Source organism: Haliaeetus leucocephalus, unplaced genomic scaffold (assembly GCF_000737465.1).
Source record: "Haliaeetus leucocephalus isolate CR32 unplaced genomic scaffold, Haliaeetus_leucocephalus-4.0 Scaffold1, whole genome shotgun sequence".
NCBI classification, from domain to species: Eukaryota; Metazoa; Chordata; class Aves; order Accipitriformes; family Accipitridae; genus Haliaeetus; species Haliaeetus leucocephalus.
Genome location: NW_010972437.1, coordinates 17,758,857 through 17,901,721, shown reverse-complemented (window position 1 = coordinate 17,901,721; position 142,865 = coordinate 17,758,857). Strand labels below are relative to the sequence as shown.

Here is a 142,865-nt window from a genome sequence, read left to right as displayed (position 1 = left end):
ACATCCTGCATGTTTCTTTATTGACATGCATCTTATTTTCCCCCAACAAGCACATCTGGCTCAATCCCCTCTGAAGCCTACAGAAAGAATACACCCTGTACTTGCATTACTATGTGTAATGAGGCTGCGATGCATCTTCTATGTAAGCGTTCTGCACAAAATACATACTACTTTGCACCATTTACCAACTGGACATTAGAGGAGCATTTAGAGACGTAGGTAAGAAAGCCATGTTCTTGACCAGGATACACCACTCTGCTGTTGCATGGCACTTCATTCTGTTATCCTTCTCATGAACTTCTGAAGCCTGATCCAGTTGTAGGGAAACTAAGAGTCCATAGGGATATAAGGAAATTGCTTTGGGGTCTTACGGACTGCAAGAGGGACTGAAATAGTCCCTTGAGCTAGTTGAGGGAATCTCTCTAGTAAATCCATTAAACATGTGTCTAAAAGTATGTCTATTGAGACCATGAATTTTGAAAATACACTCATAGTTCCACATAGGGATTCTGTTGACTTTGCCACTTCCCACACTCTGCAAAGGACTTTGAGATCCCTGGGTAGGAAGTTGATGTGGGAAACCAAGAAGTTCTTATTCCTTCAGCTGGCTGAAGGCCTGGATCTCAGTTGAAAGGTTTTTATGGTACATGTACTGCATGGTACATTTGTTTTTCAGAGGTGGGGCAGGTTATTTCAAGCTCCCACATGAGTAGAAGACAGGAGTAGAAGCAAATTGAGGCAGATGGCTTGTTTGGCTAAGCTGGCATTCCTAACAAACAGCTGTGTTTGCACAAAGCTTCAATAGACACATGGATGGGGAACAATATGGCTGGAAAGGCATCATATCAATACTGCCACCTCTGAGCTCCTCTATGGGTTAAAGAGTCCAGCACGCTCCATTGCTCCTCCTCCTTCCCTCTCTTCCTAAAAGTCTTGTAATGTGTTTCACAGAAAATGTCTTTTCTCTTCCTTTTAGTGTAATATTAATCTTGGGGGGAAGGGAGAAGGGGTTGGGGGAAGGGACATAATGTTTTGAGGTTCATATTCCCCTTGCACTTAATCTCTTTAACAAACCCCTTTAACAAATGAAAGGTCTGACGGAGGCAGAGTCATTAAAATGAATTAAAATGCATCCAGGAGAGATTAGTAATGAAGGCACTCAACAGACAATGCCCCTTTTCTTCTCCATGTGGACTGTTAGGAAATATCCCAGATTACAGAACAAAAGGCTTTGCAGTTGAAAATGCTGATCCTTGAAAGATGCACCATGTTCTCTTCTCCTCTCCTTGACTCCTTGCTCTACACAAGTACGTCTGCAGCCAAGGGATCCAAGTGCAATCTCCTCAGGGGGAGGGTTGGAGGGATTGGGTTTAAGTACCATCGAGCCTGCAAACCCACACACACAATAAGGACATGTCAGCAGACAGTGATTGTGGGCCCAGTGATGCAGGATAGTGTCTACCATGCTGTTTTGGTGAGACAGCCAAACACATCCACTCCTACTGGGTACCAGAGGCGTTTCAATCAGCTCTGAGGGATAAAGCTGGAGAGCATGGCAGAGGAGGAAGGCCAGGATGGGGTCAGCAGTGAATGTTGCACACACGCAGCAGATGAGAATTTGGGGGGGTAAATGATGCAGGCAGGGGAGGAACAAGAGCAGCCACCAGTGCCCTGAACGAGGGGGAAAGAGACAATGGGAAGGAAAAATGCAGCTGTAGGGAGAGGAGGTAACTGGATTTTGAAAGTAGGTTTTCCTAACCCAGACAGTGTCCTTAGGATACAGAATTCATTCAGTAATTCAAAGGAGGCCACAAAAACCTCTCTGCTTCAAGAAATCTGTTGTTTAGTTGATTTAGCTGAAGCTATGCTGATTTCTGGTCTGTCATGGAGACAGTCCCCAGAAGCAAAGCTACCTTATGTGACAATGCTAACAAAGACATGGAATGCCTGGATCATGTTTTCCTCCAGCTCCTGTTGAAGGAAGAGCTATATGACCAGGCGTGGGAGTAGGGTCTCTGCTCTCAGGTGTGATTCAGTCAACCTGTGATCCACATGTGCATCTTACCATGTACAGTGATAGAGACAAGCCAAAATCCAGTGGGCTAAAGTTGCTCTGCGGGGTTCACTCCACTGAAGGTGTTGAGAGGTCAGCAAATCAACAGGAGGTTGAAAACAACTCCTCTTAAGTGAAAGATAAAACAACAGATAAATAGAAACTGAATGTCTGGAGGGAAAGAAAACAGATTTTGTAAAATCTTTTAGCCTTTAATAAATATTGTTCCCACTGGGGGTGGGGCCGGAGTTAGAGTCCTTCCACCACAGCTGTATCTCAGTTCTTTCAGATCTGTTCTGCTTTTCTTTCCAGTGGGAAGGAGGTGCAGAAGTGGCCCAAACTGCCACCCACATTTGCAGTTTCTGCACACCAAAGCAAAACAACTTTCTACTTTCTAAGATGGCAAAAAAAAATTTTTGAAACACAACAAGAAAAATGTGTTTTGTTTTGAACTGTTGATTACAATTGAAAGAGCATCAGTTTCCCAACCAGCCCACAGATCTGCCTGGAAAATGGCAGCTTCTGTATCAGGTCAAGGTTGCTGTTGAACAAAGATTCCCTTCTGCAGCTGGAAACTCAGCAAAACTTCCAGGGAAATAAAAAGCTGTAATAAGCTACTCCGCTGACATGAATGAAACTCTGAGCTACATCGGCTGAGACTATGTCCCAAAGTTTGCTGATGACAGAAAAACAATGAGGTAGTGAATTGGTGAGGGACCCATTTCACTTGTGGTCTGCAGAGTTATTATATCAAAACATGTCCAGCAGAGTTTAATAGTGTCAGCATTTAATGTTCAGTATAATGTCATTCCTACAGACCAAGACAGACACTTCCCATAGGTAATTAATCTTTTACAGGTAATTTAGCCATCGTAAGCAAAAGTGGATGAAAAGTATTAATGGGGGGAAAGGCTGGGGGCAAACTATGCATGGAGAAACATTTCTCTGCATTAGTCCCACAAAATTACAAGTGAGTTACAGCTGATAGATTTAGGACAGTTCCTGTTGAGTAATTGTATTCCATGAGGGTTTTCAATACAATGTGATATTCATTTTCACTTTATACAGTAGAGACAATAATGGCTACAGGTGCACAGGCTGCTCTTGCTGGGAGGAATAAAACTGTGATTGTTTAACATCTGACTTTTCTCACACAGTTACAGCCTTTAGATTTGCACTGTATTTTGCACATATCTCAGACGTGGGTTGTTCTTTTTTTTTTACTCCAAGAGTCTAGCTCTAAAAAATGCAGACTCTAAAGACCCATTGTCAAATGAAATACACTTCCCTCATTTGATTTGTTTTTTCCTCTCTTGCAATATCAGCTTTCACTACAGAAATGCAGACAGCCCCATGTTTGGGTAGAGAAATGAAACTGCCAGCTCATGCAGGATGCATGGCTGCCAGGCTGGGCTCTCAAAATCCAAGTCCCAAAACAGGAACTTTTGGGTGCACTTCTGAAAACCTGGACATCCCTGTAAACTTCTCTCCATTCTGCAGGACTTTATACTGTTGCTTTTTGCTTTGGCATCTGATCACAGCTCCGCCATGTCCTTCTGGGACTTTCCTGGTCTCTCAAACAAGAATAACAACAACAAACCCAACGAGCCAAGCGAAGAGAGAGCCTGAACTTTCTCCTGGAGAAGACAGTATGGCTCTTCTTGGATTTTGCCTGCCAGCTGCCTTCTGTCTCAGAAATAAACTCTCCTTCCTTCTGCTCCCCAGAGACACGCCAACTTTGCTTATGACGTGACTGAAGCTAACCACATCCACCTGTCAGGGTGACTCCGCTTCCTTACAAAAGACCCGGTTATCTGAGTTGAAGGTGGGACAGGAGAGAAGCCCAGCAGAGTCTAGCAAAACTTACTCTATGGTTTTCTCTCCACCAGAAAAGCTGTAGGTTCAGTCTGATCAGGAAGTGATTTGGGGCTTTCTTATGTGAAAAACGTGCATCATTTTATTTTATTTATATCCTCTATTTTAGTTTAAGGAGAAAACTGATTGCCCCTAAAATTGTTGTGGTTTCCTGCCATGGAACACTGAATTATTTCTTCCTTCATACTTTAGAAAATTAAAACACAGATTTAAACACTAACATTTTCTATTTTTCTGGGAAAAAACAGTGTGGGAAAAATCAGGTTAAGAAGAGCTTCATTTTTTTTAAACAAAAAGTTGCACTTCTTTGGCAAAATGGATTCTTTTTTAATTTTTTTTTTTTTCCCCCCCAAAAAATACCTCCCTTGAGTTCTTTGATTTAGGGAAATACCGACTTTCAACAGATTTATCTTTTTTAAGTGTCTCTGGGTTAACTGCCTCTGGACTTTGCTCTCTTGCATCTCTCCAGGAAGAAAATAAATCCTGGCAGTTTTGCTTCTGGGCTTGTAGGGACTGGCAATAAAACTTTCCAAACCATCTTGGTGGCCTGGGAACCTAAGCCCTCCATCCACTCCCTGGGCTGAGTACCCAGAATGCCCTTTTGACCATTTTTCTTGTATTCTTGTAATTCCTGCTACATGTTGTTCACAGCAGCTCTGTAAGAGCTGGCACTAGTGCTGATTTCATATAATTTTGCTCTCCATCGCTTTCCCTTATGGTGCAAGTTCCCATCGCAATTTTCTCCGTGGATGAAACAAAATGTCTCTGTGGTGTGCAAGAAGAGACATCCTCATGCTCCCGCCTGCACCGCAGTGAGCGCACTGGTCTCACTAGCTGCCAAGTTTTCTCAAAGCTTTTAGGAATGTAACATCGTTGGTAGCTGTGCCACTCTCGCAGACGGGAGGCAAATCAGGACTCTGAAAGTCCAGGAATGGCACAGACAGACTGGCACACACAGAGCCATGCATGCACAGACACTGAGCCAGGTAGCATAGGCCTTGCTTCTTTAGGAAACAAGGCTTAAAAAACAACCAGACAAACCCATGCACCCAGTATAAATCATACAACAGCTTCCACTCGAGCTAGTATTTCTGAACCTGTTTTTAGAGCATTATGCTTAGGCCCAGCATTAGCTGAGGGTCTTGTTGCTTGTCTGAAACCATTAAGCTGTTCCCCTTGTGAACTCTAATCAACATCTGAACCCGCATATCCCGAACATAATGTGTCACCTACCCCACTCTTGGGAAATGAAGTCCTCCAATGAGCACTACAGGGATGAAATATGGGTTGCAGATGTTGAACCAGGAAAGGGCACAGAAACAAGTTTGCAGAGCTGAAATACAACTTCCAAAACCTGTTTCTCTTTGACATTTCAGTCAGCTGTTCCACAAGTCTTTGGGGAAAAAAAAGACTGCTGTTTCTTCCCTTCTCCTTCCTCCCCCCAGTTTTTAATATTGTATTTTTGGACTATTCTTTATTCACTTTTAATTATTTGTACTCTGTGCTTTAACATCTGCATACATTTTGGAAGTCATCTCCAAAGCTTAGCTTTGTCCTCACTTGTTGAAATGTGGCAACCTTAAATAGATCTGCTGAGGTGTAGGCAGAGAAACTGCTGGGCTCTTCTAGACCCTATGCATTTGTTTGTTTTAACTGAAATTCATCTTTTATAGGGAATAATTCTAGTGGATACTGAAGGACACAGCTGGGCAGGTGTGGCATGCATCCAGGGCAAGAGAAGGCTCCTAAGCCAGTCAGGTCTCCCCACTCACGCAATCCAAAAGTAGGAGTCAAATTGAAGCCATATTGAGCAGCACAGGCTCTGGAGCCCAAGCAAGTCATTAGCAGTCTTTCAACTGACTTTGAAGCAGGTCTTTGAGACCCAGTCTATTTTATATGGTGGAATGTGGAAAAACAACCACCGTAGCTTGTAAAACGGAGGGGAACAAAGCAATACTCCTGTGCGCCTGCCAGCCCCGGCTTCCCCAGCCCTGGCTTCCCGAGGCCTTTTGGTGCCTGCAACTGGCCGGACTGCACACCTTCCCCACTTGACTCCTGTAATTTTCTGACCAATTTAAGCACGACCTGTAACTTCCCCTTTTACATCATTCATGAACTTGAATGCCTCCTAATTTTAGCTGCACCTTATAAATCCAATGGAAGTGATTGTGTGATCGAAAAGCTTTGGACTGGCTCCCAGAGGAGGTAGTCCAGTTGTGAGCAATACGGCTGACATCAAAAATGCGTCCCTTTGGAATAAACCCACAAGCACACACCCCATGCACTCTATACACAAGGAAACACTCACATGCACACCCACATGAGCTAAAGATACACAGAAAGCTGAAGTTGCAGGTAGGAGCCATGACTGCACACATGCAGCTTCCACATCATACACACACATTTTTCAGCCTCTGTCCATTTCACAGCCAGTTCTCTCTGGACAACTTCACACTTTTCTAAATAAAGGGCATTTAAAATAGCTCTCCAGGTTGCAGTGCCCTGAAGGCTCCCCTGAATAAAAAAGTCCAGGTCCAAGGACCGATACACACCAGAGGAATGGAGGGAGAAGGTGCTGCCTCTCCAGCCTCGTGGCCCACAACAAACACAGAAGCGTCAGCAGTCGGTACAGGTAGCTGGAGGCTGACGTTTATTTTGGCACCTGCTAAGGTGGCTGTTGTTGGGATCAGGGCTTGGCCAGCAAACTGTGCTGGTAGGACGGCATCCAGACCAATGCAATAAGCCGTGTCTTGAGGGAAGCCAAAAGAAAAGACAAAAAAGACCACACACAACTCAGGGTTGGTGCCTGGATTTTACAGGAGGGTGTGGGGGGTTTTTCTTCGTCTTTTTTTTTTAAACTTCTTTCCCTATTTTTTTCCTTTTTGTGAAAACACTTAAGGACTTGGGAAAGGATTTGAGTCATTATGAAAATGTAATTCTATCTCATGATACAGCTGTAGCGAGCCAGGGCAGCTAGGTCTGGGGGAGTCAGCAAATCAGGCTCTCTGATTAGGAAGCAGGGAGGCCTTTGGTCAAATTTAATAAAAATAGACTTGTTATATTTGGAACATTTTATCTGAGAACATGTTGTCTCTTTAATGGTGTCTTATATCTGCTTGTCAGGCAGTAGGACACCCTGAGAGAGGGGCAGGCTCTCAAGAAGACTCGGATCTGTGGCTGGGAGGGAGGTGTGGCTGCTATGGGCAGAAGGAGCTGTTAAGATGATTTCTGGCTATCGCAAAGCCTTGCCCAGGCTGAGGGGGAAGGTTAACTTTTACATGGTATGAATTGCCTGTAGGAATCTCTCTCCCTCCAGTGACATACAGGAAAAAAAATCCTTTTACTTGTCTCATCTGTCAGCTAAAAGCAAAGCAAAACACACCCCATGATATTTACAGGTTAGCCTCCTATTTACTGGCTAGTCTCCCTCCTCCTTGGTGAATCACTGCTATTGATTTAATGAGCTTTAATGCAGCATGCAAACAGCAAAAGTCAGCCCAGCCAAAACCATTGAAACCACTGGGAAATCCTCAGGTCTTTGCAGTGGTGTTGTAAGCCTGTAACAATGATGGACAGAGACTCTTTGGCAGGCCAGTTCGGGGGCAAATAAGAAGAGATTTGCACAGTACTTAGCAGCTCTAAGTGACTATCTATAGAGAGAAGAAACAGCCAAGGAGACAGTGAGGCAGTGGACTTTAAATTATTAGAGAAAGTGATCATTCGCCTTCATGCTTTACTCAAGCAGCTCCATCTGAACTCATTTGGACAGTTATGGGCCCCCAGTATAAGAGAAATTTAGGGCAGGTGAAGAGGAGCCAGCAGAGAGCCACTGAGGTGGCCAGAGGGCATGAACACAATGTTCAAGGAAGGGCTGAGGCAGGAGGTTGGGCTTGAGACCTCCGCCACCTTCAGAGCGTAAGAGGAAGACTGCTGAACAATGTCCTTTAAAAGGAGGAATCTGTCTTCCCAGACCCCAAAACTCTCGTTGGACGGATTGTGCTAGATTCTGATGGAGAACTGCCAAAAAAAAGACGGGTTTGGTAATCTGGTTTTGTTTTCCTCGTCTCTTGTGACAGACCCCCACGGAGTCTATATCTCCTAGGTCTCTGTCTTGTGTTTAGTCAGGAGCCATCTCTCTAGACTTGCCGTCCACTCTGATCTCAAAAACTACAGTGGGCCTCCTTTCAGAAGGGTCCTTGCAGAAACTTTCCTGTGAAGATTTCTTTGACTAGGATAAAACTCTGATCAGCAACTGCTCCACGTTCCTCAGAAAACAAAACTAAGCTAAATGAGGAAAAACAAAGTGTTTTTCATCTGAAGATAGATACTATCCACTGTAAGGAGCTGCTTTATCATCACTTTATTTTACAGGGCAGGTGTCCCAAAATGGAAAGAATGAGAAACATGATAAAGCCCAGGATGAGGGAGACAAAGGAATCGATCAACTTTTGAATTCTTCTTTATACTGTTACGTTCGATAGAAGAAGTGGCAGACTAAATCCCTCAGCATTTTACTCCTCAGGGGCGTCATCACCTCCAGGCAGAAATGACAGGACTTCTCTTCAAGTTTGGGAGCTTCTTTAATCTGTACTTGCAATCTGCTGGGTTCTTAATACCATATATGAACAGACTGAGATACTAACAACTTTCCCATCCTTCTCTTGTCTAATTTTATCTGAGTAGTCTGAAATGTCCATCACTGAGGGTATAAAAATGGTTGCTGATAAAGCCAACTGTACGTATTTCCATCTGTTGTTGTTTCTTGCACTCAGACATTCTGCCTGTTTGGAGTTAATTGTACCTCAGCTTTGCTTCTCATAAAGGACCCAAAGGACCTTGACCTTTGGCACTTATACAGCTTTTTTAGTGTAGTCTTATGCACATGGATTATGCAGTATGTATGGAGAGGAAGTAGTTGGCTGAACCTAGCTTTGGAAGTCATGAACTCCAGAGCATGTACTGGGATCTGAGGAGACCCTAAGAATTTAGCATTTCCATCTCGTCTTGCAACATGAGTATCACCATTCTGATACAAAACACCTACAGACTTAATCTACCCTTGGGTGAAATGAATTCTCTCATAACTGTAGCTTAGCCCAAATAATTGTACGCACTGTAGACACTTGACACGGTGGGGTAGACTTAATAAACCAGAGCTGCATCAACCATTCCTGTGGTTTAGCTTTAGAACCTCTCTATCAAAAACTTAGGAAATGAAGAGTTAAAAAGGAAATCCACATGTGTTTATAGCCGTACGGACTGTAATGAATGTGTGAAATGAATTACCAAGGAAAGCCATTGGTAAATTACGGTTTAAGCATCAAGGCCAGTCAAAAAAAAACAGATTGAATGAGAAAATGAAAGACATGAGGTTCAGAAGGTGACAGTTACAGGCAGCTGACGGGCTTGTCAGAACCAGCATCCTTCTTCCCTACAGTGACTCATGGTTTTTATCTCAATTACCATGTGTATCCTCTCAGAAAGAGAGCAGACCACCTGTGTGATGCTGAGCTTCCCCTCCACATGCATAGATGTGCCCATACACTTATAAGCAGAAGTCTGTGTGGTCTAAGATTTCAAGGGGGAAATAAAAGTTGGATTCTAGATCCTGAGATTTAATCCCAACAGTTCCCAAAGGCTTATTGCACCAAACCTGAGAAAGTCACTTGCTTCTAGCTGCAATTAAGGAATACGAGACCTTGGGGGAATCATGTTTTCTATTGAATAGATCTTTCTTGTTTCCTTGCTTCTTTCTAAGGAGGGTAATAAATGTAAAATGGGCCTATTTAGATGGTCCATCTTTACGTTTCCATTCATTCGCTTGTTTGTTTGCTTGCTTTGCCAAGTGGTCCAAGCTGCAAGTAGACCCATTAAGAATGGCTTGCTCCTGAGGGCCTGAGAATAATCTCAAAAAAATTTAAAAAAAGATCTTCAAGAGGTGCCCAGATTCATGTACAAAATTTCTCCCTGAAGATTTCGCTGCTGCTTCTTGTGAGCCAGGCCCAGATCTCACAACTACTGCAGCCCTGTATCTTTGCCCTACTTGCCTGACTCTCCTGCAGACAATCATTGCTGCTCGCCCAAAGTCCTGGGCTCCTTGTTGCTAATGGCTAAAACCTTGTGCAAGTCCCAGCTGAAGCAAAGAGACATCTCTTACATTTTCTGCTAAAGCATGCTTGTTCCCTTTCAGTGCTTTCTCCAGGCTAGTTTTGAAATAGCTGAGCAACAAGGAATTTGCATCCTTGCAGATTATAGGGTTCCAGACTGATGGGATCTTCTTGCCCTGGCTTAGCAGTGTAGTCTTGTTATTCCAATCTGTCCTTACTCCAGTTTTACCTCATTTTCTTGAAACTGATGGCCTCCAGAAACATGCAGGTGGCTTGCCTGACTGTGGTGGTGCATTTCCTCTGTCCCTCTCTGGGCCGATCTATGAACTCACGAAGTCTCACTAGGCCTTAGCGTAAGTGTAATGAGTTGGGTTGTTAAGTGTCCCTTTACCGTACCAGAAACCCTAGCATGGCTAAGACAGGGAGCTGCACTGACCCTACCAAGGACTCCTGTTGCCCAGCAGAGGCTGGGGATGGGAGTAGGGATAATTAGTCATTTCCTGACAGCCTTGGGACATATCTCAGTCCTCTCCTGACAGCCTTGGAGCATCCTGTATCTGAATCTTAAGTCATTCTCTGACAGCCTTGGAGCCTTCCTTATCTGAATTGTAACTCATGTGAAACAGTACCAGTGCTACTGGAATCCCAGTAATTTGCTGATGCCTAAAGCCAATCATTTCACAAACCTATAAACAGCAGTACTAAGTGAGATCCTTTGAGCTCTCCTGGATCCCAGTGGGCTGTGACCAGCATCTCCGTCTGAGTGGGACACCTCTCAGATCTCACAAACTCTTCAGTTTGCAAAGATTGGTGGTCTGTCGCCGAAAGCTGACGAGACTTGAGCTGATACCCTTTGCTCCTTGAGGCTCAACCCTTCACCCATTGAGAAAGATGTTGAAGCATTTGACATTAATATTTTCACTGAACTCGAGGGGAATTTTTAACAGGTATCCCTCTTTTACTTGCTTATATGTATATCTCTTAGTGCCTTTGTGCATGTGTATATGTACTAACCTGAATATTCTATAGCAAGTATATTACAAATATTGCTTTTCAAATCTATATATAAGTCACCGTTGTGAACTTTATTCAACTGTGAATGAATCTCAGGCTGCTATTATACTCATAAAGGCTTTAGATATAAACCGTTGACCAAGTCTGGGACTAGGAGTTGATCCAGCTGCACCTAGACTCCAACAGGAGTTTAGAAAGCAAGGGGGTCTTCTCCAAACCTCATGACTCAACAGGAGGGTCTCCCCTACCTTTTTACACTCCCGACCTCTGTACCAATCATGATAAATCAACTCTAACCCAATTTTCCTTTATATATTTCTCTCTTAATCTTTTGCATCATCAGTCTCTGTATACATAATTTTAGTTTGATTCTAACAGGTTTCCTTTTTACGTTTCATCCATGTATTAAGTAATAGAGTGAACCTTGTCATCAAATTCGGTGAAGTCAAGCTTTTATAAATTCCTATTAAATTATTTTTGCTAATACCCATGAAGGTGATTCTTTAAGCAGTCCAATCCACTCCATTTCGCGACATTGACCAACATACATTGGTGGTTCTTGGGCATGCTGAGGCTGATAATATGTGAGTCATACTGGAGGCCGAGGTGTTGCCAGGCTTGTATCATCTCCAGTGCAAAGGACAATTGTTTCTCAGGGCACTTTTTTGCATCATGTAAAATATAAATTTCTTAAAAACTTCCAGCCATGGAAGAAAGAAAGTTTTTCCAACTGAAAACGCAAAAACTTTCCATTAAATGCGAGATTGTGTGATACAAAGCACTGATGGCCCTCTGGCCACAGCTGCTTCTGTTTAGTCATAGTGTGAGCAAAGAGACACTCAAATAACACATTTGCACTGGAACAGCCCTTGCCATAACTTGCGTTACTGCAGCTGGACTCACATCAAAACCCAATGCACCGTGTGGAAAGCAATTACCCACTTCAAAATGGTGGAATGAAAAGCACTCTTCAATATCCCCTTTCTTAATAGCGCTGAACCAGATCCGGCAACTCAACAAAATATTTGACACACTTTCACTGTCTCCCCCACCCCTTTCTTTACCCCTTTTCCTCTGTTGTTCAAGCTGCATTGCAAAGATACAACCAGGGATACTAATCTGAAAGCAATTTTACCAGAGCTTTTATCGGCCCATCCAGGTTCTCAGCTGGCCTGGCAAGACTTGTGTTGCTGCTTGTAAAACTGTGAGGATCCTGGTTAGGGGCCACATTGCACTAATTTACAGGATATAAACAGATATTGTGAGACCAACCATGAGCTATGGGGAGGATTCAGCTGAGCTTCTTGCACAGACTTTGGGGCCCAGCTGGTGGCCAGACGTAACCCAGCCACATAGTTTTGAATCTGGGAAGGGATGAGCGGGGGAGCTGTGGGAGCAAGGACTGCAGAACCCACGGCAGAAAAATTCATGATGTTGAGCCTCTTAAAAAAGATGAGTAAATTAAATGTTAGAGGTCCCATTTCGCAAAACAGGTGCTTGTTTTTCTCCAGCAAAACACATGCATGAGAAAACAAATCGCTGGGACCAAAACGACATCCTTGTGATGAAAAGGAGGGAGTTTGCCGAAACAGCTTTGCATTTACAAGTGTGTCAAATGGAGTGCCTTATTTGGGAGATGCAGCCTGTCAAGTGCAAGTGAAATTAGATCATTGATTTTCTGCTGCAGGAAGCGAAGCAAGATTTCCCATCAGCCTGGAGAGTGGTTTGTTTTGGGTTGGGGTTTTTTATTATTATCATTCATATTTTTCTAGCTGTTAAAATTTATGTCAAAGTACAGTGCCATTTGTAATCCAAATAATTTGTAGTGTCTTTTATTTTTAATCCCTTTGTTGTGTTTCCCACCAGTCTGCGGGAAAGAACCCCACCTTTGGAATAAAACATACACATTCAGTAGCTTGGGGTCTTAGGCTCTTCTTTTCCCACCTTTAATACTTCTCTGTCACCTACTAGCAGGCTGCAGAGCCAGTGCCCCATCAAAAACCTATACCTTGTGCTAGATGATACATGACTTCAACTGAAAAGGTAGTCCCTGCCTCAAAGAGGTTGCTACATACCCACACACACAAAAAAAAAATGTCTATATGATTGGGCACCAACAAAGCAAAGAGCACACAATTAGTACTCCACATGGAGAGATATTTGGGTCACCCAATTTCAGACACCCCTCCTTGCTGTCCTTCACTGCTGTCACCTCAGTATACACCATGAAAACACTCATATCTCCCATCCCATGGCAACTGCTGGTTTGCTGTAGGTGTACTGTCTTGATGCAGTCTTCTCCAAAGGGTAACACACCAACCCGATTGGTGCATCAGAGTATGGGCACCCATCACAAGTGATAACCTGGGATGGTAATTTGCAGGGTGTACAAATTACTCCTCACCAGCCGAGCTGTGGTGACTGCCTGGTTTTCTGAGCCACTGTGGAGGCTGTGGCTGGTTGGCATCAGGGGTATCTCCCCACTGAGAAGCAACTATGTGACAGGTTAGGCAGGGCCAGAGCCAGCAAAGATCTAACCTGTCCACGGAAGATGCTAAAGGCCTTTTAAATGAGCAGGACACCTCTGCACCTGGGAGGTGGATACTCAGCAGTTTTGGAGGACAGGACACAGAGCAAAGAAAAGGACTTGTGTCTCAAAAGCTGCATCTGAGAAGCCCTGTTGTTGCGATTGCACAAGGAGTCAGGGGAGGTTGAAAGGGGAGCGTGCCGGGAAAGCAGAAGCAGCTAGCGAGAAGAGCAGCGAACAAGCGTGCTAATTGCAAGAGCAGCAAGGAAAATATGACAGGGAAAGGAGTTGAGGGGAAGCTGGAGGGGCCCCGTCAGCCTGCTGCTGGTTCGGGTGCAAATGGTTTCAGCAGAGGCAGCTCACAGCTGTAGGGAGCAGGTGCAAGGGCAGACGGATGCTGCCCCGAACCTGGGGAGAAGGCTGTAGGCAGGAAGGAAACCGGTTTTCCCAAGCTCCAAACAACAGCACACGAAAGAGGGAGAAGGAGAGAGAACAGCATTCAGACAGAGGAGAAACAGCTCTGTCACTCTCCACTTCAGGAGCATGATGGGCAGATGAAAGATGAATTTACTTCAGCCAGTCCTGTCAGATGTTTCTGAGCTGTGGGACTTATCAGCTGTCAGACCAGAAAAGAATAAGCTAAACAAAAAGCTTTCACAACCCTCATTCCCAAATCTGTGCGTCATAGTATGCCAGGAAAAATGATTTCTAGCCTTTTCTTTTTCTTTTTTTTTTTTCCTTTTCTCTGCTACTACTAAATGCTTTTCCCTTTCTCTCACTGGACAGCTGGAGGGAATCCAGACGGCTGCTGTTCTTGTGGCTGCACACTGAATGCAATGGTGGGAGGCTTGCAAATGGCTTTCCAAGTAGCCAAAAACAATGGTGGTGAGGGGCAGTCCATGTGTGGGGAGCAGAGGGCTTTCTCTGGACTGAAATGGAGGGGCAATGGCAGTGCGGGCATTCAGGGCTTCCTGCCTCTTCATTCTTCCATTATCCACCTCAAAACATTCTGCTCCTCTTCCTCCACTCCGCCTCCTTTCAAGAGCCAGCCTGTTCAGATGGGTGCCACCGCACAAAGCCCCGGATGTCTCCGCACAGCAGTCTCACTGGTGGATTCAGTTGGTGGCTCGTTCTAATTAATTCCTTTTAAGCTAGAGTCTGAAGGTAATTGCCAGTCCAGATACTCTTGACTAACTCGGATGAATACCCAGGACTGGGCTGGAAGAGAAGGCAGTAAGAGGAGCTCTGCTGTGCCAGACCAACACTCCACTGATGCCCCAGAATCAACAAGTAGATCCACAGGACTCCCGAGGGCTCTTCCAATTTAATTATCCGATGATCCAGTGTGATGTCTTCTCTGCAACAGAGGCCTGGGGCAGGTTGCTGGGAAATAAGACTCGCATGGAGTGGTCCTTCCCTTGCATCGCTCATGTCTCAGCAGATAAAACTCACACAAGCACCTCTGAACCACAGGCTGCTCAGCTTTTCAATCATTCCTGACTCTTCTGATGGCATTTTAAGGTGCGTCTAGGTTATTTTCTGGGTTATCCTTCTTTCAGTGTCCAAGAGGGTCTGAGGAGCAGGGTTGGAAGAACAGAAAACAAGTTAACAGCTTGACCTAACAGTGAGACTGGTTTGAAGAGAGAAACTAAACCTCACATTCTTTATCCACCAGAGACAAATGGGTCATGCTTCTTTCCAGGTTATCATGGCTTCATGGGTTACTAAGTATCAGCTAAGCTATTATATAAGCCTACATCGGCAGTCTTAGCTGTAACAAACACAAGGGAGTTTGGCAGAGCATAGTATGTAAAAAAAGAGTCTAAGCTAAATTGTGTTACTCTGTGCTTGCTTCAGGCCAACAGGAAACACCCAGGTGGTTCCTTTAGCTCTGCTGATACCTGGTAGCTTGCTGTGCTCTTTTATCATTTGATTGTGACCATCACACTCGCCCTATGGACTTGGTTGACATTTTTCCCTCCCTTGTTTTCCTCTGCACTTTGGCTGTGTCTTTTCATCCTGTCCCTGGTTTGTTTCTGTCAATTCTTTAAACAGCTGCTGGGTTCTGCTCCAGAGGTGGCTGCATTCCAGCAGTGGGGAATGTGACTCCTGACATATGGGAGAGCTGGTGCCATGCATCAGGAGCTGTGAAGCTGAGAGATGCAACACATCCAGGGTCAGCTTGTCAGCACGGTGCAGCCCCAGGAGACGTCCCAGTTTGGACATCCATTTTGTTTTCATGTGCCTCAGCTTGGTTTCTAGCAACAGTTCCTTGTGTTCATTTGCCAGTCCATAACCGAGTCACCCCCTCCAAAAGTCTCAGCAGTTGCCATACACTGGCCAGGCTTCATATGTGAAATCCCATGCTGGAAATGACTCTCAGTCATCAACTGCAAGCAGCATCAGGGAACGGAGCGGCTGAGTGTGATTCTGGTGTCGAGTATCCAAGCAGCTGGGCTCTCTGCTTTCCCCATGCTGTGTTAGGGAGGGGTCATGCTGCATTTGCCACGCTGGGTTGGGTCCCCATTTTCAAAATACTTTCTGGGCTTCTCAGGAATCTCCCTCTGGCTCCCTCTCTCATTGGCAGGCTCTTCCCCACATCCCTCTCCTTTCTCCCCTGTGGTCAGCTGGTGCCAATGCCCTCCACAAAGAAGGGCACCTTGACCCATTTACTGCTGCCCCTTGTGTCCAGCAGGCTCCAGTGAGCCTGAAGCCTCCTCCACTTTTTCCCAGGACAGAAACTGGACTTTGGTTGTGCAAGAAGCCATCTGTCAGTTTGCTGTATTCATTTTTTTCTTTGCTGTTTCATAGGCCATCTTCTGAGTTCCCATGGACCAGCAGTAGTCCATGAGCCATCAGCTGGGAGAGTCAGCAGTACAGAATATATATGACTCAGTTTCCCACAACCCAATTCCTTTCATGCCAGTACTAACCAGTATCGGTATCATGAGCTCCAAAGCTCCACACCCTGCTCACAAGCTGTGGACAGTGATGCTACTGGCATAGAGGAACACCCCAGTATGGTAATGAGGCCAAGAACATGGCATGTACAGCAGAGCTGAAGCCACTATATCTAGCAGGAGCTTTTCTTCTCCCCACTGACAGCAGTGAGGAGAGCTCCACCCTTTCCAGCTGAGAAGCACCTGCCAGAGCCCCTTTCCTTTAGCCAATATACTGCCTCTGCTTCCACTTCCCTCCGGAAGAGCTCTTTTCAACTGCTGCCTGCAAGGACCCTCTGCTCAGTCCTTTTTCCGAGCTGTTCACCCCAGCCTCACCTGTAAAGCTCATCAGTTAAGCCTCAGAGAGCCTCATCTGCTTCTCCCCAGGAGCTGCATGGCCATTTCCATGGATAAATATCCACACTCCACTGAAAGATCAGCCTATAATCAGGACACTTAGGGCACACTTTGTAGCAGACTCTCATAAAAGCTGTTGCTGGCCTCAGCTCAGCTTGAGGGGAGAGGAGCAAGAGGATCTTCAGCTCAGCCCACAGAACAGGTCCCACTGCCATTCCCTAGGCCCAGGAGCAGACTTTGTCCCAATGATCCCAATGCCAGGACATGTAGCAGAGAAACAAGCCTCTACAGCAGGATCAAACCAGTCTAAGCTCTGTGCACCTGGAACATGCTCTAAATTGCTGGAAGCCCAGCAAGGACCATCTTGCTGGCCAAGAAGGATTGCCATCCCCAAGCAGTGGGGTGGCAACCTACAGAAGTGCTGTGGGGTGGGGATCCAGTTATCCACAATGGAAGAATATAACTTTTCTTTCTTTTCATGAGAGCAGGATTTCTTATCATCATGTTCCCTATGCTTGACTTCTGTCCTTTAGCTGGAATAGACGAGAACAAGACAGCCTGTGTACTTTAGCCTGTAACAATGGGGACATTTCTTTGGGGATGGGAGAGAAATTCACATCAGGTTAAAAAGGAGAGGCTGTTAGCATAGCCCAAAGTACAGCTGTAAGCCAGAGGTACTAACATGTTCCCAGCCTCCAGGAACAAGGAGGAGGGCAAAAAAGGCAGGCACAGAACCAGGAGTCACACATGGGCACTCTGCACTTAGCTATCCACAGCCTACAAGTACCGCTAAAACCCAGTCCACCACTCTTTTACAGCAGGAAGAGGAAATCCATGCCTAGCCAGAACCATTCCTTGGGAAATTTTCACATGAGTTTCTTGTCCAGTAAACCAGTGCAACCTCTTCCTTCTCATTATTCACTCATGTAATAACTCTACAAACTCTGCTCCTTGCTTACTTCACTTCCCTCTGTTCATTCCCCTGCAAGATGGGTGGCAAAGCCCTAAGCTCCAAAGATAATATTGTGCCAAGGCAGTTAGACACGGCTATGTCTGAACACAGAACATTTCTCTCTGATTCTCAGTGCTATTGTCTGAATATGTCACTGCTTGCATGGAGGTAGGACTTCTAACCCCTTTCTGAAATAGCATAAGACTTTTGCTCACCCAGGGAAGCTGAGACACATTATTAGAATCTATCCAAACTGCCTCCCACAGCACCTAAAATAGACTTGAAAGCCTACTGTGATGTCAAAGTTCAAGAAAGCAATTGAGAAGTTCTTCCATCAAGGGTTTTGGGGACCTTGAATCACATCTGGGATTGCTGGAAGGGGTAAGGGTTGCATTCAAGGCCCTCATACCCTGCCCTGCTGTCTCAAACATACTAGAGCTGGAAGGTTATTACCATCTCCAGAACGCTGCTATATTCAAGTGCACAAGGAGAGGCATAACTTCAAGCCACTCAAGTTGGCCATCAAGCCAAACAGAAGCACCTTTGGTACAAACAGAGATGGAAAAGAAGTATAAAATCATTCAGAATTAGTTGGAAGCTCTTCTGGACAAAAAGGCTGAGTGGAAGATTTTGCACATGCCAAAAAACCAAAGAAAGTGAGGAGTGGCACCTGTGGCTTATCTTAAAATTGTCTTGATACTACTGGAGCATATGCAAATAAAATACAACTCAGTATCACAAACTAACAGCAGAGATGTTGGTGACACAAACACAATAGCATTATACCTACAGCAAGAACAAAAGGCTGAATCTACTAAAGGAAAAGTGTAAAATTAATCTATCAGCACAAGCCACAAGCTGCTGATTTGTGTTCCCTACAGCAATGATTAAAATGTCACTGCTGGGGTCACTGCTTAATATGTGCAAACCCTTGCTAGAGGTAAAGGTGGTGCTGTAGAGTGATGCACCTGTAGTGGTGTCAGTGCTATACAGTTTTTTCTCACCCATGAAGGAACATGCCATTTTACACAAAAGGATCAGAAGATTAATGCGTACAGTTATTGCAGAGTCTGTGAGAAAACAACAAACTATAGCACAATGCTATTCTTGTCATGGAGCCAAAAGGCAGCAACTTCTTTGCTTGCCAATGCATTCAATCCTACATCGACGGGACTCCTTTCTTGAGCCAGAAAGTTCAAGCATGATATTAGACAACTAGAGATATTGGGGTTTTTTTCTTGTACTAAGCCAACACAAGAATATATTGCAGCTTATGCATTGTTTTTCCTGGCTTGACTTTACGTTGGCTTATCAAATTGTGAACATCACCACCTGCCAGGATGGAGGAGATGTTTTCACAGACAGATCATCTAATTTATGTTATTATTTCCTAGGTTCCTGGATTTTAGGACCACTGCAATAAACTATTCCAGTTTCATGAGTAGTACAGACTAGAATCAGGAAGGGTGTAAAATTTCAATACCGTCACAAGTAGGGCAAGAGCACATCCCTACAACTGCAAGAGGGTGTTACAGAGGTCTAAACAGAGAAGATGAATAGGAGATGATTGTAGCTTGGCCCGCATAATGTAAGGCTGAAAGGAGACAGGCTCATAACAAAGAAAACAAAGCACTTCATGTAAAGCATCACTGAACAGTTAAAGTCTGACACCAGACATTGAGGAAGCAGAAAGCTTGCATAGACTTAAAACCTGAATGGACAGATTAATGGAAAAACAATCCATCAAGGGCTCCTAATCACAGATACAGCACCTCTGAGCCACCAGATGCTGGGAGAGTTACCTGTGAAGTATCATCCTTCCCCAGGCACCCACAGTTGACCTCTGTCAGAGAGAGGGTTTGGGGCAGCTGGATTTTTGGTTTGATGTGGCTCAGTCTCTCTTATATGGAAACCACTGACAGGCCACACTGAATTTTCACGACTATCTTGAGCCTGAAAACCAGTCTTTTCATCTGTGCCTGTAGGCAGTGGATCTGCCAGCATGGTCCAAGGTTGTACTTCACTGAATCTGGGGCTGCATGCGCCCAGCAGGCTTGATCCCTGCTTCCCCAGGAAGCAGCTGAACAGATGCAAAGTTGGTTGATCTGGGAGCTCTTCATTCTCCCCATCATTCCCAAAACCACACTTCAGAGCAGTGTAGACACAGCCCTGGGGACTTGTGCTCCTCTGTTTGAAGTACGAACCCTTCACATCAGTTGTCTTCTAGCCTTGGAAAAATACTTAACATACTTAAGTGTGAAACCAAGCGAGTCTCCCCCTTTGTCCCTGCCAGGAAGCACTCCAGAGGGGCGGAATTTGTTTTTCCGATTAGACTTCACGCAGCATGACCTTTGCCATCTCCAAGCCAGGTTGGGCTGATTAATGGGCTGTCGTCCCAGCACAATGAGCTCCAGAGGGGTGTGGGGTTGCTAGGACATTCTCCTAACAGCTTCTGCAGGAGAATCACTTTTGGATCGCTCTGCACCATTAAGCAAAGAACCTGGGGGTCTTTAATTTATCAGGTGGGAAGTGAGGATAATTACTTTTCAAGCAGCCGATATACCCGAGGTGTACTCACAGCGGAAGCACAGCAGGGAAGTTGGGGGATTCAGACACTGTTTACATTCCGGTGAAACTGGATCTCGAGTTATACACCAAGCTTGGGAAGGGAGTGTCAGACTGGGATGGAGAGGAGGACAGGCTTTTATATAGAGTGACTGACAGATTAATCTAATAGTCTGGACTCTGAGTCTCCACAGGTGTTCAGACCAGTGGTCAGACCAACCAAATTTGCAGACAATAAATCCAAAACCTGCATGGGCCCATCGTGACTAATTTTGCCAGGGGTAACATCAGGTGTGTGACAGGTTACGGGTCGCCCCCTGCAAGGACTGAAAGGACTGAGTGATTATTGAGAGCATTTTGAAAAATTAACTTCTTGTCCCTTTCCTACCTCTTTTTTTTTCCTACCTCTCCTACCTTTTGATATTAAACTTTATTGTCAGGATCTTTGGTCATTACATAAACATAAAGAGAATCAAAGCCCAAAGGGGGACGACACTTTACCTCCTCCTGAGCAGAGGGCTGGAATTGTTTCCTGTCACAACAGGACTGTAGTTACTGTTTATTTAACTGTCAGGGGAGCAGTTTAAAGCATCAATATTAGATGATGGTCTCACCAAAGAAAAGCTTGTTTCATATCTTAGCCTGGGATCCAGGACCTCTTTGTGCTCTTTTCCAAAGGTGGAGCAGCAGTTTGACCAGTGACTGGTCTCTGGAACTGGGATGGGTCAGCTGTACCCCACCTGGTAAATCATTTGGGATGAGCAGGGATGGTGAGGGATGATGGGTTCCTCCCAGCTAACCAAGGCTGAGAGGCAGGACTAGCGAGGCTTGCTGTCATCATCAGGAAGATAACAGTTGAGAAGAAAGCAACTGAAAAACAGAGAATCTAAATGTGCTTTTAAATCCATAGGGAAAAAGCTTGGAAGCTGACATCTTTAGCAAGTAGGCAGATCTCTGTAAGAGGCACAAGAGGGATGGGGCAAACACAAATCCTTTATATGAGAGGAAGAGTGACAGAAATCTTCCCATGAGTGATGCTGGTGAGCCTAGCATACAGCTTTTCCTCCCATCCAGTGCAACCAGAAGACACAGAAGACTAGATATTTTGAGACCTGGAACCTCTCTGAGTGCCATCCCTCCCTTGGATATGGAGGGCTATCACTGAGCAACAGCCCTTTCCCCTGCTCTGCACTATCCCACGGGAGCCACGTAAATGTCATACCTCTTCCAGCCTTTAGGTGAAACCAACTCATCAATGATATCTTAATAATATTTAACAGATGCACACACCTCCCCTGGGCTCAATAAATACATTCTGGGCTCATCTCCTATCTCTCTTAAAAACACTAGTTAAAAGAACAGAAGGGGGGGGAGAAATAACCCCAGATGCAGCCAGTGCCCTGCGGGATGAGGCTTGGGTCTCAGAGCCTTCCTCACGCTGAAACCCCCCACGAGTGAAATATGTCTCACTTGGGGGGAGAGGTAAAGAGATGGTGATCTATCAGCTGCTTAAAGGCGTCAGCACCAAGCAAAGAAGAGGAGAAGCAGGCCCTAGGGGGACAGGCAGGGATCATTCCACAGCACAGGCAGCGGCGCTAGCGGCAAAGGCGTTTACGGAGGCCATCAATCCTCCTGTTTCTAGGTCTGGGCGGCCCATCAGCTGGGATCAGGCAAGAGTTTCCTCCCCTGCATCATCCAGCACTGGTGCCAAAGACCTGAATTATGATGCTGAGTAGTGTAGGGGAAAAGGGCTCTGTCTTTTGAAATATCTGTTGTTGGCTCTCCATCAAAAACAGTGTAACAGGCTGCATGGAGCACCAGACTGGGATCTCCAAGTCTTGAAGCAGCAGGATGGCCGCATGTGGCTGCAAGACAGTTGTATCTAAACACATTGCATTTGTGTTTCCAGCACCCTGGGAGGAAAGATGGGATGGTATCATTACACCTTTCTCTAGAGTGGCAGCAGAGGTCCACAGAGATCACAGGAGGCCCCTGAATGGCAAGGGAGCCTCCTAATTTCTAGTGTTTCCCCCCTCCTTTCCCCAGGGTGGTGGAAGGAGTTCCTGATTCATGAAGAAGGCTGGGCTGCAGGTGCCTCTTTCACCCGTTGTCCTGTTTCCCCATCTTCCACGGCTGCCCTGTGCCCCAAGTGTTGTATTATATGTGAGATCTTTAGGCAGAGGATCATGGTTTTGCTCTGTGCTTGTACAATGCCTAGCAGCTAAAGCCATTCTCCATGCAGAGCTCAGACACACTAGCTCAACAGTACTAGAAATAATAAAATACCACAAGCACAGTGTAGCTTCAGTAAAGAAATCTAACCACACTTGAGCAAGGGGAATTCAGCTTTCTGGTGGAAATAAAAGGGTAAAGCAAAGCTCTTAAGGCTAATGACATTTTCCTGGCTGTCATCAGGGCTGCAAAAAAAATGGCCTTTTCCTGTTGATTTTGCTGTTTCCTCAAGTCAGTAATTATTTCCTTCACTTGCTTTAAGCTCTCACACCTTATCCTAGTAATCTCAGAGGCTACAAGGATCCCACTTTGTGTATTTATGAGAGACATTTTGACAAGGCCCATTTAGACACAGGAAACTTTTCTGTACTTTTATATGGGCAAAGTCATGTGGGCAAATTGTCGGTTCCTTTGGGAATTTATATGGGCAAAAAGTCAGTTCCTGGTACAATGACACTAGACAGGCATCTTTAACTTCCTCAGTTTTTCTTATTACTTAACAGTAAACTGTTATGTTTTCAGATGGTTAGAAAGAGATGGGCACCTCCTCCCCACACACACCCCCGTGGAGTTTGTTAACCTGTGAATTTAATTGAATCATGAACTTACCTGCATCTGGTAAAATGGGATCCTGACTTAGGACACGGATCTTCCAGGGACCTTAACACACATCACAAATCATCATTATGCTACATGAAGCTTTGGAGATTCAGCTCACCAAAGCACCAGTTATCTCTGTATTATCTTAGCCATTTACAGATCCTCACCAGCTGTGAAGAGTGTAATTTGGGTAAGGCTGGAGATAACCTCTTGGCCCTTTGCCTTCTGAATGGAGCTGCCTGGTGAAGGTACAGGAACCGTGACCTCTGCAAGGGCATTGAGAATGGGCATTAACAGGGCAAAATGGCACTTGACAAGTCAGAGAGAAAGTCTTTGTGTTAAAAAAGGTGCAAAATATTTGTAGCCTAGTCAAGAGCTTTGAGGGAGCAGATGGCTTGACTGCAGCACTACCAAGACAGTTGAAATGGTTTCCTGGCTGTGAACATCTTAGAGGAACCTGTTTGCAACACCCACCATGGTACATATGCTTAAATAACACCACTTGACCTGGTAAATACACAAACAGAATCCCCTTTAGAGGACCATCTTGTAGCACCTGTCAAAGATCCTCCTGATCTTCTAACACAAGGTCTAAGTGAAGAGATGGGGAATGTAACACCACACCTACATGCTGTCTAACCCTACAGAGAAAACACAGGCAAAGTGAAATCCTTCCCAATCTGTCATCCACAACCAACCTGCCAGAAAGCAGCACATATCTGTAAATACACTGTAGGAAGGAAAATGCATTGTTACTACACATAAAAACATACTTCCATTAGGAGAGGGGACCAAAATGTGTTCGAGACTAGCCAGCAGCAAGAGGGTCTCCAAAGTATGTGATTCCTAAAAGCTCTCAAACCTTTCCACTGTAAGCTTTCAGCATGGCTTGAATCAATATTGCCAGTGCAAAATCTGTTCTTCATCAATGGCACAGTGATAAAGCAAGCCTATGCTTTGGCTCGCCTTTCTGTTGGGATGGATGTCAGTCCTCATGCTAGGATCATGATCTAATTCTCTGGAAGACAGCAACAAGGGTATCAGGGGCAGTTCATTAGTGTAGGAGTTTTTCTGCATTTGTCACTGGATGGAGGTGGATTTTTGCAATAGATCATATCTTTTACAACCTTCCTGTTCCCTGGGCAAGTACTGTTCTGGTCAGAGCAGCAGAATTTGACAGTCCCACTCTGAACCTCTTTCTCTCCAGCTCCACCAGTTTAATCAACAAATGCTGAGATGAAGAGTTCAGCTTCTTTCCCTAGTTATGTCCCAGGTGTAGCACAGTAGGGCTTTTGCTGTTTATTTTCAGACTGGGTTGCTGTTTACAGATGTGGAGCCTAAGTAGAGTGTCTACATGCAAGCCATGGGACTAAGCTCCCAAATAATCAATGGAAATATAACAAGTACTGTCAGTACATGACCAAAGAGTTGGCCAGATGACCAAACTTAGGTGTCTACTCTATCTGTTTATAAAACATACAAATATGTAGCTTAGAGAAAAGAAAGAGGGGGTGTGATGTCTAGGATATCTCACAGATCTGTGAAACAAAAATATTGCCTAGATAGAGAGATGGCAGCAGAATAATTCCTTCCCACAGAAGAGGTGATTCATCTGAGATAGAAGATGAGGTACGGTCACTGTAAATAAGGGAAAGATGAGACATCCTGGGATAAAAGAACTTTGTCCATATATTTGACCTTAGTATAATGCATCTCAAAAATCATCTGTATTGTTGATCTGAAAATGCAGGACAGGCAGAGTTCACTGGGGAGACAGTTCATTCATAGCAGAGGATGTTAAGTCACTGCTCTGAATTAACCGGTAATGGAAAGAGGACACCAGTAAGGACTGTTTGTATGCATCCTTATGAAATATGCCATGGAAGAGATGGAAGAGATTGCTCAGTCCAGATCAGAGACACCTCCATCACCAAAACTACCAGACCAAGCCTGCGAGCTCAGCCTAGGAAGGTGATCTACCCTTCCTTTCTCGAGGCTCCCCACTGTGATGGGGGAAGCCATTTCCTCTTTGAGTCTCTTTGCCTGGTCTATGAATTAAGATGCTGATCTCCAGGGATATCCATCTGGAATGCATCTGACATATTTCTCCGGTGTTGCATTTGGCTCATGGGAATTGCTGTCCTCCCGAATAAGATCAGGGGTCCATCTACCCCATCTGCCTGTCTCCGAGAACAGACAACACCAGATGCTGGAGGTGAAGCTGCAGGAAACCCCTGTGGTCAGGAGTTATAGGATATCCTACCTAGGGAGACATTTTCCTTCAAAAATCCTATTGCTGAATGTTAACGAATGGGCTGGAACGTGAGGTTTCTGCCTTCTCTAAGAATATGTGCCTGTGAGCAAACACAAGAAGTTGCTATTTATGGGTTACCCTCCCTCAGCTGAGCTGCTGTAAATAACCATATATGCCGATGGCCTGCTCCTGCTGAGAGAGAAAATGTGTTAGCTTAAAACTCAATGAACTCCTAGTTCAGCTCTGGCTCTTCCTAAAGAAATAAACTGCAATAAAATAAGAGTTTGGCTCATGTTTGATCAGCTCCATCCATCTGAACACACCCCACTCTTCCTGAATCAAGTATGCATTGAAGCAAGATCATACTGGAATTGCACAGCAAGTGAAACTGTGAGAGCTGGCTGTGTTAGGTACAGCTCTTTCACAACAGGGCATAAATCTTCTCTTAGAGCAGGAGGACAAAGGGAAGGTAAAAAGGAGAGGAAAAACAAGGTGCTGCTCTTATTTTCTATAAAGGACCTAGACGGAAAATGCAAGCTTGAAGTCTTGACGTGATGTGCTTAGATTCATATTTTTGTTTTACAGAGTGCAAAAAATAATAAAAGCCTTACATTCCACAGCAGCAAGTCAGGACAAAGATGAGACTGAAACCATGTCTGCAGGAGGAGAAACTGCAAAGATGCAAGACAGTTACTGAGAGAAAAGGAGCCAGCACTGTGGGGGTGTGAGCTGTACCTCCAGGGCTGACTACTGGGAGACTGAAAGTAACCTTCCAGTAAAGGCCTGGTCTACAAAGCAATGGGGGTGCCTGAATCCATGGGTACCCACTGATTAATTCCTTGCTCTGCAAAGGAGTTGAGTGAAGATAATGTTTAGGAAACAGAGGGAAAATGCACCTTCTGCAACTCCGGGACTTCAGCACTGAATGATGTGGAAATCAGCACAGTATTTGTTTGCATCTGCTGTAGAGCATTAAATGGTTGAAATATTGTCAGCAGCAGTGAGAGCAATGGCCAGAGTTTGAGAGGGAGAGGTGGTATATACCTGATGGATGAGAAACGGTTAGATCTGATACAGTGCTGTTGGACTTGATCACAATTATCTGCCTTGTGCTAGTTCTGATCAGGCAAAACCAAAGAACACAACTTTACGGATTTTCGGATCCCAGCAAGTGTCCTGTCCTTGGCACTGCTGGATGGAGACAGGCTAACTTAGTCAATAGGTAAGCAGGTCATTTGGCAGCCAGGATGACTGATGAATCCCAGGTTCCTATGGCTTTGTGCCTTGTGAGTCATCACCCATCTCGATTAGCTGGTGTTAGAAAAGGCTGAGCCCATCCATGCCCTGGCTTTCCCCGAACATAGGCACTATAGGAGTTTCCCTCCTTAAGCCAGCTGCTCATCTCATAATATGATCCAGTACACATGAGATGATGTTATGGGGGAAGAAAGACAAACCCACACAGTGTAGTCTTGTTGCTTTAGGAACTCGGGTGAACAAGATAACAGCCCTCCCTGAAATGACCGCCTCTGAGAAGTCACCCACTCCTGGTCTGCATCTGAGACAGAGTCAACTCTGCCAAGCCTTGCCAGAAAAACTCCCTGTCCTGCTCTTAGGGACACACAGACCTGACATATTTCCAGCCTTTCCCAGCAGCTTGTAAGGTTTCAGTGTTATCCTCCTCACCTTAGGAAGAAAACATAAGACTGGACTGGATAAGGCCCTGAGCAACCTGACCTAACTTTGAAGTTAGCCCTGCTTTGAGCAGCAGTTTGGATTAGAGACCTCCTGAAGTGCCTTTCAACCTAAACGGTCCCAACCTAAACTATGTCCCTCCAAGGGGACAACCACCACTGGAGATGTGCCACAATGTTCCTGTTGTCTGGAGGCAATCAGGCAGTGATATGCTGAGCCTCCACAGCAATGTGCTGGTTTGCCTGCTGAAAGACAGCTGCCTCCAGCGAAGGTGGAAAAGGCAGTCTCCATTTGTTGGGTTTATTTAATCCTTCCCAAACTTGTGCCAATCAACACAAAAGAGCTTCTCTCAGCAGAAAAAGAAAGAAAGAAAGAAAGAAAGAAAATTAAATAAGCCCTCATTCAAGGAGCTAACCATCCTGTTAGCCTAATACTTGAAGCTCCTGAGGGCTACCTTGTATCTCATCTCTCCTCTTGCCTTCCAAACTCTGAATTTCTCTTCCCCTCCCCCACCCCATTACAACAGCCCAGCCTTCAAGCCAGTCCTGGCATCTCTCTGCCTCTTGTGCAATGTTTGCCTACTACATGATCCCCTCTCCAGCAAGAAGTTTCTCCTGCTGTAAAGAAAGCTGACAGCAAACAGGGACCAAGGCTCTTTTTCTGCAGAAATGCACACACCTCACAGATTCTTACATGCTTCTTGCTGTTGGCCATAATAAACTCGCCTGGCAGTCGTAAGCAGAATTAATGCATGTTTGAGTCCCCAGCTGGGGGGGCTGATGGCACAGCAGATAAACCAAAAACGACTATTGTATTTCCAAAACAGCACCAGGGGAGATGTCTTTCCATGTGACACCACATCGCAAGAAATCACATGGATTTTTGCTAATGTGAAGCTTCAGGGCATTATTGTGTGAAGCAGAGAGGCAATGGCTTTATACAGCTCTGCATCTGAGTTATTTCCAGTTGTCTGTGCCCTCACACGTATCAAAGGCTAAATCTGGAAAAATCTGGGCAGGATACAGGGCATTTGGGAAGGAGTTATTTCCAGGATAAGATCTTTGAGACCCAATCATTGCAGGATACCACAGCACAGAGCTTATCAGGTAAGTCCAGTGGGGTCTGAGATTGCTTTACGTCCTGTGCACTCATGGCCAAGCTGACCATGAGGCAGGATGTGTCTTCCTCTCCCTTTCCCTTCTCCTTCCAGGTTGGAGAATGAACTGAGCTCCCACAATTACCTTCCTCCCAAGAGATACCACACACATTTTCAACAGCAACCCTCTCTTCCTTGCTGGATACCAGATATCTCATGGTGGTGAAACATGGTGGCTATTTAAACACAGTCTCAACTTTATACAGCAGATTAACCCAAGGGGTACTTCCTCCAGCCAAGCAAGCAGGATGTCTTTGAGAAGAGCAGCACACAGTTACCCAGGCAGAAATTAGGTAAAGGCAACAGAAGCTTTTCCTGCAACACTTTTCCACAATGCTTTTAGTGACTGAAAGGAGCTCTGCGTCCCTTTGCTATATATTGGTATGTGCCTCTAAGGCAAAGATCCACCTCTCTTTCACATCCCCTGCATGAACAGCTGAGTCTGTGCTAGGAGGCCATATCAACCCAAACTGCAGAGCTCCCAGTGCTGCAGTGAGATGCTGAGCACTCATGTGGATGAACTAGATGCAGAAAAACAATAAACCAAGCTCAGAGTTACTGGAGATACCTCCTCTTCAGTATACAGCTGAAGATTTGACTGCTTTCCTTGCAGTCTACACTGCAAAAATTTGTTCAGCTTGGGATGCTCAGGCAATTTGCATTGTCATACAGATACTGTGCTACAAGACTCTCTGGAGACAGCTTCTTCTCTTTTCCAAACCACTAAGCTAGTGATGTGTGGATCTACAGCATAGTCCAGCCAGATGGATTTAGCGCTTTTACTTCTAGTAGGTTTTAGAGAAGTAATGGCAAAATGCCATCAAAGATCGAGGGTCTAAATGAGTTGTGCACTGAGCAGACCCACTGTGAGACCATCCTTGCACTGAAGACATTATAACAATACAGAAAGGATAATGCAATGAAAAGAGGGTGGTATTTCCCCAAGGAAAATGCCCTGCTGTAGGAACAGTGCTGAGGGCAGGTTCTGGAGGTTCCTGTCTCTCTCCATTAGCTGGAACCTCAGAGGTCCCTTCCAACTTCAGCCATCCTACGATTCTATAAAGAGTCCACACTACTGGCTTAGGTTAGGCCGTCTGTAGACAGCAAATCCTATGGCTAAGTGACTTTCCTAAGCTCAAATGAGGTCCCTGGCTGAATCAGGAACTGGACCCCTCTTTTGCATCTCTTTCCAAGTTTATCCATCACTTGAATTTGCCAATTTTGTCAAAGCTTCTTCAAAACTAACAAAACTTCAGCATTCAAAGCCCTATCTCTTTAAACACCACAGGATGAAAGTCAGTCCCACACAAATGGCTAGTACCAGGAATTAAATGGCTTGCTGAACTTCTGCTAGTTCTGTCTTCATGGCTAACCCACCCTCCAAAAGCTGAGCTCACACAAGTCTGTGTTTCTGCTCACAGTGCCAACACTTTGCCCTTCTCCTTTTGTTCAAAACTGCTGGGAAAGGAGGACTGTTTCTTCATCGGTTATTTAAAACCTTCGTGATTGTATTTTTCATTTCACAAGAGGATGGAGGGAGTGGAGATTAGACATTGCTTATAGCAAAGTAGCAATATTTCACTACCTCTGCAATGACAGAGTTTCCAAAACCTTCGTAATCTGCTCAGGAAAGAACACACTGACCATGAACTTATTTCTTCCAACCTCATTTGCTAGCTTTGACCCTAGACCTTCCTCCTGGTTTAGGATATTGGCTGAAATCTTGCTGTTGGGATTAATATCTCCCTCTCTCTCTAACTGACCTCTGGAAGGGAAAACAAGGTTTGCCTTACAAGGAATTAAGAAGAGGTTTGCAAAGTACCCAGAAGATAATTAGTGAGCCTTTTCTCTGTGCACAGCAGTGTCACTGAAATCAAGACATATCACATGAGAACTTGGACCCAAAAGGAGCAGGAAGCATGAAGTTTTTCTGTTGGAATCTGTTTTCTTATCTCTGTGTTTTACTGGTTTGGCGGGGAGAGGAGAATGGGAGCCACAAGTGATGTGTCTGTAGCCATGGAGCGACTCAGCTCTGGATCTGAGACGACACATGCCCCTTCTCTTAGCCTCTGGCCTTACTCAGTCAAGACTGCATGATGTCCTTAGGCTGCTGACAGTTCCTCAGCAGCTGAGTTCCAGTTTATTCCTATAGACTTTTATGGCTACATATATCATCCTAAGACAATTTAATCTCTCAGTATCATCAAGTTTATTCTCTTTGATCTGACAAATCCAGCCTCTTTTTTTTCTTTTCTTTTCAACAATCTTTGTGGTTAATCTTTTGCCCGCTGCAATGTTGTTGCTCTGCAACTGTAGCAGGTCAGGGAACTTAGCTGCTGACTCTGCAAATATTGTTCTTAATCATGATTTGATGGCTTTTCATCCATAATGACAGCCAAACAACCATGAGCAGGGATCCTGTTCCATCATGTGAGTTACCTGGGTTTGGATAGTTGGACCAAAAAAAAAAATATACACACAAAAAAACCATACAGCAAACACCTGAGTGGCTGTAAGAGAAAAGTCACTTTTTTCACAGAGGCATCCAACCAGGGAGCTTATGGCCAGCTGGTCAGCTGAATTTCCTTCTTTTCAATGACCCAATTCACTCTTACCACTTGTGAATCAGAGGCATCCTTCAGGATTTGGCAAGAGGAGGGGTGCAAGATTCTTGGTCCAATCCCATCTGATGGACCAACAGTCCATTCTTCCCTCCGTAGGCCCCAATCCAGTAAAGCCCTTAAGCACGTGCAAAAACCCCCTTGACTTCAGTGGAATTTCTCACTGGCTTAACGCTAAGCATATGGTTGCGTTCATACCACCGCCTCAGCGTGCTTCTCCAATGGCTGTGTAACGTGCCCATGACCTGCTAAACAGCTGACACATTCCACCCTGCAGCAGTTCTCCACTCTGCAAAGTGATTTCTACATCCAGAGAGTGGGAGATCCTTCAGCACAAGAAATGCCTAATTGCTAAATATCCTTATATTTATTTCTTATCTTTGTGCCCAGCCCTCAGCAATATATTAAACTATCCAAAGGTCAGGGAGAAGGGAAAAAATCCCTGCTTAGTTTGCTTCTTATCAATCACTGAAACAGGTTGCTAAGAGGAGAGGGAGGGTGAGAACCTGACTAAAACAGACCTGAGTAGGGTCACTATATGCAATAATCATAGAATCATCGTTTGGGTTGGAAGGGGCCTTTAAAGGCCATCTAGTCACACCCCCCTGCAATGAGCAGTGACATCTTCAACTAGATCAGGTTGCCCAAAGGCCCCTCCAACCTGTCCTTGAATGTTTCCAGGGATGGGGCATCAACCACCTCTCTGGGCAACCAGTTCCAGTGTTTCACCACCCTCATTGTAAAAACATTCTTCCTTATATCTAGTCTAAATCTACCCTCTTTTAGTTTAAAAACATTACTCCTTCTCCTATCACAACAGGCCCTGCTAAAAGTTTGTCCCCACCTTTCTTATAAGCCCCCTTTAAGTACTGAAAGGCTGCAATAATGTCTCCCCAGAGCCTTCTTTTCTTCAGGCTGAACAACCCCAACCCTCAGCCTTTCTTCATAGGAGAGGGAGGGAGAAAGAGACTTAACAACTTGAGGAAAAGATACTGAGTTTAAAGAGAGCTGGGAGCAGACAGGAATCTGCTCGTAGGAGAGTTGGCTGACAGGTGAGAAAATTCTCTCAGCAGATGACAAACCCATGACCAACACTTCATGCCTTCTTGCTCCTTTTAAGAACAACCAAGCTTTCTCCAGCTGCTTTTCTTCATCCCTTTTCCTTAGGGTCATCCTGGCCCAAAAAAGCTTGGGCAGACATTTTCCCACCTGCAGGGCTGGTCGTCCTCTCCCTCTCCCTGTCCTTCTCCTCTCCCATGGCTGTGGTGGACATCATAGAAACACCACAGTTTGGAGGCCAGCTACAGAGATGCCTGAGGAAGCATTGCATGGAAATTGCAGCTGGGACACTACGGATGGGGCAGGACTCAGGACTTGCTACAAAGACTGAAAAGTTCTTCTAGGAACATTTTATTTTAAAAATTGGTCAGCCTACAATTTAAGCCCACGTCTGTTCTGTCACATTTCCAGCTCTACCTCACCAATGCAAACACACTGAGGAGGATCTTTAGCAACCCAAACTAGCAAGATTTGTTAAAATGTTTCCCATGGGAGAGAGCTGAACCTGGCCAATTTCTGTCAATCTTTCACCTGTCCCTGTGCCAGAGGACTTAGTAAAAGACACTGACTTTGTGTTGCTTTTGTTTGTTGACCTCACTGCATTTTACTGCTACAGTTCTGCTGCCCCAGCCATGTGTGTGCTTTGGCAGAGGGTGAATAACTTCAGAAATGTTGACATCTGCCCCAGGTTTCTTTAGGGGGGGTTGGAGCTCATGGGGGATCTTTGCTTTTGGAAAGCTATGGGGAGAAAGTTGTTGACTGAGACACAAGTAACTCAACAAACAAAAAGCTTGAGCTAGAAATGTGAGGTATACCGAATTTTTCCCCTTGCTAGAAGGGCTACAGTAACTTTGAAGAGATAAGAAAGCAGGCAAACTTGTACAGCCCATCCCCACCTTCCTTCTATTTGCTTTGCAATATTCAAGTTTAAAGTACTTACTTAAAGTGCTTTGTGTTGCAAGAGCAGTCACCAGGCTTCAATTCTTCAAAGCCTTTCTGACTTCCCACTGACCAGTTCATCTGGAAATTATTTTGCCTTGTGAAGAAGCATCTGTCATTGGCCAGAATTGGCAAAAAGTGGTGACATGCATGTGCGGGGAAGACCCCATTTTGGTATGGTGCTTCTATAGACCCAGGGAGCAGAGGTCCTGAAGGAAAAGAATAAGAGTGGAGTATGAAACATTCCCTTAATCTTTTCCTCCCTACAGTCTCAGAAATTTTTGGGATGCCTTTATTTACATGAAGCATTCTTGACTGACATCAAAGCTAAGTCAGGTTTATAAAAAGCCCCAATCTTGGCCAGGACCAGATTCCAAATATGTTGTTCTGATGCTTCTTCCACTTTTTTTCAAATCCCCAAACTAGAGAGGACAAAGCCTAGTTTGGGTCTCCAGATGTAACTCTCCCACACCCAATCTTCTAGACAAATAGACAGATACAACAGATGTTTTTATGTCATGACATCCTTAAGTATTTAGCATCCCCACAGAATGTGTGATCGTATCCATCCATTCATCCATCCACCAAAAATGCCACGCTACTTTTTTCTCAGGTCTCAGATCTCTGTTGTTAGAAGGGACACTGAACAGGACTGAGCTACTGCTTAAGTAGATATCCATGGGAAATTTGTATTTCAGATCCTATCTCAGAGTGTTAAATTAAGACTTTCCAGCTGAAGACTTTGGTATATAAAATTTGACAATACAAAGGAGGTGTTTGCCCTGTGTAGGTTACTGGCTATAGCTCACATGATGGACTGAAAGTTGCTGAGAGAAGGTAGGTGTGACTGTTTCTGCCATAAATGTGTGTCTGACTTGGCAAGAAAATAACTTTTTTCTGCAGTATAAAAGGATATAAAAAAATATTTTGCCATAATCTCTGCACCAGGATGGAAATATGTAGAAATAAATCCAAATGGAAATTGCCAGCTGGTCACAGCTGACAAGGAAAATTTTGGAGTAGAAAAATGGTTCTGTTGGTTTTTCAATTCCTTATTTCTTCAAATAAAACCAAGTTGAGAGCATGCAACGGACTAGTGGAAGATTCAAAAGTATAATGTTGGCCTTCATAAGAATCCCTTTCTCTGGAATGAATATTTTCATCTGTCCCACTTACAAAATGGATTAACCAGAAGTAGCATAGTGTGCCTCCTGGTAAAAGATCTAAGACAAACATCCTTAGACTTAATGACTCAGCCTTAAATTAGTCTCCCAGGGGGGAAAAAACCACTGGTCCCATTTTCTAAAACACTCCAAACTAAGCTAATCGTATAGCAGTGATAATTAATGATTCATCCTTTCAGTGGACAGAGAGAACAGATGAGACGATTAATAGCTTTATTACATCTCTACTTTGATATCTGTAATTTCATAAACATGGTACTCATGTTGAGTGTTCATCAAAGTAAATAATAATGCATTTTGAAATCATGTAGAAAAATGGATAAATGTTCCATGACCACAGGTCTTCAGGGGATGGCAGAAAGCAGTTTTCTTTCAAGGGCTAGCTACATATAATAGAAGTTCAAATGATGCACAAGAGATTTCCTTGGTGACTGCGGCTTTTTCTCTTAGCAAATGGTCATGACCAAGACTTCACTATTCTCAGAAGTGTTCAGTATGGGGGATTTATCTGTGAATTTCTCAAGCAAGCAAATTCTGTTCCACAAATTATTAGTATCTCCAACTGTTTTAGACTACTAATATTTTTGACTGTTTGGCTAGCCTGACATTAGTGTATGGGAAGCCTTATATATTTTGCAAGTCTGTATTGTAAAACAAAAGAAAATAGATGGAAAGTGACTTCATTTTCCTCCCATTACCACCTAACTTAACCATTCACTTTAGAAGGGAGAAACTGATCCTCTAGAGGCACCAGTCCTTCACCTTTGACTATAGCAAGAGCCTAGAGAACTAGAAAAGATTACATTTGTTTAAAGCTTAGGATAAAGTGTTGTGAAACAAATTCCACCTCTGATTCTCACTCCTAGCCATAAGTGGTTTTGCACTGAAAGAAAGTTTTATTTCTTAGCCATCATCAAACATGATTGCCCCTAACCTATTTGAGATCTTTGAGGAGCACCTTCCCAAGAAAGGCTGAGCTTCCACAACTCTCAGGGAGATCCTCAGCACCTCGCCACATTGGCTCCTTCACTAGCTGGTGTCCTTGCTGCCAGCAGCATTGTATTTCAGTGGCATGTCCAGTTCCACATGGTAAAACCAAGTAGCTGGTGTGCACAATAGCATATTAAGCCTTGTCTCCAAATCAGCATACAGATGCAAAACATGACACTGATTTATTATTTACTAATTATTGTGTAGATTCACATAATGGAGGAGAGACTTCCTCTTTATCTTTGGTGACTGATTAGACAAGAGTCATGAGGAATGTAATCCAGATACTACCATGAAAGCAAGAAGAGTGAAATTCTGGAGTAGATGGCCTGGAAAGTTCGTGAACACTCCATCACTAGAGGATTTTAAGACCAGTCCAGGCAAAGACTGCTTTCAGTTGAGTTGCCATTGTCTTGGGGAAGGTCAGTGCAGTAAACTGCCTCTCAGGATCCCTCCCATTTGTTTTCTGTGGCTCTAAAAATTCCCTTTTCTCTGAAACTTTCAAGGGGTATTTGCACACAACAGCTGCCATGCACCAAGGTGTTCCAGAGGCAAGCACCGCATCAAGTAAACGCTTTCTTGACAGATTGCCTTGCCTATCTAGAAAGCTGAATGGTTTTCCGGTGACTGAAACACAGACATTATCATGAAAGGTGCAGCAAAATCCACCACAGGTAGGGCTTTTTCCTACTGCAGCTCTCCATGGAGTGAATATCCACAGAACAGGCGTGAATTGCTAGGACAAGAGTTTCAATGGGGTTGAATCCTTGTGGGTAAGTGTCTTCATACTTCCTTCTCTTGAGGAGACAAAAGCCCAGAGCAGGAGAGCCTCCACTAACATCAGTCCCAGCCCCAGCCTGGGGATGACACGGCAGCTCTCCCACCAGGCACACAGCAGCAGGGTGCACGTCACCTCTGGGCCCAGCAGCTAGAAACATTGAGGGACCCCCAGGCTTGCTTTAACAAATACCCTGGCCGAAGTCTGATTAAGAAACAGCATGCTGGACTTCCCCAGATACAGCAGCAATACGATGTCAGCACAACCAGAGGAGACCCCCACGCCCAAATCTGAGCTGCCAGCTCAAGTTCTCCCAGCACACCCCTTCTGTCCCAGGCCAGAAGTGAGGGAAGAGCAGCTCTCCTTTCGTCCGCCACCGCTGCTGACAGTATTTCTCTCTGGTGCAGATTACAACAAGCAGCGTCTTGCCCTCCCTGCCTGGCTCTCGTCCACGGAGCCCCTCAAAGTTCAGCCGTAAACCCCAGCCTCCCCCAGCCACACAGAGGAGGGGGATATTTTGAAATGGCTCTTCACCACTGACTCTTTGCTTCCAATGCAGAATTCAGGTCGCAGCAGACGCACTTGTTTGCTTGTATTTAAAAGGAGGGGGTGGGAGGGAGGAAAGAAGGAGGAGATGGGACAGGAGATGCACAAACTTTTTGCTTTCAGGCAGAGCAAGAGCACCCTCTGCAGCTTACTGCTCAGAGCACAGGCAGGCTGGGAAAAGGAGAGTGGATTGCCTCCAGCCCTGTTGTCTCAGGGGGAAGAAGGGATGGAAAGAAGCAAAGCACCAACTGACCCTCAGGTCGCAGAGGTTTCCTGTCCCCTCATGGCCTCCAGGCCCTTTGCAGTGGTCTCAGACCCATTAAGCAGACCAGCTTAGCTTGCCCAAGGATCATGTAGGCTTGCAAGTGTCTGCAGCCAGAGGACCTGGGGTTCAGGGGAGGGTGAAGGTCACTTCGGTTCGTTGCAGTTCTGATCTGGAAGGGTATTCGTACCAGCTTCAGGGGCTGAGATCAGACCAAGGCTGGTCTGGCTCTTCAGTTGTTGCAGTGTTTCCAGACATAAGCATTGGAGCACCACAAGGTGGGCTCTCCTATACCAAGAGGATCAGAAAATCCCAGGGTTGTCTTGGATGCTATGAGACTTCACAAGAGTGCAAAATTATGTTTCATTTGTTTATTGGACTCTGGGTGCTTTTGTCATTATCTCAGGGTTTTCTTCCTTATTGCAGAAAGTGAAAGCAAAGACCCCTCTCATATGAAGATCCCATGAATCTCAAAGCTGCAGCTTCATGGCAACAACCAAAAACTTAGACTGAGGAATGAGGAACACAGCTATTAGTCCTCCCGCCGCCTCTTCCTACCTTCATGTACGAATACAGTTTTGTATCCTGCTTGTATTAAAGGTACAGAATTGATATGTTTTTCCATTTTCCAACAACAAAAAGAGGTAAAATGGCATTTTCCAAAACTCGAGCTCCAGCCTCTCGCTATGAAAGGACCAAAGCCATTTTGCCATTGTTTTCAAGGACACCTGTTCAGTCATCCAACTTCTCCATGATCAGCTACATGTCACTAGAGCATCAAAAAGAAGCCATGTTCCTTGTCAGCAAACACTGGCATCTTGTTGCACCTGGTGACTTGTACAAAAGTTCCATAGAAGTCAATGAGCTATTTCTTGTGAAATTTTGTATCATTTCAGATCTATTTCTGAGGGGCAGGCAGGCTAATGAAATATTAACCAGGAAACCCATTCTGTGGCTTTCCAGAGCTAGGATTAGATCCAGTTTTTCTCTTTTGTAATAGATATTTGTAAATGGACTGATCATCCCTGGACTTTTCTTCAGCAGAAATATAAGCTGAATTTTGCTGAGAGCTGGGGCCCATTTGGCTTCTTTGGAGATCTGAACCATATTATAATAACTAGAAATGACACAGCCGCACCCAGGGACTCCAAAGCTTCTAAATTCTGGAATCAGACCCGACTCATGAGTTGGCTGGTCTCATGTCCAAAACTATGAACAGCTCTTGCTTCCTCCCAGCTGAAAGGATAGGTTGACTTGAAAATGGACCAGATTCATTAGATCCCATTGTTTTTCCTCCTGCATATCAGCAAGCCCAAACTGCTGGCATCTGTCTTTTCTCCCAGCTGCAGAACCTCTGGATCTCAGCATGTGCTGAAAGGTCCATGTGACTCCTTTTTCATCTGGCCTCTACACACACATTTTGCCTTTGTGACAGGTCTTGGAAAGCCGGACCATGCTCCCTGCAACACAGTTGCACAGAGACTCCTGTGATAGTGGTGTGATACAGGGTGCATCTGCAGAATACGGCAACTTCTCTACACCCTCTTGAGGCCAGGAACTTCACCCGCATCCTGTAGGTGCTCTTGCTCCTCTCCCACAGCAGTCCCCAGAAATGCAGAAGTCAAGCCAGGAGGAACAGAGAAGATAGGTCTGAGGCAGTCTTCTCCTTGCTCAGACAAAAGCACCAGGTTTTCTGAAGGGACACAAAGCCTCGTGCTACTGGGAAAGTCAGGAGGCCACTACCATTTGGGTGCTACAGGAAAAGCATCCTGAGCTTTTTCAGTGCTGCAGAGACTGGCGCTGTCTTGTTTGAGCCAGGTTCATAGATGCCCTGCTCATCTCTTGCACACGCAGCTAGCTGCTCATCCATAGTTAGTTTTCTATGCAACTTACCCCTTAAGCAGGTGCTCTGATCACAGCCCAGCCCAGACAAAGCCTCTCATCCCAACAGGTAGCAGCCCAGAAAATTCAAACAGAAGAAAGTGCCCCTCAAACTACAGGGATGCAACTTTTCTTTTTATCTAAATTCTGTGTTCTTTTTGGATAATGCTTCATTTTGCATTTCAAAAGCCAAGCCCTAGCCTTTCTTCTTGCAGGTAATTAGCTGGAGAAATGCCAATATGTCCCAGTGTCTTTTTCAAGGCCCATAAGGAGTTAACGGTATTCCTGATACAGCTCTCTGTACCCCCTCACTGAAGTCAAAGACATCCTCAGCAGCTGACCCTCAACACTTCATAGGGCAAGTTCTTCTTGATGTGTGCTTTAAATTCCTATATTGGGGCTTATGCATTGGTGATGCTCTACCCACAGTTAGGTGGAGGAGGACTTTCAAGGAAAGCCATAGAATCCCAGCACCACCATCCCCTGGTCAAGGTGAGACAGCAGTCTGAATGCTCACCCACAAAATGTCATCTTGCAACCACCAAGCATCCTCCATCTGAGTTTCAGCACATGCCTTCAAATAGGCCTGAGATTATGGTGCTGCCTGTGTGGCCTCAAAGGCAGCTGTTGGGGCCACAGAGAGCAGCTTAAAATCATGGGTGACTATAGCTAAACAGTAGCCATGTGAGCCTCAGCTGCAACAAGAGGGGATTGTAAATTAAAGAGAAATAGACCCCTTCCGAAGGAAAAACATGAAATTCCACCCATGTTTAGGCTGTGCCTAATCGACGAGAATAGTTAGGCATAATTATCCTCAATTTCCAAAAGAAGGGAGGAAAACATGGAGGTTAAGTTTTTTGTCCAAGGGCACTTTATGTTACATAGTGTTTCAAAGACCAGCATTTTGAGTTTGGACTCTAAAGCACTGGTTTCGAAACTGGGATTTGAAAGGGTGTCCAGGAAGATCCTTTGGCAAACCAAAGAATGTCACAGCCCAGAAAACCAGCCCAGTCTTTCTCACTCCCAACCAACAGCACAATGCTTTGGGCCAACCAGATCTTGTCGGAGATGCCTAATGTTGGGTACAGCTGAACATCTAGCATAGTTGAGCCACTACTACAAGTGCAGTGACAAAGAGTAAGTAAAGTCTCTGTTCCCCATTTTATGCAATTCTGATAGCTTCACAGCAATTAGTTGAGCAATTAGACATGCATTTTGTACGCACAATTGCACATCTATACTGTCTGAGAATCTGGTTCCAGGCTAATGCTTGCCAACAGTATCGGGCCATGAGTATCTGAGCAGGATGCAATGTGGCCCATATTCAAATGATATGTCTCACTTCTATATGGATGGTTTCTTTTAAATGTCCCCATCCAAACAGCAGCATTGTCAGCTCCCTGTAGCCCCCACTGTCTAAGAGCTAATATGTCTCCTGGTCACCCAAGGCAAGAGACCTCTCTCTCACTCCGAAGCCAACTTACATGCCTCAAAATTTTGCCCTCATTTCCTTAATCAAACTGGTGATGGGTTTGGATATGATTCCTTCAGCCTGGAGACTCTCCTGTCGTGGCCACATGCTCCTCATTTTGCATGACATTTTTGCTTGCACAAACAATCCTTTGTACGTGCAAAAGCTCGCATTTGTGCTTGCCAGTCAAGCTAGCCATTGTCTGCTTAGCCTGTCTTTGTGCCTGCAAAAATTCTAGGGCAAATGCAAAGGCTGCACAGAAGAGCCTTTGGGACTCCCAGTTTTCTTAGCAGCCGAAGCCAAATGCATTTCTAACTCTCAACGACCTTGTCGCAGTGAATGTAAGCACACATCCATCCATCCCGGCACAAAAGCTGAAGTCCTGGTCCTGTCCAAGCTGATGGGACCCTTGCCTCTGATTTCTGAGAGATGCCTGAATTTCCCTTCTGTGGTTTTTTTTCCAAGTCTTCCCTTAGCAGAAACGATGCTCCTCAGTTGCATGTGCTCTGCCACTTGCTGCGGCGGAGGCAGCCACATGACCCAAAGTAATTAAGGCACCGAGTGCTCCGTCCGGCTTGCTCTTGCATTCTGTTTGGTCACAAAAGAGCAGTCATGGACCATTTCGACCGAAAACAGACCTGAACACAGAGACTTCATTGTCCCGAGGCCAGAAGACATGGCTGCTGGGAAGAATTTGAAAGGCATAGGTTTCGGTATATATGTTGCTTTTCCATGAAACTATATACACTTTTGCAAATTATAAGCTGTTTCCTGTCTATGTTCCAGCACTTTGGGCTCAAATTAAAATCTCCTTAAAATCGGACCAGCAGGAGGGGGAAGAAGGAGGAGGTGTTTGCTGGAGTTCTTGAGCAAATGGGAGGAATTTAAGGTCTTGTCCTCTCTAATTCCTCCCCTATAAAGGAACGTACTTCACCAGGTTGCCACATATTGAAATAAACTTGGCAGCAGTGAGGGCTGCAATGTTTTCCTTCAGGTTTTTAATGCTTTTGGCTTGGACTGCATTCTCATTGCTTCTTCCTATTGCATTCTCCTTCCTTTCCATCCAGGTGCCACTTAGCACACTAGCCATTTTGCCCAGGGACACAGCAATAAAAGAAACCGTTCCACCAGGCTGTGATGTTTTCCTTCCCCTTTGCCACTGGCGACCAGCAGGCCTCCAGGCAGGAGGCACTGGCCAAGGGATAGGTAATGTTTTATATGCCCCTTGCATGGGGCTTGCTTGCATACCAATTACAGCCTGGCGTGCCTCTGTTCCCCTGAGGGCTGAGAACATCTGGAAGCATTCACAGTCCAAGCACAATCTGGGCCAAGTCCCAAACTAGAGGGAAAACAAACCAGGGAGCCCGGGAAGTCAGCAGAGCGAGGTTCACTGGGGCACACTGGGGACCTACCTCTGAAGTCTCTGCTCCTCCCTCTGCTGTGTGATGGGAGTGCTATGGGGTGAAGACATCCACCTGTCTGCTGATCCCACGCTGCGCCTCTTTGCCATCTCCAGGGATCCTCTCATCAGTGTGAAGGGTCTATCTCATGGGCTGCTTTCCTTCTGTCCTTGAGAAGGACTCGGTGTCCTGGTCTCCACCTCAATATTCGCACATTTCAAGACTTGATCTTTTCCAGCATCCTGAAACTGGTCTCCTGTTTCCCTGGATCAGATTTTCCAGTGCATCCTGGGTGCCTTGAGAGAGCTCACAGCCCCACCGAGACCTGGACAGGCACTTCAGCTCCCAGGAGCGTGCTGTTCCCTCTAACACCAGTGCTCAGTTATGACCCAACTTCAGGCACCTCTTTCAGTCAGTGGAAAGATTCAGCACCTGCCAGAGGACAATACAGGCCATGCACTTTACACACTAATCTGAGGTTGGTGTGGTGCCCTGAGGAACCAGTCTCTCTTTGCTGACACTCCTCTGCAGGGATGGACACCAGCTTCTTAAAGCAACACTGCTACAGTGACTGCAGTGTTGTGCAGAGGTAGAGTGCTCGGTGCCAGTTGGCTGTGCCAGTGCAGAGCGCAGCATAATGTAACTCACCCTCCTTCTGAGGTGGGTTTTCTAGGCCATGTTCAGTTCCATGTTGGCCTGGCCGGACCAATACTCTGCTGTAAGCATCTGTTTTAAAAGCTGAAGTTCAAAAAGGTAAGGAAGCCAAAGAGAATAGTTTGGTGTACAAGAAAATATGGACTGACCTTCATGTTTTTTCCCTGATAGTTATGTTCATAATGAAAGATAATGCCATACCAGAGGCATCTATGGTCCAAATACATGCATGATTTATAGCCCAACGTGAATTCTCAATGCAGATTTCCATCCAATATTACAGAAACCAGGAACAATCATTCTAGGTGTATCCTTGGTGGAGAAAGGTGAGGGGAAAAAAAACATGTGGAGAAAGCTTTTGGATTATTTTATTTGGCTTCTTCTCTGTTCCACATACACATAAAGACAAAGAGATAAAGCCAGGAGGTAGGCAGTTAATATGTTGGCTTGCTACTCCAGCTGGAGTTTCAGAGTCCTACAAGGCAGGCAGCACAACCATGAACTTTTGCCACCTCAGCTTTCTTGATTAAATTCAACTGTAACAGGCCATTACTTCATTTGTAGGTGGCTCAGAGTAAAGTATGTATCAGAGGAACAGCAGCAGAATCTATGTCCTTCTAACTTGGAGCAGGGAGAGGAGACTGATTTTGCAGTGCCTGATGCCTACAGCTCATGCTCCCACAGGACCCTGGCCATGGTAATTCCAAATCTTGAGTAAGATCCTTGGCTCTTCAACATGGTAAGAACAGCAGTCTGTGTTTCTTGAAGTGACGGGGGGATGGGGATGTCTCTGCCAGCTCTGTTTGACCTGTGCTAATTTACGCCACCCTGCACACTCTTGTTTGCACCTGAGTATTGTTCCTTTCTCTTTTGACATACCTGCAACTTTGAAGGCAGAGTGGAAGGTTGCTATAATGAATCCAGCCCAGGACAGAACCCAGGAAAGAAACAGACAATCTGATGGGGACACCATGGTGCATCAAAAGTGAAGGGGGTAAAAGTTCCTCCACCAGGACAGAGGTAGCCTGGTAGACAAGGACATGCATTCATTTCAGACGATAGAAATCAGGATTCAATTGTGGCTTCATGTTTTATGTGGGGAATTTCATGGCAGCAGGTAGACTTGTAGTCTGGGAGACCAAGTCAAGTCCATTTATGTGGTCATCACAAGCACATACAGAACCAGCAACAACAGTATTTCCCTTCCTGTGCTCTCAACTTGCTTCAGCTCTGCTGCTAAAGCCAAGCAGTGCTGAGAACAAATAAATTCCTTCATTTTTGCCAGCTTCAGCTGGAAAGCCCAGAAGTCTGAATAAGCCAATTTTTCTAAAGCTGAATTTTATAAAGGAGGAAAAATTATAGAGAGAGCACAATAATACAGAAAGCATGCAGTCACTCCTCCATGCCTGTGGTGTGCCTTCTGCTGGAGGATGCAGAGGTGCAGAGTTGATGTGCAGAGCTCAGAGGAGGATCCTTCCTACTCTTCTACAAACAATTGCCCTGGGAGGAATACATCTGTAGCCACATGCCTGCTCTGGCCCCACCTCCATGCTGAAGACAAAGGAAGTTGTAGCTGTAGTGGGCAATTTCCAGAGCTACCCAGTCCTCAGCTGCTCTTGGGATCACCATGCTGCTCTGTTCTCCCTGTCCATGGTCAGCTCCTTGGTGTGCAGGTTCCCTTGCTTTGCAGCTCATTGCAACCTGATGCATTAGTCAGTCCCAAAAGAGTTAATAGCTCTGCCATGTTGTTGTGGGTTTTTTCCCCACACAGAGCAAAACACAAAAGCCTGTGTTGAGGGTCCTGTTGCCCATAGGTATATTTTGTCTTTAGTTAGGGTGCTCGGAAAAAGTACTGAGGAGGCAGATTTTTGCCTAATGAGGGGAAGAAAGAGAGGGAGAAAAAAAAACCCTGGGGAATCCCCTTCGTTATACTTCCATCATATTTTCCACTTGAGCAAACGAAATAAGGTGACTTTTGGTACAGCATTTGGGGTTTTCCTAATCAATATGGTTGTGCTGTCTGAAACCAATGCAGACAGGGTTTCCCTTTGGTCTTTCAGCAACGCTCTTTGTGCTGACCTCAACTCCTACAAGCAACCGTGGCTTTTAAGTATGCAGTTGAATTTGGCCATGCCCTTCTCCCCATTTGCTGAGAGCTCCAGGGTAAAGCCTGGCCTGTGAACGACCTGTGCATGCTAGAGGAGGAACGTCTAGATGTTCCAGTAGAGGCTGAAGATGAGAGAGATTTAAGCCAATTAGACCTGTTCTAGGTCCCTGATCATGCTAGGACTCTGGAGACCTACCATCGGCCAGGGCAGAACTGATCAATGTTATACCTGGCTGCCCAAGCTCTATAGACAGGGAAATCAGCATCTCTGGAGATCAGTTTATCCAGCCTTTCTTGCTTCTTTCCTGAAAGGTGATGAATCTTTCCAGTCTAAACAATCTATTCTCTATTAATTGATCGCAAGCTTTCCTATGCTAAGCATCACACGTCTCTATGTACTCTTAATTTGGGGTCAAAAAAACAAACAAACAAGCAAGCAAAACACCAGTGGATGCAAATATTGACTTTAGCTTATTCCTGATTCCCCAGAGTGGCAAGACTCCTTTAATATAGTACACTTTCCTCATGGAAGAGGAGCACAACTTGATCGTATCAAGTTCCAACCCGCAGGGAGAGTTTATGAGCCAGCCGTAAGAGCCTGAAATGCGACTCCAAGATGTGTCTTTGAGAATATTGCCACTGAAAGCCCCTCAGCTGAAAACCCTTCATATAAAAAACCTTCACTGGAGCAGCCAAAGGAGAATGCTGGTGTCTGAGTACAGACTGAAGAATCAGCAAATTCACTTGAAATTCAGATGCCAGCACTAAGACACATATGGAAACAGGCCCTACCCCTTCTAATCTAGATGATCATGGGGATCGGGTTCCTTGCAGGACCCAGGCCTCAGACAGACAGGGGATTTAGGCAATGGATGACCTTGAAAATGCCGCAGCATAAATCACCATGCAAACCCAGGAGGGTGGGTCTGTTTTCCCCATATAAATATTCAAAGAACACTCATTTTTTCTAAGTGATAGATGACAAGCAGGTGGCCTGAAAAATGGAAATATTTTTGCCATTTGTTCAGGGAGCTTTCTACACAGGTTTTGCATTTACTTCTTTATCTATCTATTTATTTATTGGTGTTTTGCCATGTTATTCTCCAAGGCCAGGAGTTGGTTTTGGAAACTTTCCTGGAGAACGGCGCTCCTGCTCTGGGATTGCTTTCTAAGCCTGGTTTTGATTTTAAGCAAGCAAGATCTGATTTCCCTGCTTTGCTCAAAGCTACCTTGCAGACCACGCTTTGAGCCAGACCCTCAGCGCTCGCTGCATGGTCGGGACTGTGCTGATTTCATTAGCACGTGAGTACAGGCAGGTCTGATCAGCCCAAAGGGCCCAATATCGTTTCTTTGACATTAGGCTGTAACAGGTGCCCAGTGAAGAATATAAGAGCCGGGCAAGTGCACAGTGGTGCTTCCCTGGAGCACTGTCCTACCCTCCAATGATCAAAGACAGTAGCTTTGTACTCAAAAGCCCTTTATTTATCCAGTTAGTTTGTGAACCCATGCCAACTGTCAGCCTTCATAGTCTCCTGTGGCAAGAAGCTCCTTTGGTTAACTTACTTTGGGGAGTTTTTTGGGTTTATATTTGTTTGCTTGCTTGTATGCTTCCTTCATACTTTTCCTGCCTTTACAGATACCTATAAAATCCTCCCTTAGCCACCTTGTTTCCCAGCTAAAGAGTTCTAGTCTGCTGATTTCTTTTACGAAAGCCCTTCCCTGCCAAAGGAGCATGAGACACAGGTATGAAATCTATCAGTAAATCCCACTACCTGATGGGGCTGGGAAGCAGGGCAAGGCTGTTCATACTTCCACTGTGGCAGAGCTTGTATCTATACAGACACAACACATCTCTATCTAGCACAAACGTACTACAAAGGGGATCTCTACCCCAGTGGTTTTACAACATAGATAGGAACTGGAGGGAACAAGACAAGACAAATCGTAAGGCAGAAGGCAAGATATTTTCTCAGATAACCCGGTGACTTCAAAGTCCATTTGCAGGGTAATGAAACAAATACCTAAGATATATTATCCAAGCATTAATGGAGTCATCCACCAACGCCATTTCCTGGACCAAAGCGGAGTTTTAAGATTGGGTAGGTGAACAACACAGTAAAAGCACTCTCCATGGGATGAAGTGGTGCTGGGACAGGGCCTATAGAAAGACTGACAGGAAGAAAGCAGATCATGAGCCTCAGTCTGCCCTACTTTATTTCCTCCGCGTCCTTGTTAGTACGAATAATAACGACATAACACGATGGAGGTTGCTGTCAAGGGTGGTGGCAGGACTTCTAAATCCCAAAGGAGAGCATATGCAATTATCTGAATGAGTTAAGACTGAAGCCAGAGATAACCAGTATGAATAAACGAACAGAGATGAGATCAGGCTGACATCATTCACCCCAGGCAAATTTTGGACCTCTCTCCAGGTGGAAGTTTCACTAACCAGCGCAGTGGAAATAGGAAATTAAAAACAAGACTCTGAACCGTGAATTTCACCATTGAGTGCTAATACAACTCTCTCCCCAAAGCCAAGGAGGCGGCCAAGGGGGGGAGAAAAGATCAGGTTCCCATTTATCTCAGATCTGTCTCCTGGTCCCCAGCAGTTCTTTGACATGGTTGAGTGGCTTCCGATGAGTCACTTCCCTTCAGCCTACCCTTCCAATTTTCCTCCACCTTGTGTAGTTAGACGTTGGGCTTATGGAGGCAAGACGCAACTCCCTCTCCAGTGGTCAGACCTAACAGTCCTGACATTTGCCAAGGCTCCAGCAATTGTGCTAGCAATTTTTTGGAAGTGTTAAGCATCACTTGACAGCAACAGGAGTCAGAGGGACTCAGCAAGCTTTCAAAACAAAGCCAGACAAGCAAATTGAGCTACTGCTGTCCTTTTTTTTTTTTTTCTTCCCAGTGGAAGCATGTATATGGAGAGGGAGAGTGGAGCTGCTGACTGGTCTCCCAGCGACTGACATGCAATGACTCGGTGAAGCCATTGGCCATGGATGTGCAAGGGTTGTTTCCTTCTTTTATTTCACCCGTCATATTTATGGATTTGCAGAATGCTGTCTACAGTTTACAAACGACTGCTTCATACAGCTCTCTCCATCTTTAAGATTTTTATGATGTGGAGCCAATCCAGCGTCTAGACCAATAATGATAGCCCACATCTCAGCCAACCCTTTTCTTAATTGTCCACAGGGCTGGCAAGGAAATATAAACATTCATAGAAACGGCGACATTACTAAAAAGGCTTTGACCAGCTGGCATCTTTCCCTGCCAGTCCTGGGACAGCTTCTTACTGTATATTTCCTAGAGCTCAATCCAGTCTGGTCTTAAAATAGCTCAAATGATGGTGGTTCCCTGAAAAAGAGACAGTTTCTGCAGAAAATGTAATAGCCAGAGACTTGCCTTCTCGTTCTGCCCATTGGGGTAAGGCTTTGTTACTCCTTTACTCACCTTCAGACCTCTCAGCCTCTTTTTGACACAGTGTGGTAGGGCCAAGTTTTTGGGTGTCTTTTGGGAAAGCCTAGCCTCCTCCCTCCCCCATCCTTCTCCCACTTTGATGGGGCCGCATCTCACAGGCTGGAATATCAGAGCCATGAGGTGTCCAATTGTCAGCTACAAAGTGCCCCTGCTCCCATTTAGGGTCTACAGGTACTGCCATGGTACAAAAGTATCCTTGTCTCAACAAAGGGTAGTTTGTATTGGATGAAGCTTGGCTGTGCCACCAAGGCATCTGTCTATGCCACCCCTTTCTTAAACTGTATTCTTTTCTTCTGGACCATCAGCACCTCCTGAATAAGGTTATGTCCTTTGTTTGCAGCACAGCTTTCTGCCACTTCTCTCCCCAGCCAGCTGTCCTGCAATTTAGTGATCTTCTCATTCTTCCAGTTTCTCCAGCTCACTTCCAGATTTTTTGATTGTCTGTCCTCCCACTTTGGCTATGCACCTTTGTCAAAAGCATGCCCAAGCCCAAGGGCTGTGATTCAGGTGTGGCTGTACTAGCAGCACTGACAAATCCTTCCTTAAATTTCTCCAAGGCCAAGATGTTCACAAGGATCACCGCGAAACCTTGACATCGCATGGCCTTATGCCTTTGTGTTGTCTCTCTATATCCACCTACTGTATCTCTCAAGTCTGTAAACTTGCTGGTATGGGATATTACTCTTAATTTGGGGGTTTAAATAGCACAAGGCAAAAGGAGGGAGGAGTGGGGAAAGGAATGAATCAGGTTCCTCAGTGTCCTCTCCAGATCAATGATTATTAATAAGAACCACCCTCAAACTGCCTGTCTCTCTTGCACTTAGAGAGAACCCCACCTCACCAGCCCAGACCTTGCATACCCCATCCCAGCAGGGGCTAAGCTTCATTTCAAATCCAACTCAAGCTATACTTTGTGGCATTAAATGGGAGTTAAGTACTGAGCAGGCTTTATGCAAACTCTGGGCAAAGAGGGAAGTTTCACCACAGAAGCATTATCAGAGATCGCTGACTCAACCACTGCAGCACCTCATTTTCAATTGCATGAAAGCTGCAGGATTCAGATTCCAGTGTTGGGGGACCAGGGTCTTCAGGGTTTTGGTTGGGGCCTATGTCCCCTTGCAAATTACCCACTGAAGACACAAGCGAAGCTGTGGGCTGTCATGTAATATGAGGCATTTTACTGCAGCTGGGTTGGGGTTTTAAAATAACATGATACCATGCAATGAGCAGTTGGGGAATGGAGCTAAAGAGAGTGCCACTCCAAGCCTTGTCCGTTGGGAGCCAGCAGCAAAGACAGGAAATAAACCCACAGCTCCCAAGACCCAGACTAGCAGCTGAGCCACAGGATCATTCCTCTCCCACTCCTGCAATCACAGCAACTGCCCCACCCAAGAGCCTGCAAGCTCCCCAGCATAGCAGGACCCTGCAGGCAGAGCAGGCTTCCAAAACATCCCTGCCAGAAAGACTGAAGGGATGCTGGGGCTTGTCCCCATGGTGTAGAAAGGGCTCTTGCTGCTACCCAAGACCTAATCACTCTGCACCTCTGTGCCATGCTTGCTGGCAGGGCCCAAGGAAGCCTGGAAAGCTGCAGTTGCTTCCACCTTCCAGGTAGTCAGCTTCCTTTCTCAGATAAGAAACCTAGGGAGTCCAGGTTCCTCCTTCCTGTACAAAGATTCTTCCCACAGTACTAAAAAATGCAGCCATCCCATTTCATTCACATGTTTAGAGAAGAAACATATCGGCCTGCATGCCATCATGTTGTCAATGTCATGGAGTAAGAGAGGTGCAATTGGAAGTTGAAATGCGTGGTACCCTGCACAGGAAAGCATCAAGCCAGGCAAGTCCATTGAAAAGAGTTTTCACCAGCAGTCACCATGTGTTCTCTCTGATTCCTGACAATCCATTGGAACCACTCAGGTGCTGGGTTACTGCAATGCCAAGGACTCACTCTGCAGCTGAACTCAAGGGGAGATGGGCAGCAAAGGTACACCAGTGAGCAATGTCCACTGTGCACCAGGTCATTCAGGGACCTCACAGACAGCAAAGAAAAAGCATATGCCACCATGTCCAAATGAATGTTGCACAGGAAGCCTCTTTGCAGGTATTTCTGATCTCCTGACCTTGAGTTTGCAAGCAGAGCCCTCTATTCACTTCATTTTATCTGGTGTAATACCAGTAGAGTTTCTTCATGCCTCTGTCACTCAAAGGATTGTGTCAGCTCTTCTAACCACATCATTGCACTAGGAATGTGTATTCAGCTGGACATTCACTGTAAACCCTATGTCTTTTGCATAGTCACCATCTTTGGGAGAACAGCTTTTCCTTTTTTCCAGTTCGCCTTCCCTTTTTTTTTCATAGATAATATATGCATAGATATATGCATGTGGTCCTGTTAAAACCCACTTCCACGTGCAACCAACTATCACTGTTCAGCTGGTTATTAGCAGCCAAGGGGTTGAGCCAGATGGACACATCACTGCAAACTTGTGGTAATGACAACATTGCCCTGGCACACAAATGATAGGGTTTCTCATCTCCTCTGCTTCATCGTTTCCTAGAAGTCTAGGTCTTCCAGTTTGCAACCTGGTACTCTAGGTTACTAGGGGCATTGGTACTATAGAAACAAAATAGATAGGTAGCTAGGTGGTTGGAGACTTGCCAAGGCAACAAAAATAGCTGAGCAATGCCACAGCTTAAGCCAAGAATGGGTAACTTCTAAATTCTTGAGAAACTCTTGTACTCCCAGCCAGGTGTTCAGGGACCAGGCAGATGCAGCTTAATGTGCTGCAACTTTCCTAATAAACCCTACCAGACCTAACCTGGGTCTGCATTGCTGCCATAACAAACACACCCCCAGGATGGCAGGTCCACCTGTGAACTGGATACTGGGGTCTGCATCCAATTTTTGGGTTGCCTGTTAGTCAACCATAAACAATCTAAACAGAGAAAGTGAACATGAGATACAGCACCCTCTCTCATGTTGACAACGCTGTTTATCTTGGATAAAAATGTCAAGGCTTCCCAGCTCCATAAATCCTTTCCATTTGTAAGGACACAAGGAAAATAACACACATTAAGTAGACCATAAACTGCTCCAGGCATTGATTCCACGCAAAAATTCTCACATTTGGAGCATGACATCAATTTGGCCCAGTGGTCACATGAATTCCCAGGCCTGCATCTCTCCTCTCCTTTTTGCTTCTTGGGTTATTGCTTACACACAAACTCACATTGTCCCCATTACCCAAAGACTGCAGAGGAAGCCACAGCAAGGGCAGGTATATTTCTACCCTGAGGCTAGAGGCAGCTCCAGAAGTGTGATGTAGAATTGGCAAGTCCATCTTCAAGGGAGGGAAAGAAGAAAGGAGACAACTGCTTTGGGACAAACCTGACATAGCTGTTCTTTGCTTGCCATCTGGTGCCTAGCCTACCTTACCTAGCCAGGACCTTCCTGCAGGAATGTTTCATTATCTGTCTGCGCACACGTGCTGCAATCCTGGATCATGGGTCACCTGGTTCTGGTGACACAAGATTGAGGTTTAGCAGGTCTATTCCTCACAGCCACAAACCATTTTGGGGAATGTAAATAAATCCCATTTCCACTTGTAAACTACAGATAATATTTCTTTTCAGACCTTCTTTGCCTATTAAATTTAATATCCCTTTATGGCCAGGGCTATGTCCATAGAGCACTCCACACCATGCATGCCCAATTTCACATGAGACGCATCATCCCCACCACTTCTGACCTGCCCAGTCAGAGCAACAAGCTACTTTTTTTACTCACAGTTTGCCATAAGTGTGAAAGAAAATTTGAACTCACAGCCCTGGACCTGCAGCAAAATACTTGAGTTGCTTTGGTATCTCATACCACCTGGAAATAGCAAATTACAAACTAGGCAAAAAGAACAATGTCAGTTCTAGTCTGTGTATGTACTTGGAAAAATGTAACCCATAGGTCTTCAACAAGTGCAGCTCCATCTCAAGTAGCAGTGATGTAGGCTGTGGGTAGCTCTGAATCCACCAGAGCACTTAAAGAAATGCTATGGTAAGCAGCAAAGTGGGACAGTCATCCCTAGAGCCAACAGCAGGAAATTAAATTTGACACCTTTCTGGATATAAAATGAAAATTTTGAACACTGTACCCTCACTTTTGGAATAAATTCATTGGGACTGCAGCAGATTTTCCATCCTTTGAAGACCAAGACTGGGACCATATTCAGATGACCTACTCTCGACACCTCATTTAATCATTGCGCATGTTACGCACTCAAAAAAAACCAAGAAATTCTGGTAATTTTTGCTCCAGAGCTATGAGGTCCTTGGATCCCTATGCAGTCAGCGAAGAGACATAGTCATAACAATGAAGTTAGCTTCCTAGAATTGTTGGCCTGCAGTTGCTTGTGGCTCCCTTTCTGCACGATAGGCTTTGGCTTTGCCTCAAACTGGTGGATTCAACTTAAGAATCATCAGAGAAAATTCTCCAGGGTTTGGCTTATCTGCCACATGTCAAGCTTCATCTTCATAATTGTCTTTTCCAACCTTACTGCTCAGGGACCACCATGCAGAAAGCCTTTGGGAAGAACTGAGGAATGCCATAGAGATTTTCAACTAGATAAACAACCATCTTGGTCTGTTTGGGAACTTTCTGATGGGGTTACAGCTTTGGCTTTTTAGTTAGCTAAGAAGTCATGACAGGTAAAGGGATAAAATCAGAACAGTCACTTCCCCCTTCTGTGGGATGAAATTATCCAACAGCTCCCTGATCTGTCCGCACTGGGGACCATCCCTCTACTCCATCTCTCTACCATGCATGAGTACCATAACAGGAGTAACACAATCACCATTTGTCCTCAGCAAAGAAAGGGTTAAGCAGGGGGCCAAGAGCGCCTTGTAAACAGACTGGAAGTGTAACCTTTGCTTATAAATCATGTGTTCAGCCCCAGAACATGCCTTTAATCCTGTAATTACATTCAGAACTTGCTGTTTCAGTTAAGGAAATACGAGCTCCTCTCCAAATGGCACCGGGGCTGACCTTAAATGATACGTTAGCTCCCTGAAATGGCCGCAGAGTCCCACAGCTTCCAGCATCCCGTTCCCGGGCGGCGGGGCAGGGAGGAGCACACACCAGGCTGTGTCACCCTGGGTTTTGTGAAACTTGCTTGCAGGGCCCCTGCCTCCAGCCAGCAGTTCCCTGAGAGAGAAAAACTGCCCGCAGGCATCGGGTTGGCTTTGCAGCTGTGGCTGACTGGAGTCCAGATTCCCAGCAGCCTGGGAGCATGCAGGACCTCGGCCGTCGGTAGTAGGGCAAGGGGACGGGCATTATTGGTGGAGAGTGGCATCCCCTCTTTTGCAGCTCTCCTCCTTTTGTGGGCACAGCCTGTCCCCATGATCCCTGGGGAATGAGCAATGGTCAAGAGCAAGGTGAGGGCAACCAGGCAGCTCCCTTTCTGGTCCCAGCTCTGATTCTGCACCAGCCTCTCCCTGGGAGCAGGCTGATGTCCCTCTCTGGTCACTGCATGGCTGCAGCAGGCAACACAGCTCATGAGACCATCCTCAGGATGGCCCCCAGTCTAGGTCCTGCCTGTACCTCTCAACCCTTATTCACAAATGAAAGGCTGGGAACTGAGAAACAGGTTTCCACCACAACAGCGATGTGCAGGCAGCTGGTCAGCCCTGCACAAGGCCAGAGCAAGGCTCCTAGGTGGTGGTGCCTGCAATTGCTGGACCCAGCTGGAGCAGGTCAGAGACTGCACAGGTAATCCCCCATTGGGCACAGCTCCCAGCACTGACACCCACCCAGACAATGTCAGCCACAGACCAGTATTCCCAGGAGGAAGACTGGATATGGCCCCTCTCCCCTGGAGGGAAAAGAGCTCAGCTGCACAAACACATACTGCACCATTTGGTTGCAGGGCTCAAGTCCGTTCCCCAGCCCATTTTCGTATCCATACAGGGTCAGAAGAGGAGCTGGAGGACCTGCAGGATGTCTGCAGCAAAGCGAGAACCTGAAGCTAGACCCAAGGCCCCTGAAAGGCATTTTCCCCAGCTCAGGGTGCAGAGACATCTGTGCAGGGAGCTGCCCAGCATGGCGGGGTGGTCACCTGCCCTTGAGTAGCTGTAAAACAGTAACTGTGCAACCAAGGTTTTCATTTATTCCCAGGGCATCTATATTATCTTCTTTTGGTTAACCCCAGGATTATTTTCACCCCCATTCACCTCCTCTCCATATCCATTTCCTGTAGAAAATGTGCACCAGCAGCTTCTTACACATGCTTGGGAAGATTTTTTCATGTCTGATCAGGAACCTTCCACAGATTTGTTTTCTCCAGTAATTTCAGAGTTTCTGTGGGTGGATCAGCAAGAAAAAAAAGGGGGGGGAGAGGGGGAGGATGACACCATAATGGCATATGACCCCTGGCTCCCAGCTGGTCTGCCCTGGGGTAATTACTTGAGCTAAAACTTGTTGAAAGTTCAGCAGAGCTTTCAGTTTCCATTGGGAAGCGAAGCAGAGTTGCTTCCTCCTAGACCCATTTAGTCATCCTTAGGATGTAACAATGTGTTGTTTCCAAGGCATCTCAAATGGACAAGAAGCACAGAGCTAGTATCTCCAAAGAGTGGCTGGCAAGATCCTGCAATAAGCAGATGTTCTGCCAGCACCTCCTGAATTTCTGGAGCTCTTAAAGTAGTAAACAGGGTTATCACATTGCAATGAACTCCCAAGATCTCCCTGGACTGGATCCATTTTCCATCCCCTTCATGGGAGTGATCCAGGAGCTGGATGATTCATTAGCGGCGGCTGGCCAGAGCATGCAGCAACAGCACACCTCCTGGATTTTTATGGGAGCAGTTGTATTGTCCTCACTGCAGAAACACTGGTGCGTTTCAATTCACAGCTGCCTCACTGATGTCCTTGCTGAATCCTCATTTGGAAGACCTTGCCTTCCCCTTATATTTGCTTTGCCAAGCATCTAAAGGGCAGGGAATGCCAAAGGCAAAGCTAGACCAGCAGATCATGGTCTGTTGTTGGTGACATCAAACAAGAGTCTCGGATGTCACTTTGCAAAACACACACCCATGGTTCCCCTTTAAATCACACATTTATCCTTCACACTGGGCAAGAAATTCAAATATTCAAACCCCTCTCCCAAATACCTACCATGTCTGCAGGGATGATGTAGTGGCCTGACCATCCATCTGAGGTCAGATGAGCCCTGATGCAGAGCCTACCACTGTCTTATCCAGGGTCTGTAGGTAGCATATGTTTCATTGTTCATACCTGTTGGGACACAATAGCCTGTTGGCCTAGAAGGAAAACCAAGCTCCTGGGCTATTCTGCTTTGGAAATGTAATTAAATCAGTAAGGGCAGAGCGTAATACAAGCAGCACAATGCTGGTCGGTGCAGTCCTGTAGAACTGGCTGTTGAAGTGATACTTGGTTTTCAAACTTGCTGTTGAAAACACTTCTTGCAGTTGAGCCAGTTCATATCAAATTCTTGAGTCCTAACCTCTAACTCAGCAACTAGGAATTTACTCCTTTCCTCTTAGGAAGTCTGAGCATAGTAGTTCTGCAAGGATCCTGAATTTCTGAACACACGATAATCTTCCACCTTTGCTCACAGTGAGGTAGTTTCTTGCTTGAAAAAGCCTCCTTCAGCTTTTACAACCCATCTCCCCAAATACACTTTTATTTCCTCCCTCCTCCCCTTACAAAGCATCAGCATCTATACTAGATCCGTGCCTTTCCAGCAACACGTGGCTGATGGCCTTTGAGCCTTGGGTCCCTCTCTGGGCAAGATTACCTAAAACTGATCTGTCCCTCAGTGCTAAGGAGCAGGGATTGCAGCTACACAGCTTTTTTCAGAGGTACATCCCAATATTTTTCAGTCCAGAAGTATTCAGTCTTGCCTGAAGCACCAGAGAATTCTTCCATTTTATGCACAGGATACACACCACTGAGTTTTACCATGTCTCTGTAATTCCTTCTAAGCCCATATTCCTGCTGACAGCAAAGCAGATCCCATAGTGCAGGGAAAGGAAGAAAGAACAACCTCTTCTTTATTCTAGGGTCCCCATCCTATTACTGCTTCTCACACAGAATGCATTTGAACAGGTTAAACTGTCCTCCATTAGTGCCCTGTGCTGGGAGAATACCACAATCCCATGTCAATTTAGATTGTCAAACTTCAGCTGCAGCGGTATGGCAGGACTGTTGTAGAACTGATTTATGTGACCAAATGGATGTGGTGTGGTTGAATCTGGCTTCAGAAATCACAGCTTTTCCGCAAGACCTCCTCCTCTTCCCTCTAGGTCTGCTGTGAGATTTTAGCACAGATAGCTCCAGGACAAGAAGAAGTGGACCTCACGTAATAGGATTTTTCTGCCATGCATTTTGAGGAAGGCTGAACCAAGGAAAAGGAGAGTTCAGACTCTAGTCGCTGACTCGTGGACGGGAGCGGAAAATTGGCTGCAGAGCAAGAACGGTTGGCTAATTCTCAATGGGATCCTTTCTAAGCGGGAAGGAAGTTGCTTGTGGAATACCACAAGGATTAGCACTGGGCCTGCACAGCTTTTAATTATTTATATTGTATAAATTAGAGCTGCGGATCACTTGCAGGGGAAAAAAAAAAAACCCTTACCTGGCAAGCCAACTCTTCTTCCTCCAAACCCAGCTTTCACTCTTTCATGCTTACTCTTCCCCTTCTCCCTCAGCCCTCTACCATTACCCACTTTTTTTTTCTTTTTACATTCCTTTGCTCTAAGACTGTATGACATGATGCTGTGCTCTTCTACAGTCTATATAAATTGCGCTCCACCAGCTTTTGAGCTCAGAGGGAGGCACAGTCAGGGCTGTGCTGGCATTTTTACTTTTAACCTGTTTATTTCCAGTCATTAGTGATGCATAATTCATTGGATCCTTGCTGCAGTCAGGCACTGAGCCTTCCTATAACACAAGAGGGTTTCTGCCCCAACGAGCCATGAACCAGCTCTAGGCAGGAACCTCACATTGCAGCCGATCTGTCTGTCCCAAATCCTTCCCTAGTTATGTTCTCATGGTACCTTAGCATGACACAGTCCAGACCGTATTCCTTCTAGGACATGGGTGTGGACAGACAAAGAGTACAGAGGGGCTGAGACTTGGACTTAGCAGCTGGGAGGCTGTCTTCTCCTGGAGGTGGTCCATTCTGTGCAGAATGACACTTCCATCACTTTCAAGGGGCAATTTTATTTCCAGTCCCACTGAAACAGGGATCTGGGCCTTGTTCTTTAATTAAAAGAAGTGATAGTAAATAGTGAGCCCCTTTGCTTTGTAGAGGTATGACCTGTGCTTTTCTCTAATGTTGTCTTACTTCAATGGGTCAGCTGGCTGCAGAGGTTCAGGGATGAAAATGAGCCACCTGCAGAGTCTGATTTCTAGTGTTTGCTCTTTTCTTTTCTAACTGAGGCAATGTGACTATTCAGTGAGCAAGCCAACTCAATCTGCAGCTTCATGGGGTGAACACGCAATTGGGAGGAAAAGTCAAGAGCCATGAATTTTGCAGTGAAAAGGAATCATCTGAGCATTCATCTGACTCATCTTGCATTTTCCCAGCAAAGCTTTTTTTTTTTAAAGGGCTGAACTAAGACACATGAGAAAGAGATACACAGCCTTGATTTAGGGGCATATGAACTGCTTTCTTCACATAAGACTAAAGAAATAAACTTTCTGCCGGGGAGGAACTCTATCAGCTCCTACACAGTCACACCAAGTCTGAATTAGATTCACAGAACAGAAGAAAACAAACAAACAAACTCCAAGAAAGTCAAACAGCCAAAGAAAGTGAGAAGAGTGGAATTGGAAACCCAGTCAGTGGTTTCCCTTATGTCCTGAATTTTTCATAGGACTGAACCCTGAGCCCACAACATAAGCACAGACATTTCTCATTACAATAGAGCATTGGGATCTTTGGCAATTGAGCTTAAAGCTGTCTATACAGCCCCCACCAGGAGCCAAAGGGGATCAGTTTCATAGCTAAGGTGGCTAACTAGGATCAGACAAGGACTGAGGTTTGGGATTGCTTGCCCCTCTGCTCCACAACTACTCAACCAGCAGCAAAGCAGGTAGAAAATGATGGGGTGGAAACGGGTGTTCCCCTCAGACTGACCTTTCCTGGGAAAAGCAAATTCATTGAGGCAAAAGCTTTTCTGGCCCCAGTACATTCTTATTCAATGAAATATTGGCGCTTCCACTCACAGGAATGGAGATTTCCATCCCAAATCAGTGTGCTGATATCCTTTCTCTGATGGCAGCCAAAACTTAGTGCCTCGGAGGAAAGCAATAAACTGCCACAATGCACCTGGCCAATTTCGTGTGGCTGAAAGGAGCAGAGAAGGGGCTAATTCCTTTCTGGCTCCCAGGATGATCCCGCTGCTAATGCCTGAGATCTCATTACTTTCCTCTTTCCTTGTATGGCTCCAAATGTTTCTGACCCCATGTTTCTCCTGCCACACTGCTGAACTTACAGCAGGAGTGTTGGGTTGAAAGAAATGAATGATCTCTTGTTCACCTTTGCTCCAAGCATGAGAACCTCTCAGAGGGGACAGATTCTGACCCAGCTGTGCCTTCCTCCTTCTAGAGACTCAAGTCTTGTTCAAAACTAAGGCTGGCACCCTCTAGACCCATGACAAGGTTTCCTATCAGCCTCCTTGTGATCTTGCAGTTGTCTAGTCCTGGATAGGATCCCAGCAAAGGCAGAGGAAGCACATGTGATCAGACGAGGCCCAAGAACAGAGTCAGAGCATCTGAAGAGCAATGAGAGCCAGCCAGCTAGCCCTTGGCATGTGCAATGTTCTGCAAGGGCTTGGAGAATGGCTTTCAGCTATGCTTGGAAGAGGTACAGAAGTCCCTCTGAGAATAACGTGTTGCCCATTTCCATCTAAAATATACACTGAGCTAAGGACACAGACAGAGGCCATCTGGTTTGCATGCCACAGAGATGCTTTCCAGCACACCACCAGCTATCTTGATCACCGCCACCAGCGAGGGAGGCTGTCAATATGGTTATGATTTGACTGTGAGCGTAGGCCAGGGGAAACTGAGGCAAGGCATGTTTTAAAAATAAGTGTCTCTGACAAGACAGGAGAAACAGCCGGACCAAGAACACAACCCAGCTCTCCAGAGCCTCCCCAGTCCAGTTCTGGAGCCAAAAGATTTTATGTCTTCCTGTTTATACATGTATAGTCAAAACCTGTCTCAAGAACCTGCCAAGCTTGTCAGTGCAAACTCCAGTCCTCCTTATGCACTGAATATTTGTTAGCTGCATCTCCCAAGCACACTCCATCCCAGTGGTCACATAACACAGACATCAGCTGATCCACAATCACAGATAGACTTGAAATTATGAATACAGACATGCTGGAGTGTATTTGCAAGCCCTCTCAGGTGACATGATGAACACGCACATCTGCATTTCACCATGTTGCAAACCACGGCATTCATGAAAGTTTCTCATGTCTGCTCTCTGTCCTGCATGCAATGCAATTACAGTCCCAGCTGTCGTGACTAGCTACACCAGCCAAACCACTTGTGTAATCATTGAGGTGGGAACAAGAGCATCCTATGTGTCCCTGTGGACATGGAGTAAACAAAAATCTCCATGGCTTTGCTCTGCTTGGACACAGAGCACATCACCTCCACACCCACAGGAGGGTTGTACGTGCATCTCATCAGACAATGACGCTCACCTTGTGCCATGCAGCCACAGACCATAACCAGGACTTACCTGTTTTCTTTGTCTACCATCTCTTGTTACCTTGACTTCCTAAGAAACATGACTGGTGTCATGCATGTTTGCTCTGCCACAGGTGATTTTTAACCCAGCTGTTTACTTTCAGCCAGCTTCCATAATGGGGGCTCAGAGTCTTATCTAGATAATGACATTTGGGAGTGTTCATCTTGAACTGAATCCTACTCTTATAAGGGAAATGTGTTCAACCCTAATTAGCCATCAGAGCATCTACATGAGACACTACATGTCCTTTGAAGAACCTCAGCCATGGGACGAGTTTCAGCAGGAACCTACGCCTTCTGAGAAACTAAAGTGAGCCAACTGTGAGACTGCAGGCACTCAGGTACCCATCGTCCTGCCCTGTCCTGTCCCCTTCTGACACAGAGCAAAGTGATCTCTTAGAAGGAAGCAGGATGAGACAGAGCATGGGAAGCAGCAGTAGCACCAGAGCATACTCAAACAGCAAAAAAGCCCTGCATGGGAAGATAATCAACCTGCCCTTAAGTGGATTAGCCCAAGGACTACATAGAGGCAAGGCAGAAAGGCTCCTTCCAGTCAGGTCAAGCTGCAGTGGAAGAGTTTTGGGTAGGAAAGGAAAAAGCTTTTGTGTGGAGGTTTAATTACGTGCACAATGCATCCTTTCTGATGAAAGTTGAAGGGGACAAAGTGTTTCCACTGAAACAGTAACAGAAGGGGAAAGTTTCCACAATCCTGTTCTCAGGATAAACAGAGGGGTGGGTGGCAAGGGCTCATAGTCTATTGTTTGCTGACGACTTTGCTTTGTATTTCTGAAACCAAGCAATCAAGAACCCAGATGGCTGCCAGGCTGCCTACGAACCCCACTTTCCAGTCAAAAGTGCCTTTTATTTTTAACATGGTTCCCTAAATGAACAGGCTTGTGCAATCTCACTGTCTGCATGTCACACTCTCTCCATCTGTCTCCCCACCCTTAGCAGCTCTGGAAACAGTAGGCCCTTTCCATTGAGTTTGCTCAAAGGGAAGAGGTCTCATAGGAAACTACTGCCGGATTTGTGAAAAGAAGCATCCAGAGAGACGATACAGCCTGTATTAGGGATGCCGCTGCACGGTAGGATGAGAGATGAACTCAGCTACACCAATCCACATACAGGTGCACCATCACTTATTACATTTAGGCTCTAAGGCCAGGCTGCACAAGGGTCACAGCCTTGATCAAAGAGTAGCGAGAGCTAATATGCAAAAAGCCCAAACCAAACTGTGCTCCCCACAGCACCTGAGGTGCTGCACTCCTCTGAGCCCAGACAGCGTCAGGTTTGGAGATGCCTCTGGGCCACCCATGGGAACACAAGAAGGCTTTGCTGGAGGAAAACAGCTAGCAGAACTTTGCCAGCAGCCACAGGCAGGACTTGGACTCAGTGCCAAAGCAGTCACAGCCTGCAAAACTTCACCTTGAGCATCCCAACTACCCTGCTAGGGTTGTCCCTTCCCACGGAGGACAGGAAGAGCCAGCTATGCCTCCTTACAGAGACCCTGGCAGAAGCTGGTGGCTGCATTTGGGTGGCCTCACTCTTTGAGGGGAGGTCATCTCCAGCAGAGCAGAATCAAAGGCATTACAAAGCTTAGGCTGAAAACGGGTGCTGGGCTCTGGGTTTTGTTTCTAGTGCAACTCCCTGGGCAAGGGGAATAAAGACTATCCACTGAGATTTCTGACCTGACCCCTAGGAAACAATTCATAGTAATGTCCCTCACAGACTGGTTTAATGCGCTTGTACCTCAGGGCTGCGTCTGGTGGTCTCAGTCTCTCTGACGGATGGCTGCTTCCCCTCTCTTCCCACAAGGAAGATACGATGGTGCAATGTTTCCATCATCACAGAAGGGGAAAACCACAAGCTGCCGCATGGATCTGTGACATGGCTGGACTTGGAGCCACTCGGCCAGAGGTCCTGTACTGTCAGAAAGGATTCCTTGCCAGCCCCTCCGTGGCTCATTTTTCCAGCAGAGCCCTCTGAATCCTATTGCTCCTGCAGCTGCAACCCTCAGGTCCCAGCAACAGCACTAGATTTGTTACAGACTCCGTCATTTTGCAAGACTGTTTCAGGCGCTCTTGTTTGCCTTGGGAATATTACTGATGTGTCCAAACAGAATCACCAGCCCAGAGCAAGTTTCTCAAGCTGCCATCCTGACTCCCAGCAGCAAGAAGCTAGATGAACAAGCCTTTGCTTCAGGGAAGGGACTGAGCCGATCAGCTCTGTCTCAAACCACCATGGGAGTGCAAAGCTGAGCAACCCAGCCCTTTTTTTGGCACCACCCCACGAGTGGGTGCTGTGGGTGTAAAGCAGCTCTCCATAGTTCAGAGAAGCCAGCTTCCTGGCAAGGGGTACCCACAGTGGGATGGCATCCCAAAGTCTTCCCACTTCTGCCTCTTTGCCAGCCAAACTCCATCGCCCTAGTTGCTGCTTTCTTGTGTGCCTGTCTCGTTCCCAGCTGTGCTGAGGCTCCTCCATCTGCTGTCAGGCAGTGGAGCTCGCCACAAATTACTGACTCCATGTGTCTGCAGGAAACATGCCCCATCATTGGGGGGGGGGGGGGGGGGAAAAAAGCAAGGGGTTGTTAGTTCTGTGCCAAACACATACATGCAGTGCTCCCTCAAACTGCCATTGTTTCCCCTGCAAGGCTGCCATGGCTCCAAGGAAAGCTCCCTGAGCCCACAGGGCAACTACTGGCTCAGACAACACAGCTTCAGGGCCCTAAGCCCAGCTGTGGCTCTGTGCCCCAGCCCGTGCACTCACGCACACTTTCCACTTCACACGGATTCTGCTTAGCTAACCAAAGACTAGGCTGCAGGAGTCTGCAAACCTCCAAAGGGGAGGCCACGAAGGAAGAGGGAGGCACTGCTATTTGGTCTGGGGCAAGCAGCCCCTCTGGGCTGAGCACACCTCCCAGCAAGGAGCAGCACTGCATGCCAAGGTGCCTCCACAGGGAGCATCTCACCATCTTGCTGATGGCGTGATTCAAGAACAAACCTCTGTCTGCAGCTACTTTACCTCCCCGTACTAGCTGCAGAGCAATTTTCAATCACTGCCAGCATTTCCTTTTTATTCTCTTTCCCCAGGACAACTCTGCAACCTGGCTGAATCCCATCAGCCCTTTCCTAGGACTGCAGGCATCTGTTGGCCTCTCTAGGATGGAGAAGGCCATTTCTTGCTCCTGCTTCACCAAAAATCTGTGAGAAGATTCAGAGCTTGGAGCTTTGCTTCTTTCCTGTTTCCTTAAACAAATGTCACTGTAATTGAGGCTGAGGGCAGAGGCTTCAGCTGGGAGCCTTGGAAAGACAAAAATCATTAGCCATCAAGGACTGATCTGCCAGAAATGCTGTCTAGTCTATTCTTCCAGAGGTTATCTGAGAAGATCTGGGGTGTTTATCCTACTTGCCAGACTGTTGTAGTTTAACCCAGCAGGCAGCTAAACACCACACAGCCATTTGCTCACTCCCCCCACAGTGGGATGGGGGAGACAATCAGAAAAAAAGGTGAAACTCCTGGGTTGACATAAAGACAGTATAATAGGACAGAAAAGGAAGGGAAAACAATAATGATGATAAAAGAATATACGAAACAAGTGATGCACAATGCAATTGCTCACCACCTGCTGATGACCAGACAGCCACCAAGCAGCAGGCCACCACCCCCCACTCAACCCCTCCCCCCAGTTTTATTATTCAGCATGACATTGTATGGTATGGAATATCCTTTTGGCCAGTTTGAGTCAGCTGTCCCAGCTGTGTCCCCTCCCAGCTTTTTGTGCACCCCCAGCCTCCTTGCTGGCAGGGCAGTATGAGAAGCTGAAAAGTCCTTGACTTGGTGTAAGCACTTCTCGGCAGCAACTAAAACATCAGCGTGCTATCAACATTATTCTCATCCTAAATCCAAAACACAGCACTATGTGAGCTACTAGGAAGAAAATTAACTCTATCCCAGCTGAAACCAGGACACAGGCTAAAACTGAGCAGCATCAGTGACTCCAGACTCCCTTCCTTTCTACTGTGAGGGACCAGATGAATTGTCTTGCCCATAAGTTTGGTGTGAGGAGAGATGCTAGGAAAGCTCTCAATTGATCTATGGTTTTAGTGTGCTCATGGCCTTTTTCAGAACAGATAAAATGCAAAAGCTGGTATTTCCCCCAAAACCACTGAAACCTTTTATATACACATACTGCTGTCAAGGCCAACCCAGGGTAGTCAAAGCTGGTGTTAAGCAGACCTTTACTGGTTGGATTCACACCCCAGCTCTTCCTGCCTGGATTGTTGTATCTTCCATTGCTGTTCATGCTCCACCATGGCCACTGCTCAGAGCTGAATCAGCAAAGCCTGGGTTTCTCCAGGAAAGCACCTGATAACTTAAGCTCTACACTGGGACTTGAGAAGTGAGTCACAGTGTCCACCTGAGCCACACATGTTAGTATGACCAAGGTCACATTTGGACTTAAACTCCTCAGTAAATAATCCCTTACAGCCTCTTCTCTGCTTCTTTTGTTTTATGCCCTACACAAGATGGGCTTCCTGGTGCCTCCCAGTGTCTACCCAAAAGGGTTCTTAAATACAGATCTGCTAAGCAAACAGGGTTGAGTCTGGTGCAAGGGGAAGATGTATTTTGCTGGAGCTGCCTTTGAGCGAACTACTTCAAATACAGAAAAGGCTGTGAACACCCCCCAAACCTCAGTGTCATTCACCAGCATGCCTCCCCCACCCACCCATGAGTGGAAAGTGTCTGGGTTTACAGCTGCTGGAAGGTGACTGGGTAAACATGCAAAATACTCTGGAAAAACAAACAAACAAAAATCAAATAACATTTTGAAACATGATGATGTCATTTAACCAACACAGTCACAGTCTCAGTGTAAGCTCCGCCAAAGGGCAACCAGGACTCCAGGAAGGAAAGCAGAGCTTGATCTTGTCTGCAGTTTCACAGAGCCTCTGACATCAACAGGAAGAATGAAATCCCCAGACGGGTGAGAGGTGAAAGTCATGCATTGCTTTGTCCAATGTTTGCTGATGTCTGTAAGAGTGGGACAGGCAGGAAAGGACCCCAAAGATATTAAATGAGGACTGCCTGATAAAAAAAAAAAAAAAAAAAAAGTATTTTCAGTCCTGACAGCAGGCGTTTTGCTCTGCCTGGCTGCAAACTGGTTTCTTACAGCAGAGTGGTTTTTCATTATTGGGCTGAGCACCAGCAAAGGGAAGCACAAGTCATGTTGGTCTCTACTGGGAAGGCCATGGAAGGCTTGGCTGGCTGGAGGGCTAACACACATTATAAAGGCAAACAGCAGGAACCCATGGGCCTCACACCAAGAGAAGCAGAGGAGCTGCGGTCTGGTCCAGCTCTGCTCACCTAAGATTGTCATCAAGCCGTGTTTCCCAATTCTCTCTCCATCTGTCCTCTCCCTGCCCAGATGAGTGAGCAATGGTCTAGCCAGGACAGTCTGTGCAATGGGCAACTGGACATGGGGTTACTGTAATACAGGTCCCAGAGATGAGATAATCTACCTGTGCTATCCTGGACCTAACTTGGTAGATAGGGGATAGAGAAGCAAGAAACTTGGGTTTCTGCTCTGTTCTCACACATTGGGCAGGTAGCTCACCTCAGTGTCCCCAGCTAGGAAGTGCGGATGATCTGCTGATATCCTGTGCAGTTACATGCCCCTCCTGAAGTGAAAATACAGTGAGGGGTTTGCATATTTTCTCAATGATTCCTCATGGCTTATAACCATCAAAATGTCCGCTGTGTGTCTGGGCTTTCAGACATCCTCTGCAGCATGGCCACATGGTGCTTCCCAGGGGATTTAGAGGCATTGTTCCAAAGCAAATGGTGCTTGGCTTCATAACAGTATCTTTGCAAGACAAATCATACCGCTCCCTGCCTTCCCCATCCAAGAGCAGCATTTATAATCAGAGCTTTTATTTTGTGAAGCAGAGCTGCACCCTGACCTGCGAGAGGGGAGGGAGAAGATGCCTCCTCTCTCCTGGAAGGAGGTCTGTCCTTGGTCTCAGTCTGGAATGGCACAGATGAGTTCAGCAGAGGCAGCATCCAGTGCTGGGAGGAACAGTCCCTTTGACACAGCCCATTTGAGGTTTGGAGTGAGGAATGGTGGTGGGAAGGAATTAAACACCATAAAAACGTAGAAGGAGTGCTAAAGACATACACTGCCATTTAAATAGGTCGGTGTGATTAAAACCTGATGTGTTCTAAGATCTTATGGGCATCTCATTAAAAACCTATTACTTAAAAAACACAGCTTAGATGGGAATGTTGTTAAAGGGCAACTTAAAATAAAACTGACCATCTGGTCCTCATTAGGCAATTGTCTATAACCACCGTGTTATTATAAAATCCACTGTGCACTCCACATCTGCTTATCTCCTGCCTGCCCCTAAAAGGCCAACATCGGCTGCAACTCAAAGTCTGGAAGGGTCATGGTCTGGGGGAGGCATAGGGGGGTCTATACTGGTGTAGGATTTCTAAGCGATAGTGATCAGCTCTTCCCACATTACCCATCTGTCCATGCACCCCCTTATTCTTTTATTTATCCCCATGCCTTCTACCCATCCCTGCTTGGTATTTCTGTTGCAGCACTCACTTTCTTTGTCTGTCCCCCAACATAAACCACTCATTTTTCTACCTCATCCCCACTTTCAGCCTTGCCCAGTGCCCACAGCACACCCAAAACACACACAGTTAGCAAACCCAGCTGGACCAGGGAGTCCAGGCTCTTTCACCCCAACTCACAACAGTGTGATCCCAAGACCAATGCCCTAGGCTGCATTCCCAGACTGCCTGCACCGCAAAGCATGGAGGTTGTCAGCATCACGGGAGGAACATGAAAGACAGGAACCCATCCTCAATAAACACTGGCCTGATAAGTCCAACATTTCCTGGAGGTGTTGGACTCACATGTGGCATCTAGCTAGCAAGCGCAGTTAGTCCACCAGGGATTCCTTGTCCCAAGGCAGCCCCAGTGGAATAACATAACCACGTTGTCAATACAAAACCTACATGCAGAGGCATCAAGATTTTTATCAAAAATAGTACAGGAAATCCCATTCCAACACAGGAAATCCTCCAAATGTGCCCAGAAAAGTCTTTCTGTGTAGCAAATAAAAGGGATCATCGCTAACAAAAAAAAAAAAAAAAAAAAAAAACAACCAAAAAAAACCCAAACAAAACAGGACTAGGCTTTGTTTTTGTTAATTGCAAAGTTTAGGATGAAGGGGCTTTGTAGAAACAGCAGAAGGGCTTTCCATCTAAGGAAGTTGTACACTGACAAGAGTTGCCTCCAGAGAAGCTTGTCTTCTGGACTATGCCTGGGAGCAGGACCATGTGCTGATTATGAGGTCCAACAACAACCCCCGATAAGGCAAACAACTGACCAATCCAAGGTTCATGCAAAAAGCCCAGTCAGGATTAAAAGGAGAAAGGGCCAGAGAGAGAGCTGGAGACAAGCTGCAACCCGCAACAGAGGGACACATACAGGAGAGAAGTTACCTGGAGCATAAGTTCAAGGTCTGTCCAGGAGGCAGGATCAGAGTCAGGGCTACAAACGGGTACGCCTACAGCACAGCTCAGGAAAGACTGAAGACCCTGGGCTGATCTGAAATGGGGGTCCTGAGGCACAGACACGGGGTGTGGGTGGAGGCCCCAGGTGAGTCTAGTTAGGGCAATTAATGCCTATCAGTATACTGAAGGACCTGGCAGAAGAGCTTCTGTGCTAAGGGAGGTTGGAGACAGGGGTATTGTGAGAGGAGGAGTGATTTCAGTAAAGCATTGAGTCTGCACTGGAACAACTCACAAAATCATTTCCTTCATCTCAGCATAATCTCCAAATGCTCCAGCTAGACCTGCAAGAGGATCCCTGCCTGTGCCTTTTTTACATATATGTAACAGGTCAAAATACCCCCAGGACACTCAGCCACAGAGCTCGTACACATCCAGAACATCAACAGCCCCTCTAGATATGGTAGAAGAAATTGGCTTCCCTCTACAGGTGCCTTATTTTCTGCAAGGAGAATAATTGAAACTAAGGGGTAACATCTCTGTGTTTGACATCAGCACTTCAGCTGCCGCCTGGAATAGAGCTCATTACCTTTTGCAGCCACAAGAGCAAAGGGGATGCACAAGGCATGCTATCCATAGCTGTGGCTTCACCTACGTGCCTTACATCAGTAAAGGCCACCTGCTTTAATTTTTGTAGTGGCTTCACTGACCCCCCTCAAACCTCTGTAACAGACATGCTCTTTAGAGGCAAGTGGCCTTCCTTTGAGCTGGCTCCCACAGAAGGGAATTAACCTGAATTCTTCTTTTCTGAAAGATCTTGCAGTAAAGTTAACCTGCCCTTCCAAGCTCAGGCTAACATTTGGATAGACAAAACCCTGAGCAGATGTGACCATCTCCTACCTCACCGTGGCAAGACAGATGTACTGTAACTACACTACCCCTTCCATAAAGAGCAGACACCTTTTCCCTCGCCCTGAGCAAGAAGAACCCTTTTGGACTTCAGAAAGTGATGTGTAATGTATGCACCTCCCTATGTACCAGGCTGTGAAGAGGATGACTGGGCATACCTGATAAGTGTTTACAAGAGGTGTTCTCCAAGAGCATCTTCCACTGCAGGAAATTGAACTTTAATAGCACTGGTGGTGAGGTTTACTCTTCATTTTCTCCTCTCCCTTCTCCATCAGCCTGCATCCTCCACAGAGTCAGCTTACTTGATCCAGAATGAATTCCTGCCCACGGTGTCTTCCTAGCCTTCAAGCACAACAGTGAGAAAAACTGTGTCCTTCCATCCGGTTTCTCTGAACCCACAGATGGCTCCAAGCATTTCAGGAGCATAGGCATGGCTGTGTGTTGCCACTCCAAGGACTGCGCTGCGTCTGCTGTGTGGAGACATGCAGAGACAGGTTGCAGAACTGGGGGCAAACCACAGAGAGATGACTCTGTTGCTCTTTCTGCCTTGGGAGGTGGAAGGTAGGGGCAGTGACTGCCCTTCTGGGAAGAGATGAGCTGCAGAAAAGCCTCAAGAACAGAAACCTCACTCTTTCTCCAGACACAGCCAGCCTGGCTTTTCTGCTTTGCACAACAAGTCCCTGCTTTAGGGGCTTGACTTGTCACTAGAGTCTGCCTTGTCTGACCCTCCCCACAGCATCCAGATAGCATACTCCTCCATGCAGAAGATGTGGGACCAAACTTTTCTGGTGTAATACATTCATTCATCCATCCAGCATCCACAGGACCAAACCAATGGGGACTCGTCCATCCATGGACCTTGGGCTCAGGAAGTGGAGACAGGACCACTCTGAATGTCCAGACCATCTTTTCATGTCCAAGGATGGGGCTTCTTCCAAGAAGCAAGGTTCAGAGGAGGAGCCATTTGGCAGATGCTCAGCACTTTCAGTGTAAAGCACAGGCAATTCTGACCAGGAGGAACACATAAGTAGCCCACAGTCATGGTGTATGAGCTCATGACCCCAGGACACACTGCCTGTCAATCCCACCTGAAGTTGTGGAGAGACAGGTTTCCAAGAGAGAGCCAACACCATTGGAGAAATGCCGTTTGGCTTGCTCAAAGAGAAGGAAGAAGGAGGTGAAGGAAACAGGCGCTGGCCCAGTAGGAAATGGCAACTGTAGGAACAACATTCTGACCCCGTTCTGGTTTAGAGGACTGGACCCACGAAACAGGTTCTGCTGGAGTTTTCTTCTTACCTCCTCTGGGAAAAAGTCAGTGATTTGCAGTTTGCTCCAAGTATTCACCCTAACACAAGTGCTCTGTGTTTATCACAAACATACGCCTCCTGCCCCCGGGCTCTGGACAGCAGGGTCAGATGCCATTTCAGGAACATGGGGGGGTGTGTGCTTGTTTGTTTGTTTGCTTGCTTGTCATTGGGATGTTGTGAGGGCTGCTTGGTTTGTTTGTTTGTTTCTTAAATCTCCCAGGGGAAGTTTCTGGCAGAAAGCACCTCCTGAGCAAGCTTGGACCAGGGTGTGCTTTGGCTGGGTACTGAGGCGATCTGCGTATGAAGAAACAAGAGGTGAAGAGGAGAAGTGTCAGGCCAGAGGGCTAAGGATTTAGCTTTGCTGTGTAATGTGGTCATCAGGCAGGGACAAAAACAATCAGAAAATCAGAAACAAACTTTGCCCACAACACAACTCAAACCTCAGCAAAAGCCATGGGAAATATTTTCATTTTTACTTTTTGCCACCATTGGGCCTCCTGTGCATTTTATGTAACAGGGGCTACTCTGGTTCCTATTGAGATCAGTGGAAAGCTGCCTACTTTAGGCTGGAGCCATGTGAACCCCCTGCTTGGAGAGAGATTGAGAGATGTTAATGCAGCCTAATGTCTGAGAGATGTTAGAGATGGTTTTTCTCAGAGTTGCATCCAAGGCAGTTAAAATTCCCTAGAGGGGCACCTGTCAGCCAGCCATACCTTTGCCCCTTGTTGAAATACTTCTGCGGGGACTTTTCCCACAAAGAAATCCACAGAGCTCCAAAATATGCCCAATGGGGAAATCTCCAGACACAAGAGAGAGCCAGAGGGCTGGCTTACCAGTATCACAACAGTCAAAGAAACATGTCCTGTGGCTGCTGAGCTATCACAAAGCCATAGGAGCTGTGGTAAGCTGCAGCAGTAGACAGGAGTTTTCATGTAGGCTGGCTCTGCAAGCCACCTTAGCTGACTATATTATTGGATTTAAAGTAGCTGGACATGTGGAAAATAGAGCTACCTTTCCTGTTCACTGTTTCCCTTGGGATAAACGAATATTGCACAGGTCACTACAAAGAAATCTTTCTAACGAGATGCCAGGTCCCATCTGCTCTGGCAGAAATCACAGTCCTGCATTCAAAAAGTGCTGATGGAAGTAACAGATGATGTACTAATGATCCTTGGGGCTTTTAGACAGGTTTACTTAGGAAACCAGGCATGTGAGATCACAGTGTCTTTTAGTCTGCCAATACATTTGTCTGGGTCCTTCCTAATAGCTTTTTAACTCACAGGTCAGTTTTAAGAAAATATAACAGAAGAGTATAAGTCTCCAAAACTGGAACATTCTATGAGTTTCATGAAAATTATTGGCCAAGTGGAAGAAAAAAAAGTATAGGTCTAATAAAAACACCCACTGCTGCATGAGCTCAACCCTTTACAAGGCTTCAGAGAATCCACAGAGGTGCTTACCTTCAAGTCACATGAGAAACAAAGCTGCCTTGGTTTTGCTGTTCATACAATGATTTAGGACATCTTTAGGTTTCGTGTTCTGAATAAATGGGTGCCCTTGTCCCCTTTATCATGCAATGCATCTGTCTGTTCAGGTCAGGACAGAGATAGATCAAGCCTGCCCAAAAGATATTGCAATGCAGGACATATAAGGTCATAAGCAGGTAAGGTTTGTGGAGCTCGTGTTTGGAAAGCAGCAAGGGAAATATCCATATAATTCTTAAACCCCAAGAGAATGATGCAGATTTGGGCACACTGACCTCATTTTTGTGTTTGAACTTTGTTTGCTTTTCATCCCACAAGCTCTAATGTAAAGGAATCTATTTGCCTAAAAAACATGTACTTACACATTCAGTGCAATTTCCTTTGGAACAAAAAGCAATGTTTAAAAAAAAAACAACAATCTAAATAAGGTTGAAAAGTGCTCTCAGAAAGGGTGCTGCAGACCATCATTCGCAGAACCGTCATGCCACCCTCTCACGAGCACACGCGTGCATGCATGCACACCGGCACGCACTCACTGGTATAAATGGTGCTCTGGGTGGTGAGGAAGGAAACACGCAAAGGTGAGTGAAAGCTGCAGACCCCAGCGACCAAGGGATCAGCATGGTGTTAATTAGTGTACCTGGTGCTAACATGGGAACACTAAAGCACAACTCTCATGGTAGCATCTGGCACTACATGCCTGGGGAGGTGCCAGAGCACTGATGCCAAACAAAACTCTTTCCTTGTCTTTAAAACAGTGACAATCCTCTCTCCCCCCTTCTTAGCACCCCTCTTTCCACCAATCACATCATTGGTTTGGAGGACAGGTTTCTCCAGTTTTCCCTCCAGAGGCTGATGCAAGAGGAGACCCAACAGAGTTAGCATGTGGCCGTATACAGCAGAGGACTTGATCTCCTCCTCCCACCTGCTGCTTCTCATCACACATCCGATACTCCTCACGTATTAATGTCTGGAATGCCACCTCTGCTACTTTACCCTGAGCTTCCTTGCCCTGCCCAGCTATGTCAAGTGCAGAAAGCCTTTTCCTTCCCTGATTTCCTTTTGGACCTGGCAAAAATGTGTGGAGAGAGGAAGGGATGAAGAATTTTTTTCTTCTTTTTCCTTTCCTTTGTTTTGTATCATCTGAAGATTTCAATGATGAAAGAAACTCTGGCAGTGTGTGCTATGGGTGATGAACTGTAGTGTAGGGTTAGCTACAAACAGACAGCAAGTTGTGGTTACTGTCCCCAGCCAGCTGGGAATTGCACATCTCCTATCATATTTATTGCTCACCCATCCTCTGTCACCTCCCCCTTCCCATTGTCCAGCTGCTGTCTCTCATCTTTTAGATCTCTGGGACATGGAGATTCAATTAGGATGGTTATAGCCATGTAGGACTTCAGCTGCCTTCTAACATACATATTTGTAATGATATTTACATGCTCATTTCCATTCAAAGGCACTGTCAAACTTGACTCTGTATGCTGATATACATAAGCAGAAAGTTAGAGATCTACCCAAGACTCAGCAGCCCAAGAAACACGGAGTTAAGGAACTGTAAAGTACAGATTCACACCATCGGCAATGACGTACCCTGAGATATTTTGGGCACATCTTGAGTGTATGATGATGAATGGATCAGCCTGCACATGTTTTAGAAAACCCTTTGAACTTACATTAAAATATTCTAACAATGTTATACATCAATATCAGACATTGTTCTTTTTCAGTAAGCAAATTCCTGGAGCAACTCAAGGAAAATACTCATTCAGCTCATTACAAGAACTATAAATAAGATAAAAAAGCATATTGCGTATTGTTTCCCTTTACACCCAAACAATTAACAACAGGGGGTACATTTTATGATTGTCTCCATTAGAAAAACTGATGATACAAGAGCAGTATATTCTTGACATCATCTTGTAAACATTTTTTTGCTGAAAATTTATTTTTAAAAGTCTAGTTTCCCTTAATAACAGTGGCATCCCATTTTATTGCTAGAAATTCCGTATGTAAGTTCCCTATATTCCTGTGAACATTGTTTCTAGAAAACCACACCATCATTCTTTGCTTCTTTGCACATTATGTCCTCACTGCACAGGTAATTCAGAACTTGTCTCAATTTTAGTTTCTCTCTATTCCATTTCTAAAGAAAAAAAAATACTGGACTTGGGTTTGGAGATGCCTTGAAGCTGGACAGGTTTAGCTGGCCTGAGGTATTCATCAGAGCTCTCCCACTTTGAAGCAAAGGATCTGACAAAATCACAAGGATGCTGATAGTCCTCCCCTCCGTCTTTTAGAATCACAGAATCATAGAATAGAATCATAGGTTGGAAAAGACCTTTAAGATCGAGTCCAACTGTTAACCTAGCACTGCCAAGTCTACCACTAAACCATGTCCTTAAGTGCCACATCCACACATCTTTTAAATACCTCCAGGGATGGTGACTCAACCACTTCCCTGAGCAGCCTGTTCCAATGTTTGACAACCCTTTCGGTGAAGAAATTTTTCCTAATATCCAATCTAAACCTCCCCTGGTGCAACTTCAGACCATCTCCTCTCATCCTATTGCTTGTTACCTGACAGAAGAGACTGGCACCCACCTCACTACAACCTCCTTTCAGGTAGTTGTAGAGAGCGATAAGGTCTCCCCTCAGCCTCCTTTTTTCCGGGCTCAACAACCCCAGTTCCCTCAGCCGCTCCTCATAAGACTTGTGCTCTAGACCCATCACCAGCTTCATTGCTCTTCTTTGGACACGCTCCAGCACCTCGGTGTCTTTCCTGTAGTGAGGGGCCCAAAACTGAACACAGCACTCGAGGTGCGGCCTCGCCAGTGACGAGTACAGGGGAACAATCACCTCCCTGCTCCTGCAGGCCACACTATTTCTGATACAGGCCAGGATGCCGTTGGCCTTCTTGGCCGCCTGGGCACACTGCTGGCTCATATTCAGCCAGCTGTCAACCAACACCCTCAGGTCTTTTTCCTCCAGACAGCTTTCCAGCCACTCTTCCCCAGGCCTGTAGCGCTGCATGGGCTTGCTGTGACCGAAGTGCAGGACCCAGCACTTGGCCTTGTGGAACCTCATGCAGCCGGCCTCAGCCCATTGCTCCAGCCTGTCCAGATCCCTCTGTAGAGCCTTCCTACCCTCAAGCAGATCAACACTCCCACCCAACTTGATGTCATCTGCAAATTTACTGCAGGTGCACTCGATCCCCTCGTCCAGATCGTTAATAAAGATACTAAAAGAACTGACCCCAGTACTGAGCCCTGGGGAACACCACTTGTGACCAACCACCAACTGGATTTAACTCCATTCACCACCACTCTTTGGGCCTGGCCATCCAGCCAGTTTTTTACCCAGCAAAGAGTACACCCATCCAAGCCATGAGCAGCCAGTTTCTCTGGGAGAATGCTGGGGGAAACAGAGTCAAAGGCTTTACTAAAGTCTAGGTAGACAGCACCCACAGCCTTTCCCTCATCCACTGAGTGGGTCACCTTGTCATAGAAGGAGATCAGGTTAGTCAAGCAGAACCTGCCTTTCATAAACCCATGCTGACTGGGCCTGATCACCTGGTTGTCCTGTACATGTCGCATGATGGCACTCAAGATGATCAAGATTTTCCCACAGTTGTTCCTGAAGGACAGAATAAATTCTTCTGAAATGAACACTAGAGATGGGAAAAGAAACATAGCAGAGAAGCTGGTGGGAATTCACCCCTTATCATAGTTATGAAGAAGTAGGGGCGACACGAGCTGTGTATTTCACTGTGATTGACGTACCACCAAAAGCTGGAAGACTTTTCCCCAAGGCATCCAGGCTTCTGGCATACCCAAATCTCCACATGGCCAAGAGATGTAGTCTGAACCTCTGAGGGCTGAGGAGCAAGACAGTTTCAGGGGAAGTCCGCAGTCAGGAGATGGTAATAGCTGTCCAAGGAGGTAATCCACTCCATAATTGGGAAAAGGCTGAACAGGGTGTGATGCTGGGTCCAGGGCAATCCAGAGATCTCTGGGTTAACATACCCAGAGATATTTCTCTCTAGCTGTCTTCACTCCAAGATTTCACATCACCCATATAGCCAAGGACAGGTCAGGCAAAACCTCCATGACTTCAAATACTGCCTCTTGCAATACATGCAAGAAACAAAGCAGGCGACCTTTTAACAGCCACTGGAGCACCTCAGCCTGGATGTGTCTGAGCACTCAGAAGTTGTGTAGGCATCTGTGGGAAGAAGAAGGCAGCAGACAGCCTGATTTAGAAAAGAAATGAAGAGATGAAGAGATGCTTAGATGAACTGGAATATGAAGGAAGGGTACCTGGAGGAAGAGCCAAGCACTCTTCTTCTACAGTACTCAAGTGTAGAAGTCCCTCAGCCTAGACCCAGCTTGTGGAACCTATCTGTGATGCATCAGGATGTCTTTGGGCCCATACTAGAAGTAGACCTTATTCTTCCAAGCTCACTTCAGAGATTGCATGAGCATAAGGAGGACAGTCAGCATTTGGCCATACATTAAATACCCCAGAAATGCAGCAGTACAGGAGCAGCAGAAGTTACCTGTCTCTGTGACTGCTTTTTGCTGTGCCCACAGAACAGCCCACGTGTTGCTGGCTCTCTTCTTCTCCCATGCCATTCCTTTTCAGGAACCACCCAAGTTTCTTCTGCAAGTTGCTTCCTATTTGACCTCTTCTTGTCCCTTCCCCTCCCACTGGGAACCTCTTTCTATCTCTTATTTCCCATGCAGCACTTCGCCTTTGAGGGAGGCTGTCAGGCATGGGCTCGGTGGAACAGAGATCTCTTCCAGGTGCAAAAGGACCTTACTTTGGGGCAGCCTCCAATCCATGTTTGACCCTTTGGGCACAACTTTCCCTTTCTGCTTCTGGACCCACTGTACCCCTGCAGCTTCCTCTCTCTACCCTGGATGAGGTGGAGAAGAAAGAGGAGGTGTTTTCTTCTCACAGTTATGCTCTGGAAGATGTACTGTGCCCATGCACTGCATTCCCCTCCCCCTCTGCTATCCCTTCCCCAGGGTTGCTCCTGGTGGCCACAATAAGAGGTTAGCCAGCCTATTTCAATTAGTGGCAAACCGTGTGGCGTGACTCCAGGGCCTCCATATGTTCATAAGTATATGCAACCGCACTTTCCTTGACGCATTCCTCATTCCAGGGAAAGGCCACATCTCCGCAGCTTGCTGGCACAAGTCACACAGGCAACTGCAGAAGAGATGCGATAATAAATACACACTCACATATATATACACACACACATACGTAGGAAAACTTGGCACCCTCCCACCCTCTCCCGTGTTGACTGCCACATGGTCCCCATCAATTTTTGTCAGAGCCAGCAAGCCAGCTAACTGCTCACGGATGCTGACAAGGCAATTTCAACAGCTGAAGGGACTTCTCTGCTTTCCTCCTCCAACCCGTAGGATTTTGGTTGGGCTTTTTTTCTTTAAAGGCATCTGCTCCTGGGAGACATTTCCTAGCCATAGCATTGCCAGCTTCCCGTGTGCTCCTCGGCTAGGGTGCCCCTCTCTGCAGCTGGGGGTCAGTAGGTTCCACTTCATCCTGCGTGGGGATGGAATGGGGTCTGAAAGCAAAGAGGTCCTCATGATAAGCCATCTCTACTATCTCAAGCATCCCTAGAGGAGATTGAAGGTCTCCCAACCCAGTTGCTGCCATTTTCCCATATTGGCCACAAGAGTGCAGATTCCATCTACTCCTCCTCTACCCTGAACACAATTGCTACCATCACATTCCTCCATCCCACTGCTTTCATCAGCCATCCTTCCGCTTCCCTAAAGCTGTTTTCCTCCCCTCACTCTCGTTTATCCACAGCTTTCTTTGCACTCATCACTCTGTCCCTCCTTTGACACTGATCTTTCTATCATCGCTTGACTGCCAGTTCTCCTTTACACCATGCCATGCCCTGAAAAGGTTGCTTTTACCCATGACCTCATCGCCTTCACCCATCCATGTACATCTAGGGATCCTCCCTTAATTTATAGTGTGGCTTCCAGCAATGCCTCAGTGAGTGATGGTGACAAGATTTTCTTCAGTGATTTGAACACTCCAAGCTTCTTCCCCTTGCAGGCACTTTACACTACTTGACTCCAAAGAGCATCTAGTGCTTTAACCTGTCTGGAGCCTGCTGTACTCTGGATAAATGGACTGTGCTCAGCACCTGTCCTTTGAAGGACTCACACTTGGGCTTAGCCATGCAATCAGATGAAGAGTCCAAGAAATTCCAATTTCTTTCGTATGAATAGCTTGAATCTTCACCCCTTGAGGACCCTAGAGAGATTGTTAGCTTTGCCACTGTATTAGTGCAATGCTCAAAGACTTTGATGGGGGTTGAGGACACATCTCAGTGTTCAGGAGGCCTTCCTGTGAGGGAGTCCTCCTCCCATGTGATGTTTTCTGCAGGTGACCAGGAGTTTGTGTCTACAGTCAAAATCAGGCCTGAATTGATGGAGCTCTCCAAAAAGATGTTTGACACATCTCAACAAGTTTGCTAATGTTTAATGACACAACACACACTGCAATGACCCCAGGCTAAGCTGAAGGGCAGGAACTGTGCTCAAGAGAAAGGGGTACAGAAGTATTTGGGGGAGGAAACAGAAAGCAGTGGTGGCAGACTGAGGACTTTCAATCTCAGTGAAATCCTGCTCCCACTGAAACCCTGGCAAAACCTCTCATGGTTGCTCACCACAACCCTGTGCTGGGTGAAGCTCAAGAACATCAGTCTGGTGCCATATAGGTTGGTGTCTTCAGTCCCACGAGAAGAGGCATTTTCGTGTCCTGGGCCTGGAGGTTCCCACCCATCACCTGTGCAAATCCCCCATATCTGACCCTTTTTTCCCTGCTCAGTCCTACCGCAGGTCAGGAGACGGGTCTATGTTTGAAATGTGGTTCAACACAGAGAGAAATCCCCCAGTCAGGCACCACCCCCCAACCAGCTGTTTGCAATACAGCTGTGGGGCTGCATTTTGCAGGCAGGAACGTGCTGCTCGCTCAGATGCCTAGAAACATCTGTGCAGACAGTGAGACAGACAGGCACATGGTGGAATGGGAAGCAGGGGGAGAGCAGGAGTGGGGGGACTGAAGGGAACGGTTTCAGATGAGCAAGCAAAGTTCAGCAAGTCTTCACAACCAGCGTGCACAAGCAGGTCTGGTAGAACTACCCAGCTAGCACAGGAGCACTCTTCTTCCTCCACCCTAACCATCATGTCCATAATGGACAGGACAACTGAAATCTCTCCTGCATTGCCAAATGCCAAGTCATGTCAGCCCTTGCCATGCAGACAAAGAAACCACATCGCTTGAGCAGCCCCATTTCTCGGAGCTGGAGGCAGCTGAGTCGAGAAGATGGTTCAGGAAATAGAGAGTTCAGTGAGTGGCTCAGGCCTAGATGGGGTCATGGGTAGAGTCAAGGCAATTAGGAGGAAGTGCTCTGACCACAAGCCCACACTGCCTGTCACTTCCACCAAGAGACACATCTTCTGACATGAACAGGGATCTTGTTAGCAGAACAGACCCTGAAAGCCATCCAAAGCTGACAAACCTTTTCCAAACCACTAGCCTGGGCTCAAGATGCAGCATCATGGGATTTCCCTATACCTACATTATGGTGCTGCTCAATTATATGCATTACGGTATTTTTATCTCTCTCTCAGAAGCCCCGGGTGTTGATCACAAGTGATGACAGGAGAGTGGGCAAGGATAACCATCAACGTGGATCTTGAGGCTACAAGCTTTGGGAAGCAGGCTAGGCAGCCTGGCCTCACAGAGCAAAATACCACCATTTCCAAGGATGTACAAAGTGAAAGATGAAATGAGGCACTGGGATGAGCTGAGGAATGAAGAAGCCTTGCAACACTGTGTTTTGCTTCACTGCTCTGTCTGGGACTAAGGTGGCATGCAGAAACTTGGCCATGTCAGGGACAGGAGCTACAACTAGAAAAGGAGCTGGAGGGTGAAAGCCATGAAGATTCTCAACGCACAGGACTTAGGCAGCTTCCCCGAGCTCTCTGTTGGACTGCCCACTGCAACTGTAGCTTTCTCATCAAACCAAAGTCTGGTGTATCAGCTGTGATTTGAGATGGATGAGCAGGGCAGAGGAATCTGACAGCTGCCTCAAAGAGTCCTGACAAGTAACATTGGGAAGTACTGTTTCATCCTGCAGCTAATGATGAGATCCATGCTAGAAGAAACTTCTTCCTCCTACCACAGTTCAGGACTACCAGTCCTCTGCCTGAGCATGGATCCTGCACTGGAAATGAAAGAGAAAGAAATTCCAGATTAACCCAGAGAGACTTCCAAGGAATTATGCCATGACATGGAACCGGTCCCCCGTATCCCACTCTCGAGATGCTCTTCTACATTCCTGCCTACACATCTGGGAAGGTCAGAAAAATAACAGGAGAAACTAGAGAAAGTTGCAGAGAAAGCACAGCTGTTTTCAGATTCAACCCAAATGTGTAGGGAACTCTGTCCAATGTTTCCAGATGACCAGTGATTTCAAGACATCACTACCGTCTCAATGCCTGGGGTGAACGCTTTCTTCCCCATTACTGCTCTGCAGGTAACGGCAGAGACATATAGTCCGAGAAAGCATGGATGTGGGAATTTTACTTCCGTTGGTCCAAATCTTTCTCCAGTCAGTCCTGAAACACCCACATCCTTCTGGATCACAATTGACAGCAACAAATGTCATCTGCAGGGAAGGAGGCAAAAGAGAAGGAATAATTTGATTTGTCAACTTTGCCGAACTGATCTAAGGCTAATTGCCCCTCTATCTGCCAAGGTCAGAGCTAAACCTCATCACCAGTTTGAAATCTCACTTGCTGGCCATCCCTGGGCAGCTGGAGCCAGCTACAGAACAGGGGCAAGCAGACAGTTGGAAAGACCTCCAAACAGGGCTCTAGGAAAGATCTAGAGTTTTACTGTTGGTTGAACGAAATGAACTGATTTTGCCAGTTGTCAGGCAACAATCACAGCCCTGATGAATGATAGAATGAACCAAGTTCCTTCTGCAGCCAAATTCCATTGACACCTCCACAGAGCTGGCTTTCACCATCCATCACAACATCTGCTGAGGTCCACAGAAGGGGAGAGGGTGTAGCTCTCCGTCCCACCCTGGGTTATTTTTACAGCTGGGAAAGGAGGTGGTGAACCTGGACGACAAGGTTGGAGGCTTTTCCAAGGCAGCTCACAAAAGCTGTGAAACCAGAGCCAGAGCTTACAAGGTCCCGGATCCCCAGATCAGCAGCTCCAAATGTGTCACTGCCACTGAACCTAAAAGGGCCATGTGCCCCAGAAAGGAATTTCCCTGGTTCTGCCCAAGCAGAATTTTTCTGCACACAAATAAAGTCTCCCAGACAAGTACCTGTCTCCCCCGCTGCTGTAGAAATCTGAAATAAATGCTCAGAACTCATAATCATCTCCAACCGTCCTGGAGGACACAGCATCAACGGGCACAGGCAGGACATTGGGACAGAAAGACCGTCTATAACATGCAAACCTTTTGTCTGCCCAGATACAAGACTTTTTGAAAATACCCAACCAAGCAAAGACCATGGAGCTGTGCTGATTTACATCACATGAAGATGGGTCCCTTGAAAATCAATTCCAGGTGAGCTGTGTGGAGTTGCCCAGAAGTTGCTTGCTAGTTTCTCTCTCTCCCCCCCAGTCGTTGTTGCCAAAACACGTTGAAGCTGAGGATTCACAGGCAATGCAGAATGGTTCCCTCAGGAGGAGCCATTCCACACATGCCTCCCCAATAAGCTATCCCAGCAGAGTTGGATTGTTTAGAAACCAAATTGGTCATCGCTGACAATTGTAGAAATGGACAAAAATAGCAGAGAAAAATTCACAATTTCCTGCACATTTTTTCTGATTGTTCCACAAAAAAATGTTGGGTTATCCAAAAGTGAAGCATGGTTTAAGCAAGCAAAACAACAGTAATCACCTGCTTTGCTAAGTGTTTGCAAATACCATAAACTGTTTTTCTTAGCCAAATGTCATTCCTTTCCACAACCATCACCCCCTTCTCCCAGTTACTCACTATGACTAATGGGAGGGGAAAGAGATTGTTGCCTATTTTTTCCAATGGATTTTAACTCAAAAACTTTCATTTTAGTTGGAAAGTGCTCTCCTCGCCTCCTCTTTGCCCCCCAGGATGGGTGACACCATCGCATCTGTGGCATGAAATCCTTTGGCTTTGATCATTTAAACATTCAGCAGTAGAAGACAGCATCTAGCTAAGTCCTCTCTGGCAAACTGGGTGTGGTGGGATAAGACCTCTAAGTTTATAACACTTCTCCAAGGCAGCCAAGGTTCCTCGGCACATCCTTCATCAAATTCTCAATTCTACTAATTGAGCTATCAAAGCCATGTTGGAGGGGAGAATTGTTTATATTTATTTCTTTCTGGGTTGTAGACATTGCCAGTAGAGTCTTCAAAATAAGAAAAGAAAAACCCTCTGACTCGCTGCCCAGAAACTCAATCCCAAAAGCCTCCTCCCAACCTCTGTTTACAAAATTATAAGCTTTCTTTGTCCTAACCATTTTCCTGTTACAATAATATTCTTCATCCTCTATCTGACTTTTTTTTGGTGCATGGAAAATATGATTTCATTGCAAAAGGATTTCTTATGAATCAATACAGCGAAGGGAACACAGAGATGTTTGCAGTAAATCACCCTCGAAGCAGAGACATGTAGAAAATGAGTTACAAGAAAAAGTAGATAATTCCAAGCCATTTCCAGATGGAAGACGGTTATATTTTCCATACACTGTATCTGTTTTTTGTGTCACAAAACACGCCGGTATTTATTTAAAGTATTTTTTCTTGTACCGTAGAGTTATGATTACATGAAATGAGTTTCCAAAAATTACAAAAATTGGCCTGCTTTAGGTAACAAATGGAAGAACTGAGATACTGAGTTCAAACCAGCTAAGGCTCAGCCCCTTTTGAAGTTAAGAGCTGAGTCCAGCAGCAGAAGGCTGACTTCCATCCAGTGAGGTTCCCTCCGCTGCTGGGATGGTCATGACCAGTGCAGAGATTTGATTTTCCAGCACTTTGCAGTTTCTTTCACCCACTTCCCCATAGCTGGCAGGGACAACGCTTGGAGGTAGGCTTGCTTCTCCCCTTCCATAAAGTGAACTCTGTCATCACCATCTCCTCAGAGAAGGTTTGGCAGGACTGAATGCCTGGCGACTTGAGGAAGCTGCTGGATCACTGAGTTCTTCGAAGCACTGGCTGGGGAGCAGCCTGTCTGAGCCACGCATCAAACTGGGTGTTAGGTACCAAGCCATTCTCCTAAAGGAGAGACATCTGAAAGCCATTTAGAGAGCATCTGGATGGAATCAGTTCTGGCTGCTACCCAGGGGACTGAGGCACATCCTCCGAGCAGTTCACTCCTGCAGTGACCTAAAACTTAGACAGGTAAATGAGGGAACTACATCCCCCTTCCAACAATTCCCTGAGACCTGAAAATCTGGTGAAAAATCATCCCATGGGCTCTACATGGAGCCGTGGTTCATCAACACTGCGGGTGTGTAGCATCCTGCAAGGCAACTGAAAAACTGATGACTGTAAGAGATACAACCTCAGACATGCAAGTAAACACGCAACCTGTGAGGAAATAAAAGGAAAACCAGACTTCTCTTAAGCTGAGCCTAGCTGTGGGCAGACAGTACAGGAAAGCCCCTGTGCAGACATTTGGGGGTAAAATATTCTAGAAAGGGGAGAGAGTCCTTGAATTTTAAAAACTGGTGAGAAAGATCATAAGCAAAGCAGCGTGGGTCTGGGCCACCTATCGCATCTCCAAACAGCTTGGAAGGTGTCTGGGTCCTGGCTCAAGAAGCCATTTGCAGTATTGCTGGTGTTTTCTGCCTCAGTATACTTTAATCTCTGGCTCTCACAGAGCAATGCAGCTGTGTTGGGCCTGTCTCATGTTATTTGGGTAAAGCACCAACAAGAAGAGCTGGGGCCACACGAGCCAGCCAGGCAGGAGGACTGCACGAAAGGTGGTTTCAGGGGCAAAAGGTGGACAGGTACCAAAGCTCCTGTCCTTCATTATCCAGTGAATGCAACATTCACAACAAACCTGTCGCCTGCTGTTCACAGCTTTGCTGAACTGAAGAAGGACTCCAAATAATACATGCTGTTTAATTGCAACCTGCCTTTTCCAGGTACACCAGGCCAGCCTCTTTCCTTGCTCTATAGATGGACAGAACTGAGCAAAGGAGGAGCTGGATCTACATTAAAGCCCCTGGCTGTTCCCCTGCTATGAATGCCTAATCCTAATTGCACTGATAGGCAATGGGACCCAGACCTAGTGGTTATAAGAGTTTCAGTTTTGATGAAAGGTCCTCAGGTCATGACCAAGTCCTGAGTTTCTGAAGGTCCCTGAGCAATGGGGGAGTGCAACCAGTGCTGAGACCCCTCTCCATGAGGCTGAGGGTGACTCTCTTCACCTTTCCGAAGGCTGGGGCTGCCTCTGAGGCTGCCAGAGCTCTGTGCGCACCAGCTGCCTGCTTGAATTTTTTTTTTTTTTTTTTCCAGGAAAAGCTGGCACTCCAGCTATTCCAGCACTCCCCTGCCCTTAAAGACCTGAGTTTTTTTCTAGTGTGTCAAATACACCGATCTATAAGAGGAGCAGCACCAAGCCTGGAAAGCTGGCCCGGGGCCGGGAGAAATATCAATACCAGAGGAAGTGTCTGTCACATACACACACACACAAGGCTCCATCAGCCAAGCTGTTTGAAGTCATCTTTGGCCTGCTGCTCCCTTCTCCTGCTTCCAGCGGTCCCATCGGTAGGGACCGGCCGACCTCTAGTGGTGTGAGCCCACAGTGCTAGCATCTTACGTGTGCATGGCTTTCTCCCCTGGATAATAAAAGGTCCCACATGACTGGAGAAACCAAAAAGGGAGGGAAAGGGTGGGAGAGCATCTGGCGGGGCGGGGGGGCGCAGAGGGAAGCAGTCACAAGAGCTCATACTACCAGCATTACCTTGGGACTTGTGTTACCAAACCCTTCAGCATCTCCACCAGCAATGTTCCCCAAGGGCTGGTGGCTCCGAGAGGGTGTTTGGTCAAAATGAGGTTGAGGGAGAGAGCAGAGATGGGACAGCAGGGTGCTGAATTCGGAGGGGGCTTGTGAGGCCAGGTGGACTGTGGTTAGGGTCCCCGGGTTCACGCCCCATGCTCTGCATGGTCATTTTACTTTCCCTCATGCAGCAGTTTCTGGAGTATCTAAAGAGGGGGTGTCTCCCTATTTCCCAGCAGTATGAAGAGGACAAAAGCCAGGAATGGGCACCAGAGCCCTGACAAAGCTCACAGCCAAGAGTTTTCTGCTTGCTGGAATCTATTTAGGCTCTCCCTCTGAGTGGGGCTGACGCTGGAGCTGGAGGCCCTTGGGAATGAAGGACAGCCATCACTTGCAACCCAGCAAGCTGAGGCAGATAGCAGTCTGCCCGAGCAAGGCTGAGGTTTCTCTCACGTGGAAGTGTGAGCTATAAAGATGTGCGAAACCCTATCTCCAGTGCTATCCATATCAAAGAGTTCAAGGGGGCGGGGGGGGGCTGCTTTAAATAGGACCTTGGCACGGGTTCCTGCTTCTCCTCACGTCTTACTGAGCAGTACTCTGCCAAAATGTCAGCTTGGCTGCTCCACATGTCCCAGGCATCCCAGGCATGTCCTACAAACCTTTCCGGTGCTCCCAGGGAGATCGCTGCCTCCACAAACAGCCCCTCCTCTCAGCTGAGGAAGGTCCTGGTGGCCCCTGAGCACCACCTCCCCAGCTGAGGAGCAAGAGGAGTCTTTCCTGAAGTGCCAGAAACAAGGGATGGGGACATGCATGTAAAGGTCTCGGAAGACAGTGTTGGACAAATTGTGCTCAGGGACACCCTTTTTCACTCCCACCCTAAATGAGCGCAGGAGATCCATGGGGAACCAAGGAGCACAAGGCAAAGCTGGTGAGAATGAACTTGACTTTCTAGTATAAGCGGAAGAAGAGATTTCAGCTGAGGTGATCATGGCCATAGGTGTCCAAGGCCCCTGAATGCTCATGAGGAGCCAAAGGCTAGAAAAGCTGTGGTATTCTGGAAACAACTCCATGCACATAAATCATGGAGTCATCTCCCAGAGGTCATCCAAATAGCACAATAAAAACCTAGAGGGACCAGACAGAGTCCCCTCATGCTGTCCTGGGGTACTGGCTCAATCCAAGCTGTCTGAAAGGGAGAAGACTATATCCTGAGTCACCATAAATGTATTGTCCCACCCCACTCAGGGTTTCCTCCTTGGTTTTGCCCTTCTCAGCCTAGCACACTTGCAAAATCCCAGCCCAGAGAGGGAGCCCACATGAGCAGAAGCCTTTTGAGATTACCCTGAGGCTGGTAGGTGAGTGTTTTCCCCCTGTTCTCCCAGTTGGAGGAACAGGCAAGGGTGGCTCAGCAAAGATACCCAGCCACACTGGAAAAACTGAGATCTCAGTAAAGCCAAAGGTGTTTGCTAAGCATCTCCTATTAAGACAGATTGCTCTCACACAAGCCGCCCCACAGACAGCGAAGACAATGAGGTGCTTTAGCAATAACCCGGTCTTCTCCTCGCCTCCCCAGCCCTCTTGAGTGACTGCAGTGCATCCCAGCGGAGCTCAGCTACACCAGAGCCGAGGTCACTGCTGCACTCTGCTTTGATTCAACGCAACCTCCCCTCCCACATGCTGTTTTCATTAGAGCCCAGCTCTTCTGGCAAGGGCGCTGTGCGCAGTCACGAGAAGCTGTTCACTGGTGGCTTGTTTTATCCAGTTGTTGGAGGCTTAAAACAATGAGCTTGCAAATATTTCATTCCTCCCCTGCGCTTTTCCTTTCTTTCTTTCATTCTTTTTCCTTTTTTTTTTTTTGAGGAGAAAGGGGGGAGGTACATAGCGTCTAGCACTGGAGCTTGGGGTTAGGAGGGATGAAAGAAAAGAGATCAGAAGGGTATTTCTGTCCTGTTGTGAATACACACGCATGTGAGCATACTTGTACGTGTCTCACACCTGCCCTCTCAGGACTCTCCCAGCTGTCTGGCACCATTACAAACTGCACATGTATGTTGTCTTGACTTAGGCAGGAAAGCTCAGAGCAGGACCCCTATCACCACCACCAGAATGATGCCACATGCTAAGACCACACAGCTGTCGCAGTTCCACCAGGACAGAGACACATTCCTCTGTGCCTTCAGTCTGGCAGGCAGAGACATGGAGAGGAGGGAGCCTGGCATCCAAAAGGATAAGCCCCATTTTGGGGCCAAACACTCTCTTCCCTGCCATCGACTGAGAATTTCTGCTGGGACCAGTTGCCATCAAGACATATTGATGCCCTGAGCCCCAGGTGACATGTGGGGAACGTTTGGTTTTGACTGGACATGAACGGCATGCTTGTTTCTGCCAGGCACTGCCTGAGCCCCATGTAGGGATGAGCAATGCAAGCAATGGGACAGTGCAAATTTGGGGTGGCAGGCAAGAGGTAGGAGAGTGTGACTCACCCTGAGACCATCAAGACATGAGGAGGCAGAGGACAGTTCCACTCAGATTATCTCACCAGAAGGACACGTGGGTACAGCCAGCTGGAGGCCATCGGTGTTTCAGTTTCAGGCAGACACAAGGCAGAGCATTGAATGAGGTGGGAAATGAAGAACCACTGAGCATGTTAGAAGAACCTCCTTGCCCTGGGCTGGGGCAAAGAGATTGTGAATAAGGTGCTTCACATCCCTTCTCTAACTCACATTGCTTCCTTTCACCTGGCTGTAGCGTGCTGGGACAGTCTGGACCCTTACTTGTCACTACTTCATGCCTGCCTAAAACTGCTGGCATAAGAGGCATCCAAGGAAGGACAGTGACATGGTGAGCACCAACTGACCAGGAAGAAGAGACCTGGTTAATGCTGCTTTTACTTGCCTGAGCTTTTGAATTAGGCTGCCTGCCTGATTTGCTTGGACTACACGGTCCCATAGGAGCCAAGGCTGCATGGTACTGCCATGGGGGTGGAAAGAGTCACTGGCACTGAAGGCCAGCACAGGGGCATCTTTGGGCTGTGCTCATGTGAAAGACAGGCAGGGTCTCGCAGAGGCTGTGCAGAGCATACAAGTCTAGGACTGGGAGTGCTCTGCACCCAGCTCAGGGTGCCCCTACTGCACCCCAGTCCTGCAGCCACCCAGCTCCTTTATCTCAGGGATGTACAAACAAAACTGCATCTGAGCTTGTCCGTCCACCGCAGAGCAGCGGGAGCACAACTCAGAGGTGTGCTGCAGGAGAGGACCCACAGGAGAAGCTGGCTGCAGGCAAGGAAACATCCCCTCCTGCCCAGCCTGCTTTGGGCATGCGTCACTCCAAGGCCTCCATCACTTGGAGACACATCCCTGTAGATGGAGCCAGAACCTCACAAGGCAGAAGGACGGCCCAGTCCTACCCATTGCCCTTCTCTGAGGGACGGACCAGACCTCCTACAGATCACTCTGCTCTGAAGAGGGACTAGCCCAGCCCCTCTCCTCCCTGCCCTCAAACACCTCCAAGGTTTTGACTCCACTCCCTTCCCAGGTAAACTGTTCCAGAGTGTCACGTTGTCCCTCTTTGTTCAATATTTAACCCAAATCTCCTTCTGTTGCCTTTTCCTGACCACCATGGCCATGGAGAGTCGGTAACTCCTGCACCATAGGCTGCATGTTGATGCCCCTCTCCAAGCAGTAACGTCCCCCCGGGATGATAATGAAGACCTTAGGGCCATTTCTGAGATGGCTTTTCTCACCACCAGCCCTATGATGGACTTCCTCAGGGCCTGGTGGGTTGGATGGCAGCACTCACACATTGTGTCCCCTACAACTGCCTTGGTCCCCTCCCACAGAAAGGCTGAGGATCTGGCCCAGGCAACAGAGAAAGCTCCAAGTGGGCTGCTGGGGTGACGGAAGCTGGCTGACCCCTCTCTTTTATCTCTAAAGCTCCTGGTTTGGTGCTGCTCAGCCCCAGTCTATGTGTTGATAGGAGCCTCAGGCACTTGGGCAAGGGGCCCTTGCCCCTCCTAATGGGTTGGGGTGTCACCATCGCATGCAGTGGCCAAGCAGCTCAGGGATGTAGTAAGTCAGCAGCAGCATCCTGGACACTACAGCAGGGTTTGCAGCCTGCTGGGAGGCACTGCCATTCCCACATGTGCAGCCCCCCCAAGTGAGCTCGTGTGTGTGCCCACGTTCATCTGTATGTGTTGTGTTGCACAGGGGTGCATGCGTGGGTGGCAGGCAGCACTCTGCCCAGCACACCTGCCTCCCTGGAGAGGAGCATTGATCAAACCTTCTAGCATGTTTGAGTGACTTCAACACCCAGAGACTGTTTTTCACTTCAGGTCCCAGTCTATCCTGCCCACAACACTGCAGAGCCTGAATTGGTCTGGGAAAGGGGACACTGGTGTTTAGCAGGCACCATTGTGGCATTGGTGAGGCCCAGCTCCACCTGGACGAGTCCCTCCCTTGTGTGGTGACAGGGTGAAGGCAGGTTCCAACCAGAAGTGAGGACATGGCTGGGGGGGTTGACATTGGTGGTTGCAGCAGGACAGGGGACAGGGACACTGCTGAATAGGGTGCAGACATGAGCACAAGTCACCCCAGCCCCAGGGTGGCTTTTTCCCACATCAGGTCTGCTCCACCCTTCCCACCCTGGGTAAGCTGGATGGCTCCTGGCCTTTGCCCAGACATGATGCTTGGGAAAAGCCAGGTTGTGCCACGCTTTCTGTCCTTTGGGCACATTTCTGAGGGGGGGGGCAGCACTGCTGAGAAGCCTGGGAAAGAGTAAAAGCAAAGGAAGAAGAAGCTGCCCCATCCCCACCACCACGACCCCAGTTTTGCTCCAGATCTGTGGGTTGTTTCTAGCTTAGTCAACAGAAAATGATGGGGGGGGCAACAGAACCACCTCCAGGGTTTCTTCCCAGGAGCACTCCTCCTTGCTGGGGCTCCCCCCTGGACTCAGGCTTTCCAGCTAGCTTTTATCTGCCAACAGCACTCCACAACCCAATAAGCCCATGGGTCCCAGGGCCTGGGCTTTAAATTCTGTTAAATAAAGCTTGCTCCGAGTCTGACCACATTTGCAAGGGAGTCGGCTAGGAATAATTGCCCTCGGTGAAGGCTTGGTGCCCCAATCCAGGGTTTCCTGACTGTCCGACAGCATGCCCACCCTATTCTTATGGAGCAGGAGGCAGAGAGGAGTGAGAAACTTTGCTGCCTTTCATAGCCCCACAAGACTCTGGGTGGCCCAGAGTCTCCAGAGCAGGGGCTCAAACTAGAAAAAAATGCTGGTTTGGGAACCTGAAGGTGGGGACTCGATAGGTACAGGGAGATGCAATGGGGGCAAGGTTTCCTGGCATGGTGCTGGTGGGACCTGCCTTTCCTGATGGTCACACCAGGGCCACCAGCCTGGCCCAGAGACAGCAGCAAGCTGCAAAGAGGGAGACCCTGAAAAGCTTGCGCTGTGAGAGCCAGTGAGGGGAAGTGGGTGGCAGATAAGAACATGTCGAGGAAAAACACAAACCAGAAGCTCCCGAGGAATTTTGGAAAGGAAATGGGGAATTAACTGCAGAAAAGGGGTGGGGGGACAGGGGGACGGGGGACGGACGGCAGTTTATGGCTTGCAACAAATAGTCTGTCTGTGCCACCTCACCAGGCACTGGCCACCTCTCCGTCCTGCCCGGGGGACACCCAGCAGCGGCCAGCCCAGCCGGGCAGGAGCACCAGGAACGGGCAGGCGGCTGGTGCTGGCTCCTGGGGGGTCCATTCCAGCAGGAATCAAGGAAGAAACAAAACCAAGAGAAGCTGGCAAGAAAATACCATCGCCGCTGTGTCAGATAGAGAAAGGAGGCTGCAGGTCCTGTCTTGCCGGCAGGTAGATGGGGGACTGCTGAGGCCAAGGCTGACGGACGCCAGGTCCCTCCCAAGGTCCCGTGGTGCAGCCTGGCTCGGGGGCACGTCCCTTGGGTGCCCACCCACAGCCCCACATCTATTTCTGGGGGGCCAGAAACCATCCCATCTCCTCCCCATTCTTTTTTCACCCCCCTTGCCTTTGCCTCCCAGCACAAGCCCCACAGCATGGGGTCCCCACGCAAGCAGCCCCCTCAATCCGCCCCTCGCCCTGCAGCTATTTTAGAGAAAGGCAGGAGGTATTTTTAGTGCTGCCGGCTCCCAGGAGAAGCTCGGAGCCTCTGAGCTGCAGCAGTGCTGGCGCCAGAGAAACTGCCGCTGCTCTGGCTGATATTTCTTGTATAATTAAACTCAATCCATCCCGGGGGCCTGGTCTTGGCCACCAACTCAGCGAGGAGGGGAAGGAGCGGAGCCAGAGAGCCGGGGGCTGAGGGCTCTGACGGATGCTGGGAATTGCTCTGCGAACACTGGAAAAGCCAGGCCTGAGACTTTGGGGAAAGTTTTGCCAGGCACAGGGGAGCAGGATGGCTCCAAAAGTGGCAGGGAGTGGGATTTAATGGGAGCAGAGCCCAAACCACCACCTCAGCAAAGGCAAAAGACCCCATAGCAGCATCATACCATCCCACTCCCCTGCGGGAGATGGGCTCAAAGGGGATGTCCGAGGCTGAACAGACAGCACCTAAAGGCAACCTGGGAGAAAGCAGCGGGATTTGAAGAGCACCCAGTGCCTGCGGGGCAAGCCGGAGAGATCCCTCCTGGTAAACAAAAGCCCAGGCTGGAGCTGGAGCCATGTCGGAAGTTTGGGGGCTGCCTGGTTAGCGAGCATCTGGTGAACACAAGCTGCGGCTGGAGGCTGACAAGCAGCAGCACAACCCCTCCTTCTTCCCACACCCACCGCCCAGCGTCTGTCCGGGGGCCCCAATCTGCCATCGAGGAACAGGGGGGAACGACAGCCCGGAGAAAACACAGCACCCGCCGGGTTTTAGGTTTGGGTTTTTTTTCCCCTGTGCAAAAAGAACAGAGCATTTATTCCTGCGCTCCCTTAAATTTCAAGATACATTTCCAGCGATCCAGACACCAAGCTGGCATTCCAAGCAACAGTATATTTTATATAACTGATTTTTTTTGTTTTTACCACTTTATAAAGCCATACAATGAACTGCAAAGAATCCGACATCTGTACAATGGGAAGACAACAGCGGAGTCACATTCACACACGGACATGGTGCGACCAAAGTCATCCTTACACACGCGACAACATTATGGGCACAAAGATACAAAATATAACGTATTTTTTTTCCATCTATATAAATACACAGAAATGGGCGAGTCTAAAAGTTTGAAACTGTTCATTAACACTGATTAGCAAATAAATCTGTAACGTTCCCAAAGTAACAAAGACAACAACAACAACAAAATAAAAAACAACCACGCATAACACGGCGGCACAGGATCCGCCAACAGAAACGTCAGGTTGCTTCCTTTCTTTTCTTTTTTTTTTTTCCCTTTTTAAGGAAAAGAAAAAAAATTAGTAACCCCAAACCAACCTCATAATTTGCAAAACAAACGAACGAAATGAAACAAGCCCCTGCGGGCTCCTTTGCTGTCTGATCCTCCTGCCTGCTCCAACGGGAAGGGTTGCCTTTTGTTGATGCTGCTGTCTGGGGTTTTTGGGGCAACTGGTTTCTTTACCTGCCCGACCTGCTGGGTGGGGATTTACTCTGCACTTCGGTTCAGGCGGTTGAGCTCTCTGGAAAATCAATGCCCAGAGGCTGGGTTGGGTTTTTCTCCCTACCTGGTTTGTTTTCCATGTGTGGTTTGACCAGGGGGCAGCCAGCAAATGTTGCATCCAGAGCAACCCCAAACTTTGCTCAATTTATCTGCTTAAACCCATGAGCCCCCCCATCTCCACTGGCAATGAGGGGCTGGCAAAGACCATGAGATGGGTGCATCCCATCAGCAGACGATGACACGGATCATCCCCCAGAACAGTTCCTGGAGCAGGGCAGAGCCAGAGCCAGCCCCACTGAACGGGAACCCCACATTTCACACATTGCAGGCGCTACCGTTTGGGACAGGCAGCAAACGACCCCCCTGGGTAGCATTTTCCAACAGACAGCAACTTTGACAGCAAAGGGAGGACGGGTGGGAAAGGGCTTCTCCGAAAAACAAACTGACACAAATAGGGCACGTACAATAAATTTACACACGCAAAAAAAAAAAAAAATATATATATATATATGTGGGCAAAAGTGCGTTTTTAAGGATATCTTTGGCAAGAATATATGCAGTTCTTTGTGCAGGAAGGAGGGATGTGTTTGTGTGTGTGTGCGTGAGCGAGAGAGAGATACCATCCGGCTGCTGACAACGGCAGTGTGATTACAACGAAACATATGCTGGGCTTAACTCGCACAAGCTTGAATCTCAAATACCATGACTGCATTTAAAAACCAAAGAAAAAAAAATACAGAGTCTTTTTCTGTCCCTTTTGTAAGGAAAAAATATCAACACTAGGTCCCTGCCAGCCCTGGGACCTGGGCGATCCTCAACACTGGCTGACTGTCTCTCCTGGGGACAGATAGGGTAGTTAAACCTAAAAAATGTAACTTAAAAAAGGAGATAAAAGGAAAAAAAAAAAAGTGCCTTTAAAGGGAGCGGACAAACACCTGGCTACATCATTCGAAGGTGATCAGCTATGTGTTAAAAAATAACATAATCATCAGACGATTTTGTTAGAGATTTGGATATGGTCTACATCTTCAGCTAGTGGGTTAGTGGGGAAGCCATGAGCAGCTCAGGGCCCGAAGCAGGTGTGATGCTATCGGCAGGTATCTGCTGGGGTTGGCTTCTACTCTACATCTCTGGGGTGCTTAGATCTGCTTTGTTTGTATGGGGAGAAAAAAAGGAATGGGAGTTTCAAGCACCGGTTTCTGAGGCAGCAGATTAAAATAAAATTACATTATTATCATCTCTTTTCTTAGCAGTGAGAAAACCAAGTCTGAAAAATAGAGGCTTTCAAAAATATATCTTTATCTATCTATAAACACAGTGTTTTCTCTAACCAGTGAACGGCAGGGTGAGGAGATTACGTGTGAGATCATCTCTCATCTCGCTTGAATTTCGCAGAAGGAGGGAATCGCTTTTTGGAAACATCAAAAATGAAAAGGTCTCCGCATCCATGGCCAGGGAGCCGGGGAGGGGGGAATCCCCCCCGGAGCCCCCAGTCTTGCCACCATCTCGCAACCAACTCCTTGCTACGCATCCTTTCACACTCGCTTCAGTACATCAGTACAGCCTCCGGCCGTGCCAGCCCCCTCCGGGCACCCACGTCGCTCGCTCCCCCACGCACACGCACACACGCACACCGGTCACACACACACCGCCCCGACACGGGGGGGCCCCCGCGCCTCTTCCCCCATCCGTATTTTTCCTTGCTCTGGATTTTCTTTTAACGTGCAGGTGTTTCCCTGGGGCAGGGGAAGGGGGGGGAGGGGGCAGATATAATGGGGGAGATATGGTGCACAGAAAGCAATATGGCAAAAATAAATATTTTCCGAGTGTAAATTTAACCTTTTTTTCCTCCTTAAAATTTCGTTAGCTTACAGTATTTCGTCAGTGTAGCTCATATATATATTATAGCTATCAAGGCAAGGGCAGTCCAAGGGAGACAAGCGCTCCAGGGGGGCTGCAGTGCTATGTTTCTAATTTTCACCCCCGATAGACTAACTGGGCCACTTTGCACTGAAAACTTCTCCCAAAAAGCTCGTGGGGGGGGGGGGGACGTTTGCAGCAGAGGGCTCAGCAATGACCCCATGGCTCCAGCCAGACCGTTCTTCCTGCCCCAAACCTGCACATGTGACTGAAGCATCCTCTGCACCCTCCCCAGCACCGCCGGGCTGGGACCTCTGCCTGCTGCCCCCCGACCACGATCCACCCTCCGCAGCAGCACAGGGGCCCTTCACCCCTCTCACCCCCCGGCTGGCCCTGCTCACCTCCCAAAGCAAAGGGAAAAGCCGACGACACTGAAGACACTGGAAAACTACAGTGCATTCGGGGGGCATGAGCCTCCAGCCAGCTGGTTTTGAGGGCAGGCACATGCTGAGCAGGGTGGCTCTCAGCGGACCTGTTACCTCCCCACTGAGCCAAAGTTGCCCAGCGACTGCAGGTCCTTTCCTTTTTTATTTTCTTTTTTCTTTAATTTTCTTCCTTCTTTTTCTTTTTTTTTAACGTGGCCTCCAAAATAAAAGGAGAAAAAAGCGCCTGAGTTACTTGTAGTCATTCGCCTTTCGTGCAACTTGAACGTCCATGCAATTCAAAAACCGCTTGCGCGTCTCCGAAGAGCGGGATAGGGGTAGCCACGGGTCCACTGCTTCACACAGGGAACCCACCTGTGCTAGCATCCGCTATTATTATAATTATTATTATTATTACAATGTTTTTCTTTCTGTTTTGTTTTTTTTGTGTTAGGAGAACATGTGACAGGCTGCAGGAGAAAACTGCCAAAGAGGACTAGTGACGGGAGGGAAAAGGGGAAGACGGGAGAGGAGGCGACTTTCTGCATCCTCCGGGGAGGCTCCTGGGGAGCATCTGCCTTCCCCAGGCATGGGGCGGCAGGAGCCCCCACACACTTCCTTGCAGGCTGGGGAGCACAAGCACCACCAGGGAGGTGGGGAAATGCCGTCACCCCCCTCTCCGGGTGGACTCACAGCGGCTCACCTGTGACCGGTGCTGGGCTCTAGGTCAGCAACAGAGGTCAGCCCGTGACCCAGCTCCCCAGGGACGGGAAGGTTCAGGACCAAACTCCCCTGTGCCCCCAGAAAGTTGCCAGGTGGCCAGCAGGTTTCAGGAGAAGCGTGGGGGCCGGTGAGGACCCTCCGCTGCAGCCAGGCAAAGGAAGGTTTCTGAGGGCATCTTCTCCGGTGTCCCACAGACCCAGCCTATGTCGATACTTCCTACGGGTGGTTTCAAACGCACAGCAGATGTTTGCCAATGGAGCTGCTGGGATGGAGCTTCTTCCATGGGTTTTGCCCGTTGTCTCTTTTTTTTCCAGATGGAAAACACCAGTCATGGTCCCGCATTCGGTCCTGAGTGGACATCACCGCTCCGGACTGTGATGTTGAAAGCTGGGAATACGCCTCTCACTGCCGCCTTCACTTTGGTCACCTTCCCTGCAATGGGACATGCATCCTGTCTGGCGTGACTTTGTAGCTCTTTTATGTAGGTGCGTGCTTTTGGTTCCTTTATGTGTGTGTTTGGCTTGTGTTGAGTTTTTAAGGGTTTTGTTGGGTTTTTTTTGTTGTTTGCTGTTTTCCTCCAAAATTCCAACCCTTTCCCCCCCCGATTCACTTCCCTCTCCCACAATGCACTTCCTCACACTCCTTCTCGGATCAGCTCCAAGTCCTTCTCCAAAATTCAAGAATCACCCGCAAGCTCCAGCTCATCTTTTCTGGCCAGAGCCAAGCATGACCCTGGAGACAAAGTTGACGATGGCTGCAGCTGGCTGGTCCGGGTCCAGCTCGGCAAAGAGGTGGCAGATGTTGTCTGTGGTGCTCCCTTGCTTCCTGGCCACGAAGCCGAAGAGCCTGGGTGGGGAGAAGGTAAGAGGCTCAGTGAGGTTTGCCAGTGTTGCTCACCCAAGGAACACCACCACTCTCTTCCAGCATGGTCTTGTCCACCTTCCCCTCTTTAGCAGCCACCTCACACAACACAGAGGGAGACATCCCAAACCAACCTGCATGAAGACCCATCTACTCTTCCCATTGCTGCAGTTCCTTTGAAGGCCAGCATTGCCTTTCCATCATCTCTTGGCCAAACCACCTTGGTTCTGACCATCCCTGACACCCTCCCCTAGACCGTCCCCCAGAAGGGACCTTCCAGATGATCACAGCATTGCCTTCGTTTGGGTCATGACCCTTGAAACCCCAGAGGTGATGGACTGGCCATTGAGGTAGACCCTGTATGAGAGGAAGGCCATGTGGGGACACAGGGAGCTGGGTGAGACCATGTGGTTATTTCTGTCTGTCTCTCCCCGATGAATAAAATGTCCCTTTTTTTTTTAATTATAATGTGCAAACTCAAGTTATAAATACGGGGGAACAGAATGTGAGACAGGCCCAGGCCGTGGCATTTCTAATTGGGGAGGGGAAATATCCCAGCAGCTGGGCATCCTAATAAAAACCCCTTCGCTAACACGATGGCTAAAATTAGTGGGAATTGGCCCCTGGAGATGGGCTCAGGCAGTGTCTCTGTGCTCCTGTGGGTCAGGACAGGGACGACAGGAGGAAAGGAAAGAGCCGGCTGCTGGTGGCTCACGTGCCATCAGCATAACCCCCAGCTCTGCTCCATGAGCTGGCTCCCTCTGACTCCGCTGGGAGAGTTTCCAGTAAGGCCAGTTCAGCAAGGGCTGTGCCTGCTCTGACCAAGAATTTGGGGCTGAAAGATGCTTCCTGAGTCTCCAAGACCACGGTCTCATGCTTGAGTGAAACGTTCGTGCAGCGAGGAGCTGAGCCCATCTCACACATGGTCAAGAGGCTGCCCTGCATGGGGCATCTCCCAGCCAATGCTCAAACACAAGCAGAAGCCACCCTGACAGCGGCTGGGAGGAATCGGCTGGGAAGCACAGAAAGTACTTACTTGGCTGGGCCGCTGCCATCAGTTTTAGTCCACCTGCAAGGAGAAGAGAAGGTGTGAGGGATGGTGCCTCCTGCACCCCACAGAGAGACAGGGTCGTGATGGGGGCCACCACACCAATGCTGGAGGGCCAGCCTGGTTTTGCACAGGCTTGGCTCTATGGAAAAAACCTGATGCACCTTTCTCCTAGCAAGAAGATGTTTGGAGACACCGAGAAGTCACCAGGAGAAACTGGTGTTGCCCCACAGTATCCAAGGGAACCTTCCCTCCCTGCCCTCCTCAGGAGCAAGGAGGACAGAGCAAGCAGACCCTGCTCCAAGCAGCCCAGGAGCCTGGGGGAGGGAAAGGGGCAGGGGAGATGTGCCCCCCCCAGGTTAGGGCACTCACTTTCGTTCCTGGGGGTCCAGGTCACAGAAGGTGACAGTGTTGAGGGGGTAGTGTCGTCGGAAGAACAATCTGAAACACAAAGCAGGGAGCGTCAGGGCCAGGGAGCCCCCACCTCTCCCCCACCACAGCCCAGCCCCACCAGCACAGGGAACACTCCCATAGGTCTCCCCTAGGATGCTCCAGGAACCAAGGACAAAGCCCAGCCCTGCCCATGGCCAGGTTCATGCCACACCAGGGACATCCTTCATCAACACCCTCCCTGGATCACAGCCCCATTGGCTGGGGGACCCAGGATTGTGGCCATGAGGGCTCTTACTTCCTCTGGTTGTCGGTTAAGGTGATGCCTTGTGCAGAGACTTTGAAGTGGACAATGGTAGCAGTGGGTGTGGGGTCAGCCACCAGCGTCTCGGCGACAGCCTTTGCGATGGCCTGGGGGCCCGTCAGTGACTCCATCTCCACCGAATTGATGAAGAGGACGTTGCATGCTAGAAAGGGAGACAGCAGGCATGGGATCAACCACTGCTCTGAGCAACATTCACCCTGCAACAGCCCCTCTCTACTCACCCGCACCCTGTTTGAGGAGGTCTGTGGCCGAGTTGGTGGCTGACACAGTGTCTTTCTTTTCCTCCATGGGATCTAGAAGACATGGGATAGTTACTGCTGCTCCCTGCTTAGAAACCTAACCCATCCCCACAGGCTGTGGGGATGGATGCAATCCCTTCTGGTCCTGGCTCTTACCTCGGTCAGGAATGACCAGCTTGCAGGGCAGGGCCAAGGGCATGATGGAGTGCTGGTACACCAGAGCTGAGAGACAGCCTGGGGAGAGAGGGGAGATGGTCAGCACAGGGCTGGGGACATGGGTTTCCCCAGTGTTAGGTCATTGTTGCTCTGGGAGGATGGGAACAGGCTTTTTGGTGGGTTTCTTCACTGTGGTCCTAACGTCACATGTGGCAATTCCTCTCACTGAAACCACCATGCTCACGGAGGGCTCAGGGAGGGGACAGAGGTGCCAGGGCCACCCTAGGAACAACAAATGGGAAGAGGTCCTCATGCAGCACATCCAAGCGCATTAGCCATGGGATAAATGGAACAAGGGGAGCCCCTGCCCTCCACCCTGTCCAGCAGCATCATTTGTCTTACACATGTGCAGAAAGGTACATACCTGTGCATATAGGCATATTCATGTGCACTCATGAGTGTGCATGACCCCAGAGGCTCCAAATGCCCACAGGACTTGGTTACGCAGGGACAAGAGGCAGTAACGGAGGCAGGGGCTGTCCCAGATACCTGACAGCTCTGCTTTGATAGTCCAGCAAAGGCAAGGCTCTCCCAACCCAACCCCACATGTGGGAAGCACACTGGGAGCACTCACCAAAATTGGGCTCGTTGGGGCATCCTTTTAGTTTCACACCCCGCGGGCTGGTCTCAATGAGGAAGTGCCTCACCAGCTCGTTGGTGATGTCTCCTGGGAAGAGATGGGATGTTCTCACACCAGAGTCACCCTCTTCCTCTTTCTACTCTGCAGTTCCACAGGGAAACCAGTGCTCCAGCTCCAGGGAGGGGTCCCTGCCACTCCACACACCTCCTCAAATCCAGCCCTTCACACAGGGTCTACCTGAAGCCAGGTTCCCCCATGGTGTCAGTGGGCTGGGGAGGCTGTGCCCATTTCACCATGCCAAAGCCCAAGATGCAGATACCCCTGAGCCCTCCACAGCTCAGGGCAGAGGGTGTCTGGTGCTTCCCTGTGCCCTGGGACGAGAGGGCTGGGAGGGAGGGACCCTGCCACATCAGCACATACCCAACGGCATGACTAGTTCAGCAGACCCGGCTGCCCGCTCGGCCCGGCCAAACGATGGAAAGCATCTCAGCGTGGGATGGAGAAGGGCACACAATACCTTTCTTGTTCTGCTGCATGACCGTGGGAGGCGGAGAAGCTACTTTCATGGCAAGGCCGTAGGCTCCCCGGAAGGAGTGGCTGTCTCGGATGATGAAAGCCCCCGGCTCCCTGTCCTTCAGCAGTGCAATGGCTGCAGGAGAGAACGGCAGACCTCAGAGCCGGCATGGCAAGAGCCAACGTGCCGTCCAAAACCAGCAGGTGTGGGTCGGGGACGGGGCTCCACGGCCTCGCACCCAGGCACCACAATGTTACCATCCCCCCGGCACATTTGGATGGGGGTCTCAAGTGGGTCTGCGGCCAGGCAGGGCCTCATCTCCACCCTGCCTCCGCTGCCCTGGTGTGGGCATCTCAGAGCATTCCCACCCAGCCCAGCTCTAGAGCAACCAAGCACTGCAGAGCAGGCAGGGACCAGGGACCAAATGCTGGGACCTTGCCCCTGAAGACACCTTGCTCCCTCCTTGTTGTCCCCTCTTAGTTTAGCTGTGTCTCCAAGACTCCTCTGAGCTCTCTCAACTCAAGACCTGAGTGCTTTGCACCCCAAACTGCAGAGATCCACTGAATGCTGTGGGGACTGGTGCTCTTCTACCAAGGGGAAGGCTTGGAGACACCACATCATACAAGCCTGCAGCTGAGCTGAGCTGGGCTTCAACCCTGCTCTGCAATGGTCTGCGTATCCACAATCCACCTTCACTCCTAACCCAGCCCCTAAGGGAAATCCTTGCTAATCCCTGTGATCCCAGATACACCCCAACTCCCAACCATGGCTCACTCAGCCACATCCTTTGCCCTGTGCCATCTACCCACCCTGCTCTCTGGAGATCTCCGGTTTGTACCAGTACTTGGAAGTGTCCTGCACAAACTTGACGTTGGCACGAGTCTCAGGGCTGATATCTGCAAGGAAGGGAAGAAAAGACAAGAAAAAAGTTAAAAGATGCTGTATCTAAAACTCCACATGAGTTTTTAGCAAATCCAGCTAAAGTATTAATACCTCCACCTTCTTTCAGTCCCAGCGCATTGCTTTAACCTTAAGCCAATCCTCCATACCCTGGCAGGTTGATCATCGCCTGGAGCTTACGGGGCTGCCGGGCATCAAAGCTAAATTCAAGCACAAGGGCCCTCAAAGGGCTGTGCATGAGATGAACCTCTTTGCCACAAAGCCAGAGACAAAATGGGAATTCATCGTTTAAAAGGGAGCTGGCCAGGTGAAATGAAAGCTGTCGGAGGAAAGAGATATGTCCACAGGGTGGTGGGGAGATCCTCTGACTTCAGAGGACCTTCACTGCTCTCTAATGGTCAAGATTTGGCTTGTCCATCATAAAAATAAATTCCTTCCCTTATCCTTGCTCTGTGCAGAGGAACTGGACAGGTCAACCTGCTCTGGGAAAAGTAGCCCCAGCCCAACCCTGCCTTTCTCAGTGCCCATCAGTGGCACAGCCGTGATGGGAGCCGGTCCTCTGGCCATGAAGCTGACACTTTGCTCAGGCAACGTTTCCAACCACCTGCTTTCCAAAAACAACCGAGCAAACAACCCAGAGGGCGGGATAGCATCTCTGCTGGAGACATGTTATCAGCCCTCTGCAATCTGGTCGCCTTCGAAGAGGCGGGGGGCTCGCTCCCTTGCCCAGCCCGCTCACTAATTGTTACAGGTTTTAATTGCTCATGCTTCCCCACTGGGAAAGGTCCCCAGCCACAGCGAGTCACAGGGCCAGGGCAGGCGCCAGTGTGCCCACAAAGGGCTACCCACTCAGCAGCGAAACCGGCCCGGCAGCCGGAGCCACTGCTGCCCCGCGGCTTTATTCCCCTGGTCCTATCGGCCTAATCTTGACGTCACGGAGGTGTCCCGTAACGGGAGCCGGCAAAGGCGCGAAGGCGTTCCAGGCGCAGCGGCACCCGGGGCACAGCGCACCATTTGAAACGAGGAGGCAGCGCTGCAGCAGCGTCCCGGTGGGGTAAAGCCTGCCGGGAACAGGGCCGGGAGGTCAGCGCATCCCCACGGCAGAGAAAAGCCGCCTCCGGGCACTTTGATCTCCCCATACACAATTCTGGGCGCTGTTTACGCCAGCGATGCCAGGTCGGTGCTTTTCCTGTTTGGATTTACCAGAAAGTGCAGGAAATGGCCCGAGCCCCAGCGGTGCCGCTGGTTTGCGGATGGACAGGAGGGGTAAATCAGGACACAGCTGCAACCCTTTGACCGGCAGCCATTGAGGAGGAGGAGGGGAAAGCCCTGGGCAGGGCAGGGGGACACGGGGACCTCCAAGGGCATCACTTACCTGGCATGGAGAACTTGGAGAAGTCTGGCAGGGTGTGGGAGAAGGTGACGACGCTTCCACCGCTGGGACTGGACATGCCGCTGGAGAGGGGCGAGGATGCCTTGCCGTTGATGGTGGCATAGTTGGGGAGGCTGTTGGAGCGGTCCCCGGCCGACATCCGACGCTTCTCGGGCAGCGCAGGCTGAGGCGTGGGGCTGCCCTGGCGGTAGGCGGCCGAGTCCGGAGAGGAGGAGTGCGGCGTGCTTGTGCCGGGGTAGTACGCCGGTGAGACGGGGAAGGACGGCGTGGAAGGAGGCTGGTAGCCGGAGGAGCTGCTCTGCCGAGACAGCGTCGGGCGCCTCTCCTCTGGGCTGGGGTAGCCGTACAGGGGGCTGCTGGGGGGGACGGCCGCTGTGGCTTGATGCCTGGCCAGGCTGGGGCTCCCCGGTGTGGCCACCAAGTTGCCGTGGGCCGTCACAGCATGCCTGCCTAGCCCTGGGCTGCCGGGAGCGCCACTTATGCTGGGGTTGACGGCTCTTCGCCCAAAACCAGGGCTGGGCGGCGTGTTGGTAGCCACTGTCCGGTGCAGGGTGCGGGGGCTCCCCGGCAGGACGTGGACCCCCACCACATTGACCTGTGGCTGCGGCCGAGCTTGGGGGTCCGGCTGGAGGGTGGCTCGGCCATCGGGGTAGTCAGGGCTGGCGTACACCGAGCCCGGGACCCCACCTTGGACCATTGTAAAGGAAGATGGAGACGAATTTTGGTAGCTGCTGTGAGCAGAGGGCATCTGCGAGCCAACAGGCGACCGGTAAACAGGCTCGGCCAAGGTGTGGGGAGGCGTAACCGTGCCATGGGGGCTGCCCTCCGATGGGTAGCTGCGGAGGGAGGCCCTGAGGAGAGATGAGGAAAAGGAGAATTCAGCTCCACTGCTCATTCCTGCTGCTGGCTGGCACCCTCCTGCGAGTAGTGCACAGGGAAACTGAGGCACAGTGGCAACAAGCTGCTCGGTTGTTCAGAAGCAACAGTGGGACAGGTCCTGCTAGCTGCATGAAAGCAACTAGAGGCAGCTTTAGTTCCACCATGCATCCCAGTTTCCTCTCAAAATATGACTTTCTGGGAGACACAGCCTTTTTCAGCTCCTCTCCCAGCAAAACGCCCAATTCGTTCCTTCCTGCAAGTCTTGCCAGGCTGGGCTGGTGCAGGACACCTCATGGGCAGGGTGGAGAGGGGACAGGGAGTATGGCTCCATCACACAACAGGGGACCCATGCTCAGCCTAACCCAGGGCTAGGGGTTAGCACAGGGGCCCCAGGGGCCGGGTTCCTAGCAAGATGTTGCTGAGGTCCAGTGACCACCAAATGATCACCAGTGACCCAGCTTTGTGTCCTCAGGGCAGTGAGCCGTGTGGTTGGCCGTGAACCCCCAAATCCTGCATGGGGAGAGAGGGGTCCTTGCAAAGGCAATTTCAATGTGGGAGCAAGCCTGTGCACCAGGCAGGGTTTGGGTTCGGCCCCAGCCCCACCAGCCCCCAGGACCTGCACCCACTGCCTTACCCATCCACGCTGTGAATGGGGCTGCTGGTGGAGACGGGGCTGGGGGCAGTGAAGGAGTTGGTGAAGGTGCCATTCCTGGCAGGCACCTCCGGGCCTCCAGGCTGGGTGGTGGGCGGGCTCCCTCCCTTGCCCATTGTGGCCGTGCGGGCCACCGACTCGACGTAGCTCCTGGGCTCTGCAGCAAAAGAGAAGGGGAAACGGATGAGCCCACAGCCCGCATGAAAGGGGGCCATGCCTGTCCCAGCATTCCCATTTCAGCCACTGAAGGTGCTTGAGCTGAGCTCCTCCAGCTGCACATTTCCCCTGTCCCTCTTCCCCCAGGGTCTGTGAAAAAACACGTCTGGGTCATCTGGGTCTTTAGGTTGCTCCCAGGGATGCTGAAGACCCCAGCGAGGGCACAGAGAGGAGGGTCGTGCCCACCCCTTTCCCTGAGGGGACCAGAGCATGCAGACCACGGTCCCTTCCCATGCCACAGCCCCTCCACCCTGCTCTGAGTCAGCGTCCCTCTCTGCCCAGGATGCCACACAGCACACGTTGTGCTCCCTGCTCATCTCCAGCTCCTAAAAATAGAGCTGGTGACTCTGCCCAGCCTGTGATGACTCACGCGGGACTGATGACGATGCCCTGCAGTCCCTGGCCTGCACAGCCCACCTCTGCCAGCCATCTCCAGCAGCAGACCAGAGAGCAGCTCCAGCTATTTCCACTGCAGCATCCAACATTCTCACTCCCAACCCGCCTTGAAACCAGAGCCCACGAGCACGACCAAGAAAAGCAATTTTCCTTTGGAGCCGCCGAGCTGTCCCGTGCCAGGAGCAGCGGGCTGGGCTGGCCGTCACCAGCCACAGCAGCCACCAGACTCAGCCCTCCCTCCTCCCTTCCCCCCCCGCCTCCTGCTCCATCCAGGCTGGTCCCCATCCTTACAATAGCCCCTGCAGCCCCCAGGCCCCCCCCAAAAGCCACACTGGAGGAAGGGGCTGCAGCTTCAGACCCATCCCCCCCCAGCCATGTCACACCTCGGCTGGCACATGCCACTGACTGCCTCCATGCTGGGGCACAACGCCCTAAGTGAGACCCACTGGCGTCAAACTCTATGGGCCGGGCATCCTTGCAGGTCCCTGGCTCCAGGCTGGCCATGCCCGAGGCACCTCCACAGTAGTAATTAGCATGACAAACATTATTATTATTATTATTAGTCATAACAGCCGGGCTCTGGCTAAGCCTGCCAGCAAGCTGGCTCACTCACAGCCAGCAACACCAATACACAGCTCCACGTTCCGTGCCGGACCAGGGGGTTGCAAGGAAAAAGACTGTCATGGGTCGCCCTCCTTCCCCCACAGCATCTCTGTGCCCCATCTGCTTGCAGACAGGGGAGGAGGAGTCCATCCCTTGGGCTGATCTCCCTGCCCAGCCCTGCTCAACCACCCCAGGAAAGATCAGAGCCAAAACCGAGGACCTCAACACAGACTGGGTACCAGCATCTGAGGCAGGACATGTGAGACTGAGTGACAGGGATGAGGCATTGCCCAGGAGGACGCCCAGGGCAGCTGCAAGAAACTCATCGCTGCTTAGGTAATTAAATTAATTTCACAGCTACTCACTTTTCCCCCCCAGCTCCCCACCCCAGACTAAAATTATCCAGACAGTACATATGAGTCAGCCTGCAAGAGGTTAAGACCAAAGGGCTGCAAAAATGCCAGCCCCTCCTGCAAAGGTGGGGGCTGAAGCGAGGCAGGAGCCAAGGGGCCTCCGGGAGGGGGGATGGCCTATGTGTGCCACAGCGAGGTGTGTGACCACGGGCACATGTTCGAGTCGTTTGGTTCAATATCGGGAATAAAGAAGAAAGAAAAAAAATCCAGGAATTTTCAGGCAGGATTTTTTTAGGCTGAAAAATCCAACCTTGCCTCTTGGTGTTTTCTTGGAAGAGGCTCCAGAGATGGGAAGACAGTGGGAGAATAGAGAGGCTGTGAGTCAGCAGGGAGGTGGGCAGTCGTTCGGGAATCCTGAATCCGAGCAGGGCTGCGCTCCGGCCAGAAATCTCCCAATGCCGCAACTGCACTGGGCTGTTTTAAAGCCTCCTCAGAGGTGGCAGCCAAGCCCCGAGCTCCTGTGCTGCCAGAGCATCCTCTGGCCCCAGGCGCAGCCTGGCCATGCAGGCTGGGATCTGCTGAGCAGAGCCCACAGGGGCAGGGATCCTCGTGGGGTGTGCAGCTGGGTGCTGAGGGTGCTAAGCCAAAGTTTTGTCAAGCCAAAACACCGGTCCCTTCTCAGGACTGCAGATTCAACCCCCAAAAACCATCACGCTATCAGAGACGATGAAGTAGGGCAAGGGGCTGGTGCTGGCCACTCAGCCCAGCCAGCGCAGGGTCACCGGACATCCTTGCTCTGGGTCAACCATCATGCAAGCAGCTGGAGTGCCACAGGAACAGAGAAACAGTGCAGCTTGAGCTCCTGAAGGTTTGGTGGGAAGGAGAGGAGAGGTGATGTTTGGGTCTTTGGAGGCTTAAAGTTGGACAGAAATGGTAAAGCTGGAGGGGTACTTAGGAGTGAAAAGCCTGATTTTATCCCAGGTTTTCTTCTTTTAATGTACCCAAGAAGCCATTGCTGAAAAATCAGCTCTGGAAGCAGAACATTTTCTTCAAGGAAACACTTTCTCCAATATTACACAATGTTCAGGTTTGGGTTATGTGCATTTTGAGGAACTCCCAGGAAGAAACGCTGATGGCTGCAGGGGCCGTGGGAAGTGTCGCAAACTCGCCAAGAAGACACATGCCCTCCCCAAAACCCATCTTGAATGCACCGTTCCCCATCCCAGCCCCGAGGGCCCAAAGTTTCATTAAAGAAGAGAGCAAAACCACCCAACTACCATCTGATAGCAGGCAGCACTCCGGGGAATCACAGCGGCTCCCAAAGCCCCTGTCCCCCCAGGAGACATGCCACCCCAGAGCCTGCAGTACCTCCTCCATCAGCACAGCCAATCCTGAGCTGACGTCCCAGCTCAGCCCCATCCTCAGCATCCCCAGAGAGGCAAAGTCCAGGGATGGGTGAGGTGGGAGGAATTTGGGCAGCCTCCCTGCCAGCAGAGGATGCGCACCGGCTGCCGGCACTGTGCCGCTATCCAGCCGGCTGAGCCAGCAGCACGCTGGTGGCCTCTGCGCCTGCTGACCTTTTGTGCTGCACTTTGGTTTATTTTCACTCCAAACGGCAGTGGCAAAGCCAGAAGGGGCGGGCAGGAGCCCAAAGCCGGGGCTGCTGCTCCCAGCCCCCCACCAGGCTCATTCAAACACAGCGTGCCAGCATCCCTGGCATGCCACTGGCAAGGATGCCACGCACCAACAAAGAGGTCTCAACCCCCATGGACGATGACCACCCAACATGACAGACCTCCAGGTCCAATTTGGACATCGGGGAATCCAACCACGACACAAGGCTTGATGGTCCCCTCCTCAAAAGGGAGCAGGACAGGCAAGACTCAGGCTCCTACATCCCTGGGGGCCAGTGCAAGGGAAGGCTGCTGGCACAGTGGGTATGAGCGGCAAAGAGAGAGACAGAAAAAGAAAAGCCCTTCTTACCTTCTTCAGAGTCACCGCCCGCCTCCCCTTCTAGCTCTGAGATGGAGGGGCAGGGGAACAATGGGAGCAGGAAGAGGAGGAAGAAGGGAGATGCAAGACAGAAAGAAAGAGAAATCAGAGTTAAGCAGCTTTGTCTTGCTCAGGCAGGGGCAGAGACTGCAAAGGAGAGCCCCACACCTCCCAGACACTGTGCCCCAAACTGGAGCCCTGGCCTTGGACACCCCCAGGGTCCACCTGGGCATCCCAGAGATGATGTCCAAAACCCAGGAGGCTGGTTTTGGGCAGGGCAGAGGGAACCGCCCAGCAGGGAGCCACCACGAAGGGCTGCTCTGAGAAGCCCGGCAAGCACCAAAAAAGCATCAGCTTGTCCTTGAGGGCAGAGCGAGAAGGGCCTCACTGGGTGGCCTCAGCCAAGCTGTGCCCCCCAGGCTCAGCTGGGTTTTGGGGAAGTTACACTCAGCCCTAAAATGGCCCAGGAAGGGGACCTAGGTACTGGGGAGCAGCGAGGTCTGGCTCAGCAGGCTGCTCTGGGACATGTCCCCAGGACAGCTAGGGCTTTGCACCCGGGGATCACTCTCCAGGATGGAGAGGGCTCTGGATACTGTTCCAGCTTGGCTCCCAGAGAGCAAACCCTCTCCAGCTGTGCTGGGGGAGAGAAGGGATGGAGGAGGTGAGGAGGGAAGAATATGGGGCTGTGCAGGAGGCAAGACCCTGGGGTTTTCCAGCCTTCACCACTGAAGACCCTGCTGGGCTGAGCCCCCCAGGGCAGCACCAACATCCCCCCAACCCTCACACAGTCCCATAGTTCCCACAGGAGATGACAAGGACCCCAGGGCCAACTGGCCCAAAAAGGGAGACAGAAGTGCCTTCTCCAGCCAGGAGACCCTTCCAGGGGTATCCTCACAGTTGCACACACCCCCCGCCCCAAAAACCGCCAGCAGCCCCCATGCCTGCACTCACCTCCCACCGGATGCAGCAGGATCTCGGCCGGGTTGTGGGGTTTCAGCCCCAGTGCTGAGAGCGGGGTCTTGGCCAGGCCGGGGGGAGAACGCACTGTCAGCATGGGGGACACAAGAGCGTTAGTGGAAGGGTGGGAGGTGAAGCTTCAGAAAGGCTGGAGCTGCCCAGGTGTTCAGAGCCCCCATGACCCATCCCACCCACCGGCTGCAGTTGGGGGCTGCCGGGAAGAGGAGATGCCCTCATATGAAGCAACGTCCCGGGGAAGGGCACCGATCCCTCTCTCCATCTGGGAGAGGGTACAGGGTGGGAGGTGCCCAGGAACAAGCAGCCTGCCCCATCACAGGGCTAGCAGGATGGAGAAAGGGGGCAAATCCCACCAGGACAGGCCCAGACCCCATCTCCCAGCACCATCCCCATAAGGGAATGGTCCCACCATAGGCATGAAGCGTCCTTCATTGCTCCTGCGTGAGCAGCCATCCCCCCAACCCAGCTCTCCTAAACCTTAACCCCACCCTGCTGATCCCCACATCTGGCTGAGCTGGGACCAGGCTGTCCCACAGCAGCTCATCACCCCCGCGAAAAGTGCAGCAGGACTGCCAAAAAACCCCCACCCTCCATACCAGCTCGACGGGGGTGTGAGCATGTTCCCCGAGGGGTGGCAATGCACACATGAGGTCTGTACCTCTGGGCCTATACGTACATAGCAGGAGGAACCCCGTATGTATGTATGGCTATGGCATGGATGCACTGGCAGTGTGGGGTGGCAGGGTTTCATGGGGCAGGGTGGACCTCCCTGAGCTGACTGCACCTCCTCTCCCCTCCTGCCCCCTGACCCATCTCCCTGATGCTGCATCTCCCCAGGGTCTCATCTCCAGCAAGAGGGACTGGAGGGCACATCCTTCCATCAGCGTTTGAACATCCCCAACTGGTGGCATGAGCACAGGGCCCACGGCGAGGCTGGGAGGCAGCGGGTGGTGGGAGCTCCAGAGGAAAGCCAGACCCTCACCTGGAGGCCAGGTGCCCCCAGCAGCCTGGGGCTGGAGCAGCCGAGCCCCTGGGAAACTGAGAGGGCATCGCCTTCCCTGGCGGGTGTCTGATTTCCCCACATCTGGTCGGGTGCAAGCCACAATGTCAGCTCACGCCTCTGTTGGCTGATGAGCAGCGGGGTCCTCCGGGGCTGGGAATTCCCCCAGGACCACCATCTCCCCATGGAGGGGAATCGCTCCTGCATCCCCCCCAGTGGGAATTTTAGCAAAGCCTGCAAGCTGCAGCTTCAAACTTCCCAGGCCTCCCCAGCTGGCACTGGATAAGAAGCACTGCCTCCAGGCCATGTCCCCGTCACCTCCGCAAGTGACTCATCCCCCAAAAGGAGCCACTGTCCCACTGCCAAGGAGCTGCTGCCCTGGGACCAAGCTCTCCAGGTCCCCTGGAACAACAGGGCTATTTCCGAGCTGCCAAATGCCCCAGAGATGCTCCCACACTCCAGTCACTGCTTCCCATGAGATGGGGCTCAAACGCCAGTGTGTTGCAGGGGAAGAACAGCAAGAGAGCAGAAGGAAACAGCCTTGAGCCCCATGGGCTGAGCTACAGGGGGCAGGCAGCCCCACTGGGACTAGGATGTGGCATCAGAGGTGGCTGTGCCCAGCCTGAGCATGCCCAGCCCTAGGGCATCCCTCAGCATCCAGGCTACAAAAGTGTTTTGGGGGAGGGCGGGGGGGGGGCTGCTGTCTTTTTTGATGGGTTTCCCAGTTGACAGGCTGCTCCGTTGCACTGGTCCAGCCTGACTCATGTTGTGCCGACATGAGGCTGCTCATTGGGGTTCATTGCTCAAGCCGATCACATAAACCAGGTCCACACAAACCCACCGCAACTGCACAGTTAGGGTTAGTCAGAAAGGAGGCATGCTGCACCGGAGGAGCGTAGACAAACTGCATGCAAAGGGCTGGCATCTCCCAGCCTTTTCCCCTCCTGCCCTGGAAACAGTGAGCGAGAAGTGGCACAGCGTGCAAGGGTCTGCCCCGAGCCCCCTCCCGGTCTTCAGTCCCTCCTGCCTCCCCACCACTCGCCTGCTATCGCAGCCTCGCTGCCCTTCTTGCCATGCCAGTAGGAAAGATGGGGAGGTGCAGGACCAGGATGGGGTAAAAGGATGCTGTCTCAGACCCTGCCTCTCTCCTTATCCCACCTTGGGATCCCATCCAAGAAACGCCCCAATGAGTGGAGGGTGGGAAAAAGCCAACAGGAGGGTGCCGAGCATGGGATGCTATTGGCAGAGGGATGCTGATGGCAGCATGGAGTGGTGGGATGCAGAGGAGAGAGGAGGATGGAGAGGAGTGATTAATGTGGCGGTGGGTGTCTGGAGCCCGGAGCTGTCTGACCCTTGGCAAATTTCTGGCTTGCCGAGAGCCACCCACTGAGCCCCTCTGCCTCCCGGAGCCGCGGCACTTACAGGGGTTGGAGTAAGGGGTTTGTGGCGAGACAGGGAAGGCTGGGGTGGGGGGAGAAATCTCACCGCCGCTGGAGGGTGGGCTGGTAGGGGAGGCACCCTCTATCTCTTCAAAGGCTTCCTTGTAGCTGTGGAGGTGAGGCTGGGGAGAGCAGGAGAAAGGGTCAGTCCCCTATGATGGGCAGAAACCTCCAGGACACCCCGAGGAGGGAGCAGAGGGGGCAAAGAGAAGGTTTCTACCTCCTCCCTGCTAACAACCACCACCACCACAAAAAGCACCATTGACCCCCAACCCTCTGGGATGCTGCGGACGCTAAAAGTCCCATACCCCCCTCCAAGCCTTCTCCCTCCCCGGAGGCATCTGCCCCATCAGCCTCCCCCCCACTCCAGCACACCCTCCACCCCAACGAACCTCTTTGGGCCTCCCTCCAGGGTTGGCCGCGATGGTGCTGACCACCTCAGGCGAGAGGACGGTGGGGCTGCGCGGCGAGCTGGGCTCCGGTGAGCTCTTCTCATAGTGGCTGTCACTGGGGGTCCGCTTGCGGGCAGGGACGGCACTCTCCTCCGGGGGCTTCTCCCGGGACTGCACCCCTGAGGGGGCAAGCACAGGGTGGGAGGTGGTTGAGGAGCCGCTGGCCAAGATGGGGACCAGCAGGAGATGCTTCGGGGCCAATCTGAGCGGTCTCTCCAGGGCTGTGTGCCACAGAGAAGCTCTGCCCAGCGGAGATGGCAGCTTCAGCACTCACCTGCATCTAACCCCCAGACCAGCACAGCCAGTTTTGAACTGGAGCAGATATATCTTACAATGGTGGCCTGGGGCCAAGCAATAAAGCAAGGCAGGGTTGTGGCTAGTGGCTGGATTGCTGCACTAGCCCTCCCAAGCACCATGAGACCTGGGCTCAGGGACAACAACCCCCAGCAGCGGGTGCGAGGGGCATGAGCATCCTGAGAGCAGCCCAGCCCCACAGAGCTGGGGAGGACCAGGACCTCCCGACAGTGTCACAGTGCAAAAGGGCTGAATCCCCCAGCACCAGGGCAGCTGCATTCGGCTGCTTCCCTGGTCACGTAGCTGGATGCGGCTTCTACCACAGCAGTGGAAAAAGGCAGACGGAGCACCGGGTTGGGAGGAAGGACCCCAACAGACGGATGGTGCAGGGAACCCCAGCAAACCACTGCTGATCTCCTACCCCCAGCATGAAGCCTTCCTAAAAGGGGAGATCAGCATCTCTTCTCCATCTCCCCCTAAACCTTCTTCCCAGACCCCAGTGCCATCAGCCACTGGTGCCCGTAGCCTTGGGGGAAGAAGGGAGCAAGCAAGTTACTGCGGGAGAATGGGTTTCTCCAGGCTGTCAGGGTCTGGTATATCCCAGTGGTGATCCCCGTGGGCTGGGATAAAGCCCAGGAATGAGGACAAAGCCAGCACAGGGCAGGGGAGGCGTGGGGGGCTGGGATGAGGGGTGCAACCGCAACTCTCCCAGCACCCAGTGGAGCCCAAACACACTCTTCACCCTGTCTCACCTGACAAAGGGGTTAATTAGGGATGATGGTGGTGGGTTCAGTGCAGCGGAAGCGTGCAGAGCATCACGGGTGCAGCTCAGAGCCCCGCAGCACTCCCACTCCTCCCTGGGACCCACACAACAGTGGGGTGACCCCTGGTTTCAGCCCCACTAGCAGAGGTGACAGCACCATCCCCTCCACCTTTTCCATGGAGCCAGAGAGCACTCACACGGCCCCTGGCCAGCACATTGGGGGAAAAATAAAAAGAGAAAAAGGAGAAAAAAAAAAAAGAGAAAAAGGAAAAAAAAAAAGAAAAAAAAGAAAGAGGCCAGCATCACGCTCCAGGAAATGCACTTTTCAAACACCAACTCCTTTCCCACGGGCTGGCGGAGGAAAACCAGTCATCAGCTGCTTCCCCTCGCTCCCCGGGGCTCCGTGCGGGACCCACGCCTCACACCCGCTGACCTCCCTTCTTCACCACTCCGGCACCCTCACCGGAGCTTTCCTGGCCCCGGGGAAAGGGCTGGGAGCGGAGAAAGGGCTGGGAGCGCGGGAGGTGGCCTGGGTGCATTTCTAAATAATCAGCCCAGTAAATGGCAACAACAATAAAATCGCGGCTCGGGGTGGGGGGGGGAGAGGCGGCCGGGCTGCGAGGCGGGGGACGTGAGCCAACGGGGCTGGCTCCAGCCGCGGAGGCAGCCTGGAAAATTCCACTAAGAGCGGCTTTGAAACACAACTCCCGATCCCTTCTGCAGGTGCTCGCCGGCGTGGGGGATGGCCATTAAAAAGGCCCGTGGAGGGGACAGGGAATGGAGTGGGTCCCTGGGAAGCTGCCCTGCAGGCATGGGCAGCATCGTATAGGGCCACCCTATATCTTTTGCCCTGCTCTTCACTTTAAGGGAATGAAACCCTGAGTTGTGAGCATAGGGAGAAACAAAATGTTGGGGAAAAATAAAGCAAACTCTTGTATTTTCTTTTTATCCTTCCACTTTGTGCACTGTGGGGTATCCTGCATGCTGCAAGAGCATCACTGGGAGCACCCCTTGGCCCATCCCAAAGTGAGCTGGAGTGACTGAGCACTGCAGAGAGGCAGTGACTGGCTCCAAGTCATGTATGCCTGCCTCACTTTGCATTTTCCATTTGGGAGGCAAAAAGAGCAGCTCACCCAAGCTCAGCTGTCAGTGCACATCACACATCTGCAGCGTGGGACCCCCAGCTTCATCCCCAGGGCTGCACGTCAACCAGCCACAGGGTGCTGGATCTGGCCCATCGGGACACCCAGGAGCTCACCGGGCTTTGGCTGCTCCATTCCCCAGACATGGAAAGCGGCCGGGGCCGCAGGGAGGGGAGGGAGGAGAGGGGAAAAAAGGGACTCATTGTTCGGGAGCGGAGAGTGGGAAACTTCACGGGCCGCCCGGAGCAAAGCCTGGAGGAAACCCAGGCTTTAAGCACGGCTCTCTCGACCCCCTGGGTGATTTATGGGCTGGAAAGTACGCTTGAAAAACAAACTCTCCTTTCCCTCACTCGCTGTGCCCCCTCAGCAGACATACAGCCTCCCTTAGCCACAGTACCACCACCAGCCCCCCAAGGATGCCCTGCCAGCCTCGGGGCGCGGGGTGGGGTTCCCATCACAAAGGGGGAACAGCAGCCTGCAACCTGCTCCCCACCGTCACCCCCACCACCTTTGGCACTGCCACCCCTTCTCCTACCCATTTAACTCCCTAACCTGGCAACAACCCTCCCCCAGCAAGGTCCTGCCCTTCGACTCAGCACAGCTCTAGGGCTGGGGAAGGGCAGGAGCACAACAGCCAGGGGAGGAGGAAACAGGAGGGATTTAAACCTAGGTGGTTTTATGGCTGGGGAGTCAGGTTTCTAGGCCAAATCAGGAGGCAGCTGCTTTTTGGGCAAGAGATGCTGGAGCTACTGTCAGGCAAGAGCTGGGCAATACCCCCACAGTAGAGAGGAGAGGGCAAAGCAGCCTCCCATGGCCCTCGGGATGCGGCACCCTGCAGTTAAAGCCAGACCAGGACACACTACGCCCAGGGAAAAGAGATGCAAACTCACTCCCTGCCTGCATGAGGAACAGCAGCAGACGTTGCCCTGTACTGCTCTCTGCCAGAGCCCAACTCACCCTGTCCCACCGGGCACAGACCCCCACCTCCAAGCCTGATCACCGCAAACAGGCACAACAAGATACCTTACTCTGCATCAAGGACTGGGAGGGTTCAAACCTCTTTGGTCCTCCTGGGGAGAAACCCAAAGTGCCAGCAGGGAGAGAAAGGTCACCCAGAAAGCTGGTGACTCCCCAGCCCACTCTTTGCCCCCAGCCCCTCTCCATCCCTCTCCTCCTGCTCACCTCGGGACAAGTGGGTGCAAACCAAGCGGGTCCCCAGCACCCGTCGCCCAGAGCAAAAGTCACATTGCCTAAAATCCAGCCTCCACGGCCCATATCCCCTGGCTGCAGACCGACCCATGGGGACCCCAGGATGGAGGCAGGTGAGACCCTGCCAGGCTGGGAACTGGCTGAACCTGGGGTCTGTGGAGCTGCACCCCAGCCCTTGCCTCCCCAAGGCATAAGCCACAGCCAGGGCAAAGCTCAGAGGGGCTGGAGCAAGGGTCCAGATCTGGCCCAGCAATGAAACTCCACCAGAGAGCAGTGCCAGGCTTGGATGAGATGCAAAATCAAGTGTGGGCAGGGGAGTCTGCACCCAGGGCCAGGGGCTTCCCCATCACCGGAGGAGGTCAAGGGATGCCCTAAGTATTGCCATGCTGAGAAAGGGGATCAAGCTTGCATGGGGAGGGTCTCCCAAGCTTCCCTCCATCCCACATCCATGCAACACACAGAGCACTCAGCATGCAGAGATAGGGGAGGAAGGAGAGATGAGGGGGAAGGAGTGAGAAGAGAGAAGGGAAAAGGAAGGAAGGATGAGAAGGAAGGAGGGAGGAGAGGGATGGAAGGAGAAGGATGGATGGGGAAGGAAGGAGGACTAGGAAGGAGGGAGGTAGAATGAACAAACCGGAGAAGGAGGAGGACCGTTGCTGGTTCAGAGGAGGACGGGGGGCTTTGGTGCTCTTGTTGAGGTCCCTGAGCTTGGCGTTGTACTCTGCCAGCGTACCAGGACAGGGGGTGCAAGGAGGGTAGGAGGTCACACGGGACAGACACAGTCCCCCATGGGGAGAGGAAGGGGCAAGACAAGACAAATGTCACGAGATACAATAGGGAGACAGAGAGAGAAAACAAGAGAAAATATTAGATGGGCTCCAAAAGATGAGACTGGGGTCCAAGGAAGCTCAGACCCACCTTGGAGCTGCTTTCCTATCACCTAAATTGCCTGGCTCCAGGCATTGCTTAAACCCACATGGGAAATCAGTGGTGGCTCCCAGCCACACGTGGCCTTGGGCAATGCCATAAATGCCCATCACTGTCCCCTTGTGGATGGCACCATGCAGGTCCCCTCCATCATGGGATGCCCAGGGCTGGGACAAGAAGAGATGGCCCCAGATGCCTCACTGGGAGATGATGGGGACTTGAAGGATGGCAGGACCAGCTCCTCTCTGCAGGGAGGCGCTGGGGACACCAGCGCGGTCCCCTCCATCACCAGCAGGAAGCGGGAACAGGAGTGCTCCCTGCAGGGCATGGAGGAGGTGTGAGATGCTCCTCATCGCTGTGCCGGGACACGCAGGCAATTTATAGCAGCAGGGAATGTAAACAAACCCGTCCATGCCCCACTGTCCCCATCAGCCGTCCCCTCCCGGCGCCAGCTTCAGGACACCTTGTTCCCGCCGGAGGTCAGGCTGCCTGCCCGCGCTGTCCCCGCCTCGGCACAGACAGCCCAGCTCCAGCAGAGACAGGTGGCCGTGGGCTGGGGACCGTCCCTGGGATGCCTCTCTTTCCTGGGAAGCCCAGCGGCTGCTTGGAGATGAGAGTGACCCCAACCCAGCCTTGAGGACCTGACCCCAGGGTTGCAGGGGATGCATTTTTGGTAGACACTATCAAACATCCATTTCCCACCCACTGCAAATACTGCTCCTCCTCTACCAAAGGCTCTCCACTTTTCATCCCATTTTCTCCCCCACCATGGTTGGGGGGGAGGATCTGGTCCTTATAATATTCAGTCCAGACATACAACATGGTTTGGGCATCCATGTGTCCTTGGGTTTGTTTAAACCCTCCGCACAAGCCCTGAGTCCCTCTGTGGATCTGGCCTGGATCACTGAAGTTGGGTTCGGAAGGATGCAAACTGCCCTCAACATCTCCACCGTCCACCCCTCCCTGCCACTGGCACCCCTCCTGCCCCCCACCCCAGTGCCGCAGTGACTCAGCCCCCACGCCTGGAAGGTTGATGCTGTTGGATTTTTCCAGCCAAGCCTTTTCCCCCTCCCTCTAATGCCGGGTGAGTTTCTGGACTGAGCGCAGAGCTGGAAGGGTTGGAGCTGCCAAGCCCCAGCATCACGAGCTGGCCCCCAGCCTGGCCGCAGCCCCGAACCCTTCCCAAATGTTGCTCCACAATTCAACAACTGCAGCCGAAGCAGTAGGGAGGGAGGGCACTGAGCTGCCGCAGGGCCACAGCACCTCCTTCCTGCGGGGCTGGGACCCTCTGCGTCCCCAAAGCCCCAGAGTCAGGGCCAGAGCCGTGGGAGGGCAGGGAGTCAGAAGACACTGTTTCCCCTCTGTGGCACGGAGCAAAAGCCTTCATGTAGCCACAGCACTGATGCTTGGTGCTGCACCCAGCCAAGCATTGCACCAAACCCCTCTGGCAGGGCTGGGAAATGCCTTCCCAGCCCCTGATCATTGCCCCAAGGCCAGGTCAAGCTTCAAACCACCCAGGGCCAAGCTGGTTGGGCCACCAGGGCAGAAAGGCTGCTGCCAGCCTGCACCCTGGCACCCCTGCTCCGGCAGCACCCCGGCTGCCTGGGGAGGAGGTCCAAGCACCGGGGAGAAGGTCCAAGCACCAAGCCCAGCACACTGCAGGGAAAGCAGGGACTGAAACCAGGGAGGAGCCCAGCTATGTTAAATACAAGGCAAATGCTCTCCTGGGACCTTACACCAGAGCACGCTCCAGGCAAGGAGAGCATCATGTCCAAGGCGGGGTCCAGGCAGGACACCCTCAGCCAGAGCTGAAAACATCTTCCCAAATTGGGCCATATTCTCCCTGAAAGGGAGAAATCCCCCCGGGACGCAGGAAGCAGGTCTGCTGCAGGGGACAGACCAGCCCCACACCCCAAAGCGGTGAGGATGGGGGGGCCCGACCCCCTCGGCCACCCCTTCTCCCCACCTCTGAGCGATGCTGCTGCAGACGGCGAGCTACAAGGGGGGTTCTCGGCAAAGGAGAGTGGCACAGGCTGCCCCCTTGCCCGGCATGCCCCCACGGCGGGTGGCTCAGTCCCAAGCCCGGATCCGGCACGGACGAGGAGTCGCCGCATCTCCCATCCCTGGCTCCACCATGCACGCCACCACCGCGGGCTCCAGTTTTCCTGGGCATCGCGGCCCCCCCCCCCCCCCCCCCCCAAGGAATCAAAGCATCCTACCTGCCACCCTGTGGGCCACCAGGCCCTCCAGATTCAAGGGCTCTTCTGCCGACCTCGACAGGTCTTCATAGCTCTCCAGTCCCTTGGGGGGCATCTGGGTTTGTGCTGGGACGGTGGGGGAAGGCGGGGAGGAGATGAGGAGCTGCTGAGACCCCACGGGGCTGTAGGAGGTGCTGAGCGGGAGGATGCCCATCGGTGCTCCAGCTGGGGCCTGGCTGTAGCTCCTCGGCTCCGGCACCGGTGCCTGCTGGTAACTGTAGGGCAAATAGGTTTCCCGGTACTCGTGCACCCCATAGTCCGGCTCCCTGGGAGAACAGGCTTTGCCCCCAGGCTCGGAGACCACAGGGCTCACGGAGGTGCCGAAGGACCTTGGCTGGGCCACCTGTGGAGCCGGCCGGGCATAGAGACCAGTGACAGGCTGGGCAGAGAGGGAGGAGAGCAGGGGTCCTCCCGGCTTGTCCTGGCGGGAGGTGGCGGGCACGCTCTGTGACTTGTGGACGGTGGGTGCGAGGTCCAGCATGAGGACATCGAGGGCTTCAATGGACTGCTCGATCTCCCGGCGGGAAGGCGCCCGGGGGAATTCAGGCATGCTGTGGCTGTGTGGCGGCACTGGCTGCAGCGGGCTGGGCTGGGGGCTGCAGCTGGAGATGCTGGGGCTGTGGCTCTCCATGCCACCCTCCTGCAGCCGGGAAGGCGGCCGGCTCCCTCCTTGCTGCTGCCAGGAATTCAAGCCCCTCTGCACGGCCTCCCGGCTGCTGGTGCTGCGAGTCGGGGCTTGGGGCAGCGCCGGGGTCGTGTCGTACTTGGCTGTGTCCACTGCCGGGAAGGACCGGGAGCGGTAGGTGCCGGGGGGGTCGTAGCCATACAAGTAGGGCTGGGAGCTGGGCAGCGGCTGGGGCTGGAGCCAGCCCGGTGCATGGGAGCCTGGCGGGCGCTGCGGGTAGCCGGCCAGGTGGTCCTGAGTGGATGCTGAAGGCCGCAAGGAAGGCAGTGGGTCACGGAGGTGGTGGCCCATCAGGGCGTTCTGGTTGTTGTAGGGGTAGCCGCCGTTGGAGAGCGGCTCACCATCGTACAGCCCCTCCTTCAGTAGCTTCTCAGCCCCGTTGCAGCTTGAGGGGCCGTTGGGCAGGGAGGAGAGGCTGCCCACCCGGGGTGCCTCCTGGTAGCCGGCCTCACTAGCGGTGGTGGTGCCATCCAAAGAGGAGAGCGTGCCCAGGCTTCCCACGCTGTGCCCATCCTGGTTGGGCAGCTCGTCATCCAAGATATCCGTCTCCCGCTCCGCCACCAGCGCCGCGGCATTCCCGTTGACGTGCACCTGAGCCGGCACCACGTGGCGGCCTGGCATGGCGGGCAGGCGCGCCGGTATGGGGCCGGGCACGTGGTTGTGCATGGGCGGCGCGCTTTCCAAGCCGAAGCCAACGAGGAGACGATCCAGCTCCCGCTTCTCCTCGGGGCTCAGCACCGCCTGGCCACTGGGCGCCCCGGGCACCCCCGGTTCATCGGTCCGGTCAGTCTTGGTGGAGGCGGTGGAGTTGCCCGAGTCACTGCTCACCGAGAGCGTGTGCTCAACGTGGTTGGGTGCTGCCGAGAGCGGGAGGCGAGCGGTGTTGACGGCGCCGGTGCTGCCGTGGAGGGAGTCTTTCTTCTTCACTTTAGCGTAGAGGCTCCCATCCAGGGGCCCTTGCGTGTGCCCAACCTCTGCAAGGGGAGAAATGAACACGAGACCCCAGATCAATTGCTGGCTCTCTGCACGGAGCTAATGGGTCCCATTAGCCGGTGGTTTCGATCTCTTCCGTGCCGCCGGAACGCTTAATGACCAGCATCGCCGTCTCCTCGGCACCCTCCGCAATCCCACGGGCGCCACCATGCAGAGACACTGGAGCCAGACCCCCCCCATCCCCATGCCCCTACAGCCCCCACTCCGCATGCTGTCCTGCCCTGCCCTGCAAGCACTGCCTGCTCCACTGGGTTTCACCAAATATCCCCCCCGTTCCCAGTTCCAGACATTGTTCCTGGCAATTCCCCTCCATGGCTGGCGAGGGCTGGGGCTGCCCACACAGTCGGCCATCGCTGCTCCGCAAGGCTCAGCTGGCCCCAAAGGGCCACGCGGCACCGGGGAGGCAAACGGGGAGGGTGGGGGAGATGCACCACTGGCCATAGGACGATGGGCGGAGGCAGTCAGGATCTCAGGATCTGGCCTCATAGCTCTGCATGTCTCCAGCTGGATGGATGTACTCAGCCCACGGGTGAAGGACAGATGAACCACAGACCCACCTTCCCTCTCCCTGCCCACTCTCCTCCCAGATGATGCACGGATCCAGCCAGCCGCCCATCCTTGACATTTTCTTCCCTGGCTACAGACAGGCTCCCACCCTTTCTGTCCTTCCCCTTCCCTCTCTCAGGCCGGGTGGAGCTGCCCCAGACCTATCCTTGCAGCCCGATGCTGCCCCAAAGCTCCCACACAGGCAGCGCCTCTGCCCAACCCCAAACATCTCCTCTCCGGAGAGGCACTGAGCACCCCGGCACTGTGATTCCAGGCTGGTGCAAGCAGCCAGCTCCACTCAACAGCCAGGGTGCAGCCAGGGCACAGCAGCATCACCACCAGCAACCCTGCACCCCAGCTCAGAGCCCCCCAGATCCCACCACCCCTGGAAGTCCCAACACCACAACCAGCTGTGCCCTTTAAATCTTTCCAAATGGGGCAGCCAGATTTTGGGGACACAGAGGGACCCTGGCCACCAAGAGAGCAATGGGGACAGCCCCCAAGCTGTGTGTCCCCCCCACCAGAGTGTGCACAGCACCGGCTAGGCTGCAGACTCCTGCTTTTCCAGCTCCCCACTGAGGTTTCCTGGAAGGGCCCGCGAGCAGTGTTAAACACTTTCTTTTGGAGGAAAAAATGACTCTTCCCTGGCAGGGGGCCAGGCGGCTGACTCAGGGACGGAAGACGGCCCTAACGCGATAGTGTGAAATCAGAGCGCTCCTATCTGCGAGCAAAACACTTCCGAAAGCCAGCCCTGAGCCGGGACGGCTTAACCAGTCCCACACCACCGCACCCGTGCCCCGGGTAGCTCCTGCACCACCAAATCCCCTCGCCATAAATCAGAGAGGGGCAATAACACCCAGCACAAGTCCTACCAAGTCAGGGCCCCCCTCCTAGCTGCTGATTTTCCACTCCCAAATCCCTGCAAGCAGCATCCCAAGGACGCAGCCAAGCCCCAAAGCCCCCCATTGGCTTGAAGATGCCCCAGAACCACACAGCAAGCTCCTCTCTGGGTACTTGGTGCGGGAAAGGATGAGGATGGGGGTCCACAATTTCTTCTTGAGACTCAGAGCTCCTTCATCCAGCCGGTGCAGCCAGGAATCAGCAGCGTTTGACTCCGCAACACTTCCCGTACAGGAGAAAAGGGGGAGAGAGGGAGGGAATCCTTTCCCATGGAAGAAGAAAGGAAAAAGCAGCATGTCCAGGGGCAGCGCCAATGCCGGAGAGGCTAAGACATCGCCTGGAGCTGGGGAAAAGGCCCAGCCCTCCTGTCTGATGGCAGTGATGGGTGCTGGCCAGTCCCAGGAAACAGGGCAAGAGCCAGGGTGGGGGCTGGGATAAATAGGGCAGAGGAATAGAAAGGAAAGGGGAATAAATAAATATAAATGAAAGCACGTGGCGCCAAGGGAGAAAATAGATGGGAAAGGCTTTAATTAGACTGTGGGCTGGGCACCACCCCACAACTGGGAGAAATGTCTCGAAGCAGGGTCAGGATGGGGCACGACGTGGTTCACAGCAGAGCCAGAAAGCCCCAAGTGCCCTGTCCCACCTTTCCCAGACCCTCTGGCCAGGCAGGGACATGGGGGATCTGGTGGCCCCGACCCCAAGAGTGGTACCAGGGTAGCAAGCAAGGAAGGGGCTGTGACACCTCTGCCATCAGCCGAGAGCCTTTGTCCCACAGCTGCTCTGCCCGACACCTGACTGCCCACCCTGTCCTTGTCCCCACACACCCCTTGGGCTCTGATGCCAAGAGCCAAATCCTGCTATTTCCCAACACTCCCAGGCCCCCTCCACCACCCCTGGACCACGCTATCACTGACATGACTGTCTATTGTTTTTCACCTGAGAAGTTGGATAAAATCCCCCAAAAAAGACCAAGGGAAGGGGGGACAGGCTGCCTTAGCTAAAGCAGCCATTCCCAAAGCAGCAGGCTCCCAGGCCCCTGTTTGCTAAGTGTTTGCAGCTCCCAGCAAGGTCAGATTTCGTCCCTGAAGGTCAGGGCAGCTCCAGTCTGGCAGGCTGTGCCATCCCAGCATGGGTTGGGTTTGCCCAGGGCTCAGCCCCCGACACAGCTTTGCTCCGGCTCTATCTGCTCTGGCTGTAGAGAGGCGGCTGGAGGAAGCGCTGAGCCCAGCCTGGTCCTACCCCTGCTGCCAGGCTCGCTGCCCTGGCAGGGCAACACTCTGCCCTCTCCCTCCCCAGCACCCTGCAGCTATGCCTGGGAGAAAAACTGGTCCAGGGCACGTGTGACAAGGGGAAGGCGGAGGGGGGTCAGCTCGCATCCCCAAAATCCCAGCCATCCACCTCATGCCCAGTGGGGTGTGCACCATACAGCATCGTGCACCACCACGGAATCCTGGCTGGGGCTCTGCACTGGTGCAGAGGATAAGAATGGGGCACCACCGTGTCTCCCCTGGTCCTGCCCCCAGCAGCATCCCACCTGCTGCCTCCACTCCCCACCACCCAGAGCCCTGGTCCCAGGGCATCTCTGGAGCATCAGCCAGCAGGGAAGATCCTGGGGTCCCGGGACCCTTTGTAGGAGGAAGGATGCGGACTGAGTCCCATGGGGAAGAGCTCAGCCCCCCAGCTCAGGTTTCATCCCATACCCAGATATGATGGCAAGAAGTAACCCCAAGCCCTGAGCCGTGGGTAACCACGGCCATGAATTCCCCACCCACCAGCAGCCCTTTCCCCCATCCCATCCAGCTCAAAGAAAAGCAAAGTCAGGACTTACCAAAGGGGACGGGGAAGAAAAGGTCCCAGGCGAAGAGAAGGAGCGGGCAGCAAAATCCCTTTCCTTCGCCCCTTCCAGCACCAGAGCCTTCCAGGGGAACCTGGTGCGGTGGCAGCTCGGCCGGCGTCCGCGGCCGGCTCCGTGTGTCCGTCCAGGACAGGAGCTGACAGCCCGGAGCTGGCTGTGGTTGGCGTTTGTCCCTTTGGCTTTGCTTTCCCTCTCGCAGAGGGAGCTACTCCCTCCCCAGCGCCCCGCGGGGCCAGCGAGGGGGGCACCCCGACGGCAGCGGGGGGCCGGAGGCGCTCAGGTACGGGGTACCCCCGGGACACGGGGTGCCGGGGGGGAGGATGGAGGAGACGAAGGCGGCAGAGGCAGGAGATGGGCTGGAGGCGAGGAGGTGCGGTCGCGCTCCCCGGACCACACAGGGGCGAGCGGGAGGGGAAGGGGAGAGGCGCGGGGAAGGCGGCCGGGGGCCGACCAAGCCGAAGCCCCAGCCCGGGTTAACCCCAGCGACGTGCGGGGAGGGCGAGAGCCACCAGGGAGGGAGGACAGCCGGACAGACAGTTCCTAGCTATGAATATTAACTACTTCCTCCACAGGCAGGGCTGCGCCGCGTTAACTGTTTCCTAGGCACGACAGACAGACGGACGGACCCCGCTGGACAGACTATCCACCCCGCTCCGGGTGCTGAGCATCACCCCACTGGGTGACACCCCCCCAGGCTGGAGACCCCCGGCCCTGCCCGGGTCCTGTGGGCACGTCACACCTGTCCCCAAAAAGCAGTGACACATTCGGGTTGGGGATGTCCTTTCAGGCCACATGTGATGCTGTAACCCAGCCGGGTCTGCAAACCCAAATGTCTTGCTGGACACTCGACTTTCTCCATCTTAAATAAATACGCAGCCAAAGAGGAGTGGAAACCCGCCATCGCTGAGCCACCGACCCCGCCAGCACCAAACCCGACCTGTTCTCACAACCCCCCTTCCCTGCCCCACCAGCACCATGGCACGGCATGGACACGCCAGCACTGGTTTCGGGACGGCACGTGCCACCCTGTCCCATGGCAGGAGGCACGGCACGGATCCCGTCCACCCCAGAGCTGCCTGCAACCACGCTACTCCATTCCAGGCAAAATCCGTGCTGGGATGGTGCTGACGATTTGCTGGTCCAGGTAACGGCAAGCCCCCCTATGTCTGGGCCCCTGCTTGAACCCACGCTCAAGCTTCCACTCCTTCATTGATCCAACACACTCAGCAAAATGCAAGGCTCCCTCCACTCTAATCCCCCAAATCATGCATTTCCCACACCCCCGTGGATGACGGCAGGGGATGAGAGCAGCGTTTCCAGACGGCCCCCTGACTCACAGCCCTGTTTGCTCCCAGATAGTGGCACACGCCAAGTCAGCATCCTCCCCAAACCTCCAAGGTTTGCTTGCTTCTCTGCCTTTTTATTTTTTGCCCTGGGACAGCCCCAGCACCACGCACAGGCACTCCAGCAGCCTTTGACTTCAAGGAAGGTTTAAAGGGGGAAGAGAAGGGGCTGAGCTTCCACCAGCCTGTCCCTCTCTCCCTGCATCCCAGCCCTGCCTGGTTCCCAGTCCCAGTGGGACCAAACTCCATCACCCCCCCACATCACAACCCCAAATACCAGGTCAGAGGATAGACCCTGCCCTGGGAGCAGCCACGCTCCAGCCGAAATGTCTAGCCAAGCCCGTAGATGCTCTAGCATTTCTCCCATGGGGAATAACCAGAAGCAAGGGGGAGACACTCCCCGTGGATCCCCATCCAGCCCAGCCAGGTCCCTGCTGCCCCCCAAAACACCCACCCCGCCAAGCCCTTACCTTGCTGCGGCCGGAGCAGAGAGCAGCAGAGAGGGGCGGGATGGGGAGGGGGAAGCGGATTCCTTCAGCTTTAGTCAGCTGGCAAAGGGGAGAGGAGAGCCAGCGGCTCCCCTCCCCGCCGAGCCCGGCCAGAGGACGGATCCAGCCGCGGGGGGAGAGCAGGATCCAGCCGCGGGGGGAGAGCAGCAGCCTGCCGGCAGCTCTGGCGATGGATTTAACAGCTCTGGCCTGGCCCATTTGGCTCTCCACGTCTGCACAGCCTGGCTTGCCCTCCTGGGCAGCCTCAGCCCCAGATAAGTGGGGCAGGATTTGACCCCACTAGGGAAGATGTACCCCACAAGATGCTCACCCTCCTGGGGAACCAACGGATGACAGCCACCCCATCTAGGGGCTTGCTGCCCCATGGAAAGGTGGAGGATCAGCATCCAGCTCGATTTGGCGGCCCCTGGGACCCCCCAACCTTTGCCACGTGGGGTTCAGGCTCTGCTGTGACCTCCCATCCCCAGAGGGGTGGGATGCTCATCCTGCTCCCCACCCCGGCCAGCCCTGTCCTGAGTGCAGAGCTGAGCTGCAGGGGAGCCCCGCGCCAGAACCATGACTCAGGTGGGGATTTAGCAAGTCTCCTGCAGATGTTGGATTTGGCCAGGTCCTGGCCACCCCCCTTCCAGTCCCGGTAAAAAGGGGGGGGTGAGCAGGGCCAGCCCACGGTGGGGACAGGGATGGTACAGAGGTGGGAGGAGGGGGTGGGGGGTGGATGCTGGATGCGGCAGAACCAGCCAGGGTGGGTCCAATGGCCGGTCTTTACAGGGAGCTGCTGGGTCTGGGGCGTGTGCCTGGCCCTTCTGCATTGTCTCACACTGCCCTAGGATGGTAGAGCCTGGTGTCCCCCCACTACAGTCACACATCCTGGGGACAACCCCTCCACCGGCTCTGTGCCAGCCCTAGCACCCTGTTCTCCATCAGCATTGATTTTCTCAGCAAAACCAAACCAGGCCATAGATGTTCCCCAACCAGATTTGCCCACCTGCCTCTGCAGTACCCCAAAAATTTCCCTACACCAATTCTCCAATCAGCTGCAAACCCAGCAGCGCTGCATCCAGCCTCAGGTCTCCTCCTGCCTCCCTGGAGCCAGCCTGGCCCCCCGAGGAGAGCCACCACGGTGCTGGCAAAGCATCCTTCATCCACCCTGGATAAAGGACTTCTGAATCCCAAAAATAGCCAAAGGAAGAAGCACCCTATGACCACCCTTCAGCCAACTGATGGCTATGGGGACTGCAGCAGGAACCCGCCACGCAGCCAGCACTGACCCCAAAGCCCCTTTGAGGAGGAGGAAGACAGGCAGGCAGAGACACTTGCCTCCCCCGTGCCGCACAGGGACGGATGACGGGCAGTGGCACAGGGCTGTGGGGGTATCCCAGCGCACCCCACTCTCGCTAAAGACCATGGGGCAGCCCAAGCCCGGCGGACAGCAGGGACTCTGCCTGGGTAAGGCGGGAGGGTGAGCTCGCTAATGGGGCCAGCCTGTGCCATAGGAGTGGTACGCAGAGCAGCCCCTGCCTGCTGGACCCAGCTGGCCAGAGAGCAAGATGTTGGGGTTCAGATCCCCCTCTCATGCCCCCTGCCCTGGGGGGAGCTTTGTCAGCCAGCAATCCTGCTGCAATTCAGTTTCCCCCTCCCCAAGTCCCCGCAGATAAGCACAGCGGAGGCAAGGGGAACACCACGACAGGCACCATCCCCAGCCATCCACCTGCCCCTCCAGCTTTGGGGTCCCATAGGATCATCCCACCCTGTCAGGCACCCCCCCAGCCCATATGGGTGCCACACATTGAGACAAAGCTGCCGGAGAAAGGGCATCCACCTTTACTGAGAGTGGCTGTGGCCGACAGAGACGCGGTGCAGGGGGGACCCACCGTTTGGCAGGCGATCCCGATCCCGTCGGCCTGGGCTGCGGCGCCGGTCTGCAGGGAGCCTTCGCCGAGCAGCAGAGACGGGCAGTGGCAGGGACGAGGAGCAGCGGCTGATCCCAGCCTGGTGTGGGTACTGGTGCCAGCCTCAACCCCCCCTCCACCCCCGGCTGCCACTCGCTCGCGCCTGGTGGTGCCAAAAATGTGGCGTGCAATTCCCTGACCAAATAAGGCGAGAACAACCATAAACAGGGACCCCCCTCACACAGCTGGGCACCGGGGTCCCCATCCCAGTCTGGGAAGGGTTGGAGAAGAGGGAAAGTCCTGACGGAGAGGGAGGAAGACGGGAGCCCCCCGAGCCCACGCTGGCTCTCCCTGCCACTGTTCAAGGTGCCCCGTGGGGTGACCGGGGGGAGACCCCCTACAGATGGGCTGTCTCGCAGCTGCCGGCACTGCCACAGGTCAGAGGGCAGTCTCCTGCCTGTGGCTTCGCCCTCCGGCAGTCCTGGCTCATCCCCAAACTGGGGCAGCATTTGCAGATCCAAAGTGCCCTTATTCCCCATCGCCACCCTCCCCACGGGGAGGACAGCCCAGTTGGCGCATGGAGGGACTTCCGCAGCCCTGACACCCACCAAGACCCCCAGGAGGGGACAGAGAGAAGCCCTGGGGTACCTCTGCAGCCCTGTGAGGGGCTGGGAGTGCAGCAGCTCTGCCCCAGGGGCCTGAGGCAAACACACATGCACCGAGGCACTTGGGTCTCTGCAGGCAGGAGGGGGCTGCCAGCCAGTCCTGCCAGCTCAGGGCAGGGGCACAGCCATGGTCTGAGCTCGCAGCGGGGGCACACATCCCCTCCCCTCAGGGCCGGACCCACGGCTATCCAGCTCCCTGCCGCATAGCTGAGCCCACACGTCATGAGTTGCCTGTTTACTTCCCTGTGCCAAGGCAGGTGTCTCTGCCAGCTCCGCGCAGCCACCCCAGCTCTGGCTCCATATCCCCACCATGGGCAGAGACCCCCTCACCCAGCCCAGGCATCCAGAGCCCCTACCCTCCCCAGTGAGCCCGGCCGCCCACAGCTCCCACTCGGAGCAGCCGGTGACCTTCAGGGACATCAGGGCCCGCAGCTGTCCCTGCTCCTGGGACGCCTGTCGGACAGGGCCAGGAAAGCTCAGGCATCTGCTCGGCCACAGGTGGCCTTGCCACCGGGACAGGGGCCTACCACCCTTCAACATACAAGTACTGTCTGTTCCCGCCAAGCAGGCGAGGGCAGCCCACTTGCTGCATCCAAATGGGCGCTCAAGGGGCTTTTTCCAGCTCCGAGCAATGGTGCAGACTCTCCAGGGCCAGTGAGGCATCCTCATCCCCCAGGGGAATCTGAGGCACAGCTACGTCCCGCCATGCTTGCACCGTGAGAAAGGAGCTGGGAGACCTAAAGGTACCCCTGTTAGGTACCATTCCTGACAGACTCAGGGTTTGGGTTTCCCAAAGCTCTGGGGCATAAACTGGGGTTAGACCCTGCTCTGTGCAAACAGGGCTTTGAGAGCAAAAGCACTGAAAAAAGAGCCTGAGCTCCCTGGCACTGTGGCAAGAGGGGAAGTGCACAAGATCTTCTTCTCCCACCCCATGGCCACGATCCTCCCAGCAGCGGTTGCCTGCCCCCAGCTCTGCTGCCCACCAGCATCCCCTTCCCTGAGGTGGGAGGGATTCCCATGGGGACACTTTCGCCACCGACCGCCCCGTGAGCCCTAACCTTTCTCCAGGTGCTTGCCAGGCAGGGGCTGCTCAGCCCAGGTGCCCTCTGTACTGTCCTCGCGCTGGATGTTGAAGTTCTCGTAGGAGTCCCACCGGATGAGCGGGTCAGACGTGTTGTAGTCCACGGAAACGCTGGGCCCATTCTCCAGGTGCTCCATGCCTGGGAAGAGGCAGGATGGTCAGTCAGGGTGATGATGGAGCCAGGACGGGTGGGACAGGGGGAGGAGATGGAGAGAAGGTGGGCAGGAATCATAGGGTGAGGCAGGAGAGTGATGTAGGAACAGGGGCACCGAGAGATATGGATGGGCATGGGATCTACATCAAGACCCACAAACAAGGTGTACAAGGCTGGCTGGAGCTTTTGGGATTGCCTAGGAACAGGCAGACGGACTGAGATTGAGCGTGCCTAGGTCTGGACTTCTTGGGCAGGGGGTCCTCCGTTCCCAAGCATCCCCTCCCTCTCTCCCAGGCCAGCAGGTGCTGCAGAGAGCGGTCTCCTGGGGAAGAGGGTGAGAGCAACAGGGCACCCATGGGTGCTCCTAGATCAGCATCGCTGCCTGGACCCCTCATCCCACCCTGGTGACACACGGACTGCAGACGGGGCAGGGGGAGGTTGCAAGGGAAGCAGCAGGGAATAGAGCTGGGGAGCAGGAAAGGAGCCAGCATCCAGCTCCAAACCCCTGTGGCAGTGAGCCAGCCGTACCTTGGATCTTCTCAGGGCCGTAGGAGAACACGAACTCCACCTTCCCATACTCAGGGAAGCGGTCATCTGGCAGGGAGAGAGCAGAGCAGAGGGACCATCTCAATCCATCCCTTCAACAGCACCTGGACAACCACCCCAAACATGCCCACAGGCCAGCTCGAGGCCAGGAGCTGGTAGGAGATATCCCGGCACAGGGCAGCACATCTCAGCCCCCAAAACAACCCTGAGGCAGCCCCTCCACCTCAGTACCAATTTTGGCAATAAAGGGGATGACGCTGCCACCAGTCCCTGAGAACCCTGCGGTTGGAGCAGGGTGCCCTGCTTCATCAGGGGCAGATTTCGGGTGGGTGCCCAGATGTCCCCGCGACGGGAGCAGCATTAGAGGGGCAGGTGGAGGAGGGAGTTCAGAGTGGGGAGGTGCCGGGGCAGTTACCTCTGAAGGCCTCGTCCAGGTCCTCCTTGCCAAAGACAACATCAAGGTCATGCACGGCGCACGTGTGGAACTGCACGCGGAAAATCACGTCACGGGTCGGGCTGCGAAACTTCTTGTGGTAACATTTCAGCTGTGGAGAAGAGTGGGGATGGGCCATCAGGATGAGCCCTCAGAGCTGGACAAGGGGGAACCAGGTGTCCTGAGGCATGAGGACCACCCATCCCCCAGCTGCTCCCTGTGTGGGGGGCTAAGCCAAGGCTCCTTACCAAGATATCACCCTTGAGGAGCAAGCCGGGCTCAATGGTGATGCAGATGCCTGTCTGGCTGTCTCCTTGCACGTTGCTGCAGAGAGGGACAGCAGGAAGACATGAGCTGTGGTGCAGAGGCCCCCCAGAGCTCCTAGTGCCACCTCGACCAGCCCCTTCCACCCAAAACCCAGCCAGGAATGGCGCAAAGCACAGAGCTGGCCCTCTCGGTGACAGAGGGTCCCATCCCCCACCCCAAGGGGTACCCGTTCCCAGGGGGAAGAGGACAGGAAGGGGAAACTGAGGCACAGCTCAATGAGGGTGCTAAAAATCCTAGGTGGGAGGGTTTGACCTGGGTCTGAGTGCTGACGCTGGGCTATCAGACCCAGGACGCGGAGGGAGAGCTCTCGGGGAAGGCTCCCCTCCTTGCCGCAGTTTCCCGGTCGGAAGCCCTCCCCTCACCAGGGCGACGAGGGGCTGCCTCCGGGCGGTGGCGTCGGCAGCGGGGGACGAGGGAAGAAGGGAGTTGGATTTCACAGGCAAGATAAACCTGGAGTTTATTACCGGCGTCCCATAAACAGCCTATTAAAAGCTGAAAGCTGGGATGGCAGTAAATCTCAGCTAACGGGGACGCCCGGCTGCAGGGAAGGGAGATCCTCATTCAGGGGGGTTAGATGGGAATAACCCCGAGGTGAGAGGCTGTGCTCCCTCCAGTAAGGCCAGGAGCCAGGGGTCCCAGGCTGGGATGTGGCCCTGGCAGAGCATCCGGGCGGCTGAAGAAACTGGCTCCTGCTTTGCCTTCGCCAGCACCTGCTCCAAGCAGCAGTGTCAGAAAATGGTGTTGGGGTAAATTGTGGGGAGGTTAAAACAGGGGGAAACTCTTTTTTTGGGGGGGAAAAAAAGAGGGCTTTTAGGACTAATCTGGGCAGGAAGAGCGGCACTTTGGGCAGGGAGAGGAGAAACGCCTCCATCTCCCAGGGAAGTGTCCCCATCCCTGTCCCTACTCCCTGTAGGGACACCCAGCCCCAGGCTCTGCACAGCCCCGGGCTCCCTCTGCTGATATGCAGAGTCACTACAGCCCTCCCAGCAGAAGGGCCCAGTATGGCCCAGTATAGCCAGTTAACACCTCCAAGGAAAAGGAAGCCCCCTTTTTTCCATTCCCTGGACCCCAAACAGACTAAGTGCAGGGCACTGGACTGCTGGGGACTTGGCCTTGACCCTCTCCATCTCCCCCCACTTGCCAAGCCCCCCATGCTGGGGAGGAGGGAAGCCCCACGGCGAGGAGATAGTTACTAGATCCCCGAGGTGTAGACGGGCTGCATGGCCTGGTAGATTTTCAGAAATGGCCGACAACCTGGAAGACATCAAGGCGGAGAGAGAAGGCACGCTGCTGTTAGCCGGCAGGGCGGAGGGGCCGTGGCAGGGATTAGTCACGGGGGAGAAATCCAAATAGGGAGGGAGCCAAGGCAAACAGTCTCTCCCCGCCCCGGCTGGTCCACACCAGCCATGGGCAACATCTGGGATGGGCAGAAAGGGATGCTCCGGATGGGGTGGGAAAGGGCAAAAGCCCCTATAGCCCAGTTTGGGTCCTGTAGGACCTGGGGCAAGCACTGGGTTGGGGATGAAGGTGGGATGATGGGGACGGTGGTCTCTGAGAGAGAGACTGCTTCTGGGTACCGGAACCAGGTGTGGTGCTACATTCCAAATCCCAACACCAATCTGGTGTCATCCTCCAAAAAGCGACCAGAAAAGCCTTCTCACCCCACAGCTCCAGTTAGTGTCCAGCCCCAGGAGTCAGGGGGTGGGGGGCACCCCCTGAGGGCATCTCTGTGGGAAAAGGGTAGCACCCTGCTACCGTGAACAGTCACAGAGAGGGAACAGTCCCTGAGAGGGAAAGGGAAATTCAAATTGCCAAGGACATTGTGGAAAATATCCCCCATGGACAGCAAGCCTGGCCAGGCAGTGTGGGGAAGGGGAGAGGCGGGGAGGGCACCTACCGCCTTTCGACTCGAAGTTGGGGATGCCGTGCATGATGACGTGGTGGAGGAAGAGGGGCTTGTTGTTCATCTTGATGCTGCCGGACAGGAGACCACTGAAGTAATGGATGTACCTAAAGGGGGACAGGCAGCTCAGGGGCAGGACCCGCAACGGAGCACCCGCCTTGGTCCCCCTGCACCCAACCACCCTGGCCACAGGGGCAAAACGCACACCAGGACCCACCTCTTCTGGGATGGCTGTCCCACTGGCACCACCTTGTCCTCATAGAAGCGCTTCATGGCAAACCTGTCCAGAGCCTGGTCGGCGCTGTGGGGACGAAAGGGTAGATGAGGCTGAAGAAAAGCATCAGCACCAGCACGCCGGCGCTGCCGGGACGAAGGTCAGCAGTGGGCCCTAGGGCCACCCCAGGACCTCATGTTCCTCTCACCTGGCCGAGATGTTGCTGTAGTGCATGTAGGCAGCCACCACCACTCCCAGCCGGCCACGGTTCCCCTGCAAGCGCACAGCAAAGGGGTGTCACGGGGGCAGCGGTGCCTACAAGCTCCCAGGCACGGCCACCCCGCACGCAGGTATGCACACACCAGTCCCCTACACACGTGCACGGAACCCCACACACACCCCAACCCTTATAGACACAACCAGCGCACATGTACGCTGACACCTACATACACCCCAAGCCACAAACCACCACGTTCCCTGCACCCCTTAGCCTGTGAGGCTGCTCAGCCCCAGCCCTGCAGCCCCCCGGCCCCCCAGACCCCCATCACTGTGTGCCCCCGCGACAGGGTCCGGCCCACCTTGTTGTGCAGCACCACCACGTTGTGTGCTGCTGCATTGAGCCACGTGTCCATGGCTTTGCAAATGCTGCAGATCTTTTCCAGCGCCGGCGTGTGCAGGTCAGGCCACCCAAAATCCAGCACCTGGGTGGTGGGGGGGGGGACAGCCAGGGGTCACATTCATGCTGGGCTCTGCCCCCTCTGCAGTCCCCAGCCTGCTGGCATGCAAAGCCCAAGGCACGTACCCGGGGCGGGGGGGCACCACCGCCTTGCCCTGATGTGCCCCTCCCAGCCTTTCCCCCAGCCCTGCACCCCACTGCTCAGACCCATGTCCTGGGGGGGCCATCAGGGTCCCAGATCTCATTCCTCCTCTGGGTCACTCAGCTCAGCTGCCCAGAGCTCCCCATGTTCACAGGGGTTGGGACAATGCCTCAGGAAGGTCTCCAAGAGGCCCCAACAGCCACGTTTGGGCTGGGGACGGGGTGGGGGTTAAGCTGAGACCCCACAGACTCATCGGGAAGTCTTGGTGCTTTCATTCCCCTGCTCCTCCACCAGCTGGGCGGGATAGAAAGCGTGGCTGTTCCTCCCCTAAACAGCTTGCAGCAGGGAGCTGGTCCCACAGACAGCCCTGCCCTGAGCCCCGCTGCTCCCCACAGCTGCGACTCACCTTGGGGTGAAGTTTGCTGATGTCGTGTCTCCGCTCAGAGAGATTGAAAAGCTTCAGGGAAGAGGAAAGACAGAGTGAGGGGACATCTTCCTCCCTTGCTGCCACCCCCTACCTCTTCCTCACTTCAAAGCCTCCCCAAATCCCCCCACGAGAGGCTTCCCCAAACACATTAACCCGAGTAACGCCTTGTCACAGGGCAACGCAATGGCCAAAAACTCCCAGGGAGTGCAAAAGTGACTGGAAAGCTTCAAGGAAGGAAAAAATCCATCCATCTTCATGCAAAGACCCCGCCCTCACCAAAGTCAAGCCCAGCCAGAGGCAAGGAAGCAGCGACCATCCCTGCAGCACCCCATCCCCAGGACCTGAGCACCCCAGCCCCTTCCCCAGCCTGGAGGGGACCCGGCCGTATCTCTCACCACATAGTTGTTCCCATGCTTGGACTTCAGCATGTGGGCCACCTCACGGAGGTTGCTGCAGAAGCTCTGCTCCTCAGCCGTGCTGGGGTAGGAGACGGCGATGATCCGCTCCGTGATGTACACCAGGTCCAGCTCACAGCTGCTCTCCATGGCTGAGGTCAGGCTCATGCTCCTGGGCAAAGGAGAGGACCGCTGTCAGGACACAGCATGGGGAGGGGACGCGGTGACCCTTCCCCACCCTGCATGGCCCCTGGGGTTAAGCGAGACAGGCTGGGAGACATGGGGATGCAGCGGCAAGGCTGCCCACAGCCTTTCCCCTGCTCCCAGCCCTGCTGGGGTGTCTTGGGGACCCCAAGTTGGGGATGGTGGGTCATAAACCCTGTGTCTTTTCCACATGGAGCATCCATGGGAGTACATCTGGAGAAGCAAAGTGTTGGTGGGGGGAAAGGTTCAGGCAGGGCAGAGACAGTCAGCAGAAGGGGAAACTGAGGCATCTACCTGGAGGTTTTGCGGCGTGACTGCCCGCTCCTGGGGGATTTTGCGGCATCCTAAAGAACAACAGAGGAAATGCGAGTTATTGCTCTGACTCAGCCTGCAGCCAGCACAGTGGTCCTACTAGATTTGGGTGTGATGGTGCTGTCAGAGCATCCCACCCCCGCCACCCTGCACTGCGCACCATAACACTCCCAAAATATCGCTATCTCCAAACCCCACCCGCTGAGCATCCTGGTGGCACCAAATGCCCCAATGGCACCGTCATCCCCCCACCATGGTGAGGAACAAAACCCAGCTCTCGCAACCCCATTGCAGCTGGGTCCAGCTGCCATGGGCACTGTGGTGCTGGTGCCTTGCCACAGCGTCCCAGAGGACATTTGAGGAGGATGCTGAGGGGGGGGACGGGGACAGTCTCAGGCATGTCACGAGTCCCTCCAGTCTCAGCCAGGTCCCAGGCACACACCTGGCAGGACAGAGTGGCTTTGGCCCTGCCCGGGGCAGGGGCAGGTTCGCTGCCCAAGCAACAGCGAGGAGCCAGCCAGGCACAACGGTTTGCTTTGGCCCCAACTCCGCAGAGCCAAACGCCGGGAGGAAATGTTTGAGATCTCAGAGCAGGAAACTTCTATTTATGCATGTTCTCTGGCCTCAAGAATTTCATCTGCAGCCGGTTTGCTCAGTGACTTCGTGACCTCAGCCGAAAAACAAAGCAGGGTTTCCAAAAAAAACCGCTAAGGAAAAACACACTCACACCTCATTAGTTTTAGTATCTCCAGCTAATAAGCAGGAGTCATTTAAAGACTCATCTCCCGCAGGCAGCACGTCCCAAGCCCCTGGAAGGATCCAGAAACAAGAGATGCACCCCGCAGCCAGCTCCTGGGATGACCTTTTTGTCCCCAGAGCTGCAGGACCTGCTGCCACCCTCCTCGGGGCTGCAGCATCCCGCAACTGGCACGCTGGAGGTGACAGGACAAGGTGGGAGAGGTTTTCCCAGCACCCTTCATCCACCATCTCCCACCCAGCGCGGTCCCAGGGCTGCTCCCACGAGCAGCCATCATCACCCTCCATCAGCCTCACGTCCCCCTTTCAAGGTCAGGCTGCCTGGCAGAGCAGACCCAGGCTCGGCAGCCCGCGGGGCTGGGGGACACCAGTCTCCCCTTCCAGCCAAAACCACTCCAGGAGGCAGCAGCCCTGCCTGAGTGCCCAGGGGTGCTCAGGCAGCAGTGACGAACCCCCCCAGGTTCTCCTCAGGGTGGCCCAAATCACCTGCTCACCCCAGAAACCCCCCAGCATCACAGGGGGCAAAGAAGGAGTTAAAATGCAGCAAAAAGTTAAAACCTTCCCGGGGCAGAGCCAGGGTGCGCGCAGAAGCTTGATCCTGAGCATGGGCTGGTCCCTGTGTCACCCAACGGTGACCAGGATGGGATCCCCACTGCGGGCTCTGCTCTGCCCCAAACCTTCGTAGCGGGAGACATCTGGAGTCCCCCACCTGCACCCACCAGCCAGGGGAGCCCCATCAGCCCGTCACCCTGCCCAGCAGCAGCAGCCTCCCAAACCACAGCCTTGCCCAATGGAGGAGCTGACATGGGACAACCAGGACTCATCCCCCTCTCCCACGTGAGGCACAGGAGGGTGAGCAAGGGGGGGATGCCAGAGCCCCTCTCCCTCTCCATACCTTGATGGCGGTGGTGAGACCCTTGCTAATCCATTTCCACGGCATGGCGTCTCCGCTCCAGGCACCCTCCCGGCCCAGGGGAGCGGGTGCCTGCGGCCAGGGCCCTCCAGCGTCCCCCGCCCTGGCAGGAGCCCCTTGGCTCTGCCCCACTTCCCCCCCCTCGATCTAACCGCAGCCACACTGCCGTCTCTGCTGCCAGCCCCTGTGCGAGGAAGAGTCAGCCCACAATCAGCTGATAGGAGCAAGCACTCGTGTTATTAAACACTCCTGCCCATCACTGGGCTGGGAGACCCTGCAAAGGTCCCCTCTGGAGCAGAGATCCCAGCCAAGCCAGTATGTCCCAGCCCAGCCCAGCACAGGACAGGCTGGTCCCAGCCATGTTGGGTTGAAGACCCCCCTGCCAGCTCCATCGAGCATCTGCCTCCCAGCTCCAGGCTGGCCCAGCATGTCCCTAGGCTTTAGGCAGCATCTGAAAACCGCAGGCCCCTTCTGCCTGGAAAGGGTGATGCGAAGCATGAGAAAGGCTGCAGAAATAGCAGGAAACTTCCCCCAAAAGAGAGCAAAGCCATCAAAGGGGGCTCCTGACTGTCCTGCTGGATTTTTCCAGATGTGAATGCTCTTTCTCCAGTTCGGAGAGGAATCAGAAACATAGCCTGGACAACCAAAGAGACGCGGGAAAGACAGCTCCCAGGTGAGGAAGGCTTTAACCCTCTTCCTCGTGGGAACCGCTCTGCCTCCATCCCTCATGTCGCAGCCCCAGCACACAGGGAGGCCGTCGAGCTTGCTGCGGGCAGGGGGAAGCCGTCCGCGTTGATTTTGGCAGGGCGTTTGTCTACACTGTCTTAGCAATTTCATGTCCACAGATTAAATAACATATCCCCGGCTCCAAGACAGGAAAGCCGGCTCTGCAGCAAAAGCCCCGGCCCCCCCCTCCACTGGCCTCCACCACTGCCTCTGCCACCACCCCTGGGCACCTCACCTGGCCTTTGGCATGGCCATCATCACCTTGGCTAGCAGGGAGGGAGGGCTGGGGGGCACCAGGGAGGTTGGGGGACCACAGGGCCATCCCAGACTGAGAGATTTTGGCTGCGGGGAGTGCTTGCGGCAATGGGACAGGCACAAGTGACCCTCCAGGAGGTCTCAAGGCAGAGATCAGCCTCCACAACTGGTAGCACTTACCGGGGTGTCTACCTGCTTCGTGATGCTCTCCCCTGGGGACGGCTGCAGGCAGGAGGAAGGGGAGGGCGAGAAAAAGGCAAGCGAGAGAGAAGGAGAGAGAGATTGAGAGACACACACATAGAGCGGGGGCCGGGGTCAAAAGTTCCCCCCTGGCTATTTCTGGCCCTTCCTAGGAAATGCACCACGGTCCCATTTCCTTCCCTGCCTGCCAACATGTCCGCTCTTCCTAAAGGTCGGGAATCCCTCGAAACCCAAGTTTTGAGCAAGCCCAGAGCTGGGGCAATGCTCAGTGCCGAGAGCGCTGCCATCCTGCCTCCCGGCAGCTGCCCCGCGTGCTGGACCGCTGTCATGGATGGAGAGCACTCAGCCAAACCCTGCACCCGCTCCATGGCGGGCACCCGGTGCCCCCCTCCAACCTCCAGGATCCCATCCGGATCCTGCAGGGTCAGACCCCACAGCCAGGACGTAAACAACGGGATGAGCCTGGCGCAGTCCCACACCCAGCCTGGCTGCTGGCAGGCCCAGCTCTCCGAGACAAACCTGGCCCCGCGGGGCTGGCAAAGGACCCCAGTGGGAGCAGAGTGGGGGTCTGAGATGCTCAAAAAAGGGGCAAATTTGGTGACACGCCACTGGAGTCCGCAGAGAGCTTTGAAATGGGGCCAGGAATAGGAATTAACTTCCCGGGGTTGGGGAGAGTGTCCAGACCCCAAATATAGGGAGCAGGGGTACAGATACCTCTGCCTGGGGACAGCTGGTTGGGGCGCCTGGGGGTGGCGCAGCAAAGGGACCCAGCTGGGTGGCTTATGGGGGTCTTGGGACCAGGGGGACAGAGACCAGGCTGCTCCAGTCCTGGCAGCGGGACAGAGGCAAACCCCTTTCGATTTCCTCCTGAAGCCGCAGTAACGGTCCCAGCTCGAAGCTAACATGTTTTTGCTGGTGATAAGTGCCCGAGGAGGCTGGCAGGAGTGGGGGGTGTGCAGGCAGAGATTAAACCCAGGGCAGATAACCACCATGAGGCCCCGGGGCGGGCAGCATGCTCTGCTCCCACCCCATCCCCTCACACGCTTGGGCTCATGTGCTGCCCTCGTGAGCTCGCAGGGGGCCATACCCTAAACCCACTTTTTGGGTGAGACCCCTGCCCAGCTACAGGGTGCCCAGCCCAGGGCCCCGCGTGGGGCACAGCCACCCCGGCACTTCCAGGCTGCTGGAGCCCAGAGCTGAAACTCTGCCAGGGCCTCCTCTCCCCGGCGCCTGCCCCAGCAAGCCTTGGCACACGTCCGGAGCAAGAAGGAAGGGCGGCCGCGCCGGCCCCAGGCAATGCCAGCCTCCCCGCTGCCATGTGCCTGCTCTGCCCACTGCCACGGGCACGGCCGGGCTGGGAACGGGGCAGGGGGGCTGCTCTGCCGGCAAGATGCTACCTGGTGGGCACCACCATGCCACGCTTTCCAAAATTCTGCCCCGGGCATGGTCCTGCTCCCGGCGCCATCCCCGTGCACTGTCATCCCTGGAGCACTGCCGTGGCGAGGAGCAGCATGGCAAGGGAGCGTGGCCGCCCACCCATCACCCCTGCTCCCCTCCTCCCCAAGACGGGGTGAACGGAGATGGGATGTCCAGCACTTTTCCCGGTGTCCGGAGAGGACAGGGTGGGAAGGGCTGTGCGTCGCCCTGGCCCCGGCTGCTCATTAAAGGTCCCCAGGAGGGACAAAAGAAGCGGGTGACAATAACAAGGGCTGCAAACACATGGCCTTGGGCGCCCCGAGCCAAAGGCACATCTGGTAGAGCCATCTCCGGGCATGCAAGAAACCGCCCCGGCACTGGCCAGGGAGGGGAGGCCCTCGGCGCCGGGGGACCCCAGAGCCCAGGCTGGTCACGTCCCATCTGCCTGTCCCTCCCAGCAACCCCACAAGCCCCTCTTCCCCAAAAGCTCCAACTCCAGGAGTCCCCTGACGGCTGGTCTGCCCCAACTTGTGCTGCTCAGACATGGGATGCCCTGCAGCCAGCAATGCTGGGGGGCAGAGCACCAAAGTGGTGGGGTGCCATTACCGCCAGCACGGGACCCCTGTGATTTTGGGGGCGGGGGACTCACACCCTGAAGCCCCCAGGCAGAGAAAGCCCCGTGCCCAGCGCAGAACAGGACGTCCCATCCCACCCAGCGTCCCCACAGCCCTGCCTGCCACCCACGGCTCACGGGGTGGGGGCTCGCTTACCGGTTCATAGTTGACGGCGGGGGAGCAGGGGGTCACAGCCTGCAAAGAAGCAGAAACAGGGCCAGGATTAGTCCCTGCAGCCCCCAGCCCAGCACAGGGCATGGGAAGGGGCTGGGATGCACCATCCACCCCCCACCCCAAGCAAACCCAGTGCCCGCCCAAAGGGGTGACAGGCGCACCCGTGGCCCGTGGCCCATGGCCCTGCCGCCCCGGGCAGGAGCACGGGCAGCATCCCAAGGCCAAGGCTGGGCTCCCTGGTAACGGGAGCAGGCTGGGGACCACGGCAGCAGTGCCATTCGTCCTCGGCCGGGCAGCCCGGGCAGCCCCAGCCCCGGGCGGGCGCAGCAGGGCACGGCACGGCGCGGGGCGGCCGACTGATGCCAAGAGCAGCTCCTGGAACAAACCCCAGCCCGGCCTCGTGAGCACTCCTGCAGCCGCCAGCTGAACAGCCCAGCTATTGTTACCTTAATTACCAGCGGCAATTACTGACAATTAACCTTGGGTTTTGCGTGCACCCTAGTGCGCCGGGAAGCAGCGGCACGCCAGGGTGGGAGAGGCAGCGCCTTGTTTGTTGGTGCCGAGGGCAGCAGGAACAACCGTTCCAGCCCTGCGTGGGCCCAAAGACACCAGCGGTAGTGGCAGAGTGTGATTTGGGGCGCTTTATCCCCTCTGAACCCCTCCGTGTGTCCCCAGGAGCGGTGACCCCCACCCAGCCATCCCCTGCCCCGTCCCAGAATCGAACCAACACACCAAACACCACTCAGGGGCTGGTCCCCCACCGTGGCAGCACGGGGACCCCCCCGCACTCTGCTCAGCCTCCCCCGCCCGGGGCCATAAAAAGCAGGATTTCCCCCAAGCACCCCACTCAGAGCACCCAGATCCCACCCCATCCCGGTCCCCACAGGGTGATGCACAGCGCCTGCCCCCTCCCCGGCCACCAGCCTGTTCCCATCCCACCTCCCTGTTTTCTTCAGGAGTTCCTCCTCCTCCTCCCGCTCCCTTCCCCTGCGCATTATTATTATGATTTTATTCTAATGCAGAAACGCTTCCATAAAAGGCCCCTTTCCCTGCCCCGCGGCGCTGGCCCCGCGCCAGCCTCCCTGGAATGTTCTTCGGCAGCGAGCCGCTGCGGACGGGGCCGACGAGGGCCGTGCCGTACCCCGCACTGTGCCCCGCACACCGCCACGCTCTTCCCCTGGGGATGCTCAAACAAGACCCCCCAGCCGCCATCAAGCCCCAGCTCCCGAGGCTGGTAATGGGGGGAGATGCACAGCTCCCCCACCGTGGGACACGCTGGTCCCACAGACAGGTAGGGTCCGTGCCCATCCCTCCTCCGTTGTCGGCACCAGGAGGTTTGTAGGCTACGAATGCTCCTTTGGCTGGAGAAGGGAGAAAACTGGGGTGCCCGTGGTTGTATTTCCCTGCCCTAGCGGATCCTCTGATGTCTAATATGGGCCTGTGCTCACCCGACACCACTCCTCCCATCCACAGGAGCCACCAACCCGGGCTGTATGGCACTCTCGCATCCCAGAAAGGCAGTTTTATGAGGACTGCAGGAACATAACGCTGTGTTCAGCTTCCGTCCCTCTCTCAAGTTTGGCTCAAACATGGCCCAGGTTCAAGGAGAAGGGAAAAGACCCAGCCCCAGGCAATGGACCCCTTCCTAGGGAAGCCGAACTCCTGACGCAGGGGTGCAGGAGCATCCCCTCTGCCCCACAGGACCAGTGAGAGCATCACCCCACACAGGATCACACAGACCCCCAGGACCACCACCAACTCCATCCCCAGGGCCCCCCCTCCCCCCCCCCCCCCGGTGCAGGGAGGGGTGGGAAAGGCAGGGAGACCTGCACACCCCTGGTTCGGGCTTTGCCTCGCCGCAGCAGACAAGCAGCCTTTCTTCTCCCCCCCACCCCGCTCCGGTGTTTGCATTCCTGCTGCCCGGCCCCCACTGCCGCGACCCCACCGCCCAGCAGCCCTGCCCAGGAATGCGAGGAACGAGGCGCAGCGGGGCTGCCGCCCACCCCACCAGCCCCCCACGGCCCCTGCCCCCCAGGTCACAGCCCCATCCCTCCCAGCAGCCACATCCCGCAAGCCGCCACCTTGAGACCCAGGTTTTGCCAAGCACCAAAATCAGTTTCCCAGCGAACAAGGCCCCACGGCTACGAGTGGTGGGGACTCTCTGATGTCTCGTAAAGGGTTGGGCACACCCTGCAGCCTTCCCCTGGAGAGCAACCATGGGCTCGCTCCCTCATAGCCAGCTGTCACCATACCTGGAGGAACCTGATACCCTCGAGATGTCCCAGCCCAGAAGTAAACACCTGGCCAGCAAACCCCCGGGGCAGCCCCTGGCCGCACCACCCCATGGCAGAGCAGCCCACGGGAGCCCTCCTCCACCAAACCTCACCAGCTGCAGCTCAGGGAACGGCCTCTGCACCCCAGATCCCTGCCGGGACTTCAGCACTGGTTCACAAGCACTGAGCGAGGCTGGAGGGATGCGGACATCCATGCCGTACCCCGTGATGAGACAGCGCAGAGCCTTCTCCATGCTGCAACCACCACTCACATCTCTCTCCCTCCCAAATCTTTCCTCCCCCTCCTCCTCCTCCCTCAGCAAAATAACCTCTGCAGCCACGGAGATGACCAGGGGCATTGCCAGGTCCTGCTCCAGCTGGAGCATCCCCACAGGTTATAGCCCCAGCATGCGGGATGCCAGCGGGGCTGGGGGGGGACAAACCTCCACGGAGGGGCCCTGCAATTCGGGAGCAGACTGGGTCAGTGTAGTACTGGACACAGGGTGGGCTGGGGGACTGCAGGAGTCACCCCCGGCCGGGCTGCCAGAACGGAGCAAGCGCTGGCCCACAGCCCGCAGCACAGCCCGCCCGGCTGCTGGTGGGCAATGCAGGCCCATCTCTGACGCATATCCCTTCCTTTGGGTGGCGGTTTTTGTTTTTCCCTTCCCCAGGAGCTCCGATAAACATTCCCAAGCCGGCTGATATCCGGGCCGGTGCTGACCCTTGCGATGCCGGGAGCAGCCGCAGCACCAGCCACCCCGACTCTTGCGTGCACCCCGGCACACCGGAGCCGCTTCCCAACAGCCAGGCACCGAGACGCCGGCAAGCCAGCCCAGCTGCTGCGGTCAGAGCCGGAGACATGCTGTCAAAAAGGACCCCCTCGGCATCCCGGACCACTCCACAAAGCAAGCCAGTGTCAGGCAGGCACAGCCCTCCTGGCCACCCTACACAGAAGGGATGTGGACCCCAAAAGAGGGGAGCAAGCCACCTTACTCCCTTCAGCCCCCAGGAATGGGGTCCCCTGCCCAAACCACCCTGCAGGCTGGAAGTGCTGTTGCCAGAGAGGACGGTGACTCAGTGGCCGGATCGGCGTCCCAAGGGACGATGCTGGGGTAGCACCAACGCCAGCTCAGCGCACGTCACCCCACGGGGAAGCTCGTGGGGTCCCACGTCACCCCATGGGGAACCTCTTCCTCCCTAGCAATGTCGCCTGAGCTCTGTGCCACTTACGTCCCAGCTGGGCTGTGCAGCACCTCCCCATGCACCCCACGGCTCTCTGCTCACCCCAAGATCCTGCCCCAGGCAAGGGGGGGGGGGGGCCAGGGACAGCCATGGGCCGGAGCAACCTCCCAGCCGGCCCCAGAGCCCTCCTCCTGCTCACCAGCCCCTCCAGCCCTACCGCAGCCACCAAGCCCTGCTGAACTCCCTCTTAGCCACAGCGTGGGGCAGAGCAGGAGCCCCACTCTGGCACCCCACAGCAGACGGTACTTTAAGGAGACAGGTCGGGGCCACCAAGTTGGGGACGTCAGGGAAGGTTTTCCCTTCTCCAGCACCCCTGTTCCCCCCTTCCTGGTGGGACCACCTGCAGCATCCTTTCCCCCTGCCAGCCATAAGGGACTATAGGGTCTGGGCTCAGAGAGTGCCCCTCTGACCACCCCCCTGCCCTGCACAGGGGTCAGGTCCCCCCTGCCCACACCACGTGCTGCCTGCTCCTGCCCTCACATTTCTCGCAGCTCTGGCAAATCTCCTGTTTATGCAACAAGACCCCGGCGAGAGGACAGCATGTTTCCATCCACGCCCGCTCCCCCCTCGCCCCAGCTCCACCCTGCCCGGCACAGCCCCGGTGTGCGAGGAACAGAGCGGCCACGCAGAGCCCAGGCCCCCCCCCGGCATGGGGGTCCTGGGGAGGGGCCAGCACCCCAGCACCACGCAGCCCCTCTCTGCCCCCACCAGCGCTCAGGGGCTCTGCTGCTTTCGGGGTTTCTCCCTTTGGGTGGGGGCAACCGGCGGCCATGCCGAAGGGCCGGGGAGCGGCTTGGCCAGCGGCTCAGGGTGAGTCAGGCTGGGCTGACGCTGGGGCACGGAGGTCTCACCGCTCCCAGGCTTCCCTCTGAGCATCCCCGGCCCGCCCCACAGCTGGGCGAGGGACTGTCACCGTGCCATCCCCTCCATGCCGGGATGCCTGGCAGCACCCGTGCCAGGGCAGAGGCCACCAGGCTGCCCTGCCCCTGCATTGCCCAAGAGATGCTGGTGGTACCCAGGGAGGGCACCGCACAACAAAGAGCCGCCACCACCGTGCCAGCGATGTCCCCCAAGCTGGGACGGACCCCATCCCCTCTGTCTCCCCCCCCAGTATGTCCCCTGGGAGCCACCCCACGGCCCATCCCTACCAGGAAGGCGGCAGCAGGGCCAGGACAGAGGTCACCCAGTGCGCCCAGCCCTGCAGATCAGGGCTGAGATACCACGAGGGACACCAGCCACTCCACCCTGCAGTGGCCGCAGGGATCACCACCAGCACCCACGGCACGGCCAGGAGGGTGATGGCCCCCAACCAGCCCACAGCTGGCCAGGCCAGCAGCCCCAGCACGGCAAGACGGCACAGGATGGAGAAGGCGACACGCAGGGAAGCTCCGAGGGGTTGCGATGGAGGCAGCAGCACCAAAATAGCCCTGGTTTCAACCCAAATAAGGGCAGGCCCCAGCTCCAGGGCGGTTTGAGCAATCAGCCCCAGGGCTGCCAAGTGCCGACTAGGGGAAGGGGGAGAAGGTAGTGTCCCCGGGCCTGTTTGGGGGGGGAAAAGGGGATTTTCGGTGTCAAGAGGGGGACAGAGGTGCCTCCGCAGGCCCAGGACAGGGGCTGGCCAGTCTCTGCCAGTGGGCGCTGGCTCGGCACAGGGCCGGCTGCAGGCAGGGTCGTGCTGCGCTCCAGTGCCTAAAA

General features: G+C 51.7%; 1 protein-coding gene across 1 annotated transcript; it reads right to left on the bottom strand.

Moving 5' to 3' along the window:
• Window positions 1-94,901: 94,901 nt before the first annotated feature.
• TNS1 (tensin 1) lies at window positions 94,902-134,306 on the bottom strand. The gene is made up of 28 exons (XM_010568337.1): window positions 134,252-134,306; window positions 132,583-132,632; window positions 132,085-132,256; window positions 131,669-131,719; window positions 131,023-131,145; window positions 130,653-130,717; window positions 130,448-130,531; window positions 130,225-130,337; window positions 129,521-129,581; window positions 128,249-128,324; window positions 127,983-128,112; window positions 127,550-127,615; window positions 126,845-127,006; window positions 116,360-118,057; window positions 109,746-109,924; window positions 109,400-109,475; window positions 106,891-106,983; window positions 102,362-102,536; window positions 100,831-101,699; window positions 99,365-99,451; window positions 98,559-98,690; window positions 98,036-98,128; window positions 97,402-97,479; window positions 97,228-97,299; window positions 96,980-97,148; window positions 96,664-96,732; window positions 96,280-96,312; window positions 94,902-95,228 (listed from the first exon to the last, which is right to left on the bottom strand). Exons 1-28 carry the CDS (start codon window positions 134,294-134,296, stop codon window positions 95,084-95,086), a joined length of 5,166 nt encoding a protein of 1,721 aa, XP_010566639.1. The 5' UTR covers window positions 134,297-134,306; the 3' UTR covers window positions 94,902-95,083.
• Between the last annotated feature and the right edge of the window lie 8,559 nt (window positions 134,307-142,865).

Bases quoted from the DNA above. Each gene is read 5' to 3' on its own strand.
- TNS1 (XM_010568337.1), bottom strand. From the start codon at position 134,296: ATGCCGTGGAAATGGATTAGCAAGGGTCTCACCACCGCCATCAAG. The intron at 127,616-127,982 runs GTAACTGCCCCG...TCTCCCTGCCAG, and splicing joins CCTGGACGAGGCCTTCAGAG to ATGACCGCTTCCCTGAGTAT. The intron at 99,452-100,830 runs GTAAGTGATGCC...CCTTCCTTGCAG, and splicing joins CTCCAAGTTCTCCATGCCAG to ATATCAGCCCTGAGACTCGT.